The sequence below is a fragment of the Uloborus diversus genome, chromosome 3 (genome assembly GCF_026930045.1).
Source record: "Uloborus diversus isolate 005 chromosome 3, Udiv.v.3.1, whole genome shotgun sequence".
NCBI lineage: Eukaryota > Metazoa > Arthropoda > Arachnida > Araneae > Uloboridae > Uloborus > Uloborus diversus.
The window spans coordinates 73,409,594-73,553,772 of record NC_072733.1 but is presented as its reverse complement, the minus strand read 5'-3'; the positions used below and the strand labels follow the sequence as shown (position 1 = coordinate 73,553,772).

General features: G+C 32.8%; 1 protein-coding gene across 1 annotated transcript; it reads right to left on the bottom strand.

The window, feature by feature from the left end:
- Positions 1–42,418: 42,418 nt before the first annotated feature.
- On the bottom strand, positions 42,419–137,785 carry LOC129218457 (uncharacterized). Its single transcript, XM_054852733.1, has 8 exons — positions 137,372–137,785; positions 116,192–116,400; positions 54,150–54,327; positions 49,944–50,028; positions 47,879–47,945; positions 47,223–47,355; positions 46,526–46,638; positions 42,419–44,941 (listed from the first exon to the last, which is right to left on the bottom strand). Exons 2-8 carry the CDS (start codon positions 116,369–116,371, stop codon positions 44,804–44,806), a joined length of 894 nt encoding a protein of 297 aa, XP_054708708.1. The 5' UTR covers positions 116,372–116,400; positions 137,372–137,785; the 3' UTR covers positions 42,419–44,803.
- Between the last annotated feature and the right edge of the window lie 6,394 nt (positions 137,786–144,179).

Below are 144,179 nucleotides of genomic sequence, written 5' to 3'. Positions count from 1 at the left end.
GTATTGTAATTGCTTTAAAATTAGGTATGTTTCACCATATAAAAGGCTTAACTGATTTTAGAAGTAAATGCTGAAAAATGCAAACATTTTAAAAGAACTATTTTATTTACCTCCGTTCCTCTTTTTTATGTTTCTTTTGGGTTTACATTCCTTTTTTCTTGGATTCAGATATTTCTTGTATGCTTTAGGAAGTTTTTGTGATGATTTGCGTTTTTCTGCTTGGATTCTTTCTTCCTGAAGTGTCTTTTTCACTGGAGTATTAAAGAGTATTGCTGTAGACCTCTTTCGTTTCTATCTCTTTTGACCTGATCCTCTCCAGCTTTAGAATGAGGTCGTATATGATCTGGAGTAATACTCAGAGACTTATATGGCTTTAGCTGAAACATCGCTATCTTCTGATCTGAGATTGCGGTATCTTCAGTAAGAAACTGTAAATCTAAATTATTGAATGAAGTAGCAACTGAAACTGCTCAAGGACAGGCACATCCAGTTTTATTGCTTTCTTCCAACATGGTTGCAATTGGGACAAATAACTTCACTCATAGATCCAGGAGATTGGGAGTCTGGCTGATCAGTGATAACTCGGCATGAAGTCTCAGTGCTGAAAAATGTTTGAATTTCAGGGAAACACAATACAGCTCTTGAAACCATTCATAATATTAATGGGGCTGGGCTCCTTGTGGAAAAGCAGCTGTTACCACCGTTGGTACGTCGTAAATCGTCATTGGCTTTCCTGGATGATTTACCTTCCAAGAATCACACGCGAAATCAACATAATTTTTCAATGGGCCATGTAGACTCTTGTCAAGAGACAGCAACTTATGGCTATAACGTGGTGGGAGAGTTATGCTATTATTATTTTTAGTAGTGTAGTAGTTTCCTTACAAAACTCAAGCCCTTTTATTGACGTGGGAGTCGTAAATGTCTAGTAAGAGAATCAGGGGTTTTTCGTTGAACATCTAATGTTTTTAGCAAAATCCTTTAAGAAATTTAAGAAACATTTCAGCTGTCATCTACCCATAAGGGAATGCTCCATACATGCAGCAATTGCAGCATTGCATCTGGTGCGGTTTTCCCCCTTTGTTGTTTTTTTTTCTCTTGTCTTTTCTCATTTCCGGAAGGAAGAGCACGTACGTTGGCAATTGTATAAGCATGTCTGTAAGAAATGACACGCCAAGAAGAGTGTAACTATGCAATTATTTCATTAAATTGACAGTTTACAGAATTTAAATTTCAATTCTTTAATGTTTTGACTCTAAAAACTTAACTTGGAGCAAGTATGCGAATTCGCACACTTACCCCGAAAAAAATTCGCCTACTAGCCCCAACTATCCGTATTGAAATCAAGTTACACTGGTTTAAAAATGGTTTCGTAAAATAATTCAAATAAGACTTCATTTGTTGCGAAGAAGCATGGGCTATTCAATATTAATAAGTTTTGGTAAATTACTATGCTGTTTTATATTTCATAAGAAAATAAGGATGAAAAAAAAATTACTTAACACTGAGAAAAAACAACTTTCTCTCGTTCAACACGTTTGGTTTGGCAGATTTCACTGAAAATACACTGACAGTAGCGAAGCATCTACGTGGTTTCGTGACAGCTCACTCAGATCTGTCAAACCAAAAACGAGAAAATTATTTAACATTCGCACACTAACCCTTTCACATACTAACCCCGGTCTCCCCTACCTTGAGTGCCCGCTACACGTCTTAAGGTTCCGAAACGAACCTCGCTAAAAAATTGTATGAGTTAACAACTAGATAGATTATAGATAACATAGGTCTAACCACCCAATCCCTATCACAACAGCAATGATAATGAGCAACAAACGAAAGAGGGTAATAAAAAGGGGGAAACATTTCTTTTTCGTTAATTAATTACACGTATTTTTCCAAGGAAAAAATGTGTTTTTAACAGTTTGTTGCCAGCGAGGGACTTTCCATCGACAGTGACAAAATGGAGACCACAGAGGCCGATATCCCCCCTCCCCCCTCTAGGATGATAGAGCTCCGAATTTTCTATTCCTTTTAAAAAAATCTTTGCATAGTAAAACAAGTGCCATCCAAATTTTTCTCCGGGGGAGGTTGGGGGGGGGGGGCAGTTGACCTCCTCCAGGGTTCACTGCCCCCCCCCCCCCGTCGGAGAGATGCCTGAAAGAAACACTGATTAACCCTAAACTCCATGGGATAGCGTTCATTGTTGACCACTTTTTTTCGTTTCTTTATTCCCCTGAAATGACACAGTCTTACCAGTAAAACAGTAAAGTTACCGGATTCAGTTCAGTCTCGCATTTAAAAAAAATAATCAAAATAAAGCATTTCCCTGCATGTCAAACATTACCAAAACATATTATAAAATTGTCATGCCGTGGCGCGAGTTTCATTGTTGATGATGTCAGGAGCGTTACTCGATCATTCGTTACTTTTTATGGACGATATGAAAATATTTACATGTAGTGTAAGAATTTCTGTTTCTGCATTTTGACAAATAATGTTTACAGCAAGGGTGCCTGGATGTGAGATTACGGTCATTGTACGAGGTCATTGTGATCTTCTCAACATTTCTTGATTCGGTAAATTTTGTCTGACGATTCAGTAAATTTCAAGAAACCATTGCATTACTGCAATTTTTAAATGCCCGAATGTACCTTTTCATTAGATGTTCTATGTGTGTATATCCGTATGTTATCATTCAACGAAATTCGGAGGTTCTATTCGGCAAATTAAGAAATTCCTCCCTCCCAAAATATTAAAGTTCGAGGCGCCTCTGGATTATAAGTACAGTGGCCGCCGCTTATATGAATCACGTTTGTTCGCAACAGTTCCGATTCCATACAGCGGCTGGTTCAATAAAGCGGAAAATTCAACAGAGCTGGACTTCCTGTTTTGGACGATTTTATTCATTAAAGCGGTTGATTCAATTAACCACTGATTCAATTTACCGGCGTCCACTGTAGAATTGTTTTCTCTTAAAATGTAAAGAGAAACCATATATGAAATTACTAATTTTACTTACCAGATTCTCCTGGAGATTTTTCATTTCTTCCAAAAAAATCGGCTATGAGGAATATTCCGTATCTGATGCACAAGAGGGATATGGCGATCCAAAAACTTAGAAAAATGGCAAAACCATCTACTAAACTCAGAAACACATCAGTAAATAATTGACCTCCTGCTAAATCGAATGTTTGCATAATGTCTACTTGCTCTACCTGAAATAAAAATTGTGCCAGTTTATTGCTTCAAAAACATGTTTGTGATGATGAGATACTGATTTCTAACCAATATGGAATTTCGAATTGTTTTTATTCAAGATGGGGGGGAAGGGTACTGTATTTTCTAATAACTGACAGTTTAAACAAAACAGTTTAAACAACTATCTTTTTCCAAATGATGCATCTTCTTTTTCTCGATTGTTTTACGCAAAATTTTTATTTCCGAAAATTAAAAACTCTTTGGAATAAAACAATTAACATAGCTTTCAGTTTGAAGAAACGACTAAACAATATTTTTTTTTATTTGACAAACCTGGTTGCAATGAGGGAGAAACTCTTCGCTAAGCAATAATAATAAATAAACCTTATAAAGTTTTTTTCATTGAAGATTCGCTACCCCCCCCCCCCCCCCCCACTCATAAGTATCAGAACAGAAATTGGAATTTTCATTGCTTCAAACCTTCTAGTCCTATTAAGGAATTTGAATACTGTCAGACAATTCAATATTGATGTGAAAATTCAACTGACATTTAAAATAAAGCTATATTAACACAACATAAGCATGCGCATGGCCAGATTCCATACCTTGTCAACACGATCCGTATAGTGTCCAAAAGAACCACTGCGTTGAGTTGAAGCAATATGAAAACATGGCAGCATTGCCATACTTGTACATAAAAAGATTCCTATTCCTATTAAGAGTCACAACTGACTTCAACTGTATTTATGTCGAGGACTGCATACTAAGTGCCTTGCCTCCATTATTTTATATACCGATAGATGGCAGCACCATCACCGGATCGAACAGTTAATGAGAATTTAGAACTAGTCCAAGAGCTAATAGCTACCTGGTGCTAGCACCCCCAGAGGTATCGTTTCACTTGGAAGACATTGAGACCACGAGCATATTTAACGTCGCCCAGTCCCCTTTAATGACGACGGTGGGTCTTCGACCAGGGAGGATCGAACCCGAGACCCTCCGGCCCCGAGTCCAATGTCTTACCGATCAGGCTACCACGGCCCCTCATAAAAAGATAATTTGAGGTTTTTATTTAGTTAAAATATGAAACTATATATTTTTTTAAAACTTGATTTCTTGTTACAGCTTTATTTAAGAGCACGACTAGATAATGATAGCAATATAAATCATCGAATTTTTACTACAACAATTTTTTCTTTTTACCATTTTTTCACACAAAAAATAATCAAATTTTCTACTTTTTTTTCTGGATATTTTGCGTTGAAAATAAATATGAAGGAAAATGTTTGTTACAAATTTAACTTATTTTATGTACAAGAAAAAATAACACATACTTTGAGGAACGATATTGTTTTACGTACATTATTTTCAGTTTTTTAATTCTTAAAACACAGCTTCTCGTCGAGCTCTTCTCGACGTAACTGTATTTGACGAACTACGCGCATGCGTCAACTATAACACCGTGATTCTGGTGTGTTGGTTGATTCAGATTTTTTAACTTAAGTGCCAATTGCTATTCTCCTTAAATTGTAAGTAACTTTTCACTTCGTATTTTAAGCTTTTTCTTCTGCCTTTTTAGCCGTCCATCTCAAGAATGATCGTAACGTCGAAACCGAAAAATAACTTTGATTTAAAAAATCAAGGCAAAAATTTCAGTGTTTGTTTTCGTCGCTTTTCAAAATGCTAAAATTTCATTAAAACTAAGTCTAAAAGTTAAAACGAAAAAGTTAAATGTTTGAATCTTCCTTTTTCTAAAAAATGCTCAAAACATATTGTTCGGTCTCTTGTAAAATCATTAAAAATGGCATACGATCATTTGCGACATGGTGCCTAAGATTTTTTTCTAAAAGGTAGATACAAGTTTTCTAATTTTAAAATCATGTACAAATATTATAAAGTAAGTTTTGCCTTTTCTTATTTGAAGGTGCTATTATTTCTGTTATTACTACTTCATTTTACAAGTGCACTTGCCTGTTTGTTCTCATCGTTTCCCCCCCCCCCCACTTGATGTTATTGAGCTTGTATAAGCATGACGATATCTGGTAGGGTCATGTTTATATGTATAGGGTTATGACTCAAAAAAAAAAAAGCCTGTACCAAAAAGTAATGAACTTTTTGATACAGAATCTCGGAGCATGATAATTATTTTCTTCACCTCTGAAAAAAAAAAAAAAAAAAAAAAAAAATTCTGCATCAATGAGATTGAAAATTCCTAAACCTTTTGTCCTTTCAGCAGTCAACCATGAACCAGTTGAATTAAATTTTCGATTCAAATACTCTTACCACAGAAAGAAGATTTATACAATATGTATCAACAACGGATTTGGTAATATAAGTTAATTGTATTCATGACCAGAAATTTTATTTAAAATTTCATCCAACAGAACCTGGCTTCTTATAAAGTATGAGATAAAAGTACATAATATTTACAATGATATCCTCCATTTAGGATTGAAGAAGTACGAAATGTGACCACATATAGCACGGATTTCATCTTGCATTCTGGACAAAAAAAAAATTTCCCTTTTTAATTACGGAGTACGTACCAGATGTTCAAGGAAACTAGTGTTGTACATATCTTGTACAGAAATATAAAATCGTCTCGCCAATAGCACCTTATACCATTCGTAATAGTACCCTCATATGAGCAAGTAATGCGCATCTTTGGACATCCATCGTAAATTTGAATCTGGTTTTAATACAGAAAAAAAAAAGTTTCTTAAACAAGTAAGTTTTCAGCTTTTGTTCAGTTTTGCTCAAGCAGCAGCTTGTTACTGAAAGCAAACATGAGTTTTTAGGAATGATATCGTCTGAAGAAAAGTTTAGATAATTATATTTTGAGACTAATATTATCAGCGTGTAAACGCATAGAGTTGGTTAACATTTCAAACTTCAATGTTTCTCAAAGTTTCGAGTTCATGCCCAAAAATAAATTTCCTGGTTAATTTCTACTGTCGAAAAACTGCATTTTTAACTTTTTTTTCCCCCAATGTGCAGTTCTGAAACTGCAGAGATCATCAAGTGTCTCGGTAGACTGATGTGAGATTTCCTCCCCGGGTTACCGCTTTTATACTTATAAGTTTAAATCATGGCTATCCAAAAATATCAACCAATTTTTATTAGCAATTTTATGACTATTCTGCTATAGATTCTATTTTTTGGGTTGCTACAGGTTGCAGCACCGTCCATATAGTGCACTAAACATGAAATGGATAGCTGCTGGAACCTCTTTTTAGACATAACTGCAACAATAGTTTTTTTTTTATTTATTTATTTATTTTTTTTTTTTTTTTTTTTTTTTTGTAGTAAGGGCGCAAAAGTTCATCGATTGGAACTACAGGAGATAATTTCAGCATTTTCCTATTGTTAATATTGAATCCAAAACAAATTTCGTCAAATATATCGAAAACTCATTTTCTCAGATACTGCCGTTTACCTGCCCACGGCAGAATAAGACTCCAATCAAGGGCTAAATTGTTATAAACTGTTACTCATTTACAATGTATCTCTGCAATAATAGACCTTTTTTCCTACTTGGATTGCTCACATAACAATTGCTTCTCGTGTCGACATATGAACATCCGTTTCTTTTAAATTACCGCTGAATTCTAATAAACAGACCTTTTAAGGATTAATCCCTATTGCTTGCGAAAAGGAAAAGAACAAGCGAAAAATAAAGGACGATGTTTACGAATATCATTAGCTTTTGTCACCGTTTTTGTCATGAAAGGTGTTTTTTAACATTTCATAGCTGAAAACTAATTTTAGAAACAGTAAATCTGAAATAAATTTAGACATTCATTGTTTGCGTATATTTTATGAAAATGTACCTGTGAAAGAAGTCTTGAATATTTTGTAAACGCAAAAAGGGAGATCAAATGTATAATTTGAAAAACTATTTTATTAATGTTTATAGAATGTTTCGCTTCTTTAAATCCATATCTTTTAAACCATTTTTTGATTTTAATAGCTTATTCAATGACTTAACAGCTTTTTGCAGATTTTTTCAATGATATTGGATTTTACGAATTCTGGTAAGCGGAATGTTTGTTCAAAATTTTCATGGGGGCGGGGTGTCAAAGGGTATATACTCAATGCATATTATATTGCAAAACCGCAAAAACCACGCCAACATATAGAAATGCATTGATTTCTGAAAGCCAGAGGGGTCAATTGCCCCCTGCTGAAACCCCTAAATGACGGGCCTGGTTCTGATGGTAAATTTCTTAGTTTTTACTAAATAAGTTGTGCAATTCTTAACTTTCTAATTATTTAAGAGAAAAAAGTCTTTGAACAGTGTCAGTTTTTAGAAGTAAACTGGTTGTTATCTAGAGGGAAGCAGAGCCTGATTACCGCAGGGGCATGTGAGGCACAGGCCCCTACTCTAAGATTTCTGGAAGGCCAAAATCCCCTTAAATTATCATGCTAATTAAAAAAAAAATAATGATTTCACTCAGAATCCAGAGTACAATGATGTCATTGGTATATTTGCAAATGCCAAGATAAGGAAAAAATCTCTTATTTGTTGATAAAAATTCCCCTTAATAACTTGATCTCTTTGCAAATCTCAAAATCACTCCAAGTTCAGTCAGTATTTACTATTGAAAGTCATATCATAGGTAACTTTGATATTTACTGTAAACTGGCAAAGTTTAACCACATCTTATATAATTATCGTATACTATATCTCTTCTACTTTTTAAATATTGTGATATGAGGTACCACCAAATTTATCATAGTTGTGTTAATACGCAAGTATCAATATTTTATAGCTTCAGAATAAGCGGAAATAGAGGGGGGGGGTGGCAAAATGAATTTCATGCCCAGTGTCTTCAAAAATCGTAGTCCCCCTAGGGGGGGGGATGAAATAGAAATGTGCCCCATGTCCAATATCAGAATGATCGGGCTCTGAAGGGAAGGGAGGGAGGAGAATTCAAAAATAATTTACTTCTCTCATTACAATAACGACCCCCCCCTCCTCACATCCACCAGAAATAATTTCTGGTCACGCCGCTGTTATGTGGTACTCTGCTCAGCTCCCAGACACGACGATGTTCGAGAGACTTTAGTGAAAGATCCACTAATCAGTTAGTACAATTGGAGCATTGAGTCAGCAAGCTGTTTCTATAGACAGAGCAATCAATGTAAGTTCAACCTCAGAACATGTTTCAATCAGAACTTAATAATTCTTAAAATCTACACGCAATAATGGATAATGCTCAGTCAACACTCAATCATAACTAAAAAGCTCGGCTAGTACCCGAAAATAATTCACTTCTTGGGGAGACTATTCAGAGATATTAGAATTGTTAGTACAACTGCGAGGATAACGCAACTCAATCCATATTCTGTACCTTAGAGCCAGACTGACGTCAGTCCAAACATTTGCGATTTTCTATTTCTTAGAGCATTGTATGTAGAATCCTATTCCGCATATCGCGCCATGTGAACGCAATTCTAAAAATGAAAAAAAAAGTTAATTATTTACCAGTGTTAAAAGAACGAGCATCCAATCTTTCCATGAGTCAGACAAAAGTTTTTCCTCTCCTCAAAAGCTGCGATTACGGTCCCGTTGTTCTGGCCTTTGATACAGTATTTACTATCGATTTAGTTTCAATGCGTCAATTTTAAAAGACAATTTTTTATTCATCCAACAATCAACATTATGAATAAAATAATACTTTTAACTGTTGAAGCTAGAGCTTAGTTTAAAAAACCGAACAGGAGTCCAGAACAATTTTCAGAGCATCTAAATCATGCTTAAATGGTTCGTAATTCCATCTATGGTCTGCAAACATTCATTCCAAATGAAAAGTACAGGAACTTTCTCTCGTGAGCTCTTACGTGAATTAAGTCTTAGTTGAAGTTTATATCTAAAAACAGTCTGTTAATTACTCCTTTGAAATATCGCACTCCGGCAATGAAAGTGACACAACTCAAAATTTGAGAAAAACGTACGAGCTATTGATTTAAAATCCAAATTTAACCCTTTTTTTTGCCACAAAACTCGCACAAAATTAGCTTACAAAACTGGTGCGTGTAGGTGTATAAACTATATAATCAATAGTGACACAACATAGAAATTTCAAAATTTAGAAGAAATATTAGGCAATGGTCAAAGAAAAGTCGAAACAAAGAAGCTGAAAATTTTACAAATTCAGTTCAGTCTTTTCAAAAAAATTCAGCTCACCCTTAACTGATGGGGTGGGGTTTCTTAAACCCTAGGGAATTGGACTTTTGTATTCAAATGTTTTGTAATATTTACATGTGATATATATATGTCATTTACGAAACTGCGCTTCCGCTGTATTTATGTAGCTAAATACAAAAATCATTGGACATTTTCTTACTTTAGTTTGCTAACTTTTGTGGAATGCACAGAAAATATAATATCTGAGCCCCAAACCACCCCACCTTACTAACCAAAATTACGAAAAAATTACCTCACCAGTTAAGGGTTAAAATGCATCTGTTTCTAAATTTTATAAAAAAAATATTTCTCGACAAGTTATAAGCGGTGAAATTTATGCAAAAATAAAAATAGAGAAACAAAGTTATGGCGCATGATCTTGCTCATCTTTTGCAATTAGTATGTACTGTGTAACGTTTTCTCTCCTTTTTATTGCCTATCATCTTTGATTTTGGATCATTCCTGCTTGTACTTTTTTAAAATACTTAAAAAATAAAAAAATGGAGAAAATTTTTTAAAAAAATGAAGGGAAAACAATCTTTTAATCCATTAATTTTTATTACCAATTTTTAGGTAAGCTCTGCACTCGCGAATGCTGGTCAATATGGCGATCGAGGGAAACAGAGTTATAGTAAATTTAAATGTTTGCAGTTTCATATGGTTATAAACATTGAGTGTATCCATTAAAAGCTTTTACAGATGATCAAAGAATTAAGTAGCAAATTGATAATTTTAAAAGTACAGTATGTCTTACGCTTTCCAAAAGTTTTACATACGAACGAAACCAATTAATTTAGTAAAAATTTGAACTCAAACTTTCTTCCTAATGAAAAGGATATTGAAATGGACACCATAAATGAGAGCACTGTACAGTTGACACTCTATTTTACGAACTCTGGACTGAGAAAAAAGTTCGTAAAATCGAAACGCATCGAAAACTGTGTACTACGCATTGAACTATAAGAAAGGTGGAATGACTGCTGAGGGAGAAAACGCAGTCCGAAAAAGGCTCTCATTCCTCCTCACCGTTTGACAGGGGTCTAGACGGCAAGACCAAGACAATAGGGGAATCTGCTTTGCTCAAGATACCGAGGAGTTTATTAATATGGAACACAACTGTACAGTATTTAAAATAATACTAGCTGCGTCGCCCGGCTTTGCACGGTCCACCTTGAAAAAAGTTATGTCAAGTGACGCGAGTTCAACACTCAGGCTTGAACCAAAAAAAAGTCAGTGAAATTTTGCGACAGATTGCGGAAAAAACCTCAAAAAATAAACATTTTAAATCCCGATTACAGGAAAAGCCTCAAAACAAAAACAAGAGTTTTACCTGTTCATATTCGAGAAACAAAATGGCAACAGATCTTTTATCTCAATGATTTTCTTCACGCTATGAATTTTAATAAGAGTATTGTTGCGGAAAGTTGAGATGAAGCACTGAATAATAATTTGCATGCAGGAAAGCCTTCGAAAAATAGGGATTTTATGTCGAAATCTAAGTGTCATAATTAATAGTTTTTAATTGATATCTCCGCTAATTATTATCGGAGGATTATGTTAAACAGCCAAACATGAAGACGGGAAGATTACGAATCCATCGATACCTGCTTCGATGGTCAGTGCACTGTCGTTCGGGAGAAAAAGCTTGGACATACATAGATACATACGCTCAGTCTTTAATTATATAAGATCCCTCTTAGGTTCGCAAAAAAAGAAAAAAAAATGCATCTTGATTTCATAATGAACTATTTGTTTAATGAACCGATTTACGCCGTTTTTTCTTTTCGAATCATTATTTAATCACCTTAAATAAACAATGAAAAGGGAGGAACAGTAATAAAGTTTTCATTTTTATGTTTTAAGAAGATATTTCAGTACATAATTATAAAATAAGTTTGTTAAAAAAAAAAAAAACGGATTGAAAAATTCAGAATCCTTGAAGGAAAGAATCTACAGAAAATATTACCGAAAGAGTTTTGTAAAACTGATTAAATTATTACAATGCATGTTATTTATAGTGTCAAAAAGTTTTCTGTTTGGCTTGACAAATTAACTTAAAAATTAATTTCGCGTTTTAACAAAAATGAAGTATTTTATTTCTTTTTAGTAAGTCACTTTAAAAATATGCTTCAATACAGTTCAGAAAAGAATATTTAAAGTTTATACAAAGCACTCCTAATTTTAATCCAAAAAGGTGCGATCTTTTTCTAAAATTTTTCAATCTATTTAGAACTAGCCGCCTGCGGCGACCAGCTGGTCCGCCTTTTTACGCAATTCGCCTTTTTGCGCCAGGGTTGCCGCCTTCGGCGGCTGATTAGACAATTTAGCGACGTTATTAATCAATGTTTTTCTCTATATATCAATATTATCATTCGCCTTTTTACGCCAATGTTGGTTTCTTCGGCGGCTGCTTAAATAAATTTTGTGTTGAATAAAGTATTTTCTAGATTTATCTCCCGTTATGTCCTTTGTAATATTTTTAAGGGGGGGGGGAGGCACAAAGGGACTCTTCATGCAAATTTTGTCGGAAAATAACAAAAAGCACTTCCACTTTTATGTGAAAGCATTGTTTTTTCAAAGTCATGGTGTGTGTTTGTGTGTGGGGGGGGGGGCATTTATCCCCCGGTTGAAATTCCTCTATTTCTTACTGTCCATCTACTGTATCCACCTCTATATTTGTCCATATATAGTCTCTCTATCCATACTATCCATGCGTATCTACCTCTGATAATTATTGATAGAATGTCGTTATTTTGTATATATTCATCGACCCCTTGTTCATATTTTTTGAAGTTCTTCTCATTCCTAACATCTTCCGTTAGTTCATTAAACAGCCGCGGTGCCAAGTAAAAAAATTGTTTTTTAATAATCGTTTTATTTGGTTTTATAACTTTATATTGTTTACCTGAAATTGGGTAGTATCCATAAATATAGCAAAACGTCCAGAAAAAAAAAAGAAGTTGGGAAAATAAAGATATGAAATCTTTGAACGTTGGGGAAAAAAAAGTGAAGAGAAAGCAAACGATTTCAGTTAGGGTCACGTGATTAGGAAGTGCGGAACTCAGCCGGCAATGCTTACAGGTCGCGTCGTGTTCTGCATTAAAAAAATTGTGATAAAGAAACTTTTCCGTATATTTAAAGAAAATTTTCTTCTGAAGGGGACGGAATGTTTTTACTATTACCAACTAAAATTTTGGAATTGAGGACTCAATACTTTTTGCAGGATGGGTTTCGAAAAAAACTAAACCCAGAAAAAAATGCGAAATAAAGGTTTTTTTCAAAAATTTATAAAAAATACAAAAATTGCTCTATCTTAAAATTTTTCATTCATCCTATTTAAAATTAAATTTCCTACACTATAGTACAAAAAATATTTGTGTGGTGCGATTGTTTCGGGGTCTGTGAGGTAAAAAGTGCAAAAAAACGCATAAAACATTAAATAACTTTTTTCTAATTAAAATATCAAAAATCGAAGCCCGAGGTGCACAACTTCAGCAAAAACTACACCTGTATACCAAATTTCATCTTTCTAGGCCTTACCGTTTTCCCGGAATGCGCTAACACACACAAACATCTTATTTTATTATATGTATAGATTAATAAATGAGGTTTTATGCATTTTATGCACTGTTGTCAAAATTTTTTTAAAGGTGTAACACTCTGTAATTGTGAAATTGAACTTTTATGCTTTAACAACAAGTGAAAAAGATAATGAATTGTGGTATTCACAATAATTTTTTTTTAAATCCATCTATCACAGTGTATCACCGAGGACAAAATTAGCGAATTTATGTTTCCACAAAATTAATTTTTCATATACAAGATAGAAATTACAAAAAATTATTCGACATTCAACAGATTTCACTTAAAATTTCACAAAATTTTTTTTATTAAACTTGACTCTAAATCAGGATTTTATAGAGTGAAGATATATTAGAGAAATCAGGATAATCATACATTAGGTCAAGTACTGCCAATTAATAGGCGGAAAAAATATTCTTCAAAATGATTTTTTTTAAACATACCTTCAACAAGACACTATGATAAAATCATTTGTTAACAAACAAAAAATAAATAAATAAATAAAATAAAATATAATTTTCTGCATACGGTACGACGTTAGTATAACATGTAAACATGTAGAATGAAATTTTAAAAAACAAATAATTTACAAATTTCGTAAAAATGAATGAAATGTTAAAGGATCATGTTCTAAGTTTATGTTACGGGGGATAGCATCACCCCAGCTTTTGATGACACATTTTTTTTTTTTTTTTTTTGCAGTTTTTTTTATTCTTTCTAACTTTACATATTTTTACATCACACATTTTACAACTTACTCTTTGTATTAATTTGATTAAACAAAACATTATTAATTATTAAATATCGTTTGATTAAAAATTGTATACATACTTATATACAATGATATGCAATGATGCAACATTTTTCATGCGTCTATTATTTTCTCCATCTTTCATAGTAAGGGAATGTGGGGCAAAGTGAAATAGTTAAGATGCCTTAAGAGCTGTTTTTATAATGAACATATTGAATGTTTGTTCACAAAATTAAGGTTCATAAAGAAAGAACAATATACTGTCAGTCCCGCTTAATCGGGTAACGGATAAACGAATACCCCACTTATACGAATAAAACCTCTCGGAACCGAATATTTCCCCATAGGCACAAAGCAACAGATCCCCGCTTTTTCGAATAATTTCCCCGGATAATTGAATAATATTAATCAGCTTACGCAAATATTTTTGCTGGGAACATTTTTGAATCAATTAGAAAAAGTTGAGTAAGAACAATTATCGACGTTAAAATATAAAGAAATATTTATCGCTGACAACAGGTGAAAAAAACATTTATATTCCATCAAAACGTTTCCACTCTTCTATCAAAATTCTTTTGATTTTGTCATTACAAAAAAAAATAAATAAATAAATAAAATAAAATAAATAATGCTGTAGATAATTAAGTTAAATGACACAAATAAATATACACATTTTAGACGATGATAAATTGATAAATATCAAATATAAGATACGGTAAACGAGAAGGGGGGAAAAGGAGCCAGAAAAGTGTTTCCAAAAGACCTTGAGCAAGCAATGCCCTATTATGGAATTTTTCAAAAAATAATGTACTGAAAAAAGGTGCTAAAGCAAAGATTTCATAACTCATATTGTAAGTTACTTTTTATAGTTTTCATGCTTACTTGTCTAATCAGTAAACTTTGTTTTTTATTTAGCTTATTTCAAAAACTCGATTGCAATAATATTAATTATTTCCTTTATATGGCTATTGATTTATTATTACATTTTAAGACAAATAAATGTTGTCAATTTATAAATTTAAAGAAAATGTCCCCGCTTAATCAAATATTTTTTGGAACCGGCGATATTCGATTAAGCGGGGCCGACAGTATTTTATAATAAAACTTCTATTAAAACTTGATTTTGTTATTTTTGGTTTAATTATAAACTAATTTGGATGAAATCAGCAAACGTTTTGAATGGCTCCTATACGAGAGACGCTATGTTTTGCCGTCTAGACTGCTGTCGCCTCTCAAGTACCCTCAAGAACCTATTTCAAAACTAGACCACGTCTTTAACAAAAGGGGGAATCGGCAGCAGTCATTCCACCTTACTTATAGTTCAATGGTACTACGTAAAGTAGGCATATTTCCAAGGAAAATTCAATCAAATCCGTTGACCATTTTTGAAGTAATTTTTTTTTAATTGAAATAACAACAAAAACGCAAGAGCAATTTAAATGAAAGGGAATTACCCTTTTCCCTGTCTCTGGTGGCGGAATTCTTAAGAAAACAACTACTTTGACATTACGCCGAATTTACAAAAAACGATTTTTTCTACTTCCAGCTCGCAAAAAAATAAAATTATATGGTTTCAATGGAAGATTTTTCGGGACTAGCGAACAGTTCGTAAAATCATGAGTGTTCGTCAATAAGAGGTTCGTAAAATCGAGCGCCAACTGTGTTTCGGTCACAGCTTTCTTCGGTTACAAATAACTGCCCCTCATTTTCAATAACAATTTAAAAACTTCGAGAAAGAAGGAGGCAACTCCACAATTTAAAAACTTTCAGCAATTACAAAAGAAAACCGCTTAGGAAATTCATTTTAAAATGTATTCCTTACATTCAATGTTATGTTAGAATGTGTATCTATAAAACAAATTTCAAAAACATTTTAATAAAATGAAATATAACATGTACTCGTATGTTTGTATAATTCATTATTCGGCGAAACAGATATAAAAGTGTTCAAGGATGCTCGACAGTAAAAGAAAATTTAACCCCAAATAGAGTTATCTAATAAGTTTGATGTCAGGTGACTGGTACACCAAAGAGTGGGGGTTCAAAAAAGATATGTGTAGGATGGCAGGTAAGGTGAACGGCGCCCCTTAAGCTGACTGTAAAAAAAAAAAAGTGCAATTGACTTTTTAACATTATTAACTAAATGATCTTGCCTAAAAAATTCAGGACACGACCTCAGAAATTGTGGGGGACAGGCACAATAAGACATTTCCAACTGAAAACTCAATTTTTATTTTTATCAAATAATAAAATGGAGAAAAGTATGAAACACACTTATTAAGTCGATTCTTAGTCCTTGAAGAACATGAATCGACCAATACAATCATTTTTCGATCGATCGTTAATTTTGAGCTTTGAAAAGGGTTGTTGCAAAGCTCCTACACTTTTAAAAATGAGGGAGCATAACCCCCCCCCCCCCCCCCCCGCAACCGTATGCGTCGCCTATGTTTGAAAACATGCGCCAGACTAACTATTGAAGATTTAGAAAAGTAATGAAAAGAAATTTATAAATCAAAATGGATACCCCTAAAAGTTTTTTTTCTTTGAGTATAGGTGCAATCTATGAGAGTCTTACTCTAAGTACAGGCTTGAAAATTTAACTCATTGTTCGCATAGTAGCACAATTGATCATAGGAAGCTAAAACTTTTAGAGAGCCCCGATAAGTATATTTTGTAAAAGAAACTTTCAAAGGAGAAGTACTGTTACTTTTGAGTGCTTGGTTTAAAAAGGGAAAGAAAACAATCCAACTAGATTTCTGATTTGTTAAAATAAAGCGAGGTTCACAGCATTAATTTTCTGATGTAACAGAGAAAATGTCAAGAATTAAAAAAAATCTACACTATTATAAGCTCTGCACGTCTCTCTCTGTCTACCAGGTCAATACTGGTACCGTTGCTTACATGACATCCTGGGAAAGCCATTGCGCCTATCCCCATTCAGAATGTCCGAAGGATATTCAAGAATAAATGCATTACAATCGTCTACCGTCACAAATAGTGAACAAGGGTTGGTTAACGAAGCGAGCAGGGGACTGAGCAACCTAGTTTTTTTTTTTTTATGTCTGTGCACAGGTATATTTTTCTGATACACATTATTCACATCAGAAAATGTCATATCATTGTCATCAGTCGCTTATCATTTAATCATATTTATTTAAAGTTGTAAGTAATTTTCAACGTCAAGGATCTTTTGCGTTAACCCTTAAATGGTGACGTGATTTTCTTTTTGTAACGTAAGTGGTGAGGTGGGATGTATCTAACATCCGCATTACATTTCCTGCGTGCTCCACCAAATTTAGTAAAAGAAAGTAGGAAATTTTCCAAAGATTTTTGCTTCATTTATTTATGTACTATATACGTAAAATTGAGGCAATACCGTAGGTGGCATACGTATACACATAAATCCATAAACGTAAAAATTACAAAATGTTTGGATGCAAAAGTGCAATCATTCTTCTATTGTGTAAGCAACCCCACCTTCCACCTAAAACGTTTCGAGTTCAACATTTTTCAGCATGTTTTGTGACTTTCTGTAAGACAAAAAATGACCGACCGTAAAAAGTTTTGCATCGACTCTCCCAATACAGAAAGTTAAGCCTCTTCTGATTTTATTATTTCCTGACCTGATGATTTGCAGTTTCAAAAAATTACGGTTCAATACAATTAAGAACAAGTACAGTCTTACCCCGCATTAGCCGGCATGCCGCAAAATTGGGGGGTCACCAGATTTTCAATGACACATGTCTGGTCCTTTCCAGCATGCTGGAAAAATCGAGGTTAGGGGGAAAAAATTAATAGTATAAAAAATATGTGCTCAGCTTAAAATGAATATAAGTTCTGTACATATTTTATTAGTATTAATAAACAATTTAATTATGTAAAAAATTTACTAACAATGTCATTTGTTATTTTAACAAGAAAAATATTGTTTAATAACGAATAATTTTATAAAAATTAAATTTAAACCAAGCAAACATTTAAGCGGTAAGTTACCGCCCCGAAACCCGTGCTAAAGAATTCACCATGGCTATTCAATAAGTAAAAATTAAACTTCCCTCTCTAAAAGGAACTTAAAATAAGTTAAGCAATTAGGAATAAATCGCAGTAACGATTGCTTCTGAATTGATTACTTGATTGGCATATAATTAAATCCGTTAATAATGACCTACCATAAATAACAAGCACATATTATATATGCAATACACAATTTTGAAAGAATGTTACTTTCGAGATAGATTTATTTTTTTCCTTACAGAGGTTTGCTTTCTGATTGGAACTGAATGGGGAAATTTACTCTTGTTTTGTTGCAGAATAAACCTCAAATTATCCGGCATGCCGGAAAATTCGAATTTTCCGACATGCTGGTCAACCTCGCTTTTTTACCGGCATGCCTGATAATGCGGGGTGATACAGTATAAAATTTTTGATTTTTTTTTTTCTTCCTTTTCTAGAACGCATCAGTGAGAACAATTTAAAGATATGTCTAATCAAAGAGAAGACGATGGACAGAGGGGAAAAGAGCAGTTAGCAGAATCTATTGAACTTGTTGCTGCCATAGGAAGAGTGTATTCCTGCGAACAGAGACGCATTTGTTGGAATACAGAAGAGAAATTCCTCGTTGAATTCGAACGTTTAGAATCATTGGTAAACGAATGGAACAGAATGGAGGAACCCTATCGGACAACGAAAAATTTGATGCGCATACTGTCCCTTGGTCTGCAAAGAGAATCTTCATTTAGCCAAAAAACAGTGGCGTATTTACATGATGCCTGGGAAAGTTTACTGGAAAGTGCCTTCCAGAACCGTTCCAAAATATTAGCAGCCAGACGCAAAGTAGATTCAGTGAAGAAGGAAGAAGCACTTTCCGTGGATATGTACTGGAGAAGTCTTGCAACCATTGGAGGCATCATTAATGCCATATTATTCCTATGTTCTGTTTCTTGTTTCATTACTTCTTTCTATTCCGAAGAATGATTAATGTTTTTAATTCGGTTGTTTTAACTTCATTGTTCTTGGTTTTAGAAAATGTTTCATGCTATTTCTGTAACAACACTGATTTTTCTGTTTTTTTTTTTTTTTTACTTTAAATTAAAATGTCTTAGAAAAAACCTAAATTTGTGACATTTAAAACGAGCTGATATGTGAATCACATGACTTCCTTTTACTCCAATTTAATGTCATTTCCCCATCATAGGCAATTTTATTGTGATTCAATTGTTTACTCTCTAAGCTTTTCAGGTTGAAATTTCCTTTCATTTGGTACCACACATGATTAATTTTTTTCATGACTTTTCAAGATGGCGGCATAAAAATACCGTTTTTCGCGATAGAACGGGAGAATAGTTTTAGTATGTTCACTTCTCTTTTAATCTCATATTTTGTTCCCTTTTAGCTGCAAATTTTCTATCATTTGATCCACGAAATGAATTTTTTTTAATTTAAAAGTTTTTCTGTGATTTTTCAAAATGGCGGCCAAGAAGCATATTTGTCCCAACAGTACGGTATTTAGTATATTCATTAGAATCATATTACCTACCATTTCTCACAAGAATCATTTCTGTTGCAATTTGTTTGACCCCAAACGCTATTTCTACTGGACTAATACTACAAGACTGTGCAGCCATTTTATTGCGTTCTGACTAATTGACAGGATAACTTTATTTTCACAAGTTGTTGTTGGCAGTTTTTCTCGGGAATTGTTTTGAGGATGTTTTACGCAACAATCACTCTGTAAAGTAAAGGGTTTGCTCTTTCAGAATTGCTCATGAATAGAGAAGTACGGGAGATATATTGGAGCGAGTGGTATTCGGGTTATACCTTAGAGTAGGAATTAGTAAATGGAGGGAGCAAATCCAATCATTGGCTAAGCAAAAGCTTGGGCAGAGACCTCAAGTCACGTGACTCAACAAGGACAAATGACTGATACGTTTTGCGTGAAACTAGCGAAAGAAGCCTGATTTCTTCCAGTGCTTTTCTTTAAAATCTATCATGTGACTTGGGGTATTTCTTCCGCGAGTGAAAGTCTTCACTCCCTCCATTTTATCTCTTAACCTTTTAAACGCCGTAATTCAAATTTTTAATTTTTACTCTTAATTTTTTGCTTAAATGTCTCAATTTACCTCCAGTATAGCTAACCTAAACATGTTTTGGCGAAAAAAAATTTTTAAATAGGAATTTCAGGATGTTCCCATTTGGGAACATCGGCGTTTGGAATGAAGTAAACGGGAGGATTGATCTCGAAACTTTATTACTTCGAAATGGATGAAAAAATATGAATATTTTTGTTTATTTTACATACTATTATACTTTTCTCTTCTGAATGACACTTTTTCTTCCTTGTTGTCTATGGTATTGGGGGAAGCAAGATGAGCGGAGTCTCGTTTCACATTCAATGCCCGTTTTCGCACGTTCTTCTGACAAACCGTACAACGTCTCTGAGTGAAGGGGACAAGATAATGGTTATCTGTTTTTAAATTCAGAAATGGAAGATGTGATTTACGTTCAGGTCTGCTTGACACCTTCACTGAGAGTTAATATAATATCAGCTAGATGTTGCATATAATCCAGAGGAAGTATTTTGAAAAATAACTGCAGGAGATCCATTGCCTGAAGCTCGGGGAATTTTCCAGTCAATTTTTCGAGTTTTTTTTCCCAGAAGATTTTCTTCTAACTTAGCATATTTTTTCCACCTGGGATAGGGTTCTTGTTTCCGCTTTTTTGCTTCTGGAGTCGAGCATGAGGTTGTGTTTCCCTTTTGATATCCTGAATTGTGAAGCTGATCATCTGAACTATTTGAACCTGTATCTTCATCGATAAGCATCAAGTCAACATGGCCGCAGACATCTTTAGGATAAACTTCATTTAAGGCTTCATCATTTATGTGTTCTTCATCACTCAGACTCGCGTGTTTATCAGGCAGCAAAATACAAAGATCATGCTCGTGTTCGTCATCAAGTTCGCTGTTGAATAAGCTGTGGAAATAATCTAACGCAGCTTCTAACGTTAAAAACTTGTGAGGCATCTCCAGATTGCTGTTTATACGGAATGATAGTTCAAAAACACTAAATAGATTAAAACTACATTGTTCTGAGTCTAAAAACAAAATCGTTGGTACGTATGAGACTCGCTAAAAGAAACAGAACGCACGTGAGCCGAGAATGGAATGAAATGATGAAATGGGACTGGTCAAAGTTCAAAAAAGGCCCTTATCTTTATCTACCCGTCAGTCACGAGATACATTTTAAAAGTGTGAAACACATACAATTCATAGAAAGTGAGTAGGGTAGAAAACAAGAATTCCAACCCCGAAAACGCGATTTACTTATAGTAGAGAGAATGCATGAAGGCGGGTGTGAAGGTTATATTTACAATAGAATAGTGGTGTGAAGGGCAAGCTGATTGATAAAAAATGTATGTTCGTGAATGAAAGAATCAAGCACGCATATTCAACATAAAACAGATCTTCCACAACAAAATATTTGAAATAAAGAGGAATCACACTCAAATTCCGCAATTGACTAAAATCCCCCTCAAATACTATACTCTAAACGCCGATGTTCCCAAATGGGAACGTGTCGGTTCTTATGAAAATAACTCACAAGAAATAATAATTGGAAACATTTTGTTAAGTTGAAATAAAATATATGCCCTCTGGCTACTAAATAACGCCAATAAAATATTTCTTGCATCTTTTACTTTAAAAGCAGATACAAAAAACTTAGACAAATTCTAAGTTCAAAAATTCAGTAAATTTGACTTTAATTTCAAGATAAAGGTTAAACGTACTTTAAAAATTAAGAACACTTAAAATAAATTCATACTGTTATGTGTCATTTCAGAAAATATGACAAGTCTAAACAAATAATAAGGTTACTAAAAAAATTCACAAAAAAATGTTCCCATTTGGGAACATCGGCAGGTAAAAGGTTAATGGGTTATACACAGGGCCCGACAATGATATTGGGAGGCTTTAGCCAAACACTTTCTTGAGGCCTCCTGAAAAGTCAAACCGTACATTTGATCCATTTTATTTATTTTTTTTTTAAACCAATGATACCTTCGTACCTGCCATTTCTAGCTTAACCGGTGAAGGGTACCATGGTGGTTGAGGGGGAGGGAAAGAAACTGAAGGGAAAACTTGATATACATATACATATCGCATATACGCACATACCTATACACACACATACATACATATATACATATATATACATACATATATATACATACACACACACACACATACACACACACACATACATATATATATATACACATATACGTAAAAAAACATATAAGGGGGGAAAGGCTTGAAAAAGTTAATAGGTTCAAAGTGCTATATTGGGGCCAAGTAACTAGGAATTAATGAGAGAGAATACTGTTACATATATATCCTCGTATAAAATAAAAATATTAACAGAAAAGTAAATATACAAAAATACTTATAGTAAAAAGACTCTTGGTTAAAAGGTTGTATACATCCAAGTTGAAATGCCTGGTAATGGCCCACTGTAAACATGCCTAATAACATTTTTCAAAAAAGAGGGAGAAACGGCTTAGTGAAACCTAATACGCGTATTTGTTTCTTCCACCGATGTTTACTGAAGAGGATGAGAAGAAAGGCCAAAAATTGGCTTTCATTTTGGAAATTAAGTATGTAAAACTGGAATAATATAATATAATAGTGACGAAAAGAGTTACAATAAAAGGCATATTATGTAAAAGAGCAAACCGGTTGTAGCAAGAGTACTCGAGATACTACGACGGGCTTTCTCTTTTTCTCCCTTTTCTTTGAAATATAATAGTAATGACAGTAATAAAGTAAAATATATACATTATATATACAAAGTTTTAAAAAATCGAGGTTAATAATAGGATACCCTAGCTAAAATGCTTGATAGCACGCATTTTTGAGACACACAATCATGTAAAGCAATGAAGAGGAAACGTCTTAGTGAGTTCAGCTTGAACAGAAACGCAAGTCCACATCCTTTACCAATATACACTTGGAAGAGTTGGAAACAGACTGGAAAATCAGCTAACTTCTTGGAACTCGTAGTTGCGGATGGTCAGTTCGCTAATTAAATTATGGATGGAATTTGAACCAGATGGGTGCGAAAGAGCTTGACGAATATTGTCGGGTATTGTGATACTATTGTTCATCTTTAGGTGAAATTGAGATGTGAGAGGGTAGGAGTAAAGATAATGATTTGGAGTACCTACGAGTCCACATGCACAGTTGGGAGATGGAATTATTTTGAAGCTAGAGAGGTATGCTGGAAAGGGCCCATGCCCAGTTACTAAGAGGGTGTCAGATCTGTTCTTGATCCTGGTTTTTAACGAAGGGTTTGGGAAGATGGAGTGTACCCTTTTGCCTGTTGTTTCACTTTGGATAAAAACAATTTTAGTCATTTGAGGATCACTAGAAAGCAGGAATCCCAAGCCACGGCCTAGTTGACCTATTCAGTAACTAGACCCTGATTATACAGTACATTATTGTTAATTGTATACTACAGAAAATTTCATAGTTTTTACATTTCAGCATTTTTTCCACCAAAAATAAGTAAAATAAAGTAAAATGAGATGAAGAAATTAATGAAATGTATGAAGGAAATTTAAAAGACAACTTTGGGGTCCCCTCAGCACTCAGATTGTAAAGAACCTATAATTTGGGTGCATTGGATAGATTTCCGTTTTGCCCATGATATATTAAGTTCAAAGGGCTAGGGTCCCTAGGTACCCCACCGTACTAATTGACGATAATCATTAAAAATTATTTTAATACTTTTCTCTTGCTTATCTAAAGGAAAAAATTACTTTACAGTCGAATCTCGATAGCTCAAAGTTTATAATGCGAATATTCTTTTAACTCGAAGTTTTCATCGGGTCCCAAACTCTTGAGACTTTTGTAAAAACTTCCCATAAATCGAACTACCAATAACTCGAACATTTTAGCCGGTCTTTTAGGACTTCGAGTTACCGAGAGTGGGCTGCATATCTGCTTATATATTAGTTTTAGCGCTGGGGGAGGGGAGGTATAGGGCCGTGGCCGTGCTAGTGCCCGGCCCTATGGAGCCAATAGGTCTAAGGCCGGCTCCGTTTGTAGCAAGGACGAAGTCTTAGAGGACATTTTCCCATAAAATATTGTAAAAAGGTTATCAAAAACGTTTAATCTGCATTTTTTTTCCCTAGAACTTATTCACTCATTTTTCTGTTTCGAAGATGAGAGTAGTGGGAAAATGGGGGTTCTACGACAGGAGGCGGTGGCGGTGGTAACACCGTCTCCCACTCCACCTCTGACCTTGGGATTACGCCTCCTCCGCCTCCCACTCCCCCTCTGACCTTGGGTTGATCTTCCTCCTGATAGCCGCCTCCCAGGGCCGCCGCGAGAACCCGTAGAAGGTAACGAGGTTATTTTGGCGCGTTTTTGAATATTTCCCCGCGTTTTTTTTTATTTATTTACAAACATACTGGACTTTGTCGTTTTTTCTTCTAACCTTATACGAAGGTTTTCGCATGACCACGTTTTCGCACGACCGCGTTTTCGCGCGCCCACGTTTTTGGACTTTGTCGTTTTTTAGGGAATGGCAACACTTTGAAGAAGATTAGGAGGTTTTTTACTTTTTGGATGGCAACACCAGTTTTCGAGTGGCAACACTTGTTGCTATGTTTTTACTTTTCGATTTTTACTTTTAAGAACGTTCGTGGCGCCATCTATCGGAACTTTGAATATTTTTTTCCGGACTTAGAATATTTCCGCGAATTTAATTATTTTTATTTTACAGAGTGTCGGGAATCGAACACCCAAACTTTGAGTTAGCAAAAACGTATGCTAATCACTATGCTATATTTTCCATTACACTTTCAGTCTTAATGTGAATCTGTACCATGACAACGAATATTACAATTAAATTAATTTTAAAACCATCAGTTAATTCACTCTTTAGTACTAATCATGGCATATCATTAACTGTATTTCAGCTCATAATTGAAACTATCATCATTATTATTATTTTTCATAATAACAAAGTTTTCACTTAAGTAAAGATTTATTTAAATACAACCCATTCGAGATTTTAGATTTGGTTCAATGCTTTGTGGATTTGAAATATATTTTAAACTTTGACTTTCTTTTTCATGCATTTCAAACTTTATCATTTTTATTTTTTCTAACTTGTTAAATTTTCTTAACTAATTTCTTTTTTCTTTGTCAAATTGACAAATAATTTTTCTAACTTGTAAAAATTTCAAAGAAATAATTTTCTTAACTAATTTTTTTTTTACTTTCATACAACAAAATATTTTTTCTTATTTGTTAAATTTTCTAAGAAATAATTAACTTAAATATTCTTTCATACATTTTGAACTTTAACGTTTTTTCCTGTCATTTAGCACTTTGATTTTTTTTTTTTCACTATTTTAGCGTTTTTCAATTATTTTCAGTCTTTAACTATTTTCTTAACTTTTTAGTCTTTAACTAATTTCAAGCATTTCAGACTTAGATTATTTTTTCGTGATTTCGATTTTTTATTTTTTTTTTTTTTAAAGTATATTTTAGAGTTTGATCATTTTCTCGCTTGTTTTTACTTTATCGTTTTTTCCGATATTTTTAAACTTAGAAATTTTTCGCAATTAGTGACAGGAATCGAAACCTCAAATTTTTCGAAACATTGTCAGGTCTACAATTTTCATCCATCTAATTTAATTTAAAAACTTGCAATCAATTTACTCTTAGTAGTAATTAACACTTATCATTAACAAATTTTCACAGATTTTAAAAAATCAACTTAATTTTTTCCAGTAAGCAAATTTCGCACTCAAGTTACATTCCAACTCTGCATATACGTTTCAAGAGTTTCATTGAATTTATCACATTCCATTTAATTAACTCTAATAATTACTTTTTTATTGATACTTAACTTAATCATTTTATCATACATTTATTCCAGTTACAAAATTATGCTTAAAAGTTATTGTAATTAAGACTGAATGAAAATATAATTTTTGTGATATTTCTATAGTTTAATACATGCGAAGGACTTCGACTAATGTTAAGTGGAAAGTCAAAATTAGAACCGTAAAGCTTAAACATGTCAGTGGTTTGAAAACAATACACAGTTATATTCACATACACAAACTCGTACGTATCAATACACTTACATTAAAGAGAAATATTAAAGACTTATAAATTCTCATATGAGATAAGAACGCTCTTTCTTAACTTAGTTGGTCACATGATCGATAAAAGATCCTCACCTATTTGTGATTTGTCATGAAATAATATACATCGATAGATATGTTACTAAGTGTGTAATAGTTTTTATTTTTCTTAAATTCAAAGTTAAAACCAATTTGTTAATTGTAGGATTATATTAAGTGCTAAAAATGTGATATTTTCGCTTATAATTTCGGTTGATGAGTAAAGTTTTATTACAAGTTCCCTCACACGAATGAACAATAACATGCTAGATGGATATTTGAAAGCTTGAGTGAATGATTTGTAAGTATCTTAAACATTATTATTATTATTTGTAATGCATGTGTGTTAATTAATACTTAGAGTGCAAAGAGTAAATGGTTAAGTGCTATTGGTTATTAATACTAAGAGTAAAGTGATATTGAGTTTTAAATTTAATTAAATCATTTCGTTTAAAGATTCAGTTGAAAAAATTTTATTTTGTAAGTTTGAAAATTTTTGAAAAAAAAAAATAGTTTTGCGAAAAAAAAAAAGATTGAAAAGAAAAAATAATATGTTACAAAAATATTATTATTATTATTATTTTGATTTGAAAAAAAATATTTTTGCGGAAAAATTTATTGTTGTAAGATTAAAAATTTATTTTTATATGATTGAAAAAAAAATTGATTTTTTTTAATTAGTGGAAAAATATTACAAGTTTGAGAAATTATTTCTTAAAAACATTTTATATGATTAAAGAAAACAAAAATTTTTGATTTCATTTTCTAAGTAGAAAAATATTACAAGTTTGAAAATATACTGTTTTGAATCAAAAATCTGTTTTTGAAAGAAATATTCTTACAAGCTGGAAATTTCTTTTATAAGTTTGAAATGAAAAAGAAATTAATTCGAAACTACGAATTAAAATCTAAAATTTTGTTTGGAAAACCTGACATCAGGCTATTGTCGATCTATGTGCTTGATATTTGAGAAACGTGAACTAATTTTAATTGGTCAGAAACAGTGACATTACTTACAAGACGTGCTTGCTAAGGGGTGAATCATACTCGCACGTGGGGTTTGTTATCTGTTATCGGTAAAGGGTAGATAGAAATATTGATAAAGTCATTTCCTCAATTCGCATCGGTGTGTGTGGACGATCCGAAGTGCTGTAGGATTACGGTAGTTTTTTTCAACAGCCGAGTTGATTTGCGATATCACGGCACGCCTTCTGCAAATCGACGATGGGCAAACAGCCGTATGCAGCGATTTCACATAAAACATGCGTGTAGTTGTAATTTGTGAGATTGAGTTATAATTAACAATCCACTTATTACAATTTCATTCACTGTTTTTAAATAACTTCGCGATAGCTGGTACTTGAGGGATTTCACCCCAAAAAGGTTAGTCTTTTGTACTTAATTTTAGTCAGTATTTAGCTATAACTTAATTTGTCAAATTTTAGATTAAGTTTCTTAATTTAACGTATAGCTGTCCATTTGAATGTATCGTTCGAAAAGGATAAAGACTAAAATAAATGATATCGATTTTGTTAAAGAAATTAGTTGTTAAAGTAAAATATTATTGGGAAAATGAAGTAGTCAAAGTGATTCTAATTCATGAAGGTTGAAAATTTTGTTTTATTCTAACAAGAATGCTTGTATGAAAAAAAAAATAAATAATAATAATAAAGTAAACCACTATGCGATAAAATGACTAAGTTAAATACTAATCAAAAAATAATTAATAGAGTTGATTAAATAAAATGTGATAAATTAAATGAAACTCTTGAAAAGCATATAAAGTGATGAAATGTAACTTGAGTGCGAAATTTGCTTACTGGAAAAAAATAAATAAGTTGATTTTTTTTAAATCGTGAAAATTTGTTAATGATAAGTGATAATTACTACTAAGAGTAAATTGATTGCAAGTTTTTAAATTAAATTAGTTGGATGAAAATTGTAGACCTGATAATGTTTCGAAAAATTTGTGTGTTCGATTCCTGTTACTAATTGTGAAAAATTTCTAAGTTTAAAAATAACGGGAAAAAAAATATACGATAAAGTAAAAACAAGCAAGAAAATGATTAAGTTAAATACTAAGCGATAAAATGACTAAGTTTCAAATCATCAAAATTCAGTCATCAAAAAATAATTAAATAAAATGTGATAAATTCAATAAAACTCTTGAAAAGCATATGTAGTGATAAAATGTAACTTGAGTGCGAAATTTGCTTACTGGAAAAAAATTAAATAAGTTGATTTTTAAAATCCATGAAAATTTCTTAATGATAAGTGTTTATTAATGCTAAGAGTAAATTGATTCCAAGTTTTGAAATGAATTTCGGTAGAAGTTATTTTTCGGTAAGTCTATTTTTAAAATTTGCTGACATGAAGTTTTGATACTCGACTTATAATTTTAACATTTCTTGGGTTCTTCATTGATGTTTAACATTTTTGTGTTATGTGTTTTATTTTACCGTAGGTAAAAATAATTAAATAAAAGTGAAATTTATAAATTGTAATGAAAATTCTGTTAATGAAATTAGTTGGTTGTAAAGTAATATTTTGGAAAAGCTGTAATGAATGATAAATAGTAAAACGCAGTAAGTAAAATAGTAAAATATGGTAAAGTAAAATAAAATAGTCAGAGGGGATTTAATTCATGAAATTTGAAAATTTTGTTTTATTCCATCAAGAGTGTTTGCATGAAAAAAAAAATAAAGAAAGGAAAATATGATTAACTTAAATATCGATGATAAAAAATAATTATTAGAGTTAATTAAATGAAATGCGATAAATTAAGTGAAACTCATGAAAAGCATATGTAGTGATAAAATATAACTTGAGTGGGAAATTTGGTTACAGTAAAAAATTATTTAAGAAGATAATTTTTAAAATTCATGAAAATATTTGATAGTGATATGTGTTAATTAATACGAAGAGTAAATTGATTGTAGATTTTGGAAAATTAAATGGATAAATGTATAAAAATAATAACGTATGTGATAATGTAAAATAATAATAATGAAAAAGAATCAAAGACGATTAAATGAATCTAAATCGTAAATGAGTTGCTATTTTAGTAAACTCAAACTAGAGTGAAAAGCATTTTAGTAGGAACATGTTAAAATCTCCTGTGCTAAGAAAAATAAATAACTTTTAAGCATTATTTTGTAACTGGAATAAATGTATGATAAAATGATTAAGTTAAGTATTAATGAAAAAGTAATTATTAGAGTTTATTAAATGGAATGTGATAAATTCAATGAAACTCTTGAAACGTATATGCAGTGTTGGAATGTAACTTGAGTGCGAAATTTGCTTACTGGAAAAAATTAATTAAGTTGATTTTTTAAAATCTGTGAAAATTTGTTAATGATAAGTGTTAATTACTACTAAGAGTAAATTTATTGCAAGTTTTTAAATTAAATTAGATGGATGAAAATTGTAGACCTGATAATGTTTCGAAAAATTTGAGGTTTCGATTCCTGTCACTAATTGCGAAAAATTTCTAAGTTTAAAAATATCGGAAAAAAACGATAAAGTAAAAACAAGCGAGAAAATGATCAAACTCTAAAATATACTAAAAAAAATCGAAATCACGAAAAAATAATCTAAGTCTGAAATGCTTGAAATTAGTTAAAGACTAAAAAGTTAAGAAAATAGTTAAAGACTGAAAATAATTGAAAAACACTAAAATAGTGAAAAAAAAAAAAAATCAAAGTGCTAAATGACAGGAAAAAACGTTAAAGTTCAAAATGTATGAAAGAATATTTAAGTTAATTATTTCTTAGAAAATTTAACAAATAAGAAAAAATATTTTGTTGTATGAAAGTAAAAAAAAATTAGTTAAGAAAATTATTTCTTTGAAATTTTTACAAGTTAGAAAAATTATTTGTCAATTTGACAAAGAAAAAATAAATTAGTTAAGAAAATTTAACAAGTTAGAAAAAATAAAAATGATAAAGTTTGAAATGCATGAAAAAGAAAATCAAAGTTTGAAATATATTTCAAGTCCACAAAGCATTGAACCAAGTCTAAAATCTCGAATGGGTTGTATTTAAATAAATCTTTACTTAAGTGAAAACTTTGTTATTATGAAAAATAATAATAATGATGATAGTTTCAATTATGAGCTGAAATACAGTTAATGATATGCCATGATTAGTACTAAAGAGTGAATTAACTGATGGTTTTAAAATTAATTTAATTGTAATATTCGTTGTCATGGTACAGATTCACATTAAGACTGAAAGTGTAAAAGAAAAAATAGCATAGTGGTTAGCATACGTTTTTGCTAACTCAAAGTTTGGGTGTTCGATTCCCGACACTCTGTAAAATAAAAATAATTAAATTCGCGGAAATATTCTAAGTCCGGAAAAAAATATTCAAAGTTCCGATAGATGGCGCCACGAACGTTCTTAAAAATAAAAATCGAAAAGTAAAAACATAGCAACAAGTGTTGCCACTCGAAAACTGGTGTTGCCATCCAAAAAGTAAAAAACCTCCTAATCTTCTTCAAAGTGTTGCCATTCCCTAAAAAACGACAAAGTCCAAAAACGTGGGCGCGCGAAAACGCGGTCGTGCGAAAACGTGGTCATGCGAAAACCTTCGTATAAGGTTAGAAGAAAAAACGACAAAGTCCAGTATGTTTGTAAATAAATAAAAAAAAAACGCGGGGAAATATTCAAAAACGCGCCAAAATAACCTCGTTACCTTCTACGGGTTCTTGCGGCGGCCCTGGGAGGCGGCTATCAGGAGGAAGATCAACCCAAGGACAGAGGGGGAGTGGGAGGCGGAGGAGGCGTAACCCCAAGGTCAGAGGGGGAGTGGGAGGCGGAGGAGGCGCAACCCCAAGGTCAGAGGGGGAGTGGGAGGCGGTGTTACCACCGCCACCGCCTCCTGTCGTAGAACCCCCATTTTCCCACAACTGATGAGTACCGGCCTTACTAAAAAAAATATCCAAGAATATATTCACGTTGAAAAAAATATACACGTTAAACAATAAATCCACTTCAAAAAAATCTTGGAAGCGGCGCACCTCACGTATAACCCGTATCGCAGATCTTCAGTGTTATTCAGAGTTTGGTATATAAACCCCCGTACTTGGAAAGGGTGCTGCGTGAGTTGTGGTGGGGATACGGTGTTGGAAATGATGTGAATAGATAGCAGTAAATGGGCCATTTGCAGTTGTAGCAATGGCATGGCGTGGTAAGCATCGTCATATGTTGTGGACTGACATATTTGAAAGGGTGGGTTTTTAATTACTACTAGCAAGAATTTCACATTCGGTTCTAGTTCTGCCCTAGAGGTTTGAACGCTTTCCCCGGAAATTTAGCCACTTTTGGTACCGTAAAAAGGAAAAGTAGGGAGAGGAAAACAATATTCGATGATCTTGGTATGTTTTGCTGATTTTATTTTTAATATCAATGAGATTAAACATAAATGAATTTATTAGTATTTCTGCTGCCCGTACTGTCCCCCGCTGCCCTCTCTAGCCCCCGATTATCCGGTCCTGATATTTTAAATATGGAATTTGAAATATTTCTAATGATTAGATTTGGAAGATTTTTTAAATTTTTCCTTTTGTTTTCAACTAGATAACTTACATCCCATTGCAACTAAATAAGTTTTTTGTCATTTTTGTCACTTGCTGAAGACAATGTAGTTTTTGTAAAAATTCATCAATAGACGCACCGTTCCACTTAATGGATGGGAAAAATAGAAAATTCTTGTTTCTATGTTTCCTTGCCCTTTTTTCCCCCATTTTTTTTTTTTTTTTAGTTGCATTTATCTACTTCTATACATGAACGTTTCATAAAACAGGTGATGGATGAATGAGAGACAGAATAATCCATATCATGTTTTAAATGTTTTCAGTATTTTTTTATTTCTTCTAAACTGAACATATTTTTAATAATGGGGTCGTTTCCAAAATTTTAAAAGTATTTTTTTCTGAAAGAACATGCTTAAAAACATAGGATCTAACTATTTTTTAAATAGTTTAATATTTTTAAAAAATTACTTAAATCGATGCGCTTTTATTGTTTACATTTCTTGCCGATGACATCACAAATGATGAAATGCCATTCTGTGTTGCCATTCACAGAGCAAAATATTTAATTCGCATCTTTACCACGTGTATTGGCAACGATATGGTTGATAGCAAGCGTAGAGCGCAATTTTAATTCGCTTTTTGATTATCATAACGTGGGAACGCGGTACAAAGATGCGCCAAAGAGAATCATTTGTGACGTCATCAAGATAACGCATTGTTTGAAAAATCGGACAGTTTAAAAAATTTAAAAAAATAACTGTTTGGAAAATGAAAAAATTTTCTGGGTCCATGTTATTTTTTTCTGCTTATTCTATCAATTTCAGTGACTAAAAGTACTAATTTTGACTGAAGGAAACACCATTGTGAATAGCAGCTAGCTTCAAAAAAACGATCACAAGTTTAGAATTATAACAGAGTGATGACAATTCAAGTCCCAATTTCAAGCTGCTCGGAAAAAAAGAATCACTGATCAGAATGACTTTAAATTTGATCTGAACATGCGTACTTTAAGAAAGGGGAAATGGTATTGAGTTTATCAAGTCGATGATGCATACCACTCTGCTGGTAATGTTCTTTTACGAAACAGGCGGCCGTGCAGTAGTGATTTAAGGAAAATTCTGGTCGTTAAGAGTCATTCGTTTTTAAAACTGGACAAAGTGAATGGGGGCATGATAGTTGACACCTTCAATTTTCCTGAAACTTTTAGGATATTTTACTACACAATCACTCTGATATAACATTGTTAGATAACAAAAGATGATGTGAATTGTCGCAATGTTATAGCAGAATGATTGATTCCACGTCAATTGATCTGATTTTTCAAACTGTTCCATCTCGATCATCCCCGAATGGGATGGAATTTTATAGAAGTGTAGAGATGTCTTTGAAATTAATATATGCAAATTTTCAGCATCCGAGATCCGAATATTGAGAATCTAGGATCTCCAAAATATAGTGCTCCAAAATGGCGGATCAGCTTTGTGAGACGAACTGCCACGTTGTCGTGATAGTTGCAGAAAATTTTATTACACTGGAACCTTGAAGTTTTGGGAGCTTACAGTACATTTATTTAGCTGTTGATTCGCTCTGGTATTTGTGAGTTTGAGCACATAAGATTTTGAGTTGCCACGCATATAAACTTGTGAAAATCGCTCTTTTACACCGAAATCATCATTTTTGGTACCGTTTAATTAAGTAAGATGATTAGATCTTATGGTTTTCTGACATGAGTCTAAAACTACACTACGTCGAGTATAATTACAGCTCTTGCTCAAAGTTATTGACTCAGGCGTTTTAGAGTAATTGACCAAAAGCTTGGATTCTTTTTGTTTCAAATTATCAACTTTGAGAACGCGTAATAAAAAAAAAATGATTAGTTGCCATACGTTTCTAACCTGGACCTTAAACTACACCACTTGGACTATAGCTACAGCTGTGTCCCAAAATTGTTGACCCGTCGCGCACAAAGTTATTAACCTCTAAAATTGGCCATTTTTAAAAAATCGACTATGAAACCGCTTAACTACTGAAGCCAAGAGAAACAAAAGCTTTTTTATGTTTTTCTTAGTACTATAACTGTGGCGCGTAGTTAATCATGTACTTATTTCCGAAGGTTACTCACGGCTTTAGCAGATATCAGGCCCAGACAAGGCAAAAAAGTAAAAAAAAAAAGTAGCAGTTTCAATTGACCTTTGCCCTTAAAGCCATAAGTGAGCAACCAAAATATTTATGCTAGCATGTACCTAGTATCAAGTAGTATCCACATTTAAAAGAATTGGCTTGATTCACTCATTACTTTTGAAGCAAAGCAATCATATATTTAGCTTTTTTTTTTTTTTCACGACCTTAAACTTTGACTCCTACTCAAGGACAAACAAATCAGTTTTTAAAGAAAAGAAACTTCACTTTTCCTTATAGTACCACTAACTCATCCTGAAATTCTTACGAAATTTAAGACCTCAACTATCACAAGTGTCCAGCTTTAAAAAAAATGGCTCTTAATAAGTATGAAAAAAGGATATGGTTCGATGTCTACCAAGCGTCTTGGAAAAAGATCAAGGAATTTGAAGAGACAGGTTTTTTAAAGTGAAATTTGGAAGAGGGTGTAAATCAATCGCTTCGACGTCATAAGCTGTTGCCACAGCAATACAGGAAGAACTTTTCATGTGTGCCATACTGTTTTCCTCTACTTCAAGTATAGGGTCTGGTGGGAGAAAGTGGTTAATGGGGTAAAGTGGTTAGGTGGCGTCGCGTTTGCGGGCGATGGATATTTGACAGGTGTCAACCTCTCCAGATAAGCAGACGTCCTGCTGAGCTATGGGCAGGAGCACTGAGGGGAGATATATGCATGTGGAGTGGTTGCATATAGATACAAGTTTATTTCATATATCTGTCTCTTACCCCCAAATCTACTGTCAACTCCTCACGTTTTCTATTTATTTGTTGTAAGACTGGAGCGGAGGAAATAATGCACTTCAAGTTTGTTCTGGTTCATTCTTAGAATTCTAAAGAAAGGGTAGGGGTACTATATACAAAAGAGAACATGTGACTAATCTCAACTAACGAACATATGTAGTTTAGCTATTTCTATTTTAATTTTTTTTCTCTCAAGCAAGAGTAAAAATGTCTTAACATAAAAATGAAAAAAAAAAATAAAATAAATAAAATAAAGATTAAAAGGAAACAAAATCAGATAAAATAAAATAAAAAAATAAAAAAGAAAAAAACAACAAAAAAAAAAGAAAAGAAAAGAAAAAGTGAATTTTTTAAACACGCCAGCAGTAATGCTACGAAAACTGGTCCTAGAACTGAATCCTACTACTTTCCTGTTTACGAACTAGCGAACTAAAGGAAATGTATACATCAATACATAAATTGTTTTAAGAAGCTTCTTGAAGGGATATTTGAAAATTCAACCACTTTACCTTCAATATGTAAGCTCACAAACCTAAAATAGTCCTTACACTAAGATTCTGTATAATCTTAGGAATGGCAGAATCTCATCAATCTGCTGCATGTCCAAGTGTTAATCAGGTAATCTACTCGAATATTTGGAATGATCGAGTAGCAATAAAATATTCAACAGGTGAAAAGTTCTAGGGACCAAAGATTGAATAACAAGCAGGCTTTATCTTATGTTGGGAATTCTATGAATTAAAATAAATAAATTAATTAAAATCCTTTATTGGCATTTCTCTTTCAGCGTATTTAAAATCTTTTTCGCAGTTTCAGTATTTTAATTTTCTTTCTTTTTTTCTTTTTATTTTCATGTAACATTTTTTCTATTTGATGTCCAAAACATTAAATAATATTTTTAAGAAAAAAGCACACACATCACCTTAGGCCAAATTTATCATTTATCCATTGATGTTTTAGAGTCTTTTTTTAGGGATGGCTCGAAATACATTCAAATTTTCCAAACAATAATCATTTTTATCAACAAATTGTATTAAAATTTTCCTATGCTATTGTTTCAAGTTAGTTGATTTTGTGGATAGTTGCAAATAACTGAGATGAAGTTTATTCTATAATCTTTACACATCGATGCTCAAATTGTCAGGCATTATTGGGCTAATGTAAAAATAATAAAATTCTTTGTTATAATTTTCTTTTCGAGTCGAAACATTTTCATTAGTTTCATAACTGAAATTCAATATTTTGCACGAACACAATTCTCTTTCTTTTTTCATTATTTTTCTTTTATTTGCATGTATTTTCTTTTCCTCCTAATTATTTGATATTTTTACTCTAACACCAAAAGTTTTTAAGACAAATTTTGTTTGAACCTAGCCATTCTTGCCAATCAAGATTAGGACAAAATGAAATTAAAAAGAGACGTTTCGAGAGAAATAATGTCGGGTCCAATAGTTATAAATGCTTCTAAGTTCAGAAATTACAGGAGAAAGAAACACCAAAATAAACACACATTTTTCAATCTCTAATCATCACTTTCAATTTACTGATGGGAAACTCCGTAGAAAAGAGGAAAAAGTATCAAAATCGTAAATTATTTTTTTCCTCACAAATTTGTTATCAATGAAAAGATAATCGTCTAAAGTGCATGAAAATGACAAAAAATTGCAGCAAAACTCAAAATTAATTAGAGTTATTAGGCTTCAAATCATTTCGTTATAACCATATTCTTATGAGTAACTTTTTTATGCTACTTAAGAACAGCTGTTTGGTTTAACATTGTGGCATTTTTCAATTATTTTCTTAAATATGCTATTATGAACTATAGAAGAGTTATATGGGTGATTTTCAAATGTATTGACACAGTACGTTCGGCACAATTTGAAAATTTTTGTTGTTATAAACATTAGAACTTTCCTCGGATTAAATTCCTTACAGTTATAGCTTCCTAACCAGGTGATTATTAGTGAATTAATTTGCTTTGATTTTAGAAATTCCAAAAAACTTCTTGGCAAGTCACCGCTTTTCTCCTGTTACTTTATGAACCACTAGCTGCATTGCCCTGCTTTGCACGGTTAACCTCGAAAATAAAAGTTATGTCAAGTGACACATGTTCAACAATCAGACTTCAATTAGAGAAGGGAAAAAAGTAATGTAAAATTTCCCGTCAAAATAATCATTCTTAAAGATACAAAACAGCAAATCAAAAATACCCCAATAAATTAAGCGCAACTCTCCATAAATACAACTAAAGTTCTTGATTATCTTCTAATGGCAGTACAAAAAAAAAAAGATAAATCGCCGAATAATAATCAAAAGGGGAAATTTTTACCTCCAAAACAAAAACCAAATTTTATTTAGTCATAGCCGGGAAAAGAAAAGTGGCAAAGTTCTGAACTTTAATTTAAAATGAGATCGTGCAAATGATAGTTTTCCCGATATGAAATTCTGTTCCATTAGGCTTAAAAATGCTTTTAAATTTTTCCCGGTGATTTTACAGCCTTTGTTTTTTATGAAATGCGAAGAAATTATTTCAATTTCAAGGGGTTTTTTTTTGGGGGGGGGGGGGGGTTCTAATAGTGCCAAATGCGAAATGATCGGATAATTATTTCGGGTTAGAAAGAGCCATTTAATGCCATTTACGGGCCTTAAAATTAAAATTTGAACGATTCGGGGCTTTTTTGGCGTTCGACCCCCCCCCCCCCCCTTACGTTCTTTCTCGGGTGCCCAAGTACCTCACTGCCAAATTTGGTCGCGATCCGACGTAAACTGGATTTGTATAGAGAATATACATACACAGATACACACATATAATATATTCTCTGTCTCATTTATATACAACAAATGACCAAAAAGTGTTGGCTTCCAAAAGTGTTCGCATACACTTTGAAATTTTTTAGTAAAATCAAAATAACGCGAAACTGAATTCGAATATGAAGTTCAATATTTTTTTCATATCATTCCTATGACATTCTAAACAAAATCCTGGAGTTTTTTGAAAATATTGACGGATCTTCTTTTTGAAATGGGTTAAAAAACGAAGAGACAAAGAAATGATACGATACAAAAGTCTTCGTACACTCAAATACATGATGGTTTTTTTTTTTCTTTCATTTAATCCCGGTTATTGAAGATACTTCACTTGACGCAATAGTTTTTTTTTCAAGGTAGACCGGGCAAAACCGGGCAACGCAGCTAGTCCTAAATAAAGGGTAAAGTTCGTGATAAAAGCATACTAAATCAAACAATAAACGTTTTCATTGCAATTACCAATGAACAAATAAAAAATGTCAATACTGAAACCACTTTTTAAAGATTAAATAAAAAGTTCATTAATACAGATTAAAGTGTACAATCTCAAGATTCTATTAGCTATTTTCAGACAGACAGACATATTTAGCGCTTCCAGATCGCGGTTAACAAGATAAAGAGTATTTTACGGCATGTGATATTAGTAATAAATATTGTTGGTCTTTACTCAATATCGTCGGGTCAACCTGAAATCGGTTGGCCCGACGATTTGGGGACGCTTTTCAGAGTCGTAGGTTTTTTAAAATTTTACAAGAGTAATATTTGTGAGGTCTGACGTTGTATCATCAATAAGCTAAGGAGAATAGAACACTGGAGGGGTGTGCGAAGATTTTGCTTCAATTGGCGAATGATTCTAGCTTTCAATCTAGTGAATTGAAAATATTTAGAAATATGCATCATACAACAGACAGCTTAACAAATATTTTAACCACGTGTCTTCCCTTCGAGATATGCAAATTATTTCGAATTTTTGCAGGGGAGGGGGGAGATAAAGCGCGTGAACTGAATGAAATTTTATCGAAAAACCACAAAATCACGCCAACTTACATGTAAAAACCTTATTTTTTTAAGTAGAGGGGGGGGGGGGTGATTAAAAATTCTAAGTATTGTAGTGTATTAGGTATGTAGCCACTTTGTAATGTATCACTCGTATTTAATGAATTTTGTATACAAAATTCTCCAAATTCAAGCCTCTTGCCAGAACAGAAAATATTAACTTATAGGCTTGGAATTTTGCGCAGTAGTTTGTGTAAGGACAACACACAAAACTACCGCACCAAAGCTTAAAGTTCAGCGGAATTAAAAATATTTTGTAAATTTTCTCTTTCTTTGATATTTTTCTAAAAATCTGAAAATTTCAAGTGTCTTGCCAGAGCAGAAGACATCAACTCAGTCACGAAATTTTGCACAGTAATTAGTGTTAGGGGGTCACAAATTTTCCGTACTAAGGCTAAGTGCTTTGAAGAAATCCGATTTTTTCAGTTCACTCTAATGTATAAGTATTGAAAGAAAAAAAAGGGCCCCGTTCATCTATTTTAACTCGGGAAAATTTTAAACTTTTATGGATAAATTTTGTGCAAATTCTACGTCTGACACCGCAGAATTGCCGCTATTTTAGTTTGATTTAGTATTTTTTTTAAAGTTATTAATTAACTTTTTTTTTATTGGAAAATAAGCTTATTTTAGTTTTTTTATTTTTTTTCGATTAACTTTCTTAATTACTTCTACGGAAAGTAGAAAAAAAAAATGCTTGCATCATCGACTTCGACTTTCAATTGCTTCTTTTGAAAATTACAGAAACATGAACCTCTTTGAAATATAAGTTCCAGGAAAAGAACAATGCTTACTTGCCTTACCACCTGGTATTGCAATCTATACAAAGGGGTGTTTTGCTGCATAGTTAGATAAGGGGTTTACCACCTTTCCACTCTGTTCTTAAGGGGTTTAGGGTAATCTTAAAGCCCATTTTAAATGTATACACAGTCCCTAAACTCTTATCGGGGGGAAATACATCATGTGTCGGATTAAGGGCATAACAACTCCGCCTCCTCAGAGTGATTGACCGCAATCGCTACTACTTCACATACGTCAAATAAATGGATATAGCTTGGAAATAAACTTTCGAATGAATGTGAAACTTTTATTTTAGAGTAAAGCAGTTAGAAACTACATTTTGAATACAAAATTTTACAACTAGCAAAATTTTATTTGGTAAAAAAAAAAAATTGCGTGAATATGAAAAATTTTAAAATCTAAACACCTATTTTAACATCCTTGGGAAATTTTGTTTGTTAGAATTAGGAACAGATTGACTGTACATGATGCTTCCTACATGTCTCAAGACCTCTTACTTATAAACAGTTAGTTGAATCTATTTCAGATAATTTTTTAGAACAATTTAAGTAAGATGGGGTAAAGTGGACATAATATTAGGCTTAACGAATATTGTTCCTCTAATGTCACTAAACCTTTAGGTATAAAGCAGATACAAATTAAATATTAATTTTACTCAATATGTATTGTTTTTACAGTAAACGGGGGTTAAATATGCGTATATACACGTTCATATACTCGTGTAGACATGTACGTAGACGTATTTACATAAATGCGCCAATAAATACATATATGGGTATCTGCAAGTATTTTTTATCCATACAGCTATAAATTCTACTATACACGTATATGCTCGCTTATACTCGTATATATAAGAACACTTATATACTCAGGTAGACACGTATATACGCGTACGTACTCGAGTAACTTACATACAAGCATACGATATAAAAGTATACAGGGTGAGTTTACATTCTTGAGCAAATTAATAAAAGGTGTTAGAGGAGAGGAGAAGAAGTAAGGATCACATAAGGAACATATGGTCACAAACACAATGCTGACGCGCTGCATGCACGCAAAGTGAGAAATTGATGGATGCAAAAAAAGTCACAAAGTTCTATATATATATACATATTACACAAATACAATTTTACACAACATTTTACGACTTAAGAAAGTTTTAAAGCGATTGATGAAATTTACGGCCTTCAGCTGTAACACATGTGTCGCATTCACAGATCCCTCTCTGTTGCAATAACGAGACTTTTGAAAAACTTACATCAGCCGCTGCGCCTTTGTTGCGATGCGTGTATTAGAGCTACTAAAGACCGTAACTTTCAACAACTGCTCTAAATATTTCTTAAAAACTAAAATGTTAGGTAAAATCATCTTTGTGCAAAAAATTTGTGCCCTGCTTTGCCTCCTGGCTTTGTGTGCATGTAGTCCGTCAGTGATTATAACTTCTTATGATTCTTTGCTTCTTATCCTCCCCTCTCACACCCCTTTGATTTTTGCCCAAGAGCTTAGATTCACTCTGTAGGCCGACAAGTATATAAGCATATATTCTCATTTATACATACGTGTACTGGTGTATACACGTTAATGTATGTATATATACGTCTATACAGGTATATAATCGTGTGTACACGTATAAACATGTGTATATACTCGTGCTTCCATATTATATATACGTGAGTAGACACGTACAAAGACGCACTGGATGTATCCACGAATTAACTCGTGTATACCCGTATATATATGCATGTACACTTATATATGCGTATATACGTCTATTATACACATATATACTCAAGTATGCACGTATTTTCTCGACATACAAGTGCATGCGCGCATATGATGTTCGTTTATATGCGTATATACTCGTATATCCACGTGACACGTACATATACGTGAGACGTACATGTGACACGTATGTACCCATGTAGACACGTATACACTCCTGTAGGTAATCACATATACATGCTTATATAATCACGTATACGTGCCTACTCAAGTATATACACGTATATACTTGAGTAGGCACGTGCATGCATGTATCTGATGTATACATGTATTTACTCATATAGGAACGTGTTTACTCCTGTATAACACGACACGTATATATTCGTGTATACACGTAATTATAAAAACAACTGAAATATACAAGTATTAAGGTTCTTTACAATGGTTTTGCTAATATTTTTAACTATGACTACTTTACTCCATGCTATGACCACTTTCCCCACTCCATGGGGTAAAGTGGTCATAAAAACATAGGGAAAAGAAAATTCTATAAAACTACTAAAATCAATATTTTTCTTCCTAAAATTCCATGTACCGTGTTCTTTAATAATGCAATGTAAATTAACAACAAAAAAAGTTGAAGTATTTAAAGAATTTGTTGCATTTATCATCCACCTAAGTTGAAAACCTACAATTTTATGACCACTTTACCCCACCAGACCCTATTAGTTTTAAGTTTGAAGTGAATCAAACTAGTGGCTCTTTTTAAGCAGCATTTTGATGTATTTTACTTACCCTGGATTTATCGGCAACTTTATAAGCTGTAACCTATATAAAAACTGCAAAAGCAAAACACGACATAAAATCTGTAGACAATTAAGGTACAAATGGTAGGAGAATCTCTCCTCTGTTTTAGTTGCAAGAGTTGGTACTAGTAGCTCTGGTGGCATGATTTAGAATTTTTTTTTTACTTAAGATCTAAACTTTAAACGCATTTTGCTTGAAACTTCATCACTTTGCTTCTCACTGCCACAACTCTGATTTTATTCGTTAAGCTAAATTTGCGTGTATATGGTACATAGTTTTGCTTTTCTTTTTTTTTTTTTTAAGCATGAAAACCAATAAAGAAAGCTCATTTCTTTTGCATTGAAAAGATGAGTTCCTTGTAAAGTAGAAACGCTTGTCTGGAGTAATCTGCAATTTGTGCTTTTTGACGTTATTTCTTATTTTACAGTAAAGGCGTGTTAATTTTAGAGTAAAATTTTACTACATTTCTGCAAAAAAATGTTTGGCACTAAAGAATTAAAAAATAAGTGTAAATTTATGCAATTTATTTCAATACTTATCTGTATCATGAAAATTTACTAGCTAAGTTAACTAATAGGAAAAGATATGAGTTTAAGCTTTAGTTAAATAGCCGATTGTGAGGAGAGAAAGACAAAAAATGTACAATTCTTTTTTGAAATGGTCCAGTTACTCAGTTCAAACAAAAGCAGAGGTTTAAAAACCCTGTAATTTAGTATATGAAATGATAGCTTGAGGGGTTAGAAATTCTGTTAGGTTGTTTTAACCTTTTTACAAGCATTGAAAATGTCATTCATGGGGGAAAAACACCTCAAAACTTTGTGAGAAATCTTTTATTTGAAATTCTTGACTTCATCAAGTTACATTTTAAAGAAAACAAAATAATTTTATATACAAAAATAATAAACATCTTCACAAATATTTCATTGCAATTTTTGAACAGCTACATATTGGCAATAAAATAAGTTTTTTTGGACATACTTAAAAGAAAACACCACTGTGTGTAGTAATATTAGTAATATTATAGAAATGTTCTTTGAAGATAAATGTATTTACTATCATTTTAATTTGAAAGTGAAAATAACAGCTTACATTTTCTTTCATTACCACTAAACTATAAGTTGTAATATTGAAGCGACAGAAATTTAAAAGATATGCTAAATTTTCAAACTTTTTTTTCTCCAAATTATGCTTATAGAGAAATTTATCAAATCAAGATGAAACAAGGATTCTTCTCACAAAATTACAAAAACAGGACATTTCATGGCAGAAAAATTCCCAATTGAATAAAAATTCAAATTAGGGACTCGCAAAACTAAAGATTCTACACCACTTCAGATGAAAATCTTGATTACTACGGCTGGAAGGTATCTTGAAATTATACGATTCCCATGATAGAAAATTTCTTGAAAACAAATTTTTGAATTGAGTTTTTTTTTTTTCTTAATGAGATTTTTGCCTTCTAAATGAAAAGACTATATGATTAAAAATTCATTTCTATTTAGCATGATCAAGAAAATATGCCATGTCAACAGTTAATGTATTCCTTCGTCTTTGCTAACTGTGTGCCAATTATACAAATCATGACAATTGTCTTTGGAAAAAAAAAAAACAAAATTATAGCAGTAGTCATTTTAATTATGGTTTATCAGATTAAGATTTAAGTTATGATAGAATATGGTATGATTAATATTATATTAACTTGTTTACAATTATGTTTCTGTGACTTAAGCACTATCTCCTTCCCCCTCCCCAATCTACTATAATGGTTAAAATTCTCAAGACTGAATATCATCTGGTGCCATTTATTCTTAAGGTATTATATACAAGGTCATTTTCATTAAATATACTCAATATCGAGCATTTTAAAGACATTTTATTAATCACTTAGCACTAGATAAAAAATCTAAATAGACATAACAGAAATCACAATTATATCTGTTTATTTTTGAGATCAATGTCTTCTGCACTTGTTCAAAACATTTTGAACAAAGTTCCACGGAATGAAAGATAGTAAATGAGTTACAAACTTTTCGCATCATTACATTAATATCGAAATATATCTTCATGAACATTTATATACAAAGGCTTTGGTATGAAATGTGCTATGTGCAAAAATGATATGTATGGAAAATTTAATTTTTTGCTTGATGCGTTGCTTGCTTACTCGCGATGCATTTAATTAGAGAAAATATTGACATAAGCTGTCTTCCTTCAAAATTGCAAAATTACGCTCCAAACTATATAAGTCACACACATTATTTACCATTTTAATACAAAATTGTGTTTGAAAATAATTTTCAGAAAAACAATATTATATGTTATGCAAAATTTACATGTGACAAAAAATGATCTAATCGCTTTATGTATAGCTTAAAGAAAAATGATAACTTTAAGAGTATATTGCACGAAGGTGCGTGTTGAAAATTGTCTTAAACAAGCACAAAATAAAACTCATTTTTTAAGTATAAGAAAAATGTTTTGACAAGAGAAATGCCACAAACATACTCATGATATAATTTCTGTAATGATACATAAAACACTTTTCTAAACTAAAATGAATTTAATGATATTTACAAACATTAAAATACTTTCCACATTAAATTTATTTATAAACTTTGGCTTCTTATCACATTTGAATAAAAATGACAGTGTGTATTTTATAAATACATAAACATATAAGATTTTTTTTTTTGCTTAACACAGGAGAACCAAAATTTTTAACAACATTAGATTTTTTAAAACGTTTCCTAGATAACTTAAAATTTTAACAAGACACAGTCATAATCAGAATTTTAAAATTAATAGTTCAGAACATATATTTTGAAGCTTGAAACAAAATTAAGTATCCAGTACAAATTTCTGGCAAAACTGAAAAAATTGCTTAATGCCCAAAGTTAAAACAACATCATATTGAAAACTTCAATGCGTTATAGAAACATGTAAAATTGGTCTAATTCCAATGCTAGATTTTTAAAAAAGTCAAAGAATAATGATTTAACTGTGTAACAATCTTGGTCCTGGTCACAACACAAGGTTTTATGTATATCTTGTTAAAAATTAGTTGTTAATAAAACAGTATTTTATATACAAAATTTCAAAATAGACATTTTCAAATCATATAAACATTAATTTCATTAAGAAAATGAAAATTAAAAGATAATGGTTTAAAGCAGCATAAGCTTAGCTGCCTGTGGGCAATTATTGTAATGTTTACAGACTAGTTTCATCATCATCATCATCATATGTAAAAGCAGTTCTCATATGTGTTGAATGTATCATCACTTTCTGACAAAGAGTGGAGTCCTATACTGCTCCTCCTGTACATCCACCTTAAATTGGGTTTACCAGATGGTTCTTGACTTCTCAACCAAGGAAGCTGTCAGGGGAAAAAAAAACATTAGATAAGACAATATACAGAAGTACTGATGATAATGCAAATTTCAAGCATAATTTAAAAATATGAACATTAGTTTAATAAATATTTTTAAATAAGGGCCAAATATACTCGCAATAAAGTGAACCTCTCCTTTTTCACAGGAATAAAATCGGGAAAATAGCGCACCCACGTGTAAAATGATCCATTTTTTTTTATAGGTTTGTTGAATATAAATGTCTTGAAAAAAAGTGAAGACATACTGAAGCTTGCAAAGTGCAAATTTCTTACTACTGTGTAAAAAGGCTTTGCTTCTTTATGCAGGTTTACTAATGTAAAAACTTTCTGACTTCCTCCCAATTTTTTATGACATCTAATTTTTTCAAATACATTTAAATATTTAGGCCCAGTAATTATATGAAAAATTCACTCACCCATAATTCAGTGTGATCCCACATTTTCCAAATAATTGAGGTTTTACTGCAAGTAACGAGCAGACGGCATACATTTGTCAAATCTTATATTTTTCTTCTAGTGATTTGCGGAAAGCGATTTGAACTAAGACGGAAGAAATGTCTAAATTTGTTCAGTTAAATCTTTTTTGACGATTTACCTTGCTTACGAGTTGAACGCCCAGCTATGTATCTTTCCTTTTGTTCTAAATTCCTCAGCTTATTTGCAAGTGCATGTTATACTTAATATGCTGTAAAAATAAGTAACCTTTTTTTTTAATTGACAATGCATTTTCCTTACAGCACAATAATGAATTGATGTTCAGGAAAAAACCTTCAAGTTTATAAAACCATGCTATTCACGTGTAATGGTTTGATACACAATTTAATTTATCAAAGCTTATTTGTGGCCAATTAAAACATTTTTCTGAAATTATTAACCGATAAATGCAGCAATAGATATTTTGTTTTACAAAAAAAAAAACTTCAAATGAATTTGAAATCAAAATTCTCTAGAGGCCATGATCACACACATTATGAATTACTCTCAGGTATACCACTAACTTCATCAGACAACTGCTGTTAACTTGAAATAACTATCCAGACGATGACTTATTTGAACATAGTATAGTAAAAACTAGGTTCAAAAAGTTTAAACTGAACTCTGATGTCTTCACTACATCAAACAAGCTAAATTTTTATACATCTGTATCAGATTTTAAACAAAATTTTACCAATTATGTATGAATTATGTTCTGTAATTTTAGTACTGTACAGCTTATAAGGATTACAGCTCTTAATCTTTTTTTTTTTTTTCAAATATAATTACCTAATTCATCAAATTTTTACAAGTCAGTACAAACAAACTAAATTCTTTTTGTTGATAAAACATGTTTAAAGTAAAAAAGATTAAATTTACAATGTAAATAAAACAAAAACAAAATATAAAAACAAATAAACAATAAAGAAACAAATTTACAATTTAAATAAAAATTGCATGAAGAGTAAGTATTATAATTTTGAGCTTAAGATACAAAATTCATCACAAAATACTAAATTGTTCCTATCTTGAAATTTTGAAACATGAAAGGGGTCACATTACACCATCAAAATAAGGCTAGAAAGGAATACTTACTCGTCTCTGGACACCTTCAACATTCCTTCTAAGTTGAAAGACAAAATGTTCACTGCTGAGCCATTCTAGCTGGATTTGTAATGGAAACTCACTTAGATGCAGACATCTTTCATCTGAAATAATATCATAATGAAATGAGTGAAATTTAATACAAACATTTGGAAATGTAAAAGGTATGTCTCTTAAAAAATTGATTTTGTAAAGTTATGGAAAGTTGAAGCCACTTTAAAATTTCATTAAAATTTAAGTTTCTGATGCTTGTAATATTTATATCATTACAAAGGACTCATCAGAAATAGAAGAAATTCAATTCACAAAACAGCTGAGTTAATATAAGTAAATGATTAAATTAGTGAAACTGAAATTGTTATCATACAGAAAATATTAATTGAGAAGTCAATTGAAATTTGAAGAGATCTTACTAATTTGATTTGAGTTACAGCTCAATCATGATTTTCCTAAATGTTTTTTAACTGAATTTTTTACAAACAAATATTTAAATTTATTTACTTATAGCAGAAAAAAGGATGGATGTAAGAGACACGGTTCACTTTTCAAGGATCAGCAATAACATTTTAGAACGGTACAATAATGTAACATAAATAAGCATCTTTGAGCATTTTTCTTTTTAAAAAAAAATGTACTTCTGATGCAAGGAAAGAATGCTGAATTACTTCAAGTATATAACCAAACTTACAGTCTTTGGTACAGCAAATTTCATACAGGGAAAACTTCTCGTAGAGTTCAGTGGAATTGTAGCAATGTAAGACCAACTGTATAAGTTCTGCAGTACTAGTCCTTTCTGATACCAAAAGACTTTTATACAGAGACTGCAAAAATAATGACATTTCATAATAAGTAATGGAAGTATTAAAAAGAAAGAAGAACAATACATTATGACGCATAGGTGATGAAAAATAGTTATCTTTTCTTTTAAAATTTAAAGTTTAAATGAATTTCAGAATTACAACATCAAGGAAAAATAGAGATCTTTAGTTTCTAACAGAAAAATTAATTATTTTGCTCTGCTCTGAAAAATGTCATCAATATGCTTCTTAGAGGCATAGTCATCTCTAACACAATTGTGTTAAATCAAATTATATCTACCAAAAGCACAATGAGAAATTACTTTTTGGATGGGGAGATAGTCTTTTCTGGCTGCGCTACTGATATATAGAATTTGATCGAATCGAACATGATCAATTGTATCAGACATGAATCTGTCCCTTAGTTTGTATAAACATAAAATATGGATCATATTTCCGGATTTCTATCAAAAACCTTTATAAATATGTCCAGAACATTTAATTCATCTCTTACTCTTACTTCAAAATAACATGTTTTCCAACTTACCCCTGCCATTAAACAGCTTCCACCAAAGACTTTCACCAAGCCCCCTCTTCTCATTTTCATGGAAAACCTAGGAACAGATTATGGAACTTTATTTGTGCCATCATATATATGGTAGCATTTAAAATTGTTTTGACCGATTTTACACAGATAAATTTGACATTTTTGCAATCGATTTTTCTTCTGATATAAATGATTATTAGGATTTAAAAACTTTACTTTCATTCTACAGCTTTATAACTAGCAATATTCTTTATTCTTTTTAGCAACTATTAAGAAGTAAAATATTTTCCCCGAGGAAAGTTTTAGTATAAATTTGTTTTTCTTTTTGGAAACTATTTGTAAAAAAGCTTATTTGAAGAAAATGATTCAACTTTGCCTATTTATTCAAAATTAGCGGTCTATTGTGAAGTATTGCACAAAATTGTCTTTTTCTAATTAATAGCTTTGATTACTTTTTTACCTATTGAAATTTCAAACTTTATATGGGAGGAGTTTTTTGATGCCACTTGTGAATTATTTGTTTTCCTACCTTTATAAATTTACATATAATGGAAAGGAGAAAAAACATTTTTTTTTTTGAATTTTAGTTTTTTTTAAGGAAAAAAAAACTTGAAATTTACAGTGAAATAATGCCTAAGAGTATGAGAGAATGAATTCGATATTGCTCAACATTAAATAATGGTTTTTTCCCCCTCACACAAAACTGTTTGCTTGAGTACTTGAGTTTAATTTTGAAGCTTTAAACCAATAAATGTATCTACCATAATTTATTTTGTCTTCAACAGAAAGAGCTCAATAACATTCGATAAAACAGCACTAATAAAGGCAGAAATCGACTTTTGATTAATAAAATAAGCTGGTTCAATCGATACAATTGCAAAGAATTTAATATAAGCTATCTATTATGACTTTTTCTCATCAAACGCTTATACTTCCGCTTTTCTTTTTTCTTATGATTTTGCCTGGTTTAAGTATATAGTTTTTTTCTTTATAAATATTCCCAATATAACATCAGACGATTGCTAAATTTTTTAAATAATTTTTTTGAGAAAAAGTTTCTCAGATCATAAATTCTACCTTAAAAATGTTTCCCTTCCCAGAATTTTTTTAAAAAAATACTCCTAACAACTTCTGTACTTATGTCGCAGCAGGGCAAATACTATCATTTAATTTTATTTGTTCATTTACTTTTTAAATAAAATCTAATGCATTAACTTCATTTTTGATCAAGTGTATGAATAACCTCTTGAAACAAATAAATAAGAACGCATAAAAAATGATCTCCATATTATTGTGAAATTTTTGTGCAAAAATTTCATTTCTGATATCTATTGGTTTTTTACTTAAAAATATTTGAGTTTCATCCATAGGTGCTAATGTTAGTTATGTTATACTTGTCCAAAAACACAGATGAAAAAAAAATCGTATTAAGCACATGTTTTATTTACGAAATTATTTTCTGATAAAGTCTGCAAGAAGCAAAATTTGCCTTTTTGATCGAAATTGGTAAAAGTTCAAATTTCGTCTAAAAGCAAAATGTTGAATAATGTTTTGGACTGAAATTGAACTAAACTTCATTAGTTAAAAAATCAAACATAAGACACTCGGCTGTACCAGCGAAAACAAAAAATTCGTTCAGGTTAGATAATGCGGTTCTGAATTACTGTCAGGAGCTAAAAATTCATAATTCCCCACCACTAAAACCTATGTTCAAAAATTTTGCTTTGTAATACTTACTGAATTGAACTTATTTACAAGTATTTATTTACTTTTTAACTATGCTTTTAAGATAAATACTTTTATATTCTTATTTCCATAATTGAAAACAATGTTCATAGTTTTTATTTTTATCTTAAAATATATAAATTTAATAAATCATTTAACGTAATATGATTGACACATTTAATGAAATATTTTTCTTATTTAAAAAAAAAACTTAATATATTGCATTTAAATAAAAATACCAAAATAGACCAAAATAGAAATAATTTATCATAGAATCATCAAAACTTTGAAGCAATGTTTTTTTTAAATTTTTTTATTTAACATTATAATTCAAACTCACTTGGACTCCCCTCTAGGGTGACACGCTTGCAGTTCTGCAGGGTGAGCATCATCTTCTAAAACTACCACAGATCGTATTGGAATGCCTATAAAGTGAAAAACATTTAAAAAAAAATAATACTTAAAAAAGAAGAAAGAGAAAAGAAAATGCGATGACTACACTACGAATAAGGTGTAAAACATGTTGCAACATTTTAAAATCAAACTGGTCGGAAATAATTTCATACTTGTGAATCTTTGTCTTAAAATGCTATTCAACAATGAAACACAAGACATTTTAAAAGTAGATACTTACAGGGGTCTGTCCAGGATTTTTCACAGGGTCCGTTTTTTGTGAAAAATCAAATAATTTTGTGAAAAATCAAATACTTTTGTGAAAAATCAAATAATTTTGCAAAAATTTTTTTTTTTTTTTTTTGCAAAAACGAAAGTTTAGACTCTTGAGATGGTGGAAACTGCATCATTGACACTTAAAGTTGAGTGTTTTCCCTATTTTCTGTTAAGAATATCATTCTTTAGTGCTTTTCTAGTATTTGGGGGGGGGGAGGCATCGCTCACTGGGAGATGGGCACCCCTCAAGTATCAGTATTTATCTACCATTCTACATCATGTTAAATTATACTAGAAATGTTATTTGTATAGTATTTAAAACAACTGTAAGAAAAAAAAAATCAGTCAGGGGTTCAGCATTTAAATTTTTAACCCAAGACACTGTTTAAGAGCACAGAGTTTCGTTTAAAACTCATAAATTCCGTGATTTTTACAAAAATAAAAAAATATTTTATTTGTTTACTTCTTAACTAAGCGTACTAAACATCGAAAATGCGAAAAATCAGATTCCCATAGCGGATGCAAAGAGATTGCAATCCTCAAAGTGAAGGCATCAAAAGTATAAAAACGGCTTGTAAAATAAATATTTTGGATAAAATTATTTTAGAATTGCATTTTAGAGCCCTATGATAAACATATCATTAATATCTGGACACAGTTGAAGCAATAATAATAATAATAATAATAAATAAATAAAATAAAAAATAAACGATCGATTCAGCATTTTAATTATTGACTCATAAAAGAAAATGGAATTTCGCTTTAAAAACCTGAAATAAGCTTTGTTACAAAAATAAAGAACCCTTTTCATTTATTTGCATCCTAATAAAGCGAAGTTAGCTTGAAAAAAGAATGAAATATGATTCTCATATCGGATGTAAAATGATTTCGTTTTTCAAAATGTAGGCATCTATAGAAAAAAAAGGTAAATAAAAGAGTTTGTTTTAAGTTAATTATCCTTTTTAGCATCGAAAAATCAAACCCATATAACTTTCTCCCAAAATAACAGTTTAACATCGCACCGCCAGACGCTAAGTGGCGATAAACAGTTAAACATCGCACCGCTAGACGCTGACGCTAAGTGGTGATTAGTTTGAATTTGGTAACTCTATCTGAAGCGATCACATCCCCCCCCCTACTACCCTTTGCAGTTCTAAGTTCATTTCGCTGTATATTATTGATTATTAAATCATGAGTGGGGAGAAAAGTGCTTACTACCCCTGTTCAGAGAATGTTGACGCTTTTTCAAAGAAGTTTACAACAACACCGCTGCATAAAACAAACAAGCAAAATTATAAACCAAACTGACTTTTAGCTGTTAATTTCTTTCAAAGAAACCAACAACAGGCATTATATTTATTTGGCCGTAGTAATTATTTATGGCTTGCAGGAGCATCACAAGAGTGCCGATTTTTTTTTTCTTTTGCGAAATTAGCTGATTTTATATAAGTTGATTCCTTTAATTTAACTTTAAAAAAGGTTCCAACCATTATCGGTTTTATACAGGAAATATGTTCTATTATTTTAATCTGAGATTTGCTCTTTCAATAAACAATTTGTGAAAGATCCGTTTTTGTTTATCAGAATTTTGTGAAGGGTCCGTTTTGGTTGATTGGGATTTTGTGAAAGGTCCGTTTTGGTTGATTGGATTTTTGTGAAAGGTCCGTTTTGCTTGATCGGATTTTTGTGAAGGGTCCGTTAACGGACCCAAATTTGCTCTGGCCAGACCCCTGACTTACTATATGTATTCAAAACTTCAATAAATATGAAAGTAAAATTTAATTTTATTTTTAGGAATAATATCCAATTTCAATAAAAAAAAATCCATGCAATAGTATAAAATTAGACCGAAATGTTAGAAAAGATAAAGTTGTAAGCATTTCTTACATAATGAATGAGTGAGGCTATGATGTATTATTGCCCTTTACGCAATTTTTACACTGTTACAACAACAAAAACCCATACTAAATTGTCATTTAGCAAAAGTTTATATGAGAATAGTATTTGAAAGTGGACATTAAGTTCCCGTGTGATTAGCAAGCACATCAGTGCCGAGGTCAGGTGGGAAGACACCGACAAGGTCGCAGTTAGTGATGCGAAGAAAATGCTCATCACGCGCTAACAGCTATTTTTGGGGATCATCCGCATATTATTATGGACCAGAGGCTTCACAGGTGTTCAATAGATGACGATCTTTTCGCGTAAGCTGCATCCCCAGATAAAGTTAAATCAACGAAACTTCAAAACCAAAATTTAAAAAGAATATATATATAAAAAAAAAGGTTAAAAGTGAGTTTTGAAAGAAAGCAGTTTAAAAACCGAAACCATTTCAAATTATTAGAAACTAGGGTAAATGAGTAGTTATGAGCATGGATAAGGGTTTTTTTTTTTTTTTTACTAGGATTGTTGGTGAACTGTGATATTGCAGTTTCAGTTCATGGAAAAAACATTCTCACTGTGTTAGAACTTAAAAATTGCATTTCTATAGCTGTGAAAATTTCATTAATTTTCGATCATGATTTATATTTATTTTTTCGAACTAAATTGGCAGACACTGGTTTGACCAGCACTCGCTTAGTTATGATCATACTAAAAACTAGTAATGGTCATGTAAGCTGAATTTAATTAATCCCCGGGAAATATACAAAATAATAATACTATCAATAAAACATTTTTCTCACGATACAATCAAATTTAAAGCATTTTTTCTCACGAATTCGAGATACATTAAAATTAAATGGATAACTGACAAATCGCTTTTGAAAGATTCGTCTGCACAACTAACTAGGGAAATAAATAAAATTTATAGAACTATTCTACTGCTGCATTTTTTATTCATCGTTTGTTAAATTAAGGTTATGTTTCATCATCCATCCTAAGTAATAATTTTGAGTAAGAAAGGCCAAAAACTTAATGTCATATGTGCTCCCCCCCCCCTTTAATTAAAATACTTACTTTCAATTGACTAGTAATGTGCACATAGGTTTGAAAATATCTTAAGCAACGTAAAGGCAAAAATAAGCCTATATGATAGAGAAAAAAAAACTAAAGAATGCGTACGTATCCATAAAACTACGATTTGATAAAACAGCAGTGTCAGGTATTTAAGAAAGAGAGCTTTCAAAAACTTATGTGTTAAGAAAATTCACTATTGGCGACTAAGATGCATTAACATAGTCACAAAGTAGATAAAAAATTATGTTAAAAAAAATGGTGAGAGTGTTCTTGAATGATGCTATTTTGAAAATCCACTCTAATGGTGTTCCTGGAATAACGATTACAAGCTTGTTATTGACAATAGTATAAGACAAACCTGCCCATTACAGATTAGGATGCCCATAACAACTAGTCATTTACCCAATCGCGGTATTCGAAAGCTATCAGGGCCGAATGCGGATCAAACAATTGAAAACCCAGAGTAACATTTTTTGGCTTCCACTTTTTTTTTCTAATAGTAAAGAAGCCCCATCCCCATAGACGCAGACACCGTCTAGACTGTCGAAAAGCAAACAAAACTGTGTTCGCTTTCTTTTATATTATTACATCCATTCAATTGATAATAGCTGGATCAAGTCCTGCATTGAGAGTTCCCGAACTTCATGATCATCTTTTCTTAATTATTTTATGCCCATTGTTTTTTTTCATTGAAGAAATCCCCCCTCTTCCTCCTAGAGCGAAACTGTTTCATCATCAAGGTTATTAAATCGACAATATTTAGATCAAGAATACTTGCTAGGAGAAAAATCATTCAATTTTCATACAAAACGAACCACAACCACAAAAATGAAAAAAGGTTCTTTGATTTTCATGAATAAAATTAAAAAAAAAAAAAAAAAAAAAAACGAATCTCAAGTACAGGAAGCAAAAAAATACATACCCGTCTTCCGCATCCAGACTTCCATAGTAAGATAGAAGAGATTAGGATCTCGGTGTTTCATCTTAAACTTCGATAACAACATGCGAACGATATCTTTGCTTGTCGTTTGCTGAGATATGCAGAGTGTTTTATATTCCATATCGGCGCATAACACCTTTGTATATACCTTGATAGTGCACTGCAAAAAAAAAGAAATTTATTCTTAATTATGAAAAAAATAGATTACCAAGAACAGGGGTTTTTTTTTTTTTTTTTTTTAAGTTGCACTTCGAATGCCTTTTTCAGATTATAAGCTCGACAGGAAGGAGACTCCTCAAAGATATAATACTGTACTATAAACGAGATGCATTCTCGCACGACTACGAAAGTGACGTACAGACTTACGCATATCGACAGAAGTTTATTATATTTGGCAAACAATATAAGCTAATTGCAACGTATGCCCGTTGAAATTTAAATGATTTTCAAAAGTTGGGGGGGGGGGGGTGGATGCTATTCAAAGGGGTTGCACTAGTTCTCATAAATTCAACGTTCGTGACCGGAATAATCGGAATAATAGCAGAATACAAAGAGAAATTCCCTGTTTTCCTTGAAGATGAAAATTTACATATCTCAAAAAGATTCCCATATTTTCTCATAATAAAAGACTGAACAAGCTTTTAAGCAATCATAGAATAGTATTTGACTTTTAACTGTGCTCAAGTTGCATCGTTTAAGGTTTATATCCGCCTTTACACTTCGAACAGACACAGTCTTTGATGTCGAAAACGAAAACAAAACTTTTTCTGCTAGTTTCTCTCCTCTATTCTTTCACCCATTCAGTTAAAAACAGCTGAATAAGTACTACGTGTCTAAAACAATTGTAAACCATTCATGAGACACTAACGGCGAAAGAAATCCCACGAAAAGTCAAGTATTAGAGCTCTTGATCAGGATGAGATTTTTATTAATTTCAGAATGATATTATTCAATCGAAAATATGTTTGTCTCAGGAAAAGACTGGTTATTACGTCATCAATTTCAATTTTGTAAAAAAAAAAAAAAAAAAAAAAAAAAATTGCCAGCAGTAAGCTGCTAATGTGTAAATTTAGTTTTGAACTTGAAAAATTGATCGTTTCAAATGACAATAAAAATGTGATGAAATTTATTTTGCCTTTCCTAGTTTAACTATCAAGCCCTAAATTTATATCAAGCTAGACAGCAACAGCAAGCCTTCTCTGGAGGTAGAAAAGATCTCTTAAAACACCATAGTTTTAAACACCTGAAGTTGAAGATAGGGTTTTGTCAATAAGACACAGCCTTTGTTATTAAAACAACTAAATTACGACTATTAATATGAACTGAAAAAGTGGCAATAACGAAGAAAAATTTTAAGTCCAAAATAAAAATGGTTACGAAAGGGAATTAAACAATCATGGTCCTTTAATGAAGGATATGTTAGCATTAACTTATGTCTTTACCAGAAACTTTTTGGTCGTTTGGGAAGTGGTGGATTTAAGTAATAAAAGTGACTTTTTCGGAAGGCCGTTTAGTTATTTCCATAAATGAATAGCAGTTTTGTCAGACATTTATATCTGTGTTAGATATTTTAAATTTTTACTGCATACTATTTCCAAACACAGAAAAGGAAACTCCCAATAAAACCCAAACACGTTTATGCAGTTTTTGTCCTACGACATTGGTTTCACTTAATCCCTGTTATGTAAATAGGATTCAAATTTGAAAACAGTACTACAGATACATCGAGACTTTCCAGTCTATTATTAGATGTAGCTTAATTTAATTACCATGATATACATGTATACATATGTAGGTAAAAAACAAATCAAGAAATGAGAGCATTTCATTGTTTTTCAGTTGATGAGTGAATGATAGATAAATGTAACAAAGAAAGCAACCGATTTTAAGCTAGTGCTTCAGCCTGCTGTACACACATTTGAATAGGAAGCAATCACAAAATCGAACAGTGCTTTTCTGTATCAAATAGTGGCAACCCTTTGGGCCAGTGGGCCAGACAATGGTGGCGTTGTGAGCGTTTTGATTGGGGGAAAGGGGCGTAGTCCAGCAATCCAACAATGCAACGAAGCGGAAAGATCGTGAGTAGCTGGAAGGGTCACTGCCGCGACTAAAATAACGACTAGTGCTACAAATTAGTTGTGATGATAAAAAGTAAAGCAAAGGAAAGAATGTATAAGGGACCAGTGAAATTAAGAAGAACAAAAAGCGATGAATTGTGTGTCTGCCAACTCCGATTTCATCAACTGTATATTCTTTACAATGAAGAAGTATTGGTAGAACGTAACATGCAATTAATTAATCAAAAATAAAAAGGTGAAAATATTTCGCTGCTTTCGATGAGACGAAACTTGTCTGGGTTTAGGAAGGAATTTTACACCTGTCAAGAGGATTTTAATTGCTGTTAATATAACGAGAGTGCCCACGATGGGGGCCATTGCGCAGACTGTGCCATTGAAATTTTTAGGGGAAAGAAATTTGTTTTAGAGGGTCTTTTTTCTTCCTTTTTTCGGATATCGTTCTTACGGTCCAAAGCTTATTGATGGAGGTGCGGCAATACTTTTGTGAGAATAGGAATCTCTGGTTATAAAACCTAACTATGACACAATAGAATGGTCGTATTTTAACACTGAATGCAGTATACAACAGCCGTTAAATAATTTTTCGTACATTCAGTATTAGAACTCACATTAAATTATTTAACTTTCAACATCGACTTTTCCAGCATGATGATAAAACATAACTGTTGACTTTATGCAGTAGCACGATTGTAAATACATCCTTTAAAGTAGTATGACTCTTTTCTTTTCGTTCATTTCTCAAAAACTATGTATATATACGATTAGTAGAATTAAGTTTTTACAACAAACTGTAAACATGAGCAATGCAACAACCATTAAAATAGTTGATGAAGCAAAATCACAATAATTAAAATTAATACTAATACTAAGCTATAAAAATACACATGCATAAAAAGTTATACGGGAAAATATTAAAACACACTACCACGTGAAATTACTAAATAATTAGCAGAAAGTAATATTTTGATTTTTTTTCAAATAGTTTCTGGGCTATAGAAATTTTACTTCTGCATTGATGTTTATTACCCACGGAATTTTTAACTTGAGGTTAAAAAAAATAACGGCTCGGAAAATGGGTGCGGCTATGATAGCTGTCACACTCGTGGGTAGATACCAGGATTGAAATCTTCTCGTTTTTATTCATCATTAGAATATTTTGCCATTAATAATAATAAATTTCCGTTTTATTAATTTATTTTAATATCTCACCATGCCGGAGGACCTTAAAATGACGCTAATGAAAACAATATTTACTGTAGCCATTTTTTACACACTAGAATATTTTGCAATAACAAAATTATATTTCCACATTTTATTTATTTATTTATTTTGATTTCTCACCCTGCCGGATGAGTTTTGAAATGACGTTATCGAAAACAATATTTACTACTGCTATATTTCTTAAAATGTCATTTAATAATTCATCAGCATAGTAACAAAATTTGTAAACAATGGCATTGTACGGTAATTAACAAATGTTTATTCATACCTCTACATAGAAGTTAAAAAATAAAAATTTAAGAAAATGAACTCATTTTCGTGGGCTTCACAAACTTGTCGAAACAGAGTGAGAATTTACAAAAGTTTATTTTGTACGAACCTCGAAACGTTTAAAATGAACATTATATATAGGTAATCATATAATTCATTTCCTCATTATAACTCTCATTCAAATATAGCGCGCTCTTCTAAAAACGTAAACGTAATAAAACTTGGCTTTAAATTTGAGAGCACTCACCTATTAAGAATATGGTAGTTCAATGGGTATTTCTTAGGAAAAAATTTCTCCCCCTTTTCGCCATTAAGTAAAATAGGGTTGTACTCGAATTTCTGAATGCGCTACATTTTAAATGATAATTATTTGCACTCTTATTTCTCACAAAACAAAAATATTTTTTTTAACTCTTTTTATTTAAAAAAAATAATAATTAAGATAATTTTTTAGCTGATTTTATCAAAATTGTAAGAATAAATTTACTGCAGACGCACAAATCAGTTACTTGAATGTTAGTTAAATCGTCATTTTTAGAGACCTTGACTGTATGACGTTTCGGAATGTATTGCGTTTTTTATCGTCTCCGGACAAGCGCGATGTAAAAAGATGGGTAGCATATTTCCAATCAGTGTCTCAATGCAAGGTATACCCAAAAGTAACGCATAACTATGGAATATATTCAAAAGAATCTATATTTCGATTATTTTATGATCGTAAATTATGCCCATATCATTACTCGTTACTTAAACTGTAATTTTGGTCAAATTTATCAAATTTTAACGTTGCAATTTTATCCTTTTAGAACAAAGTTGCCACAAATTTAATTTCACATTTTTTATACCTAATCCTGATCTCAGTTGAAGTAAATCACCTAATACAAATAATTTATAAAGTTGAATAAATGCACAACAAACGCCGACCAAAGAATTTGTCGGATGTCTTTTCATCCATAAACTCACTTATTTTGCACTAAAAAGTGGTTCATTGCAACCCCGAAACATGTGCCCGCAGCAATGTGCATTTTTTGTGCAATTAAACGCTGTTACTTCTTATTTTAACTATTTTATAATTTAACTTTTTTTAATGTTATTGAGACAACAGAATCTGAGTATTAGCTACAAAAAAAAAGTTTCAAGGCAGGAGTTAAGAATGAGAACATATTACTTGTGTTAAATGTACTACTACACTCAAAGTCGCGAATAAAATGTCTTTAAATAATCCTTTCAATCTAACCGCAATCTCATTTTGGAAACAACAAACATTACACGAAAACTTGCTACAACACACAATACATAACGTCATACTAACCCATGCAAAACCTATGAGTGAGGCTTTTGCAAACCATTGTTATAAGGAGGGAAAAAGTTGAGTCAAAGAAAAAACGGGAAGCACTGAACCGCGATCATCACGATTTTTCCTACAAGTTCAAAAAAGAAGCGCTTCCCAACACTTGCAAAATAAAAGACTTTCAACCGCTCGCAACAAGGTACTTATGCGTAACAGCATTTCAAAGCGATTCGTATAAAAGACATCTTCTGTTCTCTGCTTCTGAAGCAATATACTGTAGAATCACAATTTACACTGCTGAATCATTGAATAATGTATCACGAAATTTGTCTTTTTATAATTGCGTAATTACAGGAAACCGCGAATCGTGTGTATGTTTCAATTCCCTACTCAAAAAACCTCTCGCATTTCCTACATATTCGACTACACGATCATTGAACAATATGAACAGAAACATCAAAACAGTATGTTTCAGCAATAAAAAATACGGCAGGAAGGATGACGTATTATATTACTTCTTTCATCGCCCCCACTCCCCTGGTATGGAAAAGTGACATTTTGGGCAAAACCATTTCAGATGCGTGTTAGAAAAATAAATTTTAGGTTATTGTGCCAAAAATAAATTTTCAAAGAGTAACACAAATGATTTTTCTTTATGTCAAACAATTTGAATCCTGGTTCTGATAATTAAATTGCGCCAAATGCGTTTTAACACTCATGATATCCGGAAAGATTGGTTTAAGCAGGAAACAAATAACTGCACAATAAAGTAATTTACTTGCTCAACAACGCTTGCAGCAATGTAAATTTGAGAAGCAAATTCGGACTCTTTTTCAGTTTTCTTTAATTTAGAAAACACATTACCTTATAAATAATAAATTGTGTAATGGAGCTTGTATATCTTAATAAGAAAAACATAAAAAGCTGCGCGTTCAAAGTTTTCTATATATACATATAAAGGAGTTTATCTATATATATATACATATAAAGGAGTTTATTATCACACAGAGTACTATTTGGTACGCAGTGTTCAGTTTCCGTTCCATTGAATGGATATCATTTGACATTGAAAGTACAGAACGGAAGTTTGAGATGGTTAAAAAGTTTTTTTAACTGATTTTATTTATTTCTGTTGTTATTATTTGTTAATAATTCTGATGTCTTAACACGAAGAAAAAATATAAAGTATATGTATTCGATTCATTAATAAAATAAATTTTGAATTTAGTGGGATACAGGGGTCCCAAAACGGCCCTTAAAGGGTTAAACATTTTTTCAATTTAATTTTAGAAAAAAAGTCCCCCCAGCTGAAATTTTCAACTAAATCTTTAAAATATTGCACGTAATTTATATTTGAAGCACTGATTTCAGGTTATAAGCAGGGCACAATAAATCCCGGGATGCCAAGTCGACCGAGCAACTTAAAATAACAACTTGGCTACTAGAGTGCTTTCAGAACAAAAATCTTTCAGAAGCCTTGTTACCCTAATTTTTTTCTGAGAAATAATTTGTGTCGCGCCTAAATATTTTTCCTGGCTCCTAAGATTTTAGTTTTTATCAGTCTCTGATTATTAGCAATATAATTTTTGATATTCAATTAATGTTTAAAGAATACCCGACATCCACCCTAACAAAAAAACGTAAAATTCGGGAACCAGAACGGAAAGTGATCGTTTTAGCCATGGCGATCAGACGATGAGAGGATTAACATCCCACTTTTCCTCGCTTCATTCCCTAATGAGCGAAGATTCACTTTCCGATGGATATGACTCATATGCCGTAGCGGAAAGTTTAGCGAAAAGGAAGAATGACTTTTTACAGATGAAATCACAAAGTCACTTGAGAAAACATGGTCATCGATCACCACCGGTGCAGTAAATACAAGTCCATGTCAAAGTCTTCAGTCAGATCATGTTCACAGTCACTTAGAAAGAATTTCAGAGATGAAAGGAAAACCTCTTGTCATCGGTCTTTCAAGATTTTCAACATTAAACAGTCATAATATTTTCCCAATCAAGTTGTGACAGTAAAGATATTTCTGTTATATTATTCTTTGGTAGTAGGGTGAGTAAAGTAAATGATTAACTTAAAAATGTTTAAGGAAGAAATATTAATAAAAAAATTATATGTGTCTGCATTTCCACACATAATATTCTTAAGCAATACATGCAATGCAATTCAAAGAAACTGCAATTACTCTTAAACCCTCAACTAGTACTATGATTTTGTTATAAAGGTGATGAGGTGGGGAGCATGTAATCCCAATATATTCTTTCTTGTGAACACTGTGGAATTCAACACATTGAAGTGGGAAAAATCCCAACAGTATTTGCATTATTTATTTACAGCTGAAGACAGTCCCATACATATACAGCCAACACAAACAGGCTGCCATGCCATCGTGATTTTTCGCAAAACCCTAGATTGAGCTCATAAGACTCCCAAGATCTAGACAAAAAACAATTCTTAAATTAATTCACTTCTTTGTGACTGCTACTATTGTACTGCCGTGGGAATATGAAGGGCAGTAACTGCAAAAAAAAAATTTTTTTTTTACAAGCTTGCTTATTTATTTACCACTGGGGAAAAAAAGAGCGAAGAAAAACGTCTAACTACAATATTTCCCTATTGTTAGCATTGAAACCAAAAACGCATTTCTTCAAATATCTAGAAAACTCACTTCTTCAGATACTGCCGTTTATCTGCCCACGGCAATGTACTGGTCGCTTATTAATCGCAAAAGGGAAATATGATAACCAATAATGAAACGTATCTCTGAACAATTATTTCTTTGAAACGATTTTCTTTAAAAGGGTGTTAAAAAAAATCTTGATACAAATGTACAGACAGTGCAAAACAGATAGACTGGAAACGCGTACTATACGGGGTGTTTCGTTTTAATCTGCAAAAGACCTCTATTTACGCAACCGTTAGTCCTAGATGCATACTTCCAACTGCAAAAATGTTCAAAATCAGATGTAGAGTTAAGACATTGAAAATTTTGAAGTAAAAATAATAATGACTAAAAAAAATACAAAATCTAACTTTGTATATGAGCCCTAGGTCCCCTAACTTATATTTAGAGAAATAAATTCCATTGAAAACTTATTGACACTACATTTGTGTTACCAAAACTCAAGGAGATATTCCAGTTCAAAGTTTTAAGGGACCATACAGAAGATAAGATTGGAACTTATCGCCCTTTCAGAAGAATGACAGCTTGTCAAAGTAGAAAAAACAAACAAGGTATTTATATTTTTCATTGCTATTCAAAAATTCATGCAAATGTTATGCCGTGATACGCAAAAACACATTGCAAAACCTCGAACAATTTGAGAAACCACACTATGTACACATATAATTTTAAACACTTGTTAACCGCTATACTTCACCCCAAAGTGTGTTATTGACGGCGAGTCTAAAATGGTTGAAAGTCACAAAACGCTGCGTTTCATATTTCGGTTGATATTGGTCGTACTAATTTCAAACTTTTTGAGTTGGAATTGTTTTTCAATGGAAATTATTTCCCTAAATAAAAGTTAGGGGACCTTGGGCCCGTATAATAAAAAGTTAAATTTTGTATCTTTTGATTCATTTTTATTTTTGCTTCAAACTTCAATATCTTAACTCCGCATCTGATTTTGAACATTTTTGCAATTAGAAGTATGCATCTAGGATTAACGGTTGAGAAAGTAGATGTCTTTTGCAGGTTATAACGGAACACCCTGAATAAAGAGAAATTTAATTCAGATATATGTATATTTTTATTCTTCCGAGCCCAATCTTTTAAAATAGTTACAGCAAGTGCATGGGAAAAAAACTCCAATTTTGGTTACTTTGCCAAAAAACTATATTTTAGTGAAAATATATTTTATCCTAAAAGTATTCAATCAATGTATCATTTTCAATAATACAGCCCAAAATCCAAGAATTTCACACAAAATCTCAAGAACCCAAGATCTGTATTGAAAACTCAATCTCTACCAACCCTGGTAAAACGTTTGAATGCACAAGTGCAATTCTTCTGGGATGTAAGATACTTCACCAGTTGAGGGTTAAATATTTGTCGTCATTTTCCAAACATGTTGAACTCGTTTGAAAAAAGTGGGCTATTACTCTTAAATATTTCCCTTAATTTCAGATAATGCGACTCCTGTTGTGTATTTGATTTGGCAAACTTCAAAGGCAAAATAGTTTTTTTTTTTTTTAATTGAAAAAGAGTTTTTCGTCTAATGACGTAAATAAGCAACATTTAACAAACATATCTATTCTACCAGAAAAGTATCGTTATAAAAGACATGAATAAAGAATACAGAGTAATATTGTAAGCCAGCATCTGGGTCAATGGAAAGAGAAAACAGAGGCGTGTTCTCTTTTGATTTTTAGTATACAAGGGAAAGTAATACATTTTCGCAACCAGCCCTGTGCAAACAATTCTTGATACGAAACACCCTACGAAGATATGAATAATTCAAAAGATTCGCAAGTTAGGCATTTCATTTTCGTACCGTACACTTAAACATCCATATTTTTGACAAGGTAGTCTTAGTTTTTCTTTCCTGCAGCGTTTAAAAAAATATCTTGTGTTTGAAAGAAATTCATTTTAATTGTTTGTGGGGATTCCTCTGGAGATGAGAACAACGCCTAGTTATTTCCATTATTTAATTGAATAACTCTAATTGAATAACTCATAGGCATAGTGACAAGTGTCAAACTTTCAGTTACAATTGTAGAAAAAATAAACGAAAGCAAGTGCCAAAAAATGACTTTTGTTCAAGGGGAAATAATGCCATTATATGTTAAGAGTCCATCGTTTTCTTTAAGACTTGGGGACATTAAAGTTCAGTAATGTACGAGAATCTTTGTTTTTTTTAATGCTACTCTATTTGATTGCTAATAATTTCAGTTAAATAAGTTTCACTTTAAAGTGACTCTTTCCAATCAGGATCAGATTAATTTCTAGTTGGGCTGAAGGGAAGTCTTATTTTTGGGAAAGATTTTGTTGTAGATTTCAACAAATAATAATAATAATAATAATAAATTTTAAAAATCACGGCATGCAGTTCGGAGTGCCACATGTTTATCATTTTCTAAATGATCGATTTTTTTTCCAGAGACAACGCGTGAGGGCATGAATTAAAATTAACTCCTATATGTACCTGATTTTGAAACACATGCAAATTATAAGGAGTTAATTTAAGTCAAATCTTCATTTTATTTACTGTCAAAACATCTGATAATATATTGTTTCATACATAATGATATTTAAAGTGTTCCTCATTTTTGAAATTATTTTCATGTGTCGTTTTAACCTTTTAAGGTCTCTTACTTTTCTAAACTCGTGCTTTTTTCTAGAGTTAATTATGAGGTTTTTTTGATGAATTTAAAAAAAAAAAAAAAAAAAACTGAAAATATTAACGCTCCCTGTTTTTGATTACACCGTTGGGTGCTGTTTTATACTCTATTTCAGTAAATTAAAGGTTAATTATTATAAACACATTAATTATCGAATTATACATTCCGTTCTAGCGTTAACAGTTGCTCTCGACAAAGGACCTGTTCCAAAGTTGGTCGGACTTTTTAGTCGCTGTTAAAAAAGAGGGGCCTGAGCGCGTGTACCAGCCACCAGTGGAATTCTCAGAAACTTTGGGGGAGGACGTGGAAAGAAGTTCGTCCTTATCTGGTGGTAGTGTTGACCTTTAGATACTGCAAGTAGGGTGAAGGAGTGGAATGCGAGACAGAAGCAATGCTGGTTTCCCCAAGTCAAATGTTCGGAATTACCTTAGAAAAACTAGATAAAAAATCTGTGGAAAGTGCATTTTGTTTTCACTATTAGCGGACTTATACTTCCTCAGAAGGTTATAATAAGCATTTAAAATAACACTAGTTAAATAGAAGTTCAGTTGGGACAAGTGAACAGTGCCGCAGATCGTTATAACCGAAAGCAACTGGTAACTCAGGTTCATTTGGCCCAGTTCAATTGGTGTATGTGTATTATTGTTTTAAAAGAGAGAAAAGTTCCTTTATTTTTTTTCTCTTTACTTAAAATTCTTTCATTACGTTAACACGAAAGCACACACACACACAGAGAAGTACTGCTCTTAAAAGTTCAACAAAACTTCTCGTACCAATATAAAATTAACTGGACAGATGAATTGACATGGGATCGTATTTTGAAGACCACCGTTCGAAGCAGAATATTAATAATGAACTTTAACTTTAAAAACCAGAAAATGACTAAACTTTTTTCCCGTGTAAAAAGAAATCTTTTGCAATAAAAACCCCTAGGTAGTAATGGTAAAAATACACTGATACTTTGGCATTTAACCCCAAAAGCTTTAGAAAGAAGCCATCATGTAGCTCCGAAGATGAGAAATGTGATATCGCAGAATTCTGCAGTGGGGGGGGGGGAGGTAAACATTTTGAACCACCAAGCTCGGATTGAAATAGTTCGGGCATCTTCACCTTGTTTACACGTCTTGCCAACAAGCATTTTCAATTTTTACTTTTTGAAAATCAATCGGTATAAGTGATTTTCGTTAGCATGTGAAATAAAAATACAGCAAGTGAGTAAATATTTGAAAACCTATTACCAGAGACTAGTTTCAAAATAAACAAAAGCAAAAGAATTCCGAACGCTAGTGCGATAATTCAGTTACGATTGAAGAGACAAAAAATGCAGTTCGTTTGAAGAAGAGGCAAAACTTCGTAGAAAACAAAACAAAAGAACGAAATAATAGCGCAAAGCGGTCAACAAGTGGCAGTTGTAGAGGGGAGACGCATTTCAAAAGTGCAGTGAAGCGCGTAAAGAATCTTCTATTGTAACTAAAAAAATAAAAAATATTATAATTATCTTAGAGGCTTTAAATGAAGAAACTTAGCCATGCATTTGAAGATAAATGTAGAACTGACAGGAAAAAGCTTACTAAAATTAAATTTAGCAAAATATGAGAACTACAAAAAAAAAAAATTACTTCTGAAATTATACAGACGATAATTGCCTTTTCACCCGTTACTTCCATAGTGTTATTTCGATGCAATATCATTGTCGAGAAAATTATTTTAACTAAAGGAATTTTTTTACGTCTTTTGAGTTTGTTGTTTGTTAAGCTCAAACAAATATTTTAATTAAACATTCAAAGTTACCTGTTAATTTATGCTTCATTCGCTTTTACGACCATCAGGCTTTGATGTTTTTCATGTTTCAAGCAAAATCGGATCATGAACAGCTACATTTGCATTGAAAAAGACGTTCCTTGTAACGCCGAAACGCGTGCATTGTGCCATTCCACCAATTTGTGCAATAATAGGTTTTTTATTATTCTTTTATTTTTTAAGCACAAAGGTATTTATTCAATTTTTAGTTAAGTTGTAGTCTACACCAGCCAGTATATTCCATTAAGAGTCAAATAATTATTGCTTGGTCTGCGTTAGACTAAGCGACCAGTTTGGTTTTAAATAAAGGCTACAATATCTGAGAAGCTTGTTGTGAAAAATCTGGGACATTGAGTTTACAAAATTGGGCCTAAAAACTTCAAATTCTAGAATTAACCAAACAACCAATAATTTGAATTTTCCAACAATTTCGTAACAAAAAAAAAAAGTTCCGTCATTTCTCCATACAGATTACAAACCCATTTTCGAATGACAATACATCTTTTATTTCATTTCTTTAGTTATTTGGATTTCGCTTAAAGACAAAAAGTCATCGTCTGATTCAAGCGTATGACGGCTAACTTCCCATATTCATTTGAAAACAAAAGAATAAACTTCTCCTTTTCCTACTCATTATATCATTTTTCGCAGTATTCAGTTAATATCTATTCTTTGATAAGTCATACGAAAGCGAATTTAAAGATAACTGCATGTTGATGCATTGTGAAATATTTGTACGTATGACAAAGTTTTAAAATCGAAATAATACATCTCAATTCTTCATGAATCAGCTTGGTGATGGTGGTTTGAAAATCTGGAGAGAAGGGAAATGACTCGAATGAAAACGGCACAGCACAATTTTATATTCCGAATTCAATTTAACATTGCATAAAGTTGTTTAAAAATTTAGCTTGAAACAACGAAGTGAAGGAAATTGAAAAGAATGAGAATTGAAATGACGAAGTGTAACGCAAGATTATTAAAACTAAAAAAACAGTACACGATAAGGGGGGGGGGGAAGTCAGCCGTGGAGCATTCAAAAAGGAAGAAAGAAACGAGAGAATCTTATTTTCAAATTTTAAATTATTTTGAAAGACATTGCGAAAAAGATTAAGAGGTTTTTTTTATGAAATGAATAAAAATCAAGATGGTGTCTCCCAACGCAAGCCCTCCGCCTCCCCGTGTTTGGTGATGCAACTGCCCCCATAGCGAAGCCTATATATATGCACACACACAAAGAATGTTAATGTTAGCAATTGTTTTTGCATATATAGATAAATAACGGGTAAATAAAACTTCTGTTTATAGTCGCGGATCAGTTGCATTTAGGAAGACTGCATTTTTGCTGTCCATTCCGCCTGCAGGTAGACATAGAACAATTGTAGCTGTCACTGCCCCAGGCCACTCCAGGGAAAGAAGTTCCGTTCCCAAGGCTCTTTCAATTAAATGCCTCCTGCCTGTAGACTTCCTGTCACCTACCTCCATACTTCCTGCCCTAAGGGCTCTTTTTGGATTTTCACTTCGAACCGAGCATACTCACAGAAAAGCATATCTGAAAGGGTAGATTGATCGAAACGAGCAGAAATTACTATTTTCTCCAGATGAGCGAGCAATCAGATGGGCTCAAATTGCCGAGGATGGGTCAACAGACGGCTCAATTGAGTTGACGCGCGCGCGCGCATAAGGGGCAGTAGATGAAGAGTGATGATTTAAGTTGTTGAAGTAGGTTAGTATAATAGTAGTTGGGATAAGATTATTATCCATTGTAAAGCGATTAAAGTGTGTAGTGCGAATCATAATTCGTGTCTAATAACTAGATACCGACAGTTTAGATGTTTGATTAGAGAAATTAATGTGGAAAGGGTTTAAAGAATTTAAAGAATGGAGAGACCGCGCAAAAAGGAAGGTATAAGGAAGGGTTAAGGGTGCTCTTCACTGAGAGTCTGAAAGATTCGGATCTAATGTTAACCTACGGAGAAAGTTGGAGCTTGTTTTACAAATTCCTGTGAAGTTTTCGGCTCCGGTTTTTTTTCTGAGTATTTTTCAAGACCATGTCTGTTTCTTTTAGTTTTTACTTTTTTGATGTGTCCATTCTCCGATTTTTTAAAATTCGAGAAAAAATGAATTTCTTCGAAAACGAGGTACTGTTGGACATTTCGCTCTGTAAAACATCTGCAACTCGTGCTATCGAAATTTTAAGAACGCCCTGACACGCAAAATATTTCCAGCTCTCTTTTGAGATCTTGTTTGAAATAATGCGACCATTTTTTAAACTTATATCATGTTCTAACTATTGAAAAAAATTTCAAAATACGTTCACTTTTTGCATTCGCCCCGCCCTTTATTAGAAACCTCCCCTTTTTGAGGGGTAAGTGCTAATGGGGTGTAAGATTTATTACCCTCTCATTAGTTCCCCTCAATGACCTCCGCTGGACGTCCTTTCTTCTTTCCTCTTTTCCTAAGGCTTTCGTGAAGAATCAAGTGCTTTTGAAAGTGAATCCATGTAGATGCGTGCTATTAGCTGTTAAATTCGCAACATCTGCTTTTTTTCAAATTTGTGGTTTGAAAAGAAATAGATTTGAAAGGAATATTTCTGAGTCAAATTGTTTATTTACAATATAATGAACATTGTTACAATGCTGTCGAATGCGAAAAGTTGACATTTTCCCCTTCCAGTAGAAAAATATTTTTATATATAGATTAAATCGTATTCCAGATACTGGGTATTTTGCATCGTTTTACATGTGTTTTATGTTACTACAAATGGTACACACATAAAGTGCTTTCCACAGCTCAACAAACATTTTTGAAAATTATTTGTGTCTTTAAGAGCCAGACTCGTCAAATTTCTTTAGAAGGTTTGGGAGGTGGAAAATTCAATTGCGGAAAACATTCCGTACACCAACATACTCATTAAACACATAGAAAATCATGAAAAATATATTAGCAATTTAATATAATTCAGTTAATGTAAAAAACACACCGTGGTAGAATTACTAAGCATTGTATGTATTAGTTTTAATGACGTTTTCAGCCTTATGTTGCCGACAAAGCTAACTAAAATGTGAACAATATAGAATGGGGGTTACAAGTTTTCACTGTTTTCTATTTTCATTCTCAGAAGCTAGATCAGCATTTTAATACAATGTAGAAAAAATTAATTACAGGCATAAAGGTTTTCAGGTCACATAAGCACCCCCCCCCCTCCCTTAAAAAAACATCATTAAAGATCGTCTTAAATTTCGTTTTTATGGCTTTAATTTCAAAAAATTTCGGGAAGGGAGTTTGTGAAAAGTCCTTCTTTGACCATAAAAAAAAAAGTCGTCTAAAATTGCATTTTTGGATTTCAAAAACCTGCATGTCCCCAACGTTATTAAAGATGGCCTACAATCATGTTTATAACACTTTAAAAATTTTGCCTCCCCCCCAACATCACACTAAGACTGCGTTTTTAGACTATTTCGAAAAATTCCGGGGAAAGCTTCCGAACTCCCCGTTTCCTAACAGAATTGAAGAACCTGAAATTGTGTTTTTGGCGTTTCAGGTTCAAAAATTTGCTGGTGGAAGATCACAGGACCTCTTACTTACTTCCAAATACTACCAGAGATCGTCTAAAAGTGCATTTTGAAAATTTTTATTTTCGAGAAAATTAAAAGGCATAGCCCTCAAACAGAGTGCTTGGGAAAATAGGGAGTATTTCTGAGTAAATAGTATGCTTACGATAAAGATCATGTTAATTAAATATAGAAATGGTTCCCTCTCATAAACAAGAAGCTAAATCCTTTCTCTCGCTGTATTTACATATTACTAGGAGTCAATAGAATGGAAAATGTGGGATCTCAAAAAAGATTTTTGTTCTATACGAATGAAAATTACTTGATAATCATTGGATTAGAACATTCATTTTATTCTGTGACTGAAGACAGGATACGATAATTTTTCGGCACAGAAGTGCGTAACACAGAACTTAAAAGAAAAAGTTTGTCTTGTTTTTTTTTTTTTAATTGTGAACCCTTACTTGTACCTATAATTGCTTTCCTAAATGTAAGCTGTTCATTTTCATTTTTGTTTCAACTTTATGTATTTCCTGCAAATCTGTTTCTTGCCCTTTTTTTATTTTTTATTATTGATTCATTAAATGCAAGATGCATGAAAACGAGGCAGAGCGATAAAAACTTTAAAATCTGGCAGAGCGAGGCGTTGAGATTTTTTTTCATCTAAGTATTTCGAGATTTTTTTTTTTTTTTTTCAGGCAGATATACATGTAGGTAATATTTTCGTGCCTCCTGAGAAAAAGTACAACCCTTAATATTTATTATGACAACTAACGAGGATCAGACACTCACAAGACTTATTAGAAAATTTTAATAAAAACTCAATGTGTTGAAGTAGAAGCACTATATACACCATATGACCAAAAGCATTGGGACACTTTCAAAAATTCACATGTTTAGGGATTTCTCGAGAAATAATAGTCCAATTGCTCTATAATTTGTTTCGCATAAAATGTATACTCTAGTTGTCATTTTCCAATAAAAAATAAGTCTGCTATTCATTTAGGGGACCGACAACAAATTGAGTAAAAAAGTTTTTTGATAATTTTTCATTGCAAATTGCTGGGAATAAGCTATAATTTTCAGAAATGAGTTAAAAATCTATCAAAAACTTATTTTTATATTTTTGTGAAAGTATCTCTTATACCCATGGAAATATAAGCATTTCTTTCAAAAATGCAAAATTTTTTTGAAGGTTTTCGCCTTATATTACGCAGAGTATTTCGTCAAACGTTACTAAACTTTTAAAATATTTGACAGCATTTTAGAGAAACATAATAATAAAATTTGAAGTTAAAATATTGAAAATTTGTTGAAATATGAACAGTTAAAGCTATTAATTTTTCACTGCGCAGACACGAAAGATAGCAATTTATAACGTTCATAATTCAAAGCTCAGATACATCCTACAATCCATGAAAAAAATTCCACCGCAATTTCTTTAAATTTTAAAAAGTTATCAGCAATCTAATGAGCCGAATTTCTATAATTCTAGGATAGGCGATGAATGGTAAGGAATTGTTAGCAAACTGGCAACACTTTCCTGCCATCGTTATAGAGTGATTCATGATAAGAACAGATTATTTGTTGCTGGTCCCCTAAATGAATAGCAGACTTAATTGTTATTGGATTTGACGTCTGGAGTATACTTTTCACGAGAAAAAAATTACAGAGCAGAGAGCAGTTGGTCTTTTATTTTTTGAGAAATCCGTAAAATTGTGAATTTTTGAAAGTGTCCCAATACTTTTGGTCATATAGTGCATGTAATACCTCATGTATTTTGCCGAATTTAGTAACTGGGAATCTGAGACTCTAAAAGTGCTAGGTTTAGTTTTATTGCAAAATTTCAACGCAAGATAGTTTACAAACATTGAGAGTGGGGGAAGGAGTGATTTTTGCCTTTGAGCTTGGAGCAGGGTGAGCACCCTTGCATACAAAGATCAGAGAAAAATCTTTAATTTTTCAAATTCAGGAAATCCTTATCCGTAGCCGTCCGCGACTTTGCCGTTGTTATGCTCAATTTGAAAGAACTTTCACCATAACAACCCCTTGAGAAATGCTATCGTAGCCTTCTCATCTGCATATAGTACTTAGATAAATAAATAAATATTTTTTCAAAAAGAAAAGGATTCAAAGATAAAGATTAGGGGAATTTTCTGGTCACCAGTGGTGAGAAAAGGTATTTTTAGTAGCCACATTTTTTTCTAGTCGCCACTACATTTGTAAAATAGATAACTAACCAACAAAGTAGTATTTAATTTAGCACTAAAATATAAATATTATCAGTTCAAATAAAGGTTAATGTAACTAATTAGTGGCATTAATGTTTATTGTACAATCAAGTATTAACTATGCAAAGAGGATCTAGTTTCATTTTTAAGAATGTTTTCTGCTAACTCGGATGGGGTTGGGGAGAGTGGCAAACAGGCAGAGGAAGTGAAAGAATTTCGCCAACCGATAACTAGTTAGTCCCCACTTTTATTCGGCACTCGATTTTTCAAATTTATTAAGTAGGATCATCCATTTTTAAAGAATATTTTTTGGTTAGAATTTGGAGTTCATTTCGTTAAAATTCAGTGTGGTCATGCAGGCTATCTTTTTTTTCCTTCCTTTTTTGATATTATCAATTTTCAATAACGAACATTTTTCTAAAAATAAAACGAATTTATAAATTTATTTATTGCAAATATTCATTCATTCGTTAATTTTTCCTAGATGAGATCAGGAACCGTATTAATGGGGAAAAAAATCTTCGTTTCAAAAATTAATTTTAGTGCGAATGCAAATAAATTAATATCACAAGCGGCAGAGCCGGCCTTAGCACATGCGGGGCCCAATTAGAGAAAGCTGGCGGGGCCCCTTACAGACTGATCGTACAAATTCGAGAAGTGCTGACCGATTTTTTTTTAAAATTCAGGCAAGGATTCAAAAATTCCGCAATTATCCGTCTTCTTTCAAATTTCTATATCACGTTCGATTTTTATTTTTTTATTTCTTAAGAAACGAGTGAATGAATGGCCACAAAAATAAGTGTACATTTTAAAAACGTAAGAAAAGTAGCTCTAAGAATCTTTATGCCCAATCACATGCGGTTGGTGCACGAGAAAATTGGTGCGTCAAAAGAAGTGTGGGACTGAGGGAATAACTTCCCAGATGCTGATTTTTTCGTCCTTTTTTTTTTTTTGTAAAATTGGACGATATTATGGGAATTTAACATGACTGATTAAATAACCTCCAAAAAATGTGGAATATTGTCTCCAAAACCAGGACGGATGGTCGCCGTAGACTTCTCTCTTCCAATTCTTAGTTCGCTTATTGTGAAATAACTTGGTAGAAGTCCATTCAGTTGGAGTTTTTAATTTTTATTTTCATGGAATAAATCAACCCACCCAGTAAAAAATCATTTTTCTATCGATCATTATTGTGCAACTTTGAGAAGTGAGAACCCCTTCACCGTTGGAATTACACTGAAGTGACAAAATTCATGGGATAGCAATATGCAAATATACAGATGGCAGTAGCATCGGGTAGAACAGGTATAAGTGCGCAGTGCTTTCGCAGAGCTTTCATTTGTGTTCAAGTTGTTCATGTGAAGAGATTTTGACGTGATTATGACCGCACGACGGGAATTAACAGATTTTGAACGCGGAATGTTAATTGGAGCTAGACGCATGGGTCATGCGTTAGGGATATCGGATATCGTTAGGGAATTCAACATTCCCAGGTCCACTGTGTCAAGAGTGCCGAGAGTATCGAATTTCAGGCATAACATCCCACCATGGACAGCGCAGTGGTCGACCGCGTGCACTTAACGACCGAGACCGGCGACGTCTGCGTAGAGTTGTGAATGCTAACAGACAAGCAACACTGCGTCAAATAACCGCAGAAATCAATGTGGGACGTACGAGGGACATGTCCGGTAGGACTGTGCGGCGAAATTTGTCTTCCTTGGGCTATGCCAGCAGAAGACAGACTCGAGTGCCTTTACTGACAGCACGACATCGCTTTCAGCGACTCTCGTGGTCACGTGAGTATATCGGTTGGTCTCTAGATGAATGGAAAACCGTGGCCTGGTCCGATGAGTCACGATTTCAGTTGCTAAGAGCTGATGGTAGGGTTCGAGTGTGGCGCAGACCCCACGAAGCCATGGACCCAAATTGTCAACAAGGCACTGTTCAAGCTGGTGGTGGCAGCATGATGGTGTGGGCTGTTTTTACATGGCATGGACTTGGTCCTCTGGTGCGACTGAACCAAATAGTGACTGGAAATGCTTATGTTCAGCTACTTGGAGATCACTTGCAGCCATTCATGGACTTCATGTACCCCAACAACGATGGGATTTTTATGGATGACAATGCACCATGTCACCGGTCCACAACTGTTCGCGATTGGTTTGAAGAACATTCTGGACAATTCCAGCGAATGATCTGGCCACCTAGATCGCCCGACATGAATCCCATCGAGCATTTATGGAACATCATCGAGAGGTCTGTTCGTGCCCAAAATCCTGCACCATCAACACTTTCTCAATTATGGACGTCTATAGAGACAGCATGGCTCAATATTCCTGCAGAAGACTTCCAACAACTTGTTGAGTTCATGCCACGTCGAGTTGCTGCACTTCGCCGGGCGAAAGGAGGTCCTACACGATATTAAGACGTATCCCATGACTTTTGTCACTTCAGTGTAAGCGGGTAGCGCAATTTATAACTTAGAGCAGAAAAGGAAAATGCACCAAAATGTATCGGTCCTAAAAAAAGTAATTTTTGACCACAAGCAAAAGACCAGACGTCTTTGGAGTGTCAGAAGTGGAACGGAATTGCAGGGAACGGGGGAGCTCTCCTTGGAAATTTTTCGAAATTGAAGTTTAAAAAGGCAGTTTTGGTACGGAGATGAGTTTTGAGGGGAGGAGGGAGAGAAGAGGGACGTTAGAGGTCAGATAAAACACCTACGGTCCCTGGACGAGTCTTCAAAGCTGACGTCTAAAATCGCCACTTTGGACAATTTTATGTAAACTAAAGGGAAAGGGAGAGAGGCGGAGGTTCCCCGGGCCTACCAAATTTTATTTTAAAATTTAAGATAAGTTTAGATTAATTTTGGTAAAGATAGGGAATTAGGGGCTCCTCTCAGAAATTTTTGTCCCCATTAGATGATGTTTGATAAAAATGGAGAAGAAAGGAATTTAGTGATCTCCTACGGAAAACTTTCAAAATAGAGGGTTTTATGGCGCAAAAAACTCAGTTTTATACCCTGTGTGGTAACGATAGGGGAAACGGGAGGAGCTTCCTCCCGAAATTTTTTTCGATACTGAAATGAATTTTATGCTATCCATTTGAAGGAAGGGTTCGAGTGTTTTCTTGTGGTAGTATTTTCTAAAAGGGAAATTTTAAGCTATTGTGCTGATGCTAAAGAAAGGGGTCATTAGATAGTAAAAATGTTTCAGAGACCTTCCTCATGAAATATTTCGAAATTTGAATCTTAAAAACACTATTTTAGGCTACCTTTAGAGACGATAGAAGAGAAGAAGGAAATTTATAAATCTCTTCCTTCCTTGGAAATCCTTTAAAATTGAAAAATGAATGATGTAATTTTAGTCAGTTTTTTGTGATAACGTTGAGGTAAGGGTGAGCGTTTGAGTAGCCTTCACCTGAACTTTTTGAAATAAAGGTCTTAAACACGCATCTTCAGTCACGTTAAGAGAGATGTCAGGGTTTGGTTGGCTCCAAGTAATTTTTTGACCTTGAAGATTTAAAAACCAAATTCCATTCTATATGTATAAACGTTAGAAGAAGAATGGTAATTTGCTTTCTTTAGAATTGTTATGGAGATGTTTTCCGCATATTAAATACGCAGTATTTGAAGTTTATCATTTATTTATTTATTTTTCAGAATTGCACTTACGTTGGTGTTAATTGTGTAGTAAAAAAATTGGCATTGCTGCTAAGTTTTAAGATTTTTTTATCAATACTAATAAAGAAAGTAAAAAAATAATAAAAGTAAATATATAAATGAAACTAAAAAGATAGCTCTGGAAATTCCTGAAATTTCGGAGTTTCATGTAAATTTCCGTATTGCCCATGTAATACGAGTAGATCCTGGGATAGGGGTCCTTGACCCTTACGTTATTGCGGACTGCTAATAATCATTAAAAATTTGTACTTTGGTTCCCCACTACCTAGTTCCTTTCTCTTGATCGGAAGTTATAGGATACAGCAGGTATCGCCTTAGATATGGATTTAAAAATTTTTAGCTGGCTATATGTTTTATTTTTTTCTTCAGGAAATTTATTTGAGACTAGTAGTTTTGGACTTAATAGGGATGCTAAAAGCCTCAGGAAATTCCCCCTATACTACCTCAATTGCACTGAAAGTAGCTCTATACCCGCCAGATTAAATATCAGTTAAGCATATTATGATTAATATCAGTTAAGTTCATTTGAACCTTATTGAGCAATCACGATTGCTTATTGTTCTCATTTGACCGTTTTTGGTGTCCGTGCCTTTTTCAACTTGGACCAGACGCTTCTGCAGCGCCACCGCCCACCGTCCTCTGCTGGCGGCGCGGCGCGACAGCTCCGGTTTTGAGCTATCTGCTTTTCCTGATCGGAGGCGTCCATGTCCTACACACACGCACATTCACACACACACACGATTTCACACAGGTCTACGCACACACACAACTATGCACACGTAACCGTCCAGGAGGAGAGGCAGGATTGGGGGGGGGACAGGAGCCGTTTCTAGAAACAATAATTCCAATGAGTAGGGTCCTATCTCAGTTCGTGATTGCGAAAAACATAATTTGAACTCAAAATTTCAGAATTCAAATTAATTTTCTTTTTATTTCCTTTATTTTTTTTTGTGAGGAAAAAAAAATATTTTTTTAGAGCGGGGCCCCTGCTGCCGCGGGGCCCCATTGGGATCTTTTGCTCTAATCGGCTTAAGGCCGGCTCTGACAAGCGGGATTGCAAAATGCCGCGCCTTTTACACTGAGTTATTTTTCTTTTACCTATGTAGTCAAGACTCAAGAGGGAAAGAACTAGAATTTCCTTGGAAGGGTCTGTAAAAAGCTGCGGTTTCATTTCGCCGTCAGCTATTACCTCCTTCGACTACTCTGCACAGCAGGGGAGCGTCCGGTCTGTCCCCTTGCAAAATGTGACAGGTCACATGATCCACACTTTCATCGGCCACCGCTCGTTCTATTGGTTGTTGAAGTGTCAATCACTTCACTGATGAACATTGCTTTCGTTTAAAGAAAAAGCCCATTTTCAAGCGAGATCGTTTTTCTTTTCCACTGAAGAGCAGCCTTAAACCCTCCCATAAGGAAAAATAGTTAAATTTTGAGTTTAAATAAAAATACAGTAGTTTTGTCTTTACATTTTCTGCCTTCCATCGTTAGCTGCAAATAAGGGATATCTCAAGGACCAAAAACATTTTCAAACCCTTCAGTTTTAAAAGTTCAGAGCAGGAGTTTCAATAATACACTCATAAAAAAAATAGCCAGAAATGAAGCTTTCATTGCCCTTTTTCTATTATTCTCCTACTTATTTATTAAAACGCCTTTTAACCTAGTGAATTTTTGATGATTATTTTCGCATGTATAAAAATTAACAAAAAAAAATACACATATTGTATTCAGATTGTATTATGAGAGCAGTTTATTCTACACAAATACTACAATTAGAAAAGAAGCAGAAAAAGAGATAAGGAAGAGGTGGTAGTCAAGTGCTGAATAATCTCCATTATACTTGAAAATTATGTCTGAACACTGATTTATCCACTAGCAAGAATCCCTGGTTCCAGATCAGAAAAGGATAAACGAAATATTTACGTCTACTCTTTTCGACACATAAAACTGCCATTGCTATTACTTTTTAAGAACAGGACATACTTTTTTCATTTATCATTAATACTTAGGGCAGACACGGTGACACACGTGGTGTTCAAATGGTTTAAATCAGTAATGCCGAATAATACGATTTTTGATTATTTTTTTAAAGACAGATCTACATGGTGAACCTCTATGTCTATTCTAAGACATTGATTAGATAAACCTATAAATTATGGGTTTGACCCTCAATAAGTGTATTACTGGAAGATTTTCAAAGATAAATTAAGGCATTTAGAAGCAAAGGGATGCAAGTGGCCAAATTAAAAATTTGGAGATAACCAGTACAAATGATAGGTGAACCTCTCCTCTGTCTTGGGGCAAGAGATTGTACTAGTAGTCCTGATATGTGATGTTATACAGCATGATTTTGAAAAAGTTTTCAATGAAAGCCTACCTAGGACCTTATCTTTAAACGCATTTTACTCAAAAGTTGGAAAATGTCCACTTACATCCCTTTGGTTCTCACTGCCTCAATTGTAGAAATTTATTTTGTTTGATAGTTTGCCTGATACCATTTACAAGCCACCTCACTTAATAATTAAAAATATTCGTAGAAAGAAATATTGTGAACAAAAATGTTCACGTGAAAAACGAAAATGTAACAATTTTACCCAGCCCAACTTTTGTCCACAAACGGACACCAAATTGTTACGCTCTCTTTTTTTTTTCATCATAGAGTCACTGCTTTTGAGTGATAAATTTTTTATGGTATGTTTTAAAAATACGATAGCAGAGCAGTAACTGATATGACTAATATACACATTCGGGAAGTTTACTGTAAAAAGAACGTTATTACTTCATGCTTTTAGGTGAGACGCATGTCTCGGTGCAAAATACGAAAGAAAAAATGTTATTGTTTGCTTAATTAAACCTTAATGATTTTGTTTCTTATGTGCGTCTGAAGAAATTTCAAAAAAACTTTTTGGTCCCCAACAGAATAAGAGTCGGAATGAAATTTAAAATACGATCATCAGCCATTTGTGATGGAAAGACATTTTGTGATGCGGAACAGCAATGGGTGTCATTGCAGTGAAACGACGCACATTAAAGCATACATTTTTTTTTTTCATCTCACTGTTTAAGTTCAAAGGATGACGAAATACTAAGAAAAATGTTTTCTTATGCTTATTCTTTTAATTTAATTATTTTAAATTTGTGACGGATAATTTTTTTTGATGATAATATCCCCTCCTTGCAAATTTTCAAATACCTTCTATTAATAATAAATAAAAATATACTTAATATTTACTTTAAAATAAAACTTAATATTTTATTAATAATAAATAAAATATTAATAATAAAAAAAATTGTAAAACAAGAAATAAAACTAGAAATAAAACACGAATAAAACAAAAAATAAATAAAACAAGATATAAATGAAGTAAGAAATAAATATTTTTAAATCGCCGTCTTTAGTATTTTTTCCATCTTGTGAACAATGATATGCAAAGAAAAAAATACGTTTTAATGAGCATAATTTCACTGAATCACTGAAATTATTGTTACACATTTCAAAACGTCTTTCCGTTATTTTTAAAATTGCCCGTACATTAAAACGTAGAAGTAATAAGATACTTCTGTCTGAGAGGGGGTAAAAGCTCTTGGAGATGATTACAGTAGTCGGAGTTGGAGAAACAAAAAAGGAAAAGATAACAAGGTGAATCGCCTTTTAAGTTTTATAAACGTTTCAGAGAGACTAATTTAATGCTTCTGTTTAATATAAACGTCTTTTCTCAAAATTGCATTTGGAAGCAATTCTGCTCTGTCTGTTTTGAATGAGTCTTCTCACATAAACTGCTACACGATTTGCTTTGAGGATTGCTTTAAGAAAGGCAACGTTGCGTGAAATAAACCTCTTCATCGACTGCAATCCGGTATTTTTCATATTTACTGAACGAAACGTGAATAAAGTCATCGGAACGAATGACAGAAAAATAAAAACTTCCTAGCGGAACATGTAATATTCAGGGCGAAGGCCAAACATACATTTGTTGATCGCTTGACTGCAATGAAATAAAATAAAGAAATAAATAAATAATCAAGAACTGAAAGGATCGGAGCCTCAACAAGATTAGGAGAACGAATTTCACGTTTTTATTTCTTCATTCATTCTTTAAGCGTGTGATTTTTTATACAATGCATTTTTTTTTTTTTTTGCCTTTTTTTTCACATAATGAATTTACCTCTACGATTTTAAAATTTATTTTATTCAATGTTTCCAAAGCAATTTCACCATTGTCTTCTTTAATCGGCTCAGCAAATGGTATGCAGTTTTTTTTTTTTAAAGAAAAGTTTATCAATCTGTTTAAAGGATGCAAAAATAGTTGAGATAAATATACTTGAACTTTAAAAATAAAACAGACACATTTAAGTTAAAGTACTTATTCACAACGCTTCTATCCACGCAGTTTATTTTCAAAAGAAATAATAGTTTACATAAAAAGTAAAGCTCTTGACTACGAATTCTGATTGGTAGCCACTGGCTACCAGAGTCACAAAAAATGGTAGCCACTTTTGACTTTTGTTAGTCCTTTTCTTTTATAAAAAAAATATATATATATTCAGCGCAAAAAATAAATATCTTTAAGGGAGTTTACACCAAATTATGTTGCTAAGGTAGAGTCGACCACCGCACTGAACTTCTCAAGATTGGAAGCGTGTTGTCGTAGCACTATATGCGATTTTATATTTTAACAAATATAGAAACACATGGTCGCCACTTTTGGCGACTAAGACTTGATTTCTTGGTATCTATTTTCAACGAAATGGTCGCTCGTTGGCGACCACTAATATATAGAGCTTTAAAAAAAGTTCAAATAACATGGTTTTTCTTCCTTTCGAATTATATGTATAGAAGTATGCCTTTTTACCCCATTCTCCAATTATGTATTGTAAGTAATTGAAATTTCCTATTTTAAAAATTCAACTTCAAAATATTCCACTTTTAAGCACATACATTGCTCAGATAAATTTAAATTGAAAATGAAACTATCAGAAACGAATATTTATCAGTCCAATTATATTCTTCAGTGCTTCAAGAGCCAAAATGCGTTATGCTTTCCGTTTAGCATTTATTTGTAAACTACTGTCCTACTACTTGATAAGTCTTGCCTAGATTCAAAAATATCTAGTAGGAAATGAGACAGTCGCATATGGATGTAATATTTTTATAATTTCATGTTTAAAACTAATCTTTTTGGAAAAAATAAGTTCCATCTATTACAGTCGTTCAATATAACTTTGAGTCAAAATTTATCTTAAACAGCCCAACTCATATTTAAATAGTTTTACTATATTTGTTGGTATGAAACGGAAGAAAAACGCCTTAAGTACTGTATAGTTATCCAAAATCAAGAAATAATTATTAAATCTATTTAAAATAAATTATTAGCGTAGTTAAAAGTTTTCCTGCCATTTTGGGTAAATTAACTTTGAGCCACGTCAGAAACGGGGTGCAAAACAAATTTTACTAAAAATAGTGCACCTTTAAGGCTGAAAAATAAAATTTTTAAATTATCAAAAACTCCTCCTTTGTATTTCACCACTTCTAAGCACGTGGCTAGCTACGATATTATACTTAAACTAGAAATCCATTTGTATTGTAAAAGTTCTGTTCTTACAAGAGATTAATATTAAAAGAACATATTGGTAATATTCAACAAATATTTGTTAACTGAATAATGTAAACAACTGAATTGTGAGCGACTTCCTGCTCAAGAGCAATTTGCAACATTCAATTCACCATCACACAATTTCTGTCATTAAATATATTGCATAGAATGTTACAATTAAAGAGCAGTTTCAACAACTTCAAAAATAGCTACAAACAGTTAATTTAGAGTTATTGAATGATGCAATAAGTTGTGTACAATATTGACTTTTTTTTGTGTGAAATAAATATTAGAAAACTATTTGATATCCTGGCTGGGACAGCACTGGGCCTTCTGGTTTATTTTTTGCCCCCTCTTAGTCAAATATTTAAAAAAACTTGAATTGGGGCAAAAATTACCCGTCTATCTTTTGAAAGAACAAAACTTTTGCAATACAGATATCCTTCTAGTTTAAATATAATACTTCACAATAAAATATTAGTAATATTGAAAAAATATTTACTGGCTGGATAATGTAAACAACAATTGAATGGTGAGCTACTTCTTATTCAAGAACAATTTGCAATTCAATTTTTTACTTTTTAAACCAGGAAAAGGGAAATACATAAAACATTAAATAAAGAAACATACATTTTTGGCACATGAACCACTTATACCCTATCCATTTAACGAACACCTCGATTGAGTTAGAAAGGAGTAAAGGCTGCAAGTACTTCCTGAACATTATAACATATTTAAAAACTTGATATTGTCACACGGCATATATTAAAATATTTCATTGCACTCAGGCCAAAATACAACTTTTGCAATTTATTTCTTATTCTTAAAAATAAGCGGTAAATGTTTTAGCAGGAAATTGGACAGGGAGAAAAAATAAATCAAGGTGCTAATAAAAAAGGCCTTAATTTTTTTAAGATAGTTTCTATATTAAAAAAAAAAATAATTGAAACAGAGCACATATGAGAAAACTATTCAAGCTTTCTCACCTACAAATATAAGAAAAGCAATAAAAATTTATTAAAGAATTTCATCGACTGTCTGAGGAAATTAGCGACAGAAACTGCTATGTCAAGAAACTCTTTAGACGAGCAAGTTTCAATTATCTCTCAATTGGAATGTTTGACAGAAAGTTTTCCTTGCCATAATGGTAAATCGATGGTATATGATTTTTTGTAGTCCTTTTCTCCCATGGCTGATTTCCCGATACGCTTTTATTTTATTAAATAGAGACGAATTGTTTCATAAGCTAAGAAAAAATTGAAATTCAAAAGACCTAAACCATAAAACATCTCAAACAAAGAAATTCACTCTTAAAAGGTAAAAAGTGATTGAACTATATAATTCTGATTTTTTTTTTCCAATTTTGGATTTTTTTTTTTTTTAATTTACAAGAGGGTCGCATGCACATAACTTAGCAAGCGATCTGTCGGTAATTCCAAAGCAGATAATTTTTATCTGGCGACCCCTGTATATTTTAAATCGCTACATGGTAATCAATTTTAGTCATAAAGCAGTAAGACTTTCAATATTTATGAATTAGTAAGCTTATCTCCTTTTAAAATTTGGAAAATTACAATTCAGTATTTGGGGGGAGGGGGGGCAAAAAGAATCTAGGCAAAGTTTCGTGGTTTGTCGGATGTTTTAAAAGCAGAAAGTTATTGGAAACAAAATGGCTGGCAGCACAAGAAAATGTTATTGATAAACAGTAAGTTGGACTGCCCTGCCATTTTCCCTCCAACAAAAACCATGCATGTAGAACCTATTGCGTTACCCGCGAAGTTTAACGCACGTACTTATACCTAAATTCTCATTCGTGGAAATCACAGAAGAGTAGGTCTTTCCTAAAGAAGAGAGGAGGAAAGGGAACGGATTTCTCATTAAAACGGAGAATCAACTTATAGAGGTGGTTGAACACGCCCAACCTCCACCTCCAAAATAGAAGCGAATGACTGCTCAACCGTATTTCCAGACCTGAAACCCAGCAAAAGCTGCAAAATGGTGCATTTGTGGGGAAAATATAATAAGGGCCTCTGGACTTCTCTCACCACCGGAAACTCTCCCACCACGAAATTGTCTCATTAATACGCTAGTAACTACTCACTCGAGGGTGAAAATAAAACTTGGGGGTGCTCTTGATGAGTGGTTAATAGGGACAACTGACTAAAAGTTTTTACCGGATGTTAACATTTCCGATACCGTAAAGCGGGAAATATAATTATCCGAGTCGGTGGATTCCGTCATTTCCTGAGAAACTTCAATCAATTGCTGGTGTGATTTCACTGTACGAAAGTAATACATTGGATTTCTTATGCAACAAAATTTATGTAACAAAAAGAAAAGTATACATTATGAAGTATACATTATAAAAGTATAAATATAATCACGATTTAGCGAAACATTGAGGTTCATGGAGAAAATAAGAGAAAAGAAGCAAATATATATAGAATGTTCTGGTGTAGGAACCACATTCAAGTGTTTCATGTGTGTAGGAACCACATTCTAAAATGCGGTTCAAGCATTTTAGACATCATAAAATCGCGACGAAACATCCTAAGCATGAAAAAAAGCTAAGATGAAATGCCGTTTTCTTTGAGATGCATAAGCTAACTTCATTGGGAAAATAACCATTTTTGTAACATCGTCATTTTTATAAACAGGTTATGGTACCTTAAGTTTCACTTAAACAAAAATGAAGAAATTTGAAACATATTCGAAATGTTTATCATTTAGAAAAAAAAAAATGTCTCCCCTTTCTGTTCTAGTAGAATTTGAAAAAAATGTAATGAATCTTCTCTCTAGAAGATGTGTTATACAAAAGGGAAAGTAAAAGTAATAAAAGCCGTAATTTTTTTATACGCAATTTAAAGCAACAAAATAAAAGTTAAAAATTATCATTGCCACGAATTGCATAACGGGAAAAACAAAAAAGCTTATTTTTTGCCAGCTTATCCAGGGGAGGGAAGAGAAATGAAATTGTTGTATTTTAACCAGTTCCCATCCTTAATTTTGTTATCAAATGCGTTTTTGTTTTTTCAATCGTTTTCACAATTTAAAATGAAGTACAGTAAAAATATTCACACTAAAAAGGAACAAAATGCATTTTGAAAAATGTAGCTGCCTCATGGGTTTTCCCTGAATAGCTAGAAATTTTTACTTTTAGATACTACTCAATCTGGCATGATGAAGTACGTATGAGTAAACAAATAGTTATTCTCTAAATGCCACGCGAAAACAAGTTTTCTTCAACACGACACAGAAACCACGGTTAAACTTAGACGAAGTTTAAAGAACACTTGCGTACTTGCGTTATCTAAAAGAATAGCTTTTAATTTTACCAGAAAAAACTAATCATCTATCGCCTTCTTCCTATATTTCTATGTGCAAATGATCGCAATGAATTAAGAAATTCATATGATTATAAACTCATTGTTTATTTTCAAAGATAAACTACAATCCTTTTTTAATAAGCAAAATTTAGGGAATGTGAGGCAAGTGAAACAGTTAAGATGACTGAGCTTTTTTAAAATGAACAAACTGGAAATTTGTTTTGCAAATTGCAGTACATAAAGAAAGAACATTGTATTTTATATAAAACTTGCTTTTGAGATAGTATTTTTTATTTTTGGCAGTAAATTTTAGCTTTAAAAAAAGTGGAAAATTCACTGTTTTAAAAGGCAAAGTGAAAAATGAAATATTTTTGTAATTAAATATTTTTTATTCCATTATAAAAAATATTTTTGATCAAACGAATCAGTATACGAAAGATTGAATGAAAAAAACTGAAAAGAATAAACGAATAATTAAAAAAAAATCATGCATGAGGACAAATGAGTGAGTAAAAGAGTGAATGAAAAAGAAAATAAGTGAATAATTGAATAATTAAGTGAATTACTAAATTAAGGTATGTCAAAGTATTTAATAAAAAAAAAGATTTAATAAATGATTGAATAATTAAACGAAATTAACTATTTCACTTTGCCCCACATGTACTTGTCTAATTATACAAAACATTTAAAATACAAATAAGCTTAATATTAAGTAAATAAATAATGCACCGCCCCCCCCCCCCATTAGAAGGTCTCCATATTTCAATTGTTAATTACAAGAACTTCATTTAATAATACGAAAAATAATTTTCGACTTACAACTAAAGATTATAATGCGAGTATCAATTTTTGAAAATTGCTTGTGTTATCATATTCTATAATTCTCAGAGGTAATTTTTTCTTAACTGGAATAGACTACATATGTTACTACATAGTTAAAATATTACTAGATGGGTGGCACTTAAAGCTGAGTAAATATTTCACCATTTCCCTTTTCCCCACATTCCCCTACTGCTAGATCTAATTATCACTTGATAATTGTTCACTAATACACTCACGTAAGCGTGATCACGTTTAACTCTACATTTTATCTGTTTTGGTATAATGAAAGTTTTCCTAAGTGAACGCGTTCAATACGAAATCTTAGACAAGAAACCCTTGGAAGATGCACAACAGAAGCAAAAACAGTTCCAGCATTATCTCCTACTCGTAAACCACAATTTCTATTTGTGTTCAAAATCGATAGGGAAAACACATAACCCTAGACGTTTAAGGACATTTTATCAGTGGTTATCTCTTCCAAACTTAACAGATTCACAGGAAAGTTTCCCTCAAATGGGTTCCTGAACTGCAGCTGATGTTTTCTGTCAAGCATTGCAACATGATACCGTGACCGGTTCAAGAATTTTTGAAAGTGGATGACACTTTCTACTGACAAGTCTTTTACTAATCTCCGCTTTCTTCATATTTTGAGTACCAGGATAATCTTCACTCGTATCTCAGAGATAAATTAAAGTTATCAAAGAAAACTTAAAACATTTTAAAATTTGTTAAAATGGCTTCAAGATGAAAATATTTCAAGTACAAAGTTTGCATGTCATTTTGCCGAGTCCAAAATCTACCCACGGATTAAAGTTGGGAAACTGATGTCAACAGTCCGATTGATGTTTAGAGAGCTCATTGCAGACAGTTTGTCAAGCGCAAAGGTCATGCCCTAGCGGGCACATATGTGCAGCATTTAATTGGCCTTTTGTGATAGGATACTGATTTCTATTCAAGCAAAGCACGGAGTGATGGCAGCTGTTTGATTCGTAACCCCATGAGGAAGCTTAACAGGTTCAACAGCTTCAGACAATATGGATCTGAAATAGGTACACAATAGAGATAAAGATGATTTGTCTTACGACTTTCAAGTATACTTTTAAGTTAGATTATCATGTAATCAATCTAGAGCAGGCAATTACACTTAAATGGAGGAGAATCTAATTTAATATAACGAAGTTTAGGTGATGTCTTATTTACCACTTCACTGAATAGAGCTTATTTAAAAATAAAAAAAAGTCATGAAGTGACTTTCTTCATGGAGTTTCATCGTGGATTAAAACTGTTTATCCAAATGCAAAATGTGAATCAGTAGATCATTACAACTATTTTTAATAAATAAATTCAAAAGGTTAAACATTACAACGGGGGGGGGGGGGGGTAAAATTGTAATTCTTGTTTAAAATTGATGAAAATAAAAGTTGCTTTACAACCATATTACTTGCTACTCTAGAGGCTTTATTATTTTAATACATCTTTTAAAGACACCAGCCAATAAGTAATGGCAACCGATATAACATTATTGCATCAGCAGCCACTAATTGTTTGAAAAGTAGCCGACTTTCAAGTGTTTAGTATTTGCTGTAACGAATGCTTTTTCTAATGTGCTATTACCTTATTCTAAATGAGTATTTATTGAATTATTACCTTCTGCATTCGTGATGAGTTAAATATTTTAACAATACGTACTAGATTTCCTTAATGTAATTGAAGTTTGCCATTAGTTTAACACAAATCCAGAAAACGACGCTTTTCTGATAACAGATATGTTAGCTCAACCTATTTTTAAAACTTTCACTCTTGAACAGTTTTATTATTTCGGATTTTAAAGGTTTTATATTTTTCCCCAGCTCATATATCGTGGGGTGAATATTACAAGTTGGTAACACCAATTCATTTTCTTTCTCAACTTGATTTAAATATTATTTAACTATTACCATTTCTAAATTTTATTTCATTCGAAGTATTTATGTCTTCCTTCGAACAAAAATTTTCTATACAAGTTGAACATTCCATTTTCCTTTTTTTTTTTTTTTTTTTTTTTTTTAATTTTCTTAAATGACGTTCGGGAAAAAATCCCAGCTTTTACTTTTTTTTTTAAATGTCAATTTGAAGTATTCTGAGCTTTTAAGCTCAGAATACTTCAATATAAGAGACAAGAAACAATTGTGTTGCTAATCCAATCAAAGCCTCGAAATCGACAGACAACTCTAATTTAATGTCAAGGCTAAAGAAGATAATCTGGACGATTACCTTAACGATTTAGAAGCTTGCAGTATTCCTAGAGGGGAAAAAAATCGGAAATAACTGTCTCTTCAAACTCCATAACTGACAGTTAAACTTACGACAACGATCAACATTAGTAATGTTAAATAAGATCAAAGCATTATAAGCCATCGCCAATGATTGAGAGATTAGTATCCCAAGTAATGAATGTATATATATTTAGTTATTCACTATAACAATTGTTGAAGAAAATCTGATCAATACCACAGCTCAAGACCAATTCTACGTATGATCCAGAGAGGGAAAAAAAGGGAATTAGTTGGAACAATAAAATATAATTGGCAACTTTCTATTTTTTTTTTGGTTAAATTAACCGTCGTAAAAATAATCAAACAATAATGATAAAGATTGCAGTAGCATAATGTCCTCATATATTCTGAAAAAAAGTAAGGACTTTGACATTTTAATTTAGGAAACTTGTTTTCAAGCAAATTTATTGAATTGGTATGAATGTGTAAAGTACGACTGAAATTTCGAAAGCTAAAACTTTAGTGTATTCCTTTCGGGCTGTATTTTAATTGATACTCGAGACTTATGTCGAGTCAGGGCCTCCCTGATGGGAGGTCACTGTGACCTCCCGAACATTTCCTTATTTGGCAAATTTGTCTGGCGATTCGGCAAAATTATCATTATCCGGAAAATTTTGGAGTTCCGTTCGGCAAAATTATCATCATTCGGCAAATTGAGAATTTTCGCCCTCCCATACATTTCAGTTTGGAGCACCGCTGTGTCTGGTTTAGAAAGAGAAAGCAGTCCAATGCGTTTCCTAACGAGCAATGAAGCATCTTTATATATTGAACAAATTTTATTTTAAAATGAAACTTCATTATGCGAACTGCATTTTCTAAAACCATATGACACTGTTTTTAAAATAAATTTTCATGTCGAATCAATATTTATGAGCAGCAATAATTTTAAGTGTGTTATAATTAGAAGTGAATTGAAAAACACAATTTTCTTTCAATTGTCAAACGCCGTAAAATGTTTGCCTATCTTACCTGTGATCGATACCAACGCTTTTGTTGTTAAAACAATACGCAAATCACGCCTTCAAAATAATTTTCAAAATTTAACTTTTCTCCTTAGTGAATTCTGTTTCTGAAAGATAATTTTGTGTAAAAAAAACAGCAAATGTTTGTGTTCAAGCAACTATGTTAAGAAATATAATAAATTCTAGACTTAAAAGTTTCAATATTTAAAAAATACGCATACAAATCGCATTTCTTACAGTTAAGTTCTGAAAGAACATTCTCCAAAGCACATAACCACAGTATATAAATCAAAACCACGATCCTTTTATACTTAGGGGAGAACCCGCGTACATAAGCAGTCGACTGTAAATCCGCGAAAAGAAGAAAATAAATGAAAACAGTAAGTTAGTGTGGTAGAATGAACAAAAGTTTATTATATACCTAAATGTTATCTACTTTTATTTTAGGCCTTTGTGCATGCATCCGGTTCCTTTCACACATTTGACCAAATCCCGGAAAGTGCATGTCACATAATCCATGAAAGCATTTTTACATAGAAAACTACACTGAAGCGAGGATAGGATGCCGAAGAGTAATTCTGTTATTCCGAGCTATCTCCAATTCATAATGAGCCTTAGCGGCACTGAAGTTCAACAAAGGTCTCTCCAGTTCCTCATTAGAGAAATTTCAGTCCTATTTAGTCTCATCAAGAGTTACATCTTGGGAGACATGACGTCAGAGAAGTACTTTTCTATTTAAAGAGTTTCTTTTGCTCTGCCGTTTCTTCCTTTTCCCTTTTTGTGCAACCACCACATGCTGATCTGGTTTCATATCGCATTCGTAGACGACTAAAGAACTTGAACTTGGGGTTGTTACTTTCCCAGACGGAATTGCATAATTTAGTAGAAAGTGACGCTCATTGAAATATTAAATACTGAAGATTGCCCCAGTTTTTGACGTCGAGCCCCAACTTCTGTGTCAAAAAGATGGATGCATGAGAATCAACTAATCCAAAACGTTAAGATACGGTATTTCGGTAATACTGCTCCAACCCGTAGTTGGGACATCATTTTAACGAAGATTTTCAGAAAAATGGAAAAATTTCATCATGGTTGACATGGGAGGGGGGGGGGGGGGGGTCTGACAATGTGTTTTTAACCTGAAAGCACTCGTAATTCTGACTTTGATAGCTTTTTTTTCATTAAAAAGGAATTCTAATTTAGTTTTTAGTTGAACTAATGTTTCTGGATTTCAAGGTTGTATTTACATTTCTTGATCAAAATTGAGAGAAAAAAAAAAGAAAAAAAAAACGAAAGAAGGAAAGAAACTGTCTACTAAAGAAGCTTTGCATTTTTGCCGCGGCATCGAAATTGTAGTTAAACATTAGAAAGAAATAATAGTCCACAGTAGTAATTACATAACTAAATTGCTTGTCGCATAAAGTGTGTCCAAATTTTCATAAAAATGATAGTAGTTCTTTCCTTAGTTTCGCAAATATTTACATCATCAATTTCACTGTCTTCACTTCAAAACGTCAAAATAATTGTAAAAAAAATAATAAAAACACAAAAATTATAAATTCACAAAAATTATGTTCCAATTACATTAAAGGAAATTTATAAATGTATATTCAATGAGCATGAAAGCTAAATTTTCATTCACTTAATTAACATGGGTGAAACTATTTGAAACCTTCATTTTTCACTTCACACATTATGTACCAGCTTATTGGTCACTACATTCTCATCAGGCATGCAACCTCCTCGTCATGTTTCAGTACTCTCATGAAAATTATTTTGCAGCGCATTTGCCGAGCTTGCAATATGACTTCTCGCTTGCATGATCCTCACAAGCCATTATTTCATATGAACAGTCATGCTGAAGATTTTGTTGCGCTTTTGTCCTTTCAAGAGAAATTCCTGTGTTGCCTCCCTTTCAGTACTTTCCAAGGCCATTAACTATGCAATAACAAAATCATTACAAACAACCGAGGATGCAAATTGCCCAAAGAGCTTACTGAGCCGAGAATTTGTTCATTTCGTGTGAAAACAATAAAATTTCACTTTTCACGAAACTTTAGAAAAACTTTCGCATAAGGTTTTTCAACTGAACTCAAAACTCGAGAACTTGAAATCATTCCTAATTCTGCATTCATAACATTTAGGATTTCTGCATATTAGTTTTTGTGTATTTATAATTGTAATTTGAACATTACATAATAAATTTTTAATTTAATAATGATAAAAAATACAATATTTTTTAAATAATGCATAAAAAATGCAATATTTTTTTAAATAATGCATAAAAATAAAATAAATTTTAAACATCACATGCTTTTTAAGCCCCCCCCCCCATTATATCAAATGAATAATCATGGCTAAGATTTTGTTGCACTTATGTCCTTTCAAGAGAAATTTCGGTGCTGTCTGTCTTTCCGTACTTCTCACAATTCCACTAACTACGCAAAAATAAAATCATTGCAAACAACCGAGGATGCAAAAGGCCCAAATGAGCTGAGAATTAGTTTGTTTTGTGTGAAGACATTAAAACCTAACTTTTGATGAAACTAATGAAAAACATTCATCGAAAATTCTACTCTTGAAATTACAACGTGGCTTTTGAAATCAGTCGTAAGTCTGCATTCTACATGTTTATGTATCCTGCACGTTGATTTTTATGAATTTACATTTATAATTTGAATTAATGAAATCAATATTTTACACTAAAACATCCTAAATAAAACTCCATGAATGTGTACACATTGACACATTCTGGTGTATTAGTAATAATTTGAGGTGAAATTCCTATTTAAGAATTCTCTGAACTTAAACATAATTTAATCACCTAGGAAAGAAGTGGTTAAATATACAACGCACGGCCACGTTTCTTACCTAATGCTATTATAAAGCATTCAATTGACATATTTTAAAGCACATATAACGCAAGGGACTACTCCGTATTTAACTTCGCTTGTGTCAAACATCAGCAAAGGCACTGATATTTCGTCGCTATTATTATTATCATTATATGATATATCTATCTATCTATCTATCTATCTATCTATCTATCTATCTATCTATCTATCTATCTATCTATCTATATATATATATATATATATATATATATATATATATATATCTATATCTATCTATATATATATATATAGATATATATATATATATATCTTTTAAATGCCTGAAACATTACTGAATCGAATTCTTTATTTAAGTATGAGTATCTTTTACAATTTTATTAAACTATTTTCACTTTTGAACAACTTCGCAATTATTAGCTGTTAAAGTTGAAATATAGTTCAGTTTATTGCGCAAAACATTCTTAAGAGAAATAGGTGCGCTTGAGGGCGATTGGTTCTTTGGATAACATTTTTGATCAACTGGGAACATTGTTATTGGAAACTTAACATGTGAAATACTAGACAGAGATTTTGGACTAAGAGACAGAAGTCAGTTCCTTTCTGTGATTGGAGCATTTACGAAGTTGAGAAAAACGAAAGGAGACGTGATTGTTCTCTCCTTTAAAGAAAAAAAAAAGAAAACTCGGGTGTTAAAAAACGGGTTAAGTTGAACGAACGGATCCGTTCATTTTAAGGATTCGTTCTATTTGACTCGTTCGTTCATGAACGACACTAATGAGAATCTCTAGTGAGGACCTTTCCATTAATACAGGCCTAATAGATACATTTTTCATGGGAATTTTTCTTTTCTTCGTTGATACAATCTGCACATGTTAAGCAAATGAAAACACGTTCGCACCTTTTTTTACAATAATTTCTATCCCTGAAATTCAAGCTCACGGAGGTGAGAAGTCAGAATAACCACACTGAGTCTTTAAAGCAAAATCTATTTTCTTGTTTTCCGACAAAAATCTCACAACTTCTTTATGGCTGAAAATAAACAAGGGGGCTCCCTTGTATCATAGGAAATAAAATTAGATGTCATTACTGCCACGTGTCAATGAGGAATTGCATTTTGTGTTTAGGTAACGGAGGTGAGACATGAGTGATATTGTGTGACATAACTTCTTGTCCTTCTAAAACGAACTAAAACACAATATTAAAAAATAAATACAGTAGAGAACCAATTATCCGGGAAGTTCGGGACTATCGCTATCCCGGATATCTGAATTTCCCGGTTTTCTGGATCGCTAAAAAGCGCTATTAGCCCATTGTTTGTAAAACTTAAATTACTGTAAAAAATAGTTATGTATATTAAAATAAGAAGAAAACAGTTCAGAAATGCTTATAAATATCGAAATATTAAAAACTAAGAGTGAGAGAATATTTTGAACACCAAAAAGCTGAAGTTATTCATAATACCTGAGACCCTCACATTCTGTTTGGAAAAGAAAAAAAATCCACTACTTTTTTTTGTGAAGTTTTGCCTCGCATAAAGGACAACCATTTGAAGTTGGTATTTGCAAACATTTTCCCCGAGTTTTCCGTGAGTAATATGATGTTTATTAAGAATCGTTCATATTCTTTTTGGTATTTCAGAAAAAATGCTTGGTTTTCAAAAATTACCAAAATGGTATATTCTTTAAAAAATGGCGGAAAAATCGGGAAAAAGTTGCCGGTTTTCTGGTTTCCCGGTTTTTTGGTTCCCGGATAAAAGGTTCTGCACTGTATACTTAAACAATTAGTATTTGAGACACTTGTGAGAGGAATAGTGAATAAATAAGTATATACTTTTAATTAAACGAGTTATTAAGCAACATAAACAGTCACATAAGGTGTGTGACATGCCACGGAGGTGAGAATTCACATGTTATGAACCAAAAATATACTAAAATAAAAATTATTATTTAAAAATTGTTGGCAGGTTTAAATAGATATATTTTTGATGAAATTAAAAATCACTGCTAAATGAATTGTTCTTTAAATTTTTTACTGTAAAAGGCGTGTGACAGAAAAGTTACTTTTTGAAGAATGACCCATAACAGACAAAAAGGAGCATATGAACTGTCCTAAGTAATACTGCATTTGGTAAATGTGTAAGAAATTTATCGATAATAAAAGTATGCGAAGGGTTGAGGATTTTGAACCACAAACAGTAAGAGGCAGAGTGGGGGAAATTACTTAGCCGCCAGAGGTGGATAACACAAATTTCCTTAATAACCACTTTTTTACTAAATGTGCAAAATGATGGGGTTTTTTTTTATTGAAGTTAAATATTTCTAAATACAATATTTTACGCAATTAATGTATTTTAAATAAATGAAACCATAAATATTGCATCCTGATTTTAGTGGGAAATATTTTACCATAACTTAATACCTGTTGCTCACTTTAAGGTTAATAATTTATTTTCTGAGGTGGGGATCGGATAGCTATTGGCAGACTTTTTTTCTTCTTTTCATGTAGTCGCCCATGTGGCCGGTGGCGACCGCTAATTTAGCCCCTTTAACAAACTCTCTTCAAACCCAAAATCACAACAGCATGCTAAAACCTCAATGTACGTTTCCTTGTTTAAACCACGCGCCAGTGACACTTGTTTCATGAAATATTTTGTCTGTTGAAAATCCGTTGTGGTTTTGATCGTGGGTTGAATGTTTGAGCAGCAGGTTTCGCTTTACCCAGCTAATTCTCACTCGGTTCGAGGACAGCTGACAAAACCGGACATTCTTCATTCCGTCTGCAAAGACACATGCAAATCACCATTTCGTGATAAATTAGCAAAGTGTACGCTAATTGTTAAAATAGAGCAGCTGGGAATAATAGATTAAAAGTCAGTGACTTAAAGACAAACGCACGTTTATAAAGATCATAAACAACTTGACTGAGTGCCACTTCTTAATTATACTTAATGTAACTTTATGCAATATGAATTAATCTAGTCTGACCAGTCAATGAATACTTAAATAAAATTTCATTTTCAGACATTCATTCTATCATCATAAACTGTAGTATTTGGTACATGGCTGTTAAAACAATTTTACTGATTAGTAGCGAAAAATGGGGATTTTGAAAACCGCGTTCCTCCAAATCCTTAGTTTTAAAATTAACTTTTTAATCTCATGTGCTTTTTAACTATTAATGTATTGTGCTGTATTTTAACACTCTCTGTAGCTGATTGCTTCGCTGTAAACTATTTTATATCCTTTACCATAAAAAAGTTTTTGTTATTATTGTTATTATTATAAGCTCCAAAGACCGACAGAAACTATAAACCTTAGAAACCTTGTAAAAATTTTCGGTGCCTGGCAAATTATTTCTCAAAACTCATAGGAAAATTCAATGCAAATATGACTTGTCAAGGGTTCTTGTTCTGAAAGAACTAGTCAGCAAGGTACTTTTTTAGTCATCTAGGAGGGGACCCGGAATTTTTCAGACCCTGATTACGAGAAATGTCGGACCATTCAATACAAATCGTGTCAAATACAAATTTTGACGCACCAATTCTAAAATAACACAACAATACCAAGCAAGAAAACGAAAAGATACTTTTTAAACGCCCTACCCAAAGTAACCTTAGATAAAATGCTCAGTGTTAAAAGCCAAAAACAAGAAAGTAACCTCACGCGAAGTTTCACGATATCCTGTGTACTATTTTCCACTCCTATAATTTCCCGTCATGAGCATTTATGAGCATCCACCATCCTTTTTAGCGGCTTGGAAGAAGGGGAGAAATCTTCCTTAAAAGATGTATGGGCCCCAAAACTTATTCACTCAGTAACCCCTAGAGAGATGATAAGTTCCAAGGTCACTAGTTCTGAGCACTGCGGTGCGATAACCTCAACTGGTTCTTTTGAAATGCAGACACTTGATACTCCTACGGAAATTTCAGCAATAAATTTATCGATTAACATGAAAGGTTGAATCCAATTTGGGACGGTAAAAGCAATTTTGATTATGTTTGTTTAATGAAATGCTCTTGAGGTGGAAAAATTAAAAGAGAAAGGGCAACGCGTTCATTGTGCAGAAATAAGGACAGATTGCTTGGAGGCCCGAAAATTGTTTTGATTTGAAAATAATGGTTAGTTATAACAGTTAAGTTATAACAACAGTCGCTAGTTTGCTATGCAGAAATCGAACAGAATGTTTGGATACTGAAAACTGTTTTACTTTTATGGTAACAAAAATTATAATAATAGTCATAGTTGATTACGCAGAAATAGAAAGAGAATGTTTGGACGCTGAAACTTTTATTTTTATGATCATAAAAGTAATACCATTAGTCAGTTTATTATACAGAAATATGAACAGAATGTTTGGATACTGAAAACAGTTTTCATTTTATGATGATAAAAGCTGTAACAATAGCCATATAGTTAGTTCATTAGGCAGAAAAAGATACAGAATGTTTGGATATTGAAAGCTGTTAAAATTTTATTTTTATGAAAGTTGTAACAATTAGCAAGACTTATAGCTTTTACTTAACTATAAAAGAGTAAAACTTTAGTTTTTAGCCGGGTGTTTGTTTGGAATTTGTAATGATGACAAAAGTTATAAACTAGATATTTTGATACTTCAAATTGTTTCAGCTTTCTAAACGAAACGGAAGCAACATTTTTGTGTAATAATTTATAATGATGACAAAAGTTGTACGGAAGATGACATGTTCCAAGCTTCTAAAATTTTATAATGCTGATAAAACAACATTTTTAAATTGAAAATGATCGCAAAAACTATAACGAAACAAAATATGTTTATTTCAAGTTGGTTTTTTTTTTTCTCTAAATGTCACTAAAATGTGTTCATAAATTGATTTTTTTTCCTTTTTTAATGCTATCGATAACAAAAATTGAATTGATGATCAATGAACCGGAAACCTAACAAGATTTTGATAAAGCATAAGCTTCAAATTTACAGCAAAAACGATAAATAAATTAAATATTTGGATACTTTAATCTGTATTATTTTTCTCAATATTACAAACACCAGTGTTGGTAAAAAATAAGAAGTAAAAAAATGCTTTTATGCAGAAGTAACCAGTGTTTGTAGTTTTTTTTTTTAAATTATAATAACAAGAGCTATACTGGAGCTATTGAAGTTGTTTCTATTTTATTACAAAATCTACATTGAAATCGAAAAAAATATATTGGAAGGGGAGGTGGGGATTGAAAAACACACAAGCAAAGTAGAATGTAAGAAAGTTGCATTAAATTCCATCTTTATTATTTTTAAAGAGTTCATTGCATTATTTTCCAAGCGTTTTTATAACTAGTTTTGCGTTATTTAGCATGTTAAGCAATTAAAATAATACATTTAGGGGAATTGACTGAGAAAAAAAATGGCCCATGAAGGAAAAGGACAAAATAATATTACTAATAAGAGAAGTGATTAAAAAAAAAAAAAGAGTATCAGAGTTTGATTACCTAGCTCGAAAAATATGGGTTTCTCCTTCCTGGAGAATTCTTAGTATAATATTGATTTTGAAGACAAAATACATACTTAGAACACTCGAGTAAGCCTAGAAATTCATTAACGAATATATAAAAAATGTTATGGATCAATTAAAAGAACAACTAAACTTTTAAAGACAGACAACTAATACTTCAAAAATTCAGTACCATTCAACAATCAGGAAGAGAAAGCAATACAGGGGTCTGGCCAGAGGATATTTGGGTCCGTTAACGGACCCTTCACAAAAATCCGATCAACCAAAACGGACCTTTCACAAAATCCCGATCAAACAAAACGGACCTTTCACAAAATCCCGATCAAACAAAACGGACCCTTCACAAAATTCTGATAAACAAGATCGGATCTGTCACAAATTGTTTATTGAAAGAGCAAATCTGAAAGCAAAATAACGCATATTTCTGTGTATAAACCGCATATTTCTCTGTATAAACCGATAATTTTTGGAACCTTTTTTTTAAAGTCAAATTAGAGGGATCAGCTTATACAAAATCGGCTAATTTTGAAAAAAAAAAAAAGAAAAAATCGGCACTCTTGCGATGCTCCGATGCTCCTGCAAGCGATAAATAATTGCTACTGCCAAATAAATATAATGGTTGTTTGTTTTATCACAGCTAATTAGCAGCGGTGTTGTTGTAAACTTTTCTGAAAAGGCATTGGTAAGCACTTTTCTCCGCTCATGATTTAATAAACAATAATAATATATATCTGCGAAATGAACTTAGAACTGCAAAGGGATAGTAAGGGTGAGGAAAAAATATGATCGCTTCAGATAGGGTTACCAACTTCAAAAATATCACCACTTAGCGTCTGGCGTTGAACCTTTATAATGAGATTAGAAAATATTCTCATCATTTTGTCGGCTTGTCAATATTTGCGTTTTTACGGTGCGGTGCGATGTTTAATTGTTATTTTGGGAGAAAATTATATGGGTTTTGATTTTTCGATGCTAACAAGGATGATTAACTTTAAGTAAACTCTTTTAATTACCGTTTTTTTTTTTCTTTAGATGTCTACATTTTGAAAAATGCAATCTTTTAACATCCGATATGAGAATCATATTTTGTTCTTTTTTCAAGCTAACTTCGCTTTATTAGGATTCAAATAAATGAAAAGTCTCTTTATTTCTGTTAGAACTCTCATTTCAAGTTTTTAAAGCAAAATTCCATTTTCTGTAATGAGTCAAAAATTAAAATGCTGAATAGATGGTTTATTTTATTATTATTTATTTATTTATTTTTTGGGGTCAACTGTGTTCACAGATATTAATGATATGTTATCATAGCACTCTAAAATGCAATTTTAAAATAATTTTATCAAAAATATTTCTTTTACAAGCCGTTTTTATACTTTTGATGCCTTTACTTTGAGAATTGCGATCTCTTTGCATCCGCTATGGGAATCCGATTTTTCGAATTTTTGATGATTATTACGCTTTGTTAAGAGGTAAACAATTGAAATTTCTTTTTATTTTTGTTAAAATCACGGAATTTATAAGTTAGAAACGAAATTTCATGCTTTTTAAGAGTGTCTTGGGTCAAAAAGTTGAATGCTGAACCCTATTCTGAATTTTGTTTTATTTATTTATATTTTTGTTATAATTATTTTAAATACTGTACAGAAATATATCTAGTATAATTTAACATAATGCAGAATGGTAGATAAATATTGATACTTGAAAGAGCGATGCCCCCCCCCCCCCCCGCCAAATATCAGAAAAAAAAATTCAGAATGATTTTCTCGTCATAGAAGAAGAAAACACTCAACTTTAAGTTTAATTGATGCAGTTTGTGCCATCTCTAAATTCTAAAATTTCGTTTTAACAATTTTTTTTTTTTTTTTTTTTGCGAAATTTTTTGATTTTTCACAAAATTAATTCATTTTTCACAAAATTATTTGATTTTTCACAAAAAACGGACCCTGTGAAAAATCCTGGACAGACCCCTGCAATAGTTAATCTCCCATGGGGTGCTTTCTAAAATTTAACTAATTTCAAAAAAATAAATAAATAAATAAAATAAATAAATAAAAGTATGAGGAAAAAAACTGAAGAGGATTTTCGCCCCTTCTTTGTCACATTTCCCATGTATCAACTTTGGAGAGGGAGAGAACTGAAGAGACTACGTTCATTCACAACACACACAAACTAATTTATTTTCTATATACGGAAACAGTATACATGATGGGCAGCTAATTTGCCCTTTATCCCGAATAGCGGTCAAGAGATATCCATAAATTTATCCCGCTATTCGGTCAGGAGATTTTTTTTGGCAGTCATGCCTTCATAGCTGCCTATAGCCATATGAACTCAGGCGCTCTCATGCATCTGCGCAGAAGTCAATCGCATAAAGCCCCATTGCGCAATTATGGAGATCCCGAGTTATTAATCTTGGGATCCCTGTCAAGTTTTACGCAATGTAACCACGTGGAGCATATAATTTCTTACAAAAACTAAATGCGTTTTACTAAACAAACTATTTTCAACATGAACAAAACTGATCATCAAATCTTTGAAATCGTCGCGAGAAATTTAAATCTTCACAACAATTATTAAAATCAGACTCATTTTGAATGGTCCAAATCCAGAATACAGTAAAATATTTATGTAACACACAATGAAACGTTACACGCAAAAGCATTTCTTAATCCCCGTATTGAATTCAATGATCATAACAGCAATTTTAGCCTCCACAAACAGCGGAAGGCGCCAGTCGGGCCAAGATATATTGTTTCCTATTACAAGTGCTCTGATTTCTGTTTTTTCTCCCTGCTACAAAGAATGGACAAATAGCGAATAAAGAATTTTCAACTATTTGTTGAAGCGTTTCGTATGGTTTCAGCAATTAGTTTGAAATAACAGTAACATTTGTTTATTTTGTTTCCCTTTAAATGCCGCCGTTACGCAGACAGGGGCGCCCCGAACTTTAAGTTTTGGGAGGGCGGAAATTCGCAATTTGCAGAATGGAACTCCAAATTTTGACGAATGATGATAATTTCATAAGGAAATTTTTCGAAAGTCACAGTGACCTCCCATAACCTCCCATCGGAATGCCTCTGTATGCAGCGTCGATTAAGTGCCTAGAAAGAGTTTTCTAGGCACTATAGGGGAAAAAATAAGCAAATAGAAACGCCGTTGAAGTTTACGAATCAATAAAAAAATTTTGAAAAAAAAAAATAGAACCGACTTCAAAATTGCTCTAAAAAGTGAAAAATAATTTTATTCTTTAAACACCATCGATAATACTTTTAAACATAATTTTTGAAGTTGGCGCAAAAACGATCGATAAAATCATTCACAGCCATAACTCAACTACAAGTATAAATTTAACCACGTCCAGTTTCTTCACTACCACATGCATTACGCATTGATGACAGCATATTTGAGTAACGATATAAATGTTTCGTTCCTAACTTTGGATGGTTTTTTGATAAAAATATGAACGAAGCATGGTTACAATGGATTTTACTTTTTGTTTTTGCGCCAACTTCAAAAATTATGTTTAAAAGTATTATCGATGGTGTTTAAAGAATAAAATTATTTTTCACTTTTTAGAGCAATTTTGAAGTCGGTTCTATTTTTTTTTCAAATTTTTTTTATTTCATTCTTTTAAGTGTAAATGTAGATATATTTCAGTAAAAGTAAAGAAGTTACCTAGTAAGAAGTGCGGCTCTATATCACTGTATTACTTTAGAAAAGCCTTTATTCAAAATTATCATTACAATTACTATTAATGTTACAGTTATATGGCACCAAACTTGTATAACAATGAGTTTCATATTGTCGCGTACATGAAGATAGCGAAGACAATGTGAAAGCCAAATGAAGCGAATACTCGTTAGTCTCAACTCGAGATCTTTATTCAGAACCACGAATGAACGTTACATCTCCTTATATACAACTTGAAAAAGTGCTGGAACTTTCCAGATTTGAAAAGATACAGAAATTAATAGAACATTCGAGAAAATTCGGGGAACGGTAGAAACGAAATTTTAGTAAAATTCAATTTGTCCTAGTCGGGATTTGAACCCGGGTTGCTCGTGTGGGAGACGAGAATTCTACCACTGAGCCACCGTTATCCACGGATGAAACGTGCGAACTTCGCTACAATATCATTTTAATCATTTAATAGGGAAATTTACTGTTTTTTGCCCAGAACTTTTTTTCTAAAGAACAAATATGGTCAAACAAAGTAATGGGACCTAAGTTGAGCCATCCTCTATCCATTAAAAAAAGAATCATCAAAATCGGTTCACTAGGTGAGACGCTATGAGTGGACAAACAAAAAAAAAAAAACATACATACCGTATGAACTGATAACCGCCTCCTTTTTGAAGTCGGTTAAAAATATAAATTCATTTCAGTTTCAGAACTTTTAAAATGGGGTATAACACTCGGCGTTATAAAATGTATAAATTTAAAACAAGACTTTCACGCGCACATTATATTTTAATGCATACATTATTTTTCCCGCTTTTAATAAAAAGAAACGTTGTTGTGTTTAACTTTTATATAAATTTTAAACTATTAACCAAAAATCAGTTTCACGGTTAGTTAATCCAGTCATACTTATGCAATAAATCACTAATTTTTGCCCTTGAGAGCTTTTATAAGTCTGGAGACTAATGTATGGCAGTGAATTTTCAGATTTGTTTCGAAACCGTTTTCATTCTAATTATTATCAGTACCGTTGTTCACAAAGAGGGAAAAACATTTCCACAGTTAAATGCAACATCGATACTATAATCCCTTGAGAGAAAAAAAAAATCTCAATTTTTTTTTTTTAAGATTCTTGATGTTTTAAGTCTTAAATTTTCTTAAATTTATGTTTAAAAATTTACATTTAATTTTACTACGAAGGTCGAGTTAAAACACGCAACGCAACACAGTACTCACTGGAACTTCCATATTACTCATTGCTCAGAAAAGAAATAATAAAGGAAAAAAAAATTAATGCACCATCAATGAAACACTTATTAACAAAATTAAGAAAGGCAGTTCGAACGTAAAACACCTGTCTTCTCAAATATTTGCTTCATTTTTGATGATTTTTTTAAAGTGTATCTCAACTGATTTCTACTTGATTTCAGGAAAGATGTTAATGAGTTTGAAATTTAGCCGTTGGATTCTAAAGAACAAAATTTCAAATTAAAAACGAAAATTGAGGACTCATTGTGACAAGCAATTATCCTCACCACTTCGCTCCATTTTGCATTCGTCGTAATTATCCTTTTGAGTACTGGAATGATGGAATCATTTGATGATGGCGAACATTATAACGGCATTTTATTCAACTTTTCGTTTTTTAGACTGCTAATTGTATTTGGAGTAAACAAGAGGTTTTAATTGCCTGGAGATATTTCGTTCATTGTACTGTCGAGAAATTTAAATGCATTCAACTATTTTTTAAAATCTTTGAAAATGAAAATATAACTAAATCAATTTCAAAGGTATAATAGGTCATGAAAGAGCATTTGAAATAGCACTAAATTAATTTCAGGTGACGCCGGAGCCATTAATCTACAGATAAGCGTTGTTTAAAAGGAAGGAGAACATTTGAAAAGAATTTTTAAATAGAACTTTTTACTGTCGTAAAACTGTATCCCACACCGGTTTTTAAATATATTTTTTAAAATATTTGAAGATCAAATAAGTCAAAATAAATGATTTACTATGAGGATTCCTATGAGGAATGATTTACTCAACCCTTTTCTGAAGTATCAGGGAAGTGTAATTAATTTAATTGCTTCAGAACGGAAAATAAGTCTCTTAATACGAAAAGAATTTATTCAAAGTTATGGGGACGATAATCTTGACGGTAACACTTGTAGACGTTGAAAAAATACCTAATAGGTGCAGAGCTCTGATATCTGGGTATACAAACTATTTTTAAAATATTAGCAATATTTTTTCTGTCTAAACGAGCTGATGTGTGCATCACATGACTTCCTTTTACTCTAATTTAATGTCATTTTCTCATTATTGGCAGTTTTAATATGATTCAATAGTTTACTCTCTAAATATCACCAACAATGGCTAAATTAAAACCAGATTTAAAAAAAAAAATTTAAATCGCCAAATTTGTCGCCAAGTTGGTGACAAAACTTGGCGACCAAAAGACTGGCGATATATCGCCAAGTGTCCCCCAAATTATAACACCACTTGCGTTTACATCGAAATTCCCAAAAAGGAGCATACGAATGCAACCAAAAAGGAAGATGTACAACTAGACTCCACTAGGAGTCTACGTACCAAATTTCAACTTTCTAGGACACTCCGTTCTTGAGTTATGCGACATACGCACATACATACAGACGTCACGAGAAAACTCGTTGTAATGAACTCGGGGATCGTCAAAATGGATATTTCGAGTGTCTGTACCTTCCTAGGCACATATCCACGCGTGGTTGGGTTGAAAAAAACTCAACATTTATTTGGGGGTGAGCAAAATGGAAATTAAGGCCGATTTTTGAGTGAAAATTTTTTCGCGAATACAATACTTCCTTTTTTGTAAAAGGAAGTAAAAATACTAAATAAAACAAACGCGTGCAGTATGTAGACAAGTTCTAGATCCTTATTACAAAACCAATAAACATAACCTAAATCTTAAAATTTGAACTAAAAGTACTTCAGGAACATTTAAAACATTCACCATTAAATTTTGTATGAGCACTAGGTTCTCTAATTCTTTGAATCACAAATACTACTAAAACTTTTGACTAAAAACTTGCATTTAAATTGCTTTCAAGAAATTCGTAAATTTCAGTTTTAAAATAATCCATAATTTCATGAGTAAAACACTTATATTTTTAATAGGTCAAAGCATTCATTTTGTTGTGATAAACAGGCACATTGGATGAGACCTGAGTAAAATATCTTGCAACAAATTAACAGTTGGAAAAACAACGTATTCACAATTCACAAATTCGCAAGAGACGTGTTTTGGTGTTTCAAGAAAAATCTTTTTCAATGCAGAAAAATGTGAGCTTTTAGGTGCAAAGTCATCCGACAAAAGAAACCCGAAAAACGTGTCGGCAATCTCTTGCAAATACGGGCATTTAATGCGCTGTTTTTCCGACTAAAACATATTGGGCGTATGGGAGTTTCAAATATGAAAACTAAGATTCGAGAAATATTGAAAAACATGCGGAAAAATCTAGCAATAAAAAATCGAAAAAAAATAATACATCTGGTAGAGGTGATATATGTGTTCGTGGAATGTACAGAAATATAAAAATGTTGTCTTTGAAATACACAATAAAGACTGGTAAAAACGCATAAAAGTGCCCTTTGTTGCCAAAATTTACCATTACCCCATTTTGCATCTTTCAGGCTCCTTCATCATAAAAAAAATTGAATAAATTAAATCGTGCATTCACAACGTTAACAAGTACTAAGAAACAAAACAAATTGCATTAAACAACGAAAAGGGAAAAAAAAGTTAATGCATAGCACACATTTTACGAGAAAATGCGTGATATAATGAAATATATCATGCTTAAGAAATATGAGATTTTCCAGCAATTACAAAGCTAGACGGGAAAGACCTAACTCCAAATGTTTTACGCTTTAGATTTACTGCCGGGATAAGTTTATTATTTTTATTCTTGAGGGATTGACGCAGAGAAGTTCGCTTTCTGAAAAAAAAAAAAGCAACGGTAAATTTTTGAAGGTCTTTTATTAAAACTGTTTCTTATGCAGCCAAATGGTATAAAAAGCACGGAAATAGACATGTATTTAACGCAATCCGAGAATTTTAGCCAAATTAATTTCCACAACGTATAATAATAATTAATGGTTAACGTTCGGTTAACCATTAACTAAACATTATTCAAAAGTATGCGTGCAAATAAAATCAATATATGTTAGACAAAGAAGATCAATAAGTTTTAAACTTTTATCTGTGACAAACAAGATTAAGTTTTTGCTTATAATTTAAATGAAGAGAGATTTCAACCATGTGAAAAATTCATACCACAATGTTGAATTATTGACTGCAAATTTTCAGTTAAAATTGCTCCAAATATAACATAAATTGGTTTCAAACCACCTTTTGTGCATTCCCCTAAACCCCCAAAGTGAGTTCCTCCAAACTCTTTTTCGCAACTACGGCAATGCCAAAACTATGTGAAGGGACAACGGGAGAGGCTACCTAAAAACAGATGGTACCGCTCAAAACGAAACGTATTGTCACCTTAAGGATAATACCGGACCCATCAGCAACTTGGCAGATGCAAACACGCCCATTCAGAAACTGAATTCCAGTAGCATTTAGTGACCACGAATTATTTCTTTTTTATATAAATAGCGGGAAAAATCACACCGGAGAAGTTCATGACTATAAATAAACAAAACAGCAAAAAATAGTTATAACAGAAAGAATTCCAAGCATTTATCCCAACTGAGCAAATTCAATTATTTATTATTACAGCATATTCCATCTCGTAAAGTTCCTTTCAATACCGTGCGATTGGCTGCAAAAACATTCATAAACGAACTTGAAATTCTAATATTAGAAATGAAGCGTCGCATAACCATTTATTATACCAACACCTCCACATCTGTTAAGTTTTATTGTTACTTTTCCTTTTCAGGAACTGCCTCCGCGCTTATAATATAATCACGACTGGCTACTTCAGACTAAATTGCCAAGAGCGAGGAAGAAACTTCTTTTATTTCCCCTTTAGTAATCGTAAGTGAAAGAAAACTTGAATTGATCGCTCTTTCAATTGAAATCGTAAAAAAGGATATTTGAATTGACCTGAAGAAGAAATTGCTTTTTTATATGTACAAACCAAGTTAGCTGATCAAAGTCTTCAAAGAAGCCAATCATTTATTAGAGTTAATCACATTACATGAAGACCTCACTGCACCAGAGAATTAATTTTTAATGCACGCATAAAAAAAGTAGTAAACCAAAAGAACAAAGTGAAAGTTGATTTTTTTGTAATACTGATCAATTTTCATTGCCCTTCTGAAATAACGAGAGGGAGTGAGTTTTATTACGAAGTATATTATTTCCCATAATGTTATTGCTGCTATAAAACTACCTGGCTTTTTAAAACCCAAGCAGTGACAGTTTATAGGAGAATCTAAAATTAAAACTTTTAAATCTCTCTTTCCCTTCAGAAAAAAAACACTTTCAACCATATTAAATGTACACTCCTGTTTGTGAAAATTGCAACACCACGAAGGACTAACGCGAGTGAGCTGAAAATTGCAGGGAATGTTAAGTAGGGCATGATATGCAAATGATTAGAATTGCAGACCGGTAGGGCATGCGTATGCTGAACAGCGCCTTCTGAACGGCGGACTGAACCGAATATAAATAGACGGCTGTAGCGAGGCGTGTATGATTATCGGTGGTTATATACTAGAGTAAACGTTAATTGAATCTTTACTATGCCTCTTCGACGAAAGAAAGCGAAATTTGAGCAAATTTCGGAGTTTGAACGGGGCAGAATCGTTGGCCTTTGTGAAGCTGGATTGTCTTATCGTGCAGTAGCCGCTCGTGTGCAGAGTAACAGCAGCACAATCATGCGTGTTTGGAAGCAGTGGACGGACGAGGGTCGGACAGCTCGGAAATCCGGGAGTGGACCCCGAAATGTGACGTCAGATCGCGATGACAGAGACCTGGTGCGTATGGCGCTGACGGACCGCACAGCTTCTTCTACACAATTGGCAGCACAGTGGTCAACAGCTACAGGTGTTTCATTGTGTGCTTCATCAATTCGGAGACGTCTGCTGCAGCGGGGGCTGCGCGCAAAGATTCCTTTATACGGGATTCCTCTCGCGCAAAACCATCATAGGAGCTGGCGGGCTGATTGGCAGCAGGTTGTCTTTTCTGACGAATCTCGCTTCAATTTGTATCACCATGATGGTCGAATTCGTGTCAGGCGCTATGTCGGTGAACGGCACATTCCGGAGTTCATTATCGAACGCCACAATGGACGAACACCGGGAGTTATGGTCTATGGTACCATAGCTTATCATGGACGATCACAATTGCTACGAATTTTGGGCAATTGGAACAGTACCCGATACATAAACGAAGTTTTACAGCCCCAAGCTATTCCTTTCCTGCAAGGATTACCATGGGCTGTATTCCAGCAGGAAAATGCCCGTTTATATGTCGCCAGGACTGTCAAATCCTCCCTTGATTCGCAGCAAGTACAGCTTCTTCCTTGGCCTGCATATTCCCCGGATATGTCACCGATTGAACATGCGTGGGATTTCGTTGGGCGGCGTCTCGCTCGTGATCCTCGTCCTGTTGCTTCGACAGACGAACTTTGGTTGCGCATACAAACAATATGGAATACTCTTCCGCAGGCAGATATTCAAACTTTGTTGTCTTACTAATTTCTATCTCTTTTTATTGTTTGTTTGGTTTGTTTAAAAATGTAATCATTTATTTGTACCATTACCACTCAAATATGTATTAAATTTCATCAAACTATGATGCTTCCTTCATGGTGTTTCAATTTTCACAAACAGTAGTGTATATCGGGGATGATTTGGTGCCGGAACACACCGGAACGTCATTCCGATAGTGCTTTTCTTGAAAATAAATTTTTCTTTCACACTGAATTAATTACGACTCAGGATTATATAGGCGTTCATATGTTTCCTGCATTAAGGACTTGTCCTAGGCTTTCTGCGTAGCTTTCGAAAGGCATGCTTATTGACACTGACATTATTTTGACCAATAACGAATAAAAAGTAAATGTATTATTCAGGGATTCACAAATTAGCAATGGTAGCTCTCATCATCAGTAAATTAATAACTTAAGACAAATCCTTACCAGGTACGTTATCAATTAATTTCGTAAATTAAAGAGTACGATTTGTCAAACAGCCGAGCATTACCTCGATAAAAAGTTTCATTTCATCAGAAAGATTTCCCAGAGAACAAATTTTCAGTTTATTTGCGAAAAAACAAGTCATTCAAAATATCTCAAATAGCTTTTTTACGAGTTTTCCCGTTCGATATTATGAAAATATAGTTCATGAAACAAAGTTTTAGCTACATGAATGAAACAATTCTACAACACAATTTTAAGACAAAAAAATGTTCCCAGCAATATCAACTATTATCTACAGGAAACAGATAAACACAACTTGCTACAAGCACTAATGTGCCGTAAACCAGAAGAATTTCATTACTTTAAGGTAACTTAAGTCATTTTACGTATATGCAGTGCAAGTCATTACGCCACCATTTCATAAGCAAATTCAGCTGACTAACCAGAGTACAGAAATATTGCAACAGCTGACAATGTTAAACTGCCACAAGAAGAGCAGAGTAGCCACTTAGGAATAAGCTTAATGGCACTTACCGACGCGTGAAAAAGCCAAATGTTAAAATAAAGCAGCTTCATAATGTACTGGACAGAAGTTTTAAAAAATGTTTGAAGAATTCCTAAAATTGGCAAACATTAGACATAAAAATTACTTGTAAAGAATTACGTGAAAAAAGGCGTGATATTATGAATATAAAGCAATCCGTACATCCTCAAGTTCAAATCTTTTTCGAGAAGTTGTTACATGTAATCCAAAAACACGTGGTAGTATTTTTTTGCGAATTTGTGCATTGTTTCGCTGTTGATTTTGCATTTGCTTGACAATGACTTGGCGTTTCCAATGAAACGTCATGACCAAAGACGTTTTGGTCATGATACAACATCAGTTTTTTGCAGCAAATATTTCAAAAAGTTTTAAATTTACAACATTGGTAAAATATTTCGGAAATAAAGACATAAAAGGCCAAATACACTCTGACACAGATAAAATGGGAAGAAAAGCGAGAAATCTGCTAAAAGTGAAGAAAAAATAAATGAAAGTGGGGCATTCGAGTTTCAAAAGCGGATGAAATCGAAGAAATTGTTAAGTCGCCATACCGCAGAAAAATGAAGTACAAGATAAGTGGACGTGAAAGCATTTCAATGAAAGACGTTACTTCGTTTCCGTGATCGCAAATGAATCTAACATACCAAGAAAATAAATTTCATTATCTTTTACGCGAATACCACTGAAAGTTATTAAAAAGAGTTTATTATGCGTTTCTAGTTACACCCTCAAATAATTTAATAAATAATTTTCATTTGAGGCAGTGAGAAGCAAAGTGATGCAGGTGGACTATTTTAAGTTTCGAGTAAAACGCGTTTAAAGATCAGATCCTAAGGAGGCTTTCATTGAATTTTTTTTCTAAATCATGCTATACAGCAGCACCTACCAGGGCTACTAGTACAATCTCTTGCCCCAAGACAGAGGAGAGGTTCACCTACCATTCCTACTGGTTATCTCCAAATTTTTAATTTTGCCACTTGCATCCCTTTGCTTCTCACTACCTCAATTGTAAATATATATTTTGTAATTGCTTTTATTACTTATGCCACGGTTTTAGCGCGATAGATTACATCGAGTAGTCGCAGGGGGCGATCTGGAAAATTCTACGACATACAGAAATGACAAATTATGCATAAAATGAGTAAGTAAACTTATGTAAGAGTGTTAGAAACTACTTTTTAAATTCATATTTTTTTTTCTTGGGTATTTCTAAATGGGACGAATCTTTAGTTAAGATGAGATAAATCTCAAAATTGAATGAAGGTTATGCGTGCAATTGACACACACAAACACAACAAGTTCTTTTTTCAACAGTAGTTGGTAATTAATTGAAAAGAAACATTGAAATATGTGATGAGGAAAATCCACGTACACGAAGCAAGCATAAATCTCATCAGAAACAACCCTATTGTAAAAATTTCCCCGCCAAGAAAACCTTTAACTTTTCCACACAAAAAAAGGCCTTCTTCCAAAACCTCAAAACCATTAGCCTTAAAAAGTTATGATAGCTAGTTTGTCCGCCAAATATCTGCCAAACTATCATCCTTCCTCTTCCATCACACCTACTTCCATTAGAACATAAGAATTTGGGGGAAATTATAGTGATTTTCGAACTTTAATCACTCCGGCTCATGATGTCTCTGGAGGTTGAATTTTTGTATATGTACTCAGTGGCTCCCCAAGAATATGTATACAAAAAATCATAACCATATTCCCCCGTGGGGCTGTGACAAAACCCCGGGAAGGTACAATTTGGGGGTAAAACCAAGGGGGGAGGGGGACACATGGCACAAAAGGCACATCAGTAGGGCACAAGGAATGTGTGTGCGAAATTTCAGCTTGATTCCTCTGTTCGTCTGGGCTGTCAAAGAAAGCGAAAATTTTTGAACAGCGATTTTCTAACTTAAATTCCTCCTCCCAGAGATGGTCCAGGGGATTGTATTTTTGTTTATGCTGTCAGGGGCCACTAGAGATTGAGTATACCAAAAATCAACTCCGGGGGTCTTCATGGGGCTGAGATACAGAGGGGAGGGGGAATCCCAGAAAACCAAAACTAGTTCTGTCGTGTAAACTGTACTTAGCCGCATTTATTTTCTTTCGTTTTTCTTGGCGGTGGATTTGCTTTTGTTGGCTGCTGACGTTTGGTTTCCTTGGCGGTAGGCATTTGATTTTCTTGGCGGCCGGGACGCTCCCGCGTCCCGTGATAACGCATAAATTAAATAAAAAGGGTACGTGAACTGTAAGTGCGTTAGAAACGCTATTTTTTTCGATTTAGTTATATATTTTTTGTGAACATTTAATAGGAGGAATTTTTATTCAAGATGAGCTTAACTTTATCAGGTAATCGAAGTTATTTACGCAATATACGACTCCAGAAGCCAGCTATATTTCGTACTAAGTTGAATAAAAATATAATTTTTTATTGACTCGTAAGTTTTAAAGTTTTTTAAATGTATCGATATGATACTGCAACGGCAACGAATATAAAGCAAATATTCTTAACATAAAATAACGTGCCCATAACAATAGAGCCAGTGGCATTGCCAGAAAAAAAAAATCGGTAATCGTTAGTTTTAGTCATTTTCTATGGTTTAGTCATTTCTACGTTTCGGGCCGGGGGGGGGGGCATATGTCGTTATATTACCCTCGTTAAAATTGTATGTTGCAATCAGTACGCCAATCTTTAAGCAACTTAAACATACTCAAAAGGACATTCAACTATTCAAATCGTAACAGTCAAAGTTTAATGAAAATAAAATAGTAGTAAAAGCGACGTGTGAAAAATGGTTCTTGATTTAAAAAATAATTGAAATAAACAATACATAAATGGTAGTAAGAAGAAATTTAAAAGATAGTAAATGACGAGTTTTCATGTTGACGGACATCTTTAAAAGAATCGAAACAAAAGTAAACTTATTATTTGAACTCAAAAACAAAGTTCGACAACACGACCAGAAAATAGCTTTATTCATAAACTACATTCCAGAGAAAATAATATATTTAAAAATAAATGGCGCAAATCAACACCTAACATTTTTTTTTTTTGTATACACATGAATTTAATCAATTGTCCTTTGAGGTTTAAAATGTTCTGCAAACTGGTTTTTACGTTAAGCAAAAACAGAAGGAGAAAAATGGGAAATTGCACTGCATATTCAACGCACGGTTCAAGCGTTAGGTAATCAATATGGAGTGCATTTGCCAAATCTGTTTTTATTACTTTACGAAACTATTTTCTTTCATCAGAAGGAGCGCGGAAGCTGTAAATTGATCATTTTAACTTACTTTATTTTTCTATGAGAAAACTAAATGAAATCGAGATGTGAATAATCAAACCATAGAATTTTGATGACCCACGAGACTGCGAAAACCTATACCAGTCTTTTTCACGTGAAAATGTGTCAGTAGCATGTTAAAATCTTTAAATAGGGTTTTTGGAATTTCGAAATAGTTTTAAGTATAGACAAACTCTTATAACGAGCAGGAAAGGACTGCAATATTTGCTCGCTATATCCAAGTGCTCGTAAGAAACAGGTTTCCGAAAAAAAAAAAAAAATTATTGCATACTTGCTTTGTTTTTTATTTATGTACAGTACCAAGAAGTTGGTTTATTTCCTTGGAACTGTCCTACTGTTTGTGTTATTAGGATTCGGTGACTTCTCATGCTCGAATAACAGCGTCATTCAGATTCGTAGGAAAGGGAGTAGTCCCCGGGCCCAGATCCCTCGCTTGAAGTTCAAAATTAAATTCCTTGAACGTAAATTAAATGTCTTCTCTTTTGTTTAAAAGATGGTTTTTCATCATCTAATCAATTTAATAAATGTATCACTGATTGTTTTAGAATCGAATTATGTTGTCTTTCTATTTTCAAGTTCAATCATCAAAGTTGGCTATATTAGACACCCCCCTTCAGACAGCTTTTCTAAGGAAAGGATTTTTTCTAAGGAAAGATTAACTAAGCGAGGAAGGAAGACATCAAGAGAAATGTTATTGAGTCATAAAAATATTGCTGGTTATATCCGGGGTTTGTTCGTTAAAAACCAGTTATGCTCTAATAGACTAAACATTTTACCGACCAAGCATTTGATTTCCTCGCTAAATTCGGGTTCTCGTTAAATCGGAGCTTGTGATAAGCGAGTTCCGACTGCACTGAAATATTTATGTCTAAAATCTGTTAATCAAGATTCGAGTAGGAAGAAAAACTATTTTTGGAAATCTGTTTTTGGTTAGTGCGGAAAAGTTGCTATATGGGTCTTATTTCATTCAAAAAATTTCGCTAAATTTCCTTAATATTTAGCCGGCCCTATTTGGAATTGAAAACTTGAAAACAAAGCGCATAATGTTATAAATCAAAGTTGTTTATTTTTTTTTCAAAATTTTATTCTCTCTATATGTACTTTTAGAAAATGTCTATACAAATGCCTGATACTAATGCGTGATAATAATAACTATGATTAAAAGTGCTATTTAATTAATCAGTCTATGAATAAATTTTTAAAAATAATTTTCACATTGGTTTTTGAAGAAATCCAATACTTTTTCATTTTTCTCCAATTTTTGATGTCAGAAAGGTGCGGTTAAATACTCATTAAAATTAATAAAACATTTTATGGGATGGAACTGGCTCATTATCTAACATTTTCGTTGCATTGTAGCAAAATATTTGGAATTTATTCTTAAAAAAGTTGAGCAAAATTCATTTTTATCTTTTTTTCCCGGATTTTCAGTGTAAAACAGGGCCGACTGTATAATTTTTAATATTCAAGAAATTTTTTGTGAGAGCTAACTGGCTCAGAACGCAACTTTTGCGCGCTATCCTAAAATAGATTTCGAAAAAAAATATTTTTTTTTCGGCTTATTTCTGCCCACCCTTATCAAAATGCCTCTAACTGGGAAATTTGGAGGATTAAATGTCTTAATTCATGGATAACTTTAAAACGAATTCACCAGAGAAGTTTGAGTTACAACGTTAATTAGAACCTCTCTAATGATTTTAAAACGTTAGTTCATTTAAAATTACTTTTTTAATGCTAAGCTCTAATAAACAAGTTAAATCAAGCTAGATCTTTTGATAATCTATCGAAAGAAGAACAAATAAAAATGTTAAATAATTTCTTTAAAAAAAAATCATAACGAAATCGGACATAAAATTTAAAAAAAAGTATTTGAAATATTTAAAATAATAATATTAATTAATATATTAATATTATTAATTTGAAATGTTAAAATAATAAAAGAAACACATAAGCTTAAATTTTTATATCATCACTGACTTACTTTGAAACACAACGCTTCAATATTATTAACTTCATATCATTACCTAAAGGCGGAAATCTGTCATTATCAGTTAATGAGAATTAAATTATATAGGCTAATAAAAATGATATTTTCCTTAAACAATAGGGAAGTTGCAACCTATTAAATGTTCATATTTTGGCTATTGCATATTGTTAATTGACTCTCAAAACTAAAAAATTCACCATCGCCGAATTTTAAAACACCGTGGTTGATTTTTAATGAATTTTTAAAAATCCACGCGCAAAAGTGCGCTCTTCTGAAACGTCACGAACCTACGTCACAGGGCGCGAATGGCCAGCCTACTGCCGAAGATCCCTTGTTTTCGCTAGGGACATTTTTAGCGCGCTGATATTTTTATTTTTTAGAAATTCAATAATCCTTTTGAACACACTATGGAGGCCGGATTCGTTAAAGCACAATGTAAATAATCTTCCTCAAATAATATCAATGGTGATATTCGAATATTTCCGAGAGGATGAGAGGTTTAATGTTCCAGAAACGCGAGGAGATAAGCCTTTTACGTGTTATGCGAAGTCGAATGCACGTTCTTCGATTTCTCCCATGACATGGGAACCGGTTCGCTAGCGTTTCTCTCCTATCGGACGTCACTTCCTATGCCATCTGACGTCACAGGCGCTTGAACTTTAAAAATTAATTTAAAAAAAACTACTTATCGTATCGCAAAAATTTTTTCACCTATGATGTTCATACATGTTACTCTATCATATAAAAAAAAAATTGAAAAATCGAAAACTTCCCTATTGGACTATTTGATGCAAACGACGTAGTACATTAATTGATCCAATTAATACAGTTTCCGGATTTTTTCATCTTATTCATATCATTTATTGGTGTCAATTTACATCTTCAGGCAAATATATTATTACAAATTATTTGATATGAAGAACAAAAGGGCTAAAAATTCCAGTATCACAAAAGAACACTGTTTTACATGAAAATTAAGAGCAAACGAAAACCCTGAAGATATTTGATGACTAAATGAGCTCCTTTCACCGACATTTTCAGATTGTCTGCATTTTGAGCGAAACTAGGAGGTAAAATGTTTCAATCACTACGCTTAATTTTGATTATTGGTAATTTATAACTAAAAATAATTAATCGTTAATGGTAATTTGTTTTATCATAGTTGTAAAGAAGCAGGCAAAAGAAGTAGAAATTCGTATTGCCTTTGTTTGCACAGATCATTTGAATCATATTTCTAGAATAATTTTGACAATTCATAATGAGTGAACCACTCGCGAATGAAACGCTCGCACCTATTAATATTAAAAGCGGTGTTCAAAAAGCAACATATGCATACGCGAATATATAAATAGGAAGAAATAGTTTGCCTGGTAAGGAACGAAGATTAGTGTCATTTTTTTACTAGTCTGCATCAATGCATTTTCAACCACAAAATGTTGTTACTATGTTATAGCCTTCTTGTATTCCAAGTGTGAATCGTTAAGACTGTTAGACACTGCACATTTGTTGATAGTACAGTCGTTATTGGTCAATATTTAAAAATATGATACTAGCCCTTAACTGGTGAAATGAATTGTCAACTTCTGAAGGATTGCACTTTTGCAATCAAATACTTCGCACTGTTTACATATTTGGCTTTATATGTATGTCACTTACGGTACTGTTTTAGTTGCATGTATAAAAATCATACAAAATATTTGGAAAATTTCCAGTTACAATTTGCTAAATTTTATCGCGTGTATAAGAAATGTAATGTTGAGATTACGTACACGCCACCTCACCACTTGCGCTTAGGAACGCCCTAATGGGAGGTCACTTTGACCTCCTAAAAATTTACTTTTTCGACAAATTTTGTCTTGACAATTCGGCAAAATCATCATTATTCGGGAAAATTCGGTGTTCTATTAAATTTGGAGTTTCACTCGGCAAAATTATTATCATTCGGCTAAATTTGGATTTCCATTCGGCAAAATTTGGAGTTTAATTCGGCAAATTGAGAATTTCTGCCCTTCCAAAAATTTGAGTTCGGGGCTCCCCTGCACGCTATAAAAGAAAAATAAAAAAAGTCACCTCACCAGAGTTAATGTCTCAAAAAAGTTCAATGGATGACTAAAAGAAAAAAAAAAAGATACAAGTTTTAAATCTTAGATGTAAGATTACCGTTAGATAGAAACATGCTAGCATTTCTTCCGTGATACTGACTTCATAAACAATGGCAGTAAACATCACGAACCCTGCCGTTCTCTTAACATCGGCAACCTTATACAAAAACAAAAGAACGTTAAAGCTCCCTTCCTTAAATTACATAATAAGCTTTGAGATCAATGACAGCAAGCCACTGATCCCGTGGCCTCGTTCGCGCTCATTTAATGTGATGAACTGATATAATTTTTAATTGACAAAATCTATGAAATTAAGAGTTGCTGAAATTCAAATTAAAAAAAAAATTCTGCTGGAAATAAGTCGGGCAGTGGCGGGTTAATTTAGATACCAGGACGATGCCGGGTAATAAGCTAATATTATAGTTAAAATGATAACTTACTTTAGGAGGTCTGGGGACGACATCGTGCAAGCTGCTTGTGCTGGAGGACCGACTTGATAACGGTTCTTGAGCTCCAGAGCTGCCAAAGCTGAGGCTACTCGCGAGACTCACCGTGTCCCTAGAGAGGCATTTCTGTACCTTGTAGGGAGACAAATTCGTAGAGGAGACGTGTTTCAGCATCCCCGTGTCAAAGCATTGTCACCCTCCAGCTGTAAAAGAGAAAATCTAAGTTGAAACTAACCCTATTATCAGTGACTAAAGTGAGACTCTTAAGTTACAGTACAGTGACCGTCACAAAACGTAACTATAAAGATGTCAACAGGTCGCAGCTACTTACGAATGTCAGTCCGTCACCAAGTGACTGACCACAATTTGTTGCAGCGACGTCGTAATGAATTCACATGAAACATGTCACAAATGTGATAGTGTGACTCCTGTGAGACGTCAATATTCTGTCAGAGATTCGAATAGTAGTGATATTTTAGTGACTTAGCCATAGCATGTGCTATCAGGGAAATGTTCAAGTTTCCAACCAAGGGGGAACATGGCGCAGACTGCACCACTAAAATTTGTAAGGGTGTGTGTATAGTGTTTTTAGGAGAAATCATTCATTTCAGGCGGTCTCTTTTTTTTTGGGGGGGGGGGGTATTCTGCAGTATTTGCAGGGTACGCCATCGCTCATGGGGGTAGATTGGCATTATTGGTGTATAATATTTTCTCTATGTAACTAAACGAGAACAATAACTCACGTACAAGTTTTCTAAAAAGGATTTTGAAAACTGAAATGTTGTATGATTCATGGGAAACCAGAGCTTTAAGTATGTTCTCTCACTTGAAATAAACCATTTTTTTAATGACAAATTTTAATGCATGTACTCTAAAATAAAAAACCGAGAACTTAGTAGCAGAAAATGCTTACAAATATTTTGAACCTCCCTCCCCCCCCCCCCGCTTTTTATAAATAGATTTCAATTATTTAAAAATCAAGATTTTACCGCAAATTAAAAGTACATTAAAGAAATTCAACAATTGTTTCTTTTTCACTAAGGGTTAGGAACCTAAGCACAGGGTGGGTCAAACGTATTGAGCATATTTCACGCAGTCGTTAATTCATGAAATTAAGATTAATATTGAAAATTAAATTTATATTAAAAGCGAGTGATTATTCTAAGTTTCTAAACGTAATACAATCCCAATTTCGAGTTCAGTGTCTTTCGGCATAGTCCGCACGTGCTTAGGTAAAATGAATTTCTACATTTGCATATTCTAATTGTCGGACATAAAAACTCGCATGTGAAAATAACACTCGGTATTTTCTTTCCCTCTTTTTTTTTTTTTTTTTTTTTGCCGACTCTAGCTTCTAGCTATTGGGAATGCCGCGACCTACAATTTCTTAATCACCCGTAACGAGTTCCGATTTTGCCTTCAGAAGGACAATGAATCGTCACATCATCAACTCGTGGTTGCCGCATCATTAAGATTCGTGGTTTATTATTGCGTTTGATATCTCACGAAAGATGAAATCGATCACACAAAAATTTTAACTAGGAATAAGAATTTGCATGGCATGCTTTTTTTTTTATAACACTTAAGAATTACTTCCTTCTATATCATCTACTTTTGGTTTTTATTCCAAGAAAGAAACTTAATTCTACTTCTATTTAATTGTTCAATAATTGCAGCAAACGTTCCGATGAGTCTAGAAATGTCGTTATATAAATGGGTTAGTTTTGGACGGAGTATCGTGGCTAACAATCTGCGATAAATAAGTTGAACTTTGTAAGCCTTGAAAATTAATTTGCAAGTTAGGACTTACAATTGTTATATCAAAATAAGACAATAGTTAAATACAATTGTTATTTCAACCATGTAAAGAAAAACAAACAGAAAAAAAAGTCATACATAATGATCCCTGTCCATTTGATCAATTTGTGTAGAAGCACAGTCGGGTTAATTTTATTAACCCTTCAACTGCCTTATTCCGCGACTAATATCGAGCAACGCAAATGCAGCAAAATTTTTTCTTTTCGCGAGTTCCAAGTGCATTAGATTTTTTACGTATATTTAAAATCCTATCCCGTATCTTCATGGTTTAAATGTCAGTAACGCATTTTATGAAGTACTAGAGGCCCGTCCCGACCTTGATCGGGTTAAAAAACTATCTTAAATAAATATAATGCAAAAAAGTTAATTGTAAGCAACATTTTATGTTTCATTTTTATGAGGTTTGGAAGCAAATTGATTTACCTCATTTCAGGGTTATGAGAGACCAACATATAATTCCCACACACATGTTGGGAATCCTCAAATGTAATGTTATAATTCGTATCGTATAGATGTACGTTTAAACGGCAGATTTAAAGATGGAGATGGCATTAGAAATTTTTATTGGAAATAGTAGTAATTTAAATTGGAAAAGGAAATATGCAGGGACCATGGGAATTTAAGGAATATGAGCCAAATTGATCTGCTGCGTGTGCTGAAAGAACAATACTCTTAAACATTTTATTCCGTAGTGATTTTAATTTGGACCCAATTCCCCATTGCAAAGATTAGGCAAACTGAAGTTGCGCAAAAAAATTACTAGGATGGCGCCTTTAATTCTAAAAGCATGAAAAGTCCTGCGGAGTGAAAGGAATTAAGGAATTCATATGGATGATGCACAGCGTTGTTGGCAAAAATATAGCCCTCTGGCATATCCACGTAAAGAATATTTTGACCAAGAGTCTTAGTTTCAGAACAAACATTGAGGATCAAACCATTTTAGAGAGAATTTCCCAACTCATCTATTTTGATAGGATATCCTTTTCCGGGTATTTTGCCGTTACTTACTTGTGATATAAGACTTTAGGAATACATACCACCATCTCCTAAATTGGCTCTCATACTTGTTCTTAAGATACAGAGATTGTAAAGGGCTCCTAAAAGGAAACAATTTTAATAATGCTTTAAGTGGTCAAATACGAAGGTGTTGCCTCCCATAATTTTGTTTGAACCTTTTTGGACTTTTCGGGTTCGATCTACGTATTTTACGCCGAACGGTGGCTCATCGAACATTCGTCCAAAATTATGAGACACTCTATTGAAGAAGTTCTCCCAGTTGCCCGTTTTTCCTGTGGAACATACCTGGAAGAGACATTCAAAGTAGTTTAAACGTGGATTGGTCAGTTTTATACGTCTAAGTAAAGACCCGGCAGTTCCGTAAAAAAAAAAACATCTCAAAAGCTTGTTGATTGATTTTTGGATAGTGTTGAATTTATTAAGTTTTTCCAGTTCCACCAGATATGCCGATCAACATTAATTTGCGCTCCTGGTTTTCATGTACATATCAAGTTTTAATGCAATTGTTTTCGTTGATTCTCTGCGGTGGTGGTAAACAAAAGTCTCCTATTGAGTGTCCGCTGCTTTGACATATTTTGTCTTAAATTAGACTTTGGTTTATATCGCTTGACATTGAACGACAATCATAGTATTTCTGCCTGATTCCTAGCAATATGTCGACACAGAGATATTTTTCAAATGTTTGCCATAAAGTAATAGGACCTAAAAAGGTTAAGTTAAAATAGTTATAAACAATTTTTCGTGTTTAAGAGCGGAGTCATAAAGTAACGTGAATCAACTAAGGTTGGTTTCCAAGATTTGTCATCCTCGATAAGACCGAGTTGTTTACATGCTGCTTGATAGGTTGGCAGGACATTTAACTGTCAAGCGACTTTGGAATTATGTGGGACCACAAAAATGTTACAAATGAATTCTTAAGTGAAAAAAATTCCGATTGGCTAGTAGGATGCACACTGTATACTCTACTAAGAGATGAGTCCTTCTCAATCATGGGATGCCTTTTAATCTGTTGTACTCTTTTTCTTTTAAAACTTGCTTTTTTCACATACCTCCACTTTTTTTTTTGGCAATTTCTTTCTGATAGGATATTTGTGAGCTATGTTATTTAATTATGTCGGTTTTAAATACTTAAATACGGTCATTATGAAGAATAGTCCTCCATATAATTTATTTTTTCCTCTTTAGCAAATTCTTTCCTATCCAATGTTTTTTGTTCGTTGTTTTAACTCTAACTTTCAAAGTCAGTCAATTGTGCGCAATTTCTATTTTAGTTGATAATTTCATAATCTAAATGTACTCAATTGAATTCATTAGCAAATATTTCTCATTTCGATTTTAGTAAGAATCAAAATTCTTTCATATTAATTTTCTATTCAATCCTTTCATATAGCAAAAGAATTTTTCAAATAGTTGCACTGGTTCCGGAGACTGGTCCTCGAACATATTAACATACACAAATCCACTCTCTCATCATAATATTAGAAAATCAAAAAACCCTCAAAGGATAACCCGAAATGCATGCAAAATTAGAACTTTCAGAAACACAGATTAATATCGGCTACCTGCACTAATTGAATTCAAATGCTAATTTGCTCGAAAAGAATTTCAGTTACATTTCGTTTCAATAAATTTTGGTGCATCAACACTCAGCGACCCTAAATGATTTGCAATGTCCGCGGCGAATGGAATGCCGTATACCTTATCCTCTGCAACCTCACATACATGTTAAATTTTGACGGTTCTTATGCTGACCTCGTGAACTTTTTTTTTTCTTTGTGTCATTTCCATCCCCCAGCGCACAATTCAAAGCGAACCTTCAACTATTTTGTGAGTGCAAAGGCATGACAATCGATGCTTGTGTTTACGTTTATAAGAATAAAGCGATACGAAACATGAAATGGTGGCGTAAACAAACTATTGATTTAAAAAATAGTACAAATACATATATGCATAATTTATAGCCTATGTCACTCAGTAACAATGTACCTTTCATATACTGAAAGAATTTTTCAAATAGCTGCAATGGTTCCGGAGATTACCTCAAACATATAAACACACCAAAATCCGCTCTCTCTCCTTATAATATTAGTAAGACTTGACAGTTTGTCATTTGCAAGTGACATACCTCTTTTTTCAATCAAGAGCCTAGCAGACAACGTGTTGTTTGTTTCCAAAGAGAAAAAAAAACTAGCTGGGAAAGGAAGGCGTGAAGACACTCACATTTTCTGTAAAAGAGCATTTTTTTTCTTTTTTGAAACGAAAAAGGCGACGGGTCCGCCCCCCCCCCTTTTTTTCGGGGGAGAGAGAATGCGAAACAAGATTGCATCCTAAACTTTTTTTTAGAGAGAGATTTATCTTCTAAGCGTAACTCCTAACTTAATTTGCGTAAACAATGCAATGTATGCTCACCGGCGACAGTAAGTGGCACATATTCCAAAAAAAAAAAAAAAAAACGAGAAAATCAAGGTATTATGCAATACTTTAATATTTACTCTCAGATACTACACTACACGCAAAAAATTCATGATATAATGCTTACTGGTTTAAATGTTCATTATTTTATCAATTACATAACATTTCTTTCTAAATATAATATTTACACGATAAACACTAAGAATACATTGCCCTAATTTTGAAACAAAAACTGTCAAATACTGCTGCATAACTTAATCCTCAATATGCACGCCATGCCAAGGAAAGACAAATTCCTCAAAGATGTTAAAAAGATAAAAAAATGAAAAGAAAAAGACGAATGCAGGGAAATGTGGAGCAAAATGAAATAGCGGGGCAAAGTGAAATGGTAAAATAATTTTACCAGCTTGAAACGCTCCAGTCTAGCAATATTTTAACTTTAATCTTAAACATATATAGTTAATTCCAGTTTAAAAAATTGCGTTAGAGATCAAGGCTCATAATTATACAAGTCATTTTCAAAATTTGATACCTATATTCTACTGTTTTGTGACGAAGCAAAAATTAATTTTTGTTACTATAAAATGGGAAAGTTGATGTTACAAACATTTTAGAGATTAACTAATGTCCAGTGAAGTGTTTAATATTAGGCATGTTATAATTTTAAATGTTTAAAGTGAAAATTTTCATGTCCCCTTTTCAGATACAAATTTATTGCCAAAAATGAAAAACATTTAAGTGCAATTTTTATTGCATATTTTTCTTTATGTACTGCAATTTTCAAAACAAATTTCCAATTTGTTCATTTTGAAAAAGGTAAGTGAACTTAACTACTTCATTTTGCCCCACATACCCCTACTATATCAGTGGCACTACGAGGGTGAGCGAGAACAACCTCCCAGAGCCAATATCCAACCCTAATATGGTCGGCTTTTTTAAAATTTAATTAAATATATTTCTTTTAAAGTAAGGACTGCTGTGACCAACCATGCCAAGAAGGTAAATTCTGGCTGGTGTACTGTATTGAACATTGATACATACAATGAACATAACAATACAAGACATTCCTCTTGTTATCAGTAACATTATCGGTAGTTTTATGTCAAACTTCAGACCATTGTTGACCCTTATACTGACTTTTCACCCCTCAATTTGACATCCAAGTGGTTTGGAAACTCACGATAACACTCACCTCTCCCATAGAGTTGATAAATCACTTCATATTTTAACTTTACCCGGAAAAACCCCCATCACGATTGAGGAAGATTATTACGACCGTATCCAGGTGTTTCAAGTGGGCTAGCAGACATGGTTAACAGGGCACTTTCCTGTGTCCTCCCAGGTGTGATGGTTTTAAATGCATAGTGGAATGAACTAAAAAATTATCCTCCAAGTGATTAAAAAAATTAAAGGGGGAGAAAAAACCACACTTATATGGTATTTTAACTATTCATTTTTTTTTTTTTTTTTTTTAATGAAAACTTTTTCTTACAAGGTGTGAAGATCGTTGGGCAGAAAAGCTTGCCTTGCTCAAGTAGTGCTTGAGTATGGAACACAGGAATGATGAAAACTTTCCTTGTTAGAAGAATTACTTTAAAATTAAGTAACACGAAAAATAATGCAAAAGCAGGAAATTAGATTCACATTAACAATGCTTTATTTTGCTTTTCTACGATATTTTTAAGCATCTTATAAATAAATGATTCATCTAAAATTCCAATTCAAAAAAATAGGACAAAAGATTATTTGAATACGAGTTTTCGCTAAGGGAAATAACAGATGTATTATTAAAGTATACTGATATAAAACACGATTTCAGCATCAAGTTAAAACGATTTGTACCGCAAGCATTAATTAATCTGCACACAAAAAATCTATATATCGCCGCTTGAAAAAAAAGAAAAAATAGTCACGCAAGTCAAAAAATACCGAAAATGAGACTTTTAATTGATGATAATTTTTTTAAAAATATCTTTTATATGGACTAGAAACACAAGTCGTAGATAGCAAAGTTGTCGGTAGAAGGAAACTTTGATTAAAATTTAATTTGACCTAAATTTAATTAAAATTTCTGGGAACCCTATAAAGCTTGCACAAAAACTGCATGAAATAAACAATTAGTATTAACCATTTGAAAGGGGCATTTCAATAAAATTAGGAATTCTTATGAATGAAAAAACCATAAATTACAAATCGCTACAATTTAAAAAATGGTCCCCTGAAGAAGTTGCTTTTTTGAGTTGTGTCACTATTCTTTTCAAACTGTGATATATAAATTGCTGTATAAGTGCACGTATTCCTTATACCTATCCACAGTTTAAGTCGAATCTTTGGCACAGAGGTTCTTCGATGCTCAGGTATTCACATAGGAAGGGGGAGGGGCGTCAGAAAAATCTATGAAACTGAATGTTCAATCATATTAATAACTGACTGAATTTTTAGAATAAAAAAATCCTTAGAGGTCTAAATTAAAATTTTTTTTAGTCATAAAATTTCTCTTCTGTACACGTTGAAGGGAAATTTGACATTGTTTTTCTTTTATTTGAATCCTGATTGTTGAACCTGCGTCACTTGACAACTTTTATTTTCGAGGTAGACAGCGCAGCGCCAGACAACGCAACTAATGAATAACAAAACTAAGCAACTATAAGAAAACTTCAACAAACAATAATTATTGCTTTCACTTTCGTTTTTAAAGTCTGTAATTGAGACCCAGAGATATTGCTAGGGTTTTTTCAGGCCGTGAAAATAATCCTTGACATTTTTAGAGGAGTGAAACTCCCTATGGCTGAGTGAAATATCTGGAAAATAATGAAGACTATAATCGGAATTAATTTAATAAAAAAAGTTCTAGAAAAGAAATAGAAGATGGCAGAGAAAGAAGATATGTGTATTGTTTATATTTTTAACAGATTGTTTGATATTTTCCATTAAAAAACCACTTGAATGCACAATTTTGAAAAAAAAATTCCCTCTCCATTTTTTACGATGCTATTTTTTTTTAATTGAAAATAAAATACGCTTAACAAAATTTTTGAAGCTTATTTCCAATCTTCAATGCGTGAAATGCGTGCTGAGCTGTTTAAAAATACGAGTTTAAATGCTTTAGCTATTAGAAATAAATTACCGAAAGCAAAAAAAAAAAAATCAGCGTTTGATTTATCGTAATTAGAAAAGATTGCTCTATTCTTGTTTTAAATATTATTTGAGGTGTTAGTATACATCTATCTTAACGTGTAAAAATATTTGAATCTAAATGTAACAATGCATTAATAGTTAAATTTAAGAAAATGGCAAGTTAAATTACCAAAACTAGCTCTCGAGTTCTTAGTTATCCTTCAAATAAAATAGATTTTGGTCCAAAACATGTTTCTAAATTCAACTTAATCATAAATATAAGTTAACCTTGTATTCAGATCAATTTAAAGCTTCAAAACTTTAAGCACCAAATTTATCTTAGATTAGTATTAAACAGCTTTACAACATAATTGTTGTAAGAAATCTAAACAAACATTGCAATTCCTGGGGGGAGAAATTTAAAACACTTATTGATTTTTGCAGAAAAACCAGATTGAAATTCTGCCCCTAACAAATTGTTATCAAAGATGGAAAAAGAAAAAGTAAATACAATGAAGAGGAAACGAAAGAACTGTGAGAAAATAGATTGCAATTGCCATTGCGGAATCCCGTTGAAGATTCCGCCACAGAATTGGATTTTTTTTTTTTTTTTTTTTCTCATCAAGACATACTCGGATCATTAACGGAATTTTCAATAGCAGAATTTCTCCGTATGAGATGTGAATTGCCATTCTCAAGATAAAATCTATGGAGAACTCACATTTATTAAGCCTTAAAAAAAGTATCTTTCTCGTGAAAGACAAAAAAGTTTGGAGAGTATTTTCAAAATTTCTTATATATTTTCTATAAATAACCGATCGAGTGACGAGTTTTTTTTTTAAATAATTATTTTACTCGAAACAATTTTTATCTCCGGATGTTAAATATCACCACGGAACAAAATTCATGCAATTTTATTTTTTTTAAATATTGCCGATTAAAAGCAAATGTTCTTTTTAAGTGATTATTTTAACTTATTTTTATTTATTATTTTGTTATTAATTTATTTATAATTATTTTTATTTTGCGAATTTTTAATTGAATCTTAATTATTGAAGCATGACTGAAATTATATATTATTATTACATATTTTCAATAATTTAATCAGAAACCTAATTATAATTTTTTGAGGAATCCAAAATTTTCTAAGTTAATGATTTTCGAACATCAATTTATAAATTTTTTTTCAAGGCAATTTCGTGCAGACTTCTTTCCTTCACTTAGCACTGGCTTTTGGGTAATTCAATTGTCTCGCATTTCATTCTAGAAAAGTAAACTCGTTCCTGTTTTTCCCAAATAAATCCATTATCTTTTTTTTTCTTTTGAATTCGTATTTATTTTTATTTTTTAATTTCAATGCAACCATCTTATGAATAACTTAACAGAGTGAATATACAATACATTGTCCTTTCATTAACTTGCGATAAAAAAAAGAACGCAACTGTAAGTCTTAAAGGTAAGTTTCTAAATAATTAGAATACAAATTCTAAAAAAGGCTGAAAATAACTTTCAAGAAGACTAAGCTGTCAAAGAAACTTTAATGAGGCCTTCAACAAATAATTACAAAATTATCCGCTTTCATTGTCTTTGATCAAGTTAGTCTCGAATAGTATTTGCGAAACAGTAGATTTGATAATGTAGTGGTACTTTCAACACAGTTACCACCATTGCGTAACATAAACTGACAAATAATTTATAAAAAGGAAAGGTCATACTAACAATTTTTGCTTTTGTTATACGTCAATTCTTTATATGATATATTTCGCTAATACAACTGTTGATTCGCAGCAGTGTTTGGAAGAAAGCAAGTATGATTGCAAGTATACGGATGAAAATATCTATGCTCAATTAAAATAGGCTTGACTTAGAATGAACTAAAAGCTAAGAAAAAGTTCTTAATGCGAAAACAAAACGCTCTTAGCTTTACGTCAATCAGACGCGCACACGGAGCAAAACTTCGGGGGGGGGGGGGGGCATCATCAGTTTTAGTTCTTTGCGATGGTCAAAAAAAGGAAAATGAGTATCGGAGGCGGGAGGATAGTTCTCAAATCAATCCCCCCTGGTTACACCTCTGATGTCAATAATTTAATTCAGTTTTATTTCAATAAATTTGCAATTGAAAATAGAAACGAAAAGGGAAAAGATTCTAGATGTTAGCGTCAAGCTTTAAAAAAAAAATGCTAACAATAGAAAATAATATACATATATATATATTAGGGTGGTCCTTATTTATATGGGAAATTTTTTTTTTTTTTTCGGAATTCAACAAGTGACGCCCCCTAGTTTTGTGACACTATAATAAAAAGTAATCGGTGCAAAATTTGAACTCGATCGGTCAATAATAACACGTGCCCCTAGGACGTTCAACTTTAACACTTTTGATAATTTTCTCCCAAATCTTCGAGTTTTTACTTCAGACCCCGTACATCGTTTCTCCTATGTTTGCAAAATAGCACTAAAATTAATCTTTTTAATTACTTCATATCGTCTAAAGATTTTACATTGAATAAGAATGAAATATTGCTTTAGAAACTTTACCTTAATCGTACGCTTTTCTCAACGCATCTCAATCGTGTGCGTTTTTCCCCCCGATAGTTTTGGAGTGTCTGTAAAATACTAAATTGCTTTTGTGACTCATATTTGGTAAATTGATTGTGAAATTCTTCGATTAATTGTGCTCCTTTTTCAGTTGTATCATTCACAACTTTCAGCATTTTAACGATATCTCTTCCCTTTAAATAGCTTCCTTCATTTTGCCATGAATCAGGATCAAATAGAAAAACATCTTTTGGTGTTTGTAACTTATGAAACAATTTTATTGACTCGTAATTGATTCTATAAAGAGGAAGATCTTTACTAAGAAAGTATTCCAAATCATCTACTGTTATTTGAAATTTTTTATAGTCATCAGACACGTCTTCCTTTTCAGCATGCATTTTTTTGAAGTAGTCTTTTCTTATCTTCAAAGTTAATTCCTTCATCCAATAAGGACAAAGCTACTAGTTCATCCCCTAAGTACCACAAGTGATTTATGAATTTTTCAATCACTGCTTCTGCTGCATGTTTGTCATAATTTTGTACCCTGCAGGTTTTTTAGACACTAGACTTTACATTAATTTAAAAGGCCTAGAATGGGTTGCTGCGAAAAACTATATCTTCATACAACATTTAACTGTAAAACAGCATTTACGGGCGATCTCTTCATGTAGTGTCAATTTAAATTGCATCCTAAATATATAAATTTTCAAACAAGAAATTCCTTTTCCCACCCCTCTGGGTCAGGGATAAACTCCAGGTTGCCGAAATCATATCCCTGTAGGAGGGAGGACTTCACCAAGAAATATTATTACACGATAGGAGAATTCTCTGTAATAGTTCTTAATTCCGCTTTCTATGAACAATAATATGTCATCAAATTCTTCTTTTAGAATTTAAGTGGTATGTGTAATTTTGAATTTTGAAGCGCTTAAATAATGGAATATCGAGTCTAGAACTATGAAAGGCGAGAACTTCTTTAAAGACACTCTGCAGTACGATTTCAAGTGCATGATGATAGCAATACAAATGCAATATATCACCGTTCAGCTTTTGCTCTAAAAAATTACATGCACAATTTATACGGCCGGTATTGTAAGTCGCTGTGTGAAACACTACAGCTTGAACAGTTAGTAATCTAAAGCAATCATCTAAGATATCACACATATACAACTGAAGAAATATCTCAGAAATTCTGAGTAGCTGTTCAACTTTGGGACCTGAAGCTATCATGGTAAGCCCATCGGCGTTTTTTTTTTTTTTTTTTTTTTTCAGTTACATCTGGATGTAGCTTTGTATCCCAGGGAATAACTAAAAAATCTAAATTTAAGTTCAAGAAATCTCATTTTACCTCTCGAAGATTTTCTCTTGCTCTCTCAAGGGATGTACGATTGATCATAAGGTTATTTGGATTTAAATTTACTGCATCTACATAGGCTGTTAATAAATGAGCAGCATCTTTGTCCCTAATTTGGCATTTGTCTGTTATGCGTTGTGGTAGACCAGATATAGAAAAAAGATTCCTCAGGTTAGGATCGATACCCATTTCGGTTTCTAAATCTTGTGAATTGCAAGAGGAATTTGATGATAATAAAGGACTATGTACTGAAATAGAAGACAGTTTAAAGTATAGATTTTTACATTATTCCGATCTGGAATTTTTTTAATTTATATTTTAGATGTGGAAAATTGAGTTTATTTTTATGGTAGGGTAATCGAGGGTTTTTCAAAATTTAAATTATAAGAATATGCATAAACATTTAAGTATATAACAAAAGAACAGCGAATTAAAATATAATTGTCATTGCTTATATTTATAGCATGGACACCTTGTAACCCTATTTGCCACACCTACTACATACACAGAAAATTTTCTAAATCAACACCCCCAAAGCCTGGAGGAGGCAATTTTTTGCTGTCAAAAATCATTCATTAATGGCCTAGGCCATTCATTAATGGCCTTTAGAGTCCCTTGAACCATCTTGGTGGAAAGAAATGTTCCCTTGCCGCTTGGTTTGAAACGAGCTCGAATAGCGGTATGCCTGTCCCAAGGCCATTGGTGTACATGTACCCTATGTAATATGTAAAATTTTACAGAATGAAAGTGAGAGAATGGTTGGTCTGGAAGTAGCAACATTTATTGAGGTTCAAAATTACTTTAAATATGAAACCTAGGAATATTTTTACATAAAAATGAGAAAATCCGCGATTTTTTCTTTAAAACTCAAGATAGGGGGCCCTAGGGGCACGTGTTAATGTTCATGGATTGACTTAAAATTTTGTATGGATCATTTATTTGTATAATGGAACAAATTGAGGGGGCGTCGCGTAAAATATCTGCAACTTCAAAAATAAGGACCACCCTAATATATATATATATATATATATATATATATATATATATATATATATATATATATATCTTTTACAGAACTCTCATGTGTCTAGAAAATTTTAAGAAGTGGCCAGACTGTGGCTTCTAGCGGCTATTTTGAGTATCTTTTTTGTACATGAAAATAGACTTAAGACAGAAAGTCGGTGTGTCATTAACTTTGCTAAGTGGAAGACCGGTTTCATAAGAGGACTGACATTTTGAGAAATCGGTGAAATATTTTTACTTAATGCGAGGGGAAAATAAGCCACTTAATGCAAATTAGGTTCGTTTCAGTCCAATCTATAATAGAGCACTGTCTCATTCATTCTCGCCAAAAGAGCAAAGCAACTATTATTTCTTGTAACATTTAGTTTTCATGTAACTAATTGTAAATCTGTTTTTAAGTAGTCAATGACTTCTTTTTTAAATCAAACATACATGTAATTCACTGGTTAACCCTTTAATACAGATCATAAACTTTGCTGTATATCATGAGCAGTTTTCAAAATAAAACTATTAAATGGCGATGTAAAAAAACGTCCAATTTTATGAAAATTTGTTTAGATCAGTGGTTTGGAAAAACTACTTTTTTTTGTAGCGAACAACAACTACAACTACTTTGTTACAAATGTAGTTAACTACAACTACTTTTTTCAAAATGCAGCAACTACAAACTACTTTTGAAATGTAGTCGCTACTTCGCTACTTTCCAAAAAATAAGTAAATACAAAGCATACACAATAGTTGTTCCTCAAAAAATGAAAGTCAATTTTTCAAGTCGTATACACTCCTGTATTTTTCCTCTTGTGTCAAAACAATCGTGAAAAAAAGTTTTATATAATTTGCACAACGGCAACCCGTGCCGACTTGCACCTGAAAGTGTAAAACAGTACTTGTACGCTAGGTCAAATCGAAAAAAAAAACTTTTTTTAGAAACTCGAAATTTTTGTAGATAAAACGTTGCCCCTGTACCCAACACCCCACATGTACCACAAGAACATTTATTCAAATTAAAAAAAAAATTAGGTATGCCACACTTGACCTAAAATTTATAATTTTATTTAAAAAATTGATTTTTTTTTTTCAGCTTTCAAAAAATTAAATATAAATTTAAATAGAATATCAAGTTCAAAAATTACTGGCGAACACATTTACAGATCAACAATTACAAACGAATAGTAAAAAAATAATATATTTTAAATGAAAAATTTAGCTCAACCTGGAAAACATCCATATCTTTTAGTACTATGTGGGAGATTTAAATAGAGTTAAATAGAAATTTCTGTTTTCCTGCTAATTACCTACTTTTCTACTTTACTGTATATATTTTTCAGCTTAATAATTTCGTAAAATCTTACATATCTGAAAATATCTATCAAAAACTTAATTTTTTGAAGAAAATTAAAAATGTTAGGCCACGTGTGGGATATCTAAATGGTTTTCAATTTGAATAAATATTTTTGTGGTGCATATGTTCAAATTATATGATTTTTTTTTTTTTTTTTTGACGTGGAAGGATAAAATATAAGAGAGTGCCCGACTTGAAAAATCAACTTTCGATTTTTTTTTTTTTTGGGGGGGGGGACACCCTAATACACAAACATACCGTAAGAGGATTGAACAAAAAAATATTGATAACTTAGCTCATCAGAAGACACTAAGAAAAATATCCGTTATCATACTCTCATACACTGTAATCCTCGCATTTATTGTAAGTCCTCCAGAACAGTTTAATTTCATCCTTTTCTATAACAGTTTCAGTAGCTTCTTTTTATTTGGTGAATACTGTCGAAAATTTAAACCTCGCTAAAATATTTTTGTTTTTCAATCTTCGGCCTGTTCATATAAAATTCATCAAATTTTCAACTCGCGAAATCACCGATATCTTACTTTTCGCGAAAATGAGTGCTTTTTTTCAATATAAATATTGGTGAAATATGAAAATTACGACGACAAACAAATGGCGTTGAACAGATAGAACGCATGGCGTCAAAATGAAATGCCTGAGGTCAGCTCGTATTTTTATGAGTCTTATTTCTCATTGCATCCGCTGATGTACTTGTGTAAAATTTGCGCCAGTCAAATTCGTTTAAACCTTGATTTTTTTTTTTTTTTTTTTCAGTTTATTTAAAAGTAGTTTCCAGAAATCGCTACAAACTACTATTTTTTTGTAGTTAACTATTCACTACACTACTTTTTTAAAAAAGTAGTGCTCTACACTACAAACTACTCAAAAATGTAGCTACTACAGTAGTGCCGCTACTTGTAGCGCGCTACTTCCAACCACTGGTTTAGATTGTGTAAATTGTTTAGATTGTGTAATTAGATGGGACATATGTGTCTATAGGGTCTATTAGAGATGCAGAACTACAACTATTTTCCGAAATTTGGTTAATTTATTGCTTGATTCGGAAACACTATGATAGTTAATGACATTACGTGCATCAAATCTAAAGTAATCTTTAAAGCTTGACAGAGGGAATGCAGATTTATTTCATTCGCGATGTTTTCAAACCCCCTAGCAGAAAGCAAAGCGATTCACGTCCCAGAGTCTTGGAAAAGTCTACAGATTATTTCTCTGTAGAAGACGAAAAAACTAAATTTTTTTAAGAATAAATTTCATCGAGCGAAGATTTGTGCCGTATTTCCTGGGGAATAATTCCACAGGTAGTACGCACTTTTATTTTTTAAGCTTAGCATCTTGTTTTTGAGCATTTTTCGGCCCTCCTTTAGATTTTACAAGTAATCTAATGTTAGTTTTTCTAGCAGACTATGTATTGGGATTTTCAATTCGCCTTGAAGACTGCTGTAAGATATTCTGTTGTCGAGATTTCAAGATAAAATATCAGTGCAATTTTTAAACAATAATAACTGTTATTATTTGCTAATGCAGTTAAACAATTGTTTACACGCCTTTTCAAGGGACTGATATGAAACGCCGTATAAATGAAAACGACGTGTAATCGAAACATTACCAAATTAATTTGATTTTTAAGGATTTAACGCAACTAATTTAAGTTAATTTTAAGGGTTTTTTGACGGGGGGGGGAGGGGTAACTTTATAAATTTCTCTGTAATAGTTTTATGCCAATAACATTACAATTTTAAATAAAATACCTTTTTAGTGAAAAAATCCTAGTATATGTCAGTTATGAATAATTATATCACTTTTGTTCGGTATATTTACACGGCAGCAGTTTCCTTCGAAACAATTTTTATAGTTGTCTGATCTGCTGAGGACATTTGCGCATTGATTAAAGCAGTATGAATTGAAGTAAGTTCATAAAATATTTTTTCATTAGCGTTTTGACAAACGAAAATATTTTTCTTCTTCCCGTGTTTCATTTTCTACGCCTGAAGGAATTTGCCTCGCGGTAGAAACTAAGAAATATTAATATCAAGTGGAAATTTTTCGAATTTTAGAAAGGGGGAAAACGATTTATAACCGATTTTTCTCGACACACAAATGGTGCAATTTGCATTAAAACGAATAAGAATGAGTCGGAACTTCATGAAAACGACGTATAAATGTAAACCGCAGGGGGCGTGCACAGAAATTTTGTGGCTAGTCACAAAGGACTTTCACAGCCCTTCCATATTGTTTACCCCTACGTCTCAACATATATTTCACACCTCATTTCAAAAATCTCGGGCCCCCTTCAGGCTCGGGCCAACAGGTGTCTGTTCCCTGTGCACGCCCCTGTATAACCGAGAGATGTAACAACGATGTTATACTGTAAGATTCTTATATCTGAATAACATGGAAATATATAATTAATAAAGTATTTATATTCAGTAAGTTTTGAACTTAAGGGGACACATATGTCCCATGCTCCGCAAAGGGTCAAATATTCTGGGACTTCAAGCAGGGGTACCCACCTGGGGGGGGGAAGGGGTCATGGCGCAGACTGTGCCATTGAAATTTTTAGGGGGGATGTTTTGAAGGGTATTTTTCACTTTTTTAGGGGGCTCTTGCTTTTGGGGGGTTTTGCGATGTTTAGGGAAGAGTGAGCATTTGCCCTTAGGAGGGGCACCCCTGCTTCAAACAGTGCAAGTTAACGAACTGAAGGCTCAGCACGCAGAAATGCTTCAACCATTTTGACGTGCTCTTGATAAGTTTCCTGGCCTTTGCCATCCGGCCTAGTATTAATACCATCCTTTGCTTTAAATCCAACACTGATGTTCAGATAAGCATACGGTTCGCAGCTGGATTCAATTGATAAGAGATCTTATATCATATGCATCTGTATTTACTTAGCTTTAAAAGTGTCTCCAGATTTCTGTTAGAATTCAGTATATTCGAAAGTTTTGCGATTCTGCCATGAAAATCCTTTGAAATTCAAGTTCTAAAAACGTAATTTTAGGCTACCGTTGATGACGTGAGGAAGTAGCTTCGGAAACCTCCTGTTTGTTTGAAATAAATTTTTCTTTCTCCCCCCCCCCCTTCAAAATTGTTCGGCTTTTGACAGGGAAATCTTCAATTTCCACTCTAATGTTTATGTTTGTTCAAAATACAAACGTCCGTGACCATGTAAAAAAACTTTAGACATTTCAGACAGCCGTGATACTAATATATATATATATATATATCCCTTTTCCCCCGCTTCATTTTAAATATCATGACTCATAAATCTCTTAAACATTCAAACACTTAGAACTGCAGGTGTGATTTAAATCTCTTAATTTTAAATTCTCAAATTGAAAGTTATTTCGAGGTCAAACTTTTTTTTTTGCATTTATTTCGTGATGACATCTTGAATTAAAACAAAAAGGAAAACAAATATGTTGGTGTCCTTATAAAACTATCATTTATTTATCCATTTCTATTTTTCTAGCAGGGCTCTCAGGGCTGTGGAGTCGGCGTCGAAGAGTCGAAGTGACCAATTTTGGGGGTAAAGCACGAATTTTGGGAGTGCTGTTATTATGTTGTATCAGATTTTTGAGCAGGGGGCGGGAATCACCCCTGTCCCCCATGACTACGTCCTTGAAATCCACGCACAAGTGTTTAGGTGAAAATTTAGTTATTCGATCTGCCATTATCTGTAAGAGTTGAGGGGAAAAAAAATTAAACTTTTTTTCCCTCCACCACAATTATTGCGCTAACTTTTAAAATCGTTAAATGGTCATGGAAACTGAAATACTGGTGACTTACACTTTTTACAATTTTTTGCATTAAACAGAAACTGCTTGTGTATCGAACGGAAAAAGGCTTTTCACCGATTTTCAGACCCCCACCCCCCAGAACAATCCTATCACATTTAAGAAAAATGCCATGAATACTGTAAATGTCATTATCTTTCCGTCGACTGACCCTAACAAAATAAATAGAAGCAGAAATTGAAAATGAAAATTGCATACATGCTTTGATGTTACATTGCGATGAATAAAGTTTTATTTTCGAAACTCGTGTATACAACTTTCACTGAAAATCAATATCTTGATAAGCAGTGTTTTACACTAAAAGCTGGTACCTAGCTGTTCCCCCCCCCCCCCCCAAGTACATTAACTCAGCACTTGACGAAATAAACTTGTTCGCGTCTCCCCCCCCCCCTCAAGGAGCAAGAAGAGTGTCACCCTGAACTCCACAAGAAAAGTTTAACAAAACGCTTACGTTTATCATCGCGCAATTATGAAGCAAATCCTTGAATTATAAAAGAAAACTCAAAATTATTTCAAATTGCTAGCTTAGTAAGATAGCAAATTTAAGCAATCGGATTACATTAATCACTTCTACTTATTTATTTATCTTATTTGCATGTTAATTTTTATTCTTCATTTTATATCTGTGCAGCTGTTTCAAAACATGTGTTACAATGCATTTATATCTAGACTATTGAAATGGAACCTAACGAAATATTCAATTCAATACCTCTGAAACGCAAGTCTAGTTTTTTTTTTTTTTTTTCCTAATATCAAAATCATTATATGAATGCATAGTCAAAGATGGGTCAGAGAGCCCTCTGGAGAAGAAAAAAGTTAACGGGAAAATAGCAGGAACTAAAATCATTCACAGAACATATCTACAGATGAGAATCAAAATAGAAAATTTCATAGAACGACCTTCAGTTTTCCCGTACTTACCAGTTTTCCCATTGCGAAAGCTCTGCTTCTTTCAATCTGTCAAACCGGACATTTATTTTCAGAGCAATTGCATATTAAAGGATTTCAATCAAGAAGTGAAATCTTTTCAAGCACATTTGAAAATACGAAACTAGTGCATATTTTTATGAAATTCTGAGTAAGGAAATGATTACTATGGCGTGCTCCCAAATCTCTTGTCCGCTTTATGAGCAATGTTTGTTTAATAAGTGGGAGAGGGAAGAATAAAGAGTCAAAAGACTCCGAGAGTCTCATCCTCATCAAAAGCAGAGGAACCAAGAGGGGGGGGGGGGGTCCACGGCACAGATTGCACCATTGAAATGGGGGGGGGGGGCTTTCGTTCTGCGGGTGTACTCCGTGGAATTTAAGGGGGAGGGGCGTCATTGTCCATGTGGGGGTGGGGAAAGGGGGCAACCCTGTCAGTAGTTTAATTTTGATGCTAAATGTTTCAAATGAAGGAATGCAAGTATTTTGAAAAAAATTTTTGAAATCCTGTGTGTTTCAAGGTACAAAGCAAGATACGGGCGAATCAAATTAGTAAAGTTTCCACGTGCAAACATATTTGTACGGGTGCAACAAGTTTTCGTGCAATAATTCCCTGTTGCGTTCGTTATAGTTCTGTAAAAGCACTTATTTTCGCGAGCCGTAGTCTTCTTGAAAATGAAGACATAGGTGATTTCGCGAGATGAAAATTTCAAATTTTATCTGAACAGAATCGAAAGTTGAAGAGAAAAAATATTTCGCGAGGCTTTTCGCGATATTTAAGGGGTCGCGAAAATTAAAATAAGTGCATTTACAGCAATGGTGCCCTACCTACGGCCCGTGGGCCACATCCGGCCAGCGAAGCAGATCCATGTGGCCCGTTTTTTTGTTCAATGTCTCAAATTCGGAGCCAAACATTCAGAATTTGTTTCTGAAAAACAGTTTGACAACAATTCTGGATTTATATTTTTCTTTTCCATATTTTTCTATGTTATTCAGAATATTTTTAAAATCTATGTGTTCTGGCTCGCAAAAATATTTTAATATGAGGTGCGGCCCTCGGGTAAAATGAAAAAGGTTGGGCACCACTGTTTTTACAGTAATCAACTTATTAGCAACACTAGCGTTCTTCATGCAATGTACCAATGAGCCCAGAGTTCTTTTAAATTTTCTGAAGAAGTTTATGTAGTTTCGAAAGTACTACAGCTATACTTCTCTTCTGGGATGAGCGGAGGGCTTATAACACTCTGGAATTTTTAATGTGGTCTAAAACTCGGGCTTCCGGTGGGGGGGGGGGGGGGGCGTTTAAACCTTCACGCTGAGGAATTGACACATCGAGTTGATTTACCTTTCGCTGCGTTGCATTGTCTTGCTTGTTACAGAAAATTAGTTTGTTACAGCCCATTGCATTGTTACAGAAAATTAAATAACGTATAAAATGCACAAATTCACAAAAAAAAAAAATTACAGACACGTGTTTTGGGGTAACAAGGAGGGGAGGGAGGTGCTTCCTTGTTTCTCGGACACGTGGCCGCATCTTTTTTCTTTTCTTTTTTTTTTTTTTTTTTTTTTTTTTGTTCAAAGTTAAACAACTTCATTCATTGTTTAATTATATTTATGACATTTTCACAAAAAGAAGTTTTTATCAAAAATTTTAAATAATCACTTTAGAAATTATTAATAAAATAGAAATTTTTAAATAATAAATTACTGCAAAATGTGTAACATTTTTCATAAGTACTTTCACTATTTCATTAATCGTAAAATTTGTAAACATCGCACATACATTTTTAATAGAAAATAAGTAAATAATAACTTACCTTTTAATACTTCCAATTAGACAATGAAAAATCCAAGAAGATATATCACGTTTTTATTCCAACGGCACAACATTCAAAGAGCGGGGAATTTCACTTGTATACCAAGCGAATGTCATCTTTGCATTCCGCAGTAGCTCTCCCACGGTCACCAAAAAGGGGCTTGCCCTATGCCGCGAGCACGCGACTCCTCACCACGCTAGAACTTTTCTTCAGATATTCCCACTTCAAAAAAACTTGTTTTGCAAATTTGCAACAGAGATACACAAATTACAGGTAAAATTCCTCCAAGAGCATCAATTTTCGTCCAATTGCAATTAATTGGGATGTTTACGAATCGAAGTTTAATAACACTTTAATCATAGAATGAGTTCATCCGAAGACGACTGACACCATCGAAGAACACTTCGCTTCGCGTCTGCTGCACGCCGGTTTTGAATCTTGCCTCACTCAACTTGGGGACTCTCGTTTTCCCCGTAGTGGGGATTTTTTATGATGGTAGGGATAAAATGAACCGAATCTGCTACCGTGCTTCGCCCTGACCTCAGGCTTCCACACATGGCCCGTATTTTTTCAAGGACGGAGGAGGGGGGGGGGATTGTTGTACGTCAGGAGAGCTATCATTAGGGATAAATTGTTTTCATATGAGATTTCCAGTAAGGCACGGTGGAAATCTGTTCGCAATGTGGGAGCCGCTCGTAGTTTGCGAAAACGATTTTCTGTCGGCTGTTCTTCTACATATAGCATAAGTTTTTTTAAATAATTTTGGAAGTAAAAATCAGTGGCGGCTCGTGCCTTAATTTGACGGGTGGGCCTGCTCTGTAAAGCTTTCACAATAATATTTAAACAGATAAAATGAAGAGAGCTATAGTAAGTAATGCTGAGCAACAAAATATAATCCTTGTGCAGTTTCTTTATTTCGAGCTTCTCTTCCAGCGTCAAAGTTTGAAATTGGTGTTTTACTAAATAATTCACTTGATTAATATTTTTTTTTTTTTTTCAATTTCAAGGTAAACAACCTAAATTTAAAGACAACCAACCCATGCAACTAGTAATAAACAACACACAGCATTAATCAAACTACTATTACACTCTTTATACCAACAACAATCAAGTTGATCGCGCAGTAGTATTAATTTCGATTTAGCCATGCTTCCTTAAATCAAATTAAGAAATCGGCAACAATATTTTATCTAGAAACAGTTTCATTAATTGACAATTTATTCTTCTTGATTATAAAAATCCTTGATTTTTTATTGTGTGAAACCACATTACAATACCTAGGGGCCACATCACATTCATAGTTCAATTCTTTTTTTTTTGCATTTAAATAAAATGTGTAATTTTTTGAAATCTTTGCATGCGCTTACTGATTAATCAATAAATTTTTTTAATGCCATTAAAAAATTCAAAACACTTAAGAATATTTCAATTTTATAAAAAATTATAAGGCTTTTTTTTGCTTTTGCACACATTTCAGAAATCGTTTTTGCTAAATGATCATAATAATCATTTCTTAAAAACTGTGCATTTGCTTGCTTATCCTATTAAAAATGTTCTGTCGTTAATTATGTAAAAAATCATAAAAGTTCCATAGTAAATTTTGTTTACAAGGATATAAAAAACTCTCAACATTTTAGTAATTTATAAAGTGCTTATCCAATGCACAATTTTGTTAAATAGTATATTGTACTGACAGCAAAACGTATTACTTTGAAGCTGTATCTTCACTATAAAAAAAACCTTAACTATTTCAATAACATGGAAACGCACAAAAAAAAAAAAAAATGTAACTTTGAGAGCTTGAATTTAAATTATGCTTTTCGCAATCGCAAATTGCGATAAGATCCTAATGCTCGTTCGGTTTCTTGTTTCTACTAATGGCTTTTATCGCAACCGTAATTTGAGTTCAAGACGTCAAAATTCAAATGAATGTCAGGGGCTGGATGTTGTATGCTGGTTACTTCTTTCATGTAAAAAGGATTGTGTGATTTCGAGAAGGGTCGTTTATAAATAATTTGATTCCGAAGCACATGGACACCTACCCTATAAGCATAGAAAAATAAAATCAAACGACGGATGTAATCCAACGGTCAAGTGAAAACAATAAGCAATTTGTGATTGCTCAAAAAGAAGTTCATCGAGAAAACGCACACCTAGCGTGAGTGACTTAAAAGCCAATATTTTTTAAAAATAATTAAGCTAGTGCGTTGAAATTCCCATGATTTGTGAAACAATATGAAGTTTTCAAATAAACAAAACTCAATAGTTTAGTCATTTTTGAGGTAATGTAGCCGCTATGTCTTTTAAGGACTGAAAGCGATGTACCGGGTCTAACAGAAATAATTCAAGTTTGTTCCGCGATAGAATACTTTAACATAGAAAATAAATTAATAGAGGCTATTTTACGATTAGTACTTATTAACTTTAGCCAATTATCAGAACAAATCAGAAAATTGAATAGATCTCACCGAATTGAAAGATTTTTGTAAAAGTTTCGGACAAATTCAGAGCTTTTTAATTAGTACCACACTTAAAACCGATCTGTGCTACTCGAAAATAAACTGTCCATTCAGAAATTCCGCTCATATTAGTTCCAAGCAGAAAAATAAATTAATAAAAATCTGCATTAGATGCGATAAATCCATAAAATTGTAAATCCCTTTCCGGATTCAAGACAAAAGATGGACGGAGGAAAAGAAACCCTTTTTTCATCACGTGGGCTCTCTTTTTTCTGCCCTCCGAGCTGTTTTTTCGTACAAGCTTGCAAGCGCGAACGCTAACAGTTGGAAAACTTCTAATATTTTATTAGCGATATGAAAAATGTTTTAGAGATTTAAAATCTGTTTCACGCCCCCAATTCTTTGTTTTCTGTTGTTTTTTTAACTGAGATACAAAACGTTATTTATGAATAATTTATTTTTCGGTGCACAATTTTTCTGGGGGGGCGAAGCTCACCCGGCCCATAGTGACGAGCCGCCCCTGGTAAAAATGTGCTCAAATACTAAGCAAAACAACATGACACTTTATGGGCGTATCCAAAGAGAGGCAAGGGAGCGGACGGGCAGCCCCCCCCCCCCCGGGAGCCCCAAACTCAAAGTTTTGAAACGGCTGATGTTCTTAATTTGAAGAATAGAACTACAAAGTTTTCCGAATGATGATAATTCTGCCGAATGGAACTCGAAATTTCGCCGAATGATGATAATTTTATTGAATAGAGCTAAAAAAAATTTTCCGAATAAGGAGACGTTTTCGCTGAATCGTCAAATAAAATTTGCCAAATAAGGAAATGTTTGGGTGGTCACAGTGACATCCCGTAGCTCCCATCGGAATGAAATTTTTGGATGAAAGAAAAATATTTAAATTTATTCAACAAAAAATAGTAAGATACTTGAATATGTATTACTTTTTTGACGTACTCCTTCCAAAATTAAGTTGCCGTGTCTTTTTTTCAATGAAGACCACCTCAGAGACGGGATAGTGTCAGAGGGTTGCAAAAAATGTTCAGACCATTTGATTTTAATTTATCATGAATTTTTCTAGAGCTGGTCCAGTTCTGTACGATGAAAAAAAGGGGTTCAAAAATGGAAAAAAAGAAATGTTTTTTAATTTTTTTTTTTTTTTTTTTTTGTGAGAATTTTGACCAATAAGCTCCAGCCTTTCACAGATGTATTAACAACGGCAAAAATCATTAAGAGCTAGTTAAAAAATAACATTGTTTTGCTTTTGACTGGACAATGTTAATATGTTTTCTTTACTAACAAGCTTGAGTTTATGTAGAATTTTTCATTTAATTTTACTCCCAGGTTTTGTATCATTTTTAAAATGACCAGTTTTTTCAATTTACCGTTCGATGATATTTACCAAACTTTGAAAAATGTTGGACTCCGCTGATGGAGGTGGAGCAGTTTGATCGTAAACATGTTAACTACTTTCACAATTCATTCTTACTTTCTTCCATATCTAATCAAATACATAGACAGAAATTTTTTATCCATGAAGATTCTCAAATTTCGAAGTTTGTGTGTTTAATAGCTGGCTCATTCTGATCATTTTCGGAAAATACCTATCTCTGTGTATATTTGTGGGACCGATTTTAGTGGATATGCGTATTTAGGACTTCAATTTCTATAAGCTCTCAAAAAATGCACTGTTCCCATCATCAAAGACCGTCCTAAATTTTGTTTTTATGGTTTCAATTTCCAATTGAGAGTCGTGAATTCTTTTCTTAAATAACATTATCAAAATTCAGCTACAATTGAGTTTCTGGAATTTCAATTTCAAAAAAACTGCCTGTGGAGGACTCTTGAACATCTCTTCCCAGTGGGGAAGAGATGTTCAAGAGGACATGACAAAGATATCATCAAAAACTGCCCTTTTAAAGATACAAGTTCGAAAATTTTTCGATGAAATGCCCCCTTAACGCAGTTTTTGCAACCATCATAAAAATAGTTTTAAGTTTCGTTTTTACGGCTTGAATTCTGAAACCATGTCAAGCTTCTGAGAACTCCTCCCAAACATCATCGAAGATCGGCTGAAATTACGTTTTTGTAGCTTGAATTTCGAAAAGCTACCTGCCCCGAATGTTACCAAAGATGGCCTTCAATCGCGTTTTTAGCATTTAAATTTCAAAAAATCCTCCCTCCAATAGAAGACAATCTATAATTGTTTTTTTAGAGTTCCACTTTCGCAAATTTGTCACGGGGGGGGGGGGGGGGTTGGTTCACGGAACGCCTTCTCCGCCGAACGTTACCAAAGATGTTCTAAAACTGCGTTTTTAGAACTACAATTTCAAAGAAGTTCCAGGGGTGAGCCCTTGAACGCCTTTCTTCCTACCATTACCAAAGATCGGCTAAAGCTTATCTATTAGAGTTCTGATTCTGAAAAATAGACTGTCAAAACCTGCATTTTAGAATGACAATTTCAATAAAGTACGGTGGGAAAGCGTCCGAAAACTCTCTATCCCCTTACCCCCAAAAATAATCGAAGGTCGGCTAAAATTGCGTATTCAGAGCTTCAGTTTTTAAAAACTGGATGACTCCTCACGTTTTTAAAGCTGGTCTACAATCGCGTTTTTAACCCTTTTAATTGCAAAAAATTCTAGGAAAAGCAACCGAACCCCCTTTACGTAACATAACCGAAGAGGATCTCCACAATTGCGTAGTGGAGGCCACAATTTCGAAAAAAAAGCCACGGGAGAGTGTCAAAATCTCCGCCTAACATTACAAAACAGCGGTTTTAGAACAATATTTTCAAAAAAGTTCTGGAGGAGAGCCCCAACCCCTGCTAATATTATAAAAATTAGTCTAAAACTGCGTTTTTTGTGTCTCAATTTCGAAAAATTGGCACGGGAGGGTCATTAAGCACCATCTCTTTCTAACATTAGCGAAGATCGTCCAAAACTACGATTTCGATTGGGGGGGGGAATCCCCAGGAAACCTTAATTTTGAGTCAATATTATACTTGGGATAGAGTTTTTTAATTCCCTCCCAAATCAAAAGCTGGATCCAATGCCTCACGGTATTTTAAAATATATTAGGGGAACACGATGGGGGGGGGGAGGACTAGCTAAAACTCATACCCCGTCCCCTTTAGTTTTTTAAGCTCTCCACGACCCTGAAAAATTTTATTTTTTATCACTTTTTTAACTGGGATTTATACATTAATTGCAAACTGCGCCAACACATAATCTAAATAGAGCGAATATGGTGGTTGCAACACTCAAATTTGAAGCTCCGAGCAAACGGAAAAACTTATTTTAGTATTAGCAGCGATTACTACAGTGGCTGTTAGAATTAAAAGGACAGCAGAAAATTGCACAGCATTTTTTTTATTATTTTTTTTTCTGAAATAATTCAGTGAAATTCAGGGGCGGACTGGCCATGTGGAAGATGTGGAAAATTCCACATGGGCCGCACCTAACTTGGGCCGTTTTCTTTTTTTCAATGCTAATTTTATTTTGCAAAAAAAAAAAAAAAAAAGATTTTAGCTAGGCCGGCCGTTCTTGTGTATTTAGAGTCACAGTCAGTTGTCTTAAACTTAGACATTGAGATAACTGCAATGGGGGTTAGAGGTTTGGAGAGGATGATGATTAGATGGTTTTCCACTTATAGTGGTCATTCTTTTCTTGTCGAACTATTGCCGTATTGTATCTTGTTACGAAGTGAGAACGCAATGTTTCCTGGAATTCTGTGATGAGGAGCGGTATATTGGGGGTGAGGATATTTTTTATGACCATCTAAAGCTGCCTGGGAAAGATTACATTAATCCCTTTCCTTCATATGAAAAAGACTCCATCCAAAGAATAGGATGTATACCAGTTCTGGTAACATGCAAAACGCCTGCTATGCTAAGAAAGCTTTTTTTTTCCCCCTCTCTCTCTTTCTCTTCCCTTCGTGTTTACTATTAAGTTTCCCGCCACTTTCTGTATAATGGACTGAGCCATGTCTTTTTCAACCAATTAGGTAATCCCTCTCTTCGCAATTTCGTCTCAGAAAAATAACGAGTCATTTGTTATACAGTGTATAATAACATCTGTATTGAACGAACAATGACAAGAACTTTTTCGCGGTAAGTTTAATATTTTTAGTCATGTGTTTGCTAAAATTTTGTTGTTTTCAACACTTTAAACAAAATAATATGAATTTAAAATAACGATTACTTTAAATTAATTTGTTTTCGTTTATTAATTTCAAATCCAGAGTCTTTGAAAATAACTAGATTATTCTAGTGAAACTCCTAAGCAAAGTGTGCTTCATTTTATTTCTTTTCAATCGTATTAATGGACAGTATTCATCTGACGTCACTGCAG

What these genes read in the sequence shown, in the direction of transcription:
- LOC129218457 (XM_054852733.1), bottom strand. Translation starts at nt 116,371, where the DNA reads ATGCTGAAACACGTCTCCTCTACGAATTTGTCTCCCTACAAGGTACAG. An exon ending in AGTCTGGATGCGGAAGACGG is followed by an intron (nt 50,029 to 54,149) that starts GTATGTATTTTT and finishes TTCACTTTATAG; the next exon opens with GCATTCCAATACGATCTGTG. An exon ending in GAAGCTGTTTAATGGCAGGG is followed by an intron (nt 47,356 to 47,878) that starts GTAAGTTGGAAA and finishes TTATTTTTGCAG; the next exon opens with TCTCTGTATAAAAGTCTTTT.